This window comes from Scatophagus argus, chromosome 8, assembly GCF_020382885.2.
Source record: "Scatophagus argus isolate fScaArg1 chromosome 8, fScaArg1.pri, whole genome shotgun sequence".
Lineage (NCBI taxonomy): Eukaryota > Metazoa > Chordata > Actinopteri > Scatophagidae > Scatophagus > Scatophagus argus.
Window position 1 is genome coordinate 13,338,115 of NC_058500.1, and position 121,896 is coordinate 13,460,010.

At 41.8% G+C, this 121,896-nt stretch overlaps 9 protein-coding genes across 15 annotated transcripts; 3 read left to right on the top strand and 6 right to left on the bottom strand.

Moving 5' to 3' along the window:
- The first annotated feature begins 6,414 nt into the window (after positions 1 to 6,414).
- LOC124063646 (vasopressin V2 receptor-like) lies at positions 6,415 to 22,260 on the top strand. 2 transcript variants are annotated; one of them, XM_046397506.1, is made up of 7 exons: positions 6,415 to 6,779; positions 7,793 to 7,866; positions 13,728 to 14,113; positions 15,033 to 15,278; positions 15,535 to 15,681; positions 16,718 to 17,264; positions 18,525 to 22,260. In XM_046397506.1, exons 3-7 carry the CDS (start codon positions 13,730 to 13,732, stop codon positions 18,725 to 18,727), a joined length of 1,527 nt encoding a protein of 508 aa, XP_046253462.1. In that variant the 5' UTR covers positions 6,415 to 6,779; positions 7,793 to 7,866; positions 13,728 to 13,729; the 3' UTR covers positions 18,728 to 22,260. The 2 variants fall into 2 exon arrangements, with proteins under 2 accessions (XP_046253462.1, XP_046253463.1); XM_046397507.1 differs by having other exon boundaries at positions 6,418 to 6,779; positions 18,528 to 22,260.
- A 2,402-nt stretch (positions 22,261 to 24,662) lies between these two features.
- Positions 24,663 to 28,211, bottom strand: ssr4 (signal sequence receptor, delta). Its single transcript, XM_046396703.1, has 6 exons — positions 28,040 to 28,211; positions 27,712 to 27,830; positions 27,554 to 27,628; positions 26,968 to 27,057; positions 26,774 to 26,839; positions 24,663 to 25,273 (listed from the first exon to the last, which is right to left on the bottom strand). Exons 1-6 carry the CDS (start codon positions 28,086 to 28,088, stop codon positions 25,169 to 25,171), a joined length of 504 nt encoding a protein of 167 aa, XP_046252659.1. The 5' UTR covers positions 28,089 to 28,211; the 3' UTR covers positions 24,663 to 25,168.
- Positions 28,212 to 29,730: 1,519 nt separating this feature from the next.
- On the bottom strand, positions 29,731 to 38,306 carry LOC124063249 (SLIT-ROBO Rho GTPase-activating protein 3-like). The gene is made up of 22 exons (XM_046396701.1): positions 37,973 to 38,306; positions 36,331 to 36,420; positions 35,962 to 36,133; positions 35,667 to 35,829; positions 35,417 to 35,479; positions 35,207 to 35,335; positions 34,986 to 35,114; positions 34,546 to 34,767; positions 34,374 to 34,463; positions 33,802 to 33,975; positions 33,536 to 33,620; positions 33,280 to 33,307; positions 33,055 to 33,154; positions 32,835 to 32,895; positions 32,409 to 32,486; positions 32,185 to 32,313; positions 32,000 to 32,105; positions 31,450 to 31,677; positions 31,313 to 31,368; positions 30,986 to 31,214; positions 30,830 to 30,878; positions 29,731 to 30,246 (listed from the first exon to the last, which is right to left on the bottom strand). Exons 2-22 carry the CDS (start codon positions 36,395 to 36,397, stop codon positions 30,106 to 30,108), a joined length of 2,499 nt encoding a protein of 832 aa, XP_046252657.1. The 5' UTR covers positions 36,398 to 36,420; positions 37,973 to 38,306; the 3' UTR covers positions 29,731 to 30,105.
- Positions 38,307 to 39,563: 1,257 nt separating this feature from the next.
- On the bottom strand, positions 39,564 to 42,255 carry naa10 (N-alpha-acetyltransferase 10, NatA catalytic subuni). Its single transcript, XM_046396702.1, has 8 exons — positions 42,063 to 42,255; positions 41,802 to 41,900; positions 41,620 to 41,678; positions 41,481 to 41,526; positions 41,264 to 41,379; positions 41,122 to 41,166; positions 40,116 to 40,200; positions 39,564 to 39,974 (listed from the first exon to the last, which is right to left on the bottom strand). Exons 1-8 carry the CDS (start codon positions 42,081 to 42,083, stop codon positions 39,792 to 39,794), a joined length of 654 nt encoding a protein of 217 aa, XP_046252658.1. The 5' UTR covers positions 42,084 to 42,255; the 3' UTR covers positions 39,564 to 39,791.
- A 1,007-nt stretch (positions 42,256 to 43,262) lies between these two features.
- Positions 43,263 to 49,525, top strand: zgc:158263 (ceramide kinase family protein). Of its 4 annotated transcripts, XM_046396619.1 has the most exons (15): positions 43,356 to 43,759; positions 44,198 to 44,294; positions 44,741 to 44,920; positions 45,080 to 45,175; positions 45,444 to 45,581; positions 45,694 to 45,822; positions 45,928 to 45,991; positions 46,099 to 46,244; positions 46,330 to 46,404; positions 46,550 to 46,702; positions 46,954 to 47,059; positions 48,001 to 48,104; positions 48,493 to 48,689; positions 48,772 to 49,088; positions 49,190 to 49,525. In XM_046396619.1, exons 3-15 carry the CDS (start codon positions 44,881 to 44,883, stop codon positions 49,299 to 49,301), a joined length of 1,677 nt encoding a protein of 558 aa, XP_046252575.1. In that variant the 5' UTR covers positions 43,356 to 43,759; positions 44,198 to 44,294; positions 44,741 to 44,880; the 3' UTR covers positions 49,302 to 49,525. The 4 variants fall into 4 exon arrangements, with proteins under 4 accessions (XP_046252577.1, XP_046252574.1, XP_046252575.1 ...); XM_046396618.1 differs by lacking the exons at positions 44,198 to 44,294; positions 44,741 to 44,920 and having other exon boundaries at positions 43,322 to 43,488; positions 43,636 to 43,759; XM_046396621.1 differs by lacking the exons at positions 44,198 to 44,294; positions 44,741 to 44,920; positions 49,190 to 49,525 and having other exon boundaries at positions 43,263 to 43,488; positions 43,636 to 43,759; positions 48,551 to 48,689; positions 48,772 to 48,944.
- Positions 49,526 to 49,671: 146 nt separating this feature from the next.
- LOC124063208 (glucose-6-phosphate 1-dehydrogenase-like) lies at positions 49,672 to 54,696 on the bottom strand. 2 transcript variants are annotated; one of them, XM_046396624.1, is made up of 13 exons: positions 54,529 to 54,696; positions 53,580 to 53,617; positions 53,317 to 53,425; positions 53,004 to 53,221; positions 52,754 to 52,912; positions 52,493 to 52,618; positions 52,292 to 52,385; positions 52,005 to 52,191; positions 51,657 to 51,892; positions 51,023 to 51,099; positions 50,822 to 50,914; positions 50,650 to 50,715; positions 49,672 to 49,926 (listed from the first exon to the last, which is right to left on the bottom strand). In XM_046396624.1, exons 1-13 carry the CDS (start codon positions 54,655 to 54,657, stop codon positions 49,914 to 49,916), a joined length of 1,545 nt encoding a protein of 514 aa, XP_046252580.1. In that variant the 5' UTR covers positions 54,658 to 54,696; the 3' UTR covers positions 49,672 to 49,913. The 2 variants fall into 2 exon arrangements, with proteins under 2 accessions (XP_046252580.1, XP_046252579.1); XM_046396623.1 differs by lacking the exon at positions 49,672 to 49,926 and having other exon boundaries at positions 50,387 to 50,715; positions 54,529 to 54,695.
- A 1,440-nt stretch (positions 54,697 to 56,136) lies between these two features.
- On the bottom strand, positions 56,137 to 63,502 carry galnt6 (UDP-N-acetyl-alpha-D-galactosamine:polypeptide N-acetylgalactosaminyltransferase 6 (GalNAc-T6)). Its single transcript, XM_046396622.1, has 11 exons — positions 63,302 to 63,502; positions 61,512 to 62,013; positions 60,848 to 61,020; positions 59,109 to 59,258; positions 58,220 to 58,454; positions 58,017 to 58,134; positions 57,717 to 57,917; positions 57,437 to 57,568; positions 57,228 to 57,329; positions 56,976 to 57,134; positions 56,137 to 56,688 (listed from the first exon to the last, which is right to left on the bottom strand). Exons 2-11 carry the CDS (start codon positions 61,991 to 61,993, stop codon positions 56,575 to 56,577), a joined length of 1,866 nt encoding a protein of 621 aa, XP_046252578.1. The 5' UTR covers positions 61,994 to 62,013; positions 63,302 to 63,502; the 3' UTR covers positions 56,137 to 56,574.
- A 974-nt stretch (positions 63,503 to 64,476) lies between these two features.
- adcy6b (adenylate cyclase 6b) lies at positions 64,477 to 96,583 on the bottom strand. 2 transcript variants are annotated; one of them, XM_046396857.1, is made up of 25 exons: positions 96,331 to 96,583; positions 94,322 to 94,486; positions 93,887 to 94,085; positions 92,871 to 93,756; positions 78,515 to 78,664; positions 78,038 to 78,159; positions 75,928 to 76,039; positions 75,517 to 75,644; positions 75,184 to 75,342; positions 74,944 to 75,085; positions 74,389 to 74,517; positions 72,567 to 72,595; positions 72,199 to 72,346; positions 71,974 to 72,071; positions 71,744 to 71,831; positions 71,483 to 71,599; positions 69,936 to 70,088; positions 69,588 to 69,763; positions 69,342 to 69,374; positions 69,220 to 69,249; positions 68,972 to 69,104; positions 68,377 to 68,640; positions 67,996 to 68,200; positions 67,677 to 67,801; positions 64,477 to 66,462 (listed from the first exon to the last, which is right to left on the bottom strand). In XM_046396857.1, the coding sequence occupies exons 4-25, from the start codon at positions 93,753 to 93,755 to the stop codon at positions 66,334 to 66,336; spliced, it is 3,555 nt and encodes a 1,184-aa protein (XP_046252813.1). In that variant the 5' UTR covers position 93,756; positions 93,887 to 94,085; positions 94,322 to 94,486; positions 96,331 to 96,583; the 3' UTR covers positions 64,477 to 66,333. The 2 variants fall into 2 exon arrangements, with proteins under 2 accessions (XP_046252813.1, XP_046252812.1); XM_046396856.1 differs by lacking the exon at positions 94,322 to 94,486.
- Positions 96,584 to 99,274: 2,691 nt separating this feature from the next.
- cacnb3b (calcium channel, voltage-dependent, beta 3b) lies at positions 99,275 to 119,046 on the top strand. The gene is made up of 14 exons (XM_046397870.1): positions 99,275 to 99,662; positions 111,386 to 111,505; positions 111,768 to 111,890; positions 112,251 to 112,372; positions 112,610 to 112,662; positions 113,010 to 113,029; positions 113,439 to 113,519; positions 115,469 to 115,527; positions 115,754 to 115,854; positions 116,018 to 116,169; positions 116,921 to 117,016; positions 117,135 to 117,305; positions 117,411 to 117,458; positions 117,579 to 119,046. Exons 1-13 carry the CDS (start codon positions 99,624 to 99,626, stop codon positions 117,438 to 117,440), a joined length of 1,167 nt encoding a protein of 388 aa, XP_046253826.1. The 5' UTR covers positions 99,275 to 99,623; the 3' UTR covers positions 117,441 to 117,458; positions 117,579 to 119,046.
- Positions 119,047 to 121,896: the final 2,850 nt, after the last annotated feature.

Sequence of the window (121,896 nt, forward strand, 5' to 3'; positions counted from 1 at the left end):
CTACACATAGCAGCTTGATTATATTTTGCCAAGAGCACGAGGAACCAACAATTAGTCTTTTGCTGGAACGCCACATGACTCTAGGTTTGCTGTGTGTTTGTGGTAATGTGATCAAAGAGGAATTTCTTTGGAAATATGCCCTATGTAAGCACAATTTCTGCTAAAATGTCTTAAAATAAGATGCCCCGAGACAGATCCGGAGGATGGTTTTGTTTGAATTTGTCCTGTAATAGAGCAATGTACGCTTGTCTATACATGCATATGCAAAATACACAAGAATATATTCTGTATGTGAACACAGATCACACATCTGAGGCATATAGAACACAGATGCAATAGAGCGTTTGATGAGTATATGCAGGAAAAAAAAAGAAATTGAATAGGTTAAAGCATAAGTTTGACTCTTCAAGATACTACTTATTCACTTTATGATGAAGAGTTAGATGAGAACTGGGAAAGATTGGTACTTCTCTCATGCCACTCTCCACTAAACTTAAAAATAATGCCAGTAGACTAACAGGTGAAAAGGTACCCCCAAAAGCCCACTAATTAAAATAATATCTTGTTTGTTTAATCTGTACAAAGACTAAAGTGACTAAATGCAAATAATAACAATGAAAAAACGAGGGGGGGGGGGTTGGGGATTGCATCCTCTCCTGCACACACACACACACACACACACACACACACACACCCTCTGCTGCACACACACACAGAAATAGAGAGATAGATAGATAGATAGATAGATAGATAGATAGAGAGAGAGAGAGAGAGAGAGAGAGAGAGAGAGAGAGGTCATCAATTCAGTAGGAGGTGTTGGCTGACATTGAGAAAATGGAAAAAATTTGGAGGGCAAAAATGTCTTGACACTGCCAGTTTATCCCAGAGACTCCCGATCCACAGAGTGCTATTCACCACATCTGCATCACCATCTGCATACTAACTTCTCACACTCATCTACTCTAAACAAACTTCCATCTGTATGGAAACATGCCTCACACTGATCACTCATGTACACACTCTGTGTACACACACGACCACACTGCCTCCCACAACCATCACATTGCTCTTCCAGTTTGTTTTTCTGGATGATCACGTTTAAGGCTCCACGGGCACAATGCTCCTAAACCATGCACTTTGCTCCACTGCGACGTCACTGGTGTTCCCATGTCTTGCTTTCTCTTCACTAAACATTGGCAGATAGTCTTCCCCCCTAATTTAGCCTGCTTTCTCTCTCCTATTCGTCTAATCCTTCTAATTTCTTTTCCTCGTGGTGTCTGTTTTTCATTTTCCAGGATACACATTTCTACCATTCCACTGCTTTCTATCCGTCTTTTACGCTTGAATTATAGTCCATCCCATTCTTCCTGTTTCCATCCTCTACTGCATAGGGGATGCAGGATTAGGGGGGATAGATAGACAGATAGTGTGTGCAGAAGAAAGCATGGAGGAAAATACTTGTGGCCTGTGAGCTTTCAAAGTTTGTTTTTTTCTTCTTTTTTCTTGCAGGCTCCCATGATTGATGCCTCACACAGCACATCCTTAAACAGGGCTCTCATTAGTGGATCAAAACAAAACATTTCAAAACCATCTACATGCTGAGTTAAAACTGTGAAAGCATTGTTCCCCCATTGTTTAAGCATCTGTCTTTTGTAGATTTTCTTCAAGTTCTGTCTTTCCTCTCTTTTGTGCATCTTCTGTACCTGGTTTGTTTTCTGTGGTCCCCTCTTTTCTGTCAATATATTTGCTTTGTTGTTTATCTTTCCCTTATCTCAGCCTTTTGTGTGTTTTGTGTGCACACAGGAAAATCCATCATTGCCACCTAGTAGTAAGGGGACTCTGAGCTGAAAAAAAAAAACACTCCAAAAAAACAACACACAAAAAAAGGACCAATAAATTAACTGAGGGGCCACAAGAAGAAGAAAAAGAAGAAGAAACAAATGAGAAACATCAGGGGGAAAAAAACAGGTTTGAATTCTTGACAGTTACAAAGATTGTGCAGAAATCACACATGTACCCCAGACCCTTCTGCAGAGCACGTCTGTTTCAGGACGCCTGCATCATATGCATACAAAGAAAGCAAACTAGTAAAGCTGTTTACCAGTGGCAAAGGTTTTCTTTGATGGCTTCCTGTGTTATTATGCACAGTGATATTTTTTTACGCAGTTTATATTTATGGTGTTAATGTTGAATTCTTGTGGCAGGAAAGGTGGTCACATGCAACCTTTGACAGCTGACCCATCCAGGACAAAATAAAAATAGGTTGGATTTATTAACTCCATATTCATTAATCCATACAAAACACCTGACTGAGCAGATCCCGACCCTCCTGAGTGGTTCAAATCATGACATTTCGCATGCACACATGAGGCATACATGTCCAGTGTTCATATTCTCACCAGTTCTCTCTCTTCCTGTCCCACACAGATGCACACAAAATATGCAGTTTAAGGCCAAAGATTTGACAGGGGTGCTCACTGTAAGTTCCTCATCCCTATCTGTTTGACATCTGCACTGTTGCCTCACAGCAAAAGAGTTCCAGGTTCGAATCCCAGTCTGGGCCGCTCTGTGCAGAGTTTGCATGTTCTCCCCGTGGGTTTTCTCCAGGTGCTCCGGCTTCCTCCCACAATGCCCAAAACATGCACATTAGGTCGATGGGCTACTCTACATTGCCCAAGGTGTGAATGTGTTTGCCCTGTGATTGACTGACCACCAGTCCAGGGTGTACCCCGCCTCTCGCCCATTGTAAGCTGGGATAGGCTCCAGCCCCCCTGCGACCCTGATGGATAAGTGGAATAGAAAATGGATGGATGGATGGATGTAGCTGTGAGGTCCACCGGATCAGATCTTTCTTCATTAGTCTCCGTTAACATCCAGCAAGACAGAGTGAATCACAGCTCTGCCATTTAGCTTATTTATCTTTGCCTTCTACAGCTATTAGAATGACAGAGCACACACAGAAAATAACTGTATTTCTTTATGAAAAGTGGTTATGGCTGTCACATTCTGAACTTACGCAGAGCTTTAACGATACGATCACTGAACTCACCACTTCATGCTTTGAAATTTCATAAACAGATTATGTCATGAACAATCTGTCTTTGGAGCCGAACGTAAAGTAAACAAGGCACATATTCATAATGTCTGCACTTTCTAGCTGCAGGATCTCTGTTTACGGAGCTCTTGTGGCTCAAAGACCACAAAACTCATCCCATCAATGGTATTATGTCCTGCCAAAGTGCTTCTTTCTTCACATTGATCTCTCAGCCGTAGACACTTGGATCTGTAAGACGAAATGGATCATGTAAAACATTTGATTAGCTCATAAAAACTGATGCACTGATCGTTAAATTTAGCCACAAGTACATGTTTGCTTTAAAAGGAATTTTAAACACAAAAATGTAAGACAACATTTCTAAAATTAATAAATTAATTGAGTTAAAGGAATGAATAAATAATCAAAGGCGGGTCAAATGAATATTTCCTTTCCACCAATTGCTCAGTGGAATTAACACAGTACAGATTTTACATTGTATTCTCAGAACATTGTCAGACTTGTGATGGTCAGGATGGTCGGTTTAAAAGTGTTAAAGTTGAAGATAGTAGCAGCCCATGTAGCCTAGTCAGTCAAGGTGAGGCACGAGCTTCAGAGGTCTGATAACCTCACTTCTTTATTTTTTCATTTTTAAAAAAATCAACCCCTCCTGACACCGTTGGAGGGCTTTCTATGTTTTTTCCTATGCAGTAGTACTCACCAAACAGACTCTGACGTGTACAATTAGACTTTCCCTTTAAGGATATTTCACTGTTGTTACAATACAGCTACAACTGAGCCTGGTAAAAGGATGGGTCAACCTAAGTTACAAAAAACACATTTTGACTTAACTCTGGTGATATTTAGCTATAGAAATAATTTCACTTTTATTTGTAAAGCTGTTTAACATTCCCATCTCTCTGGATTTGGCAATGTGTCACAACATACCATGAATAGTTTTAGTGGTGCTACTTTACAGCAGCTCTGTGGATTAGTCAGATTCACAATAGAGTTGATCATATTGTTTATTTTAAACATACTTTCATCAGTGATGTGAACACAAAATCCATATCCCTGAGATTATGTGTGATTGAGGCGAACCAAACCTATAAATTAAATCCTGTTCTTTTGTAGTATAGATATAATCATGTAAATGACATTTAGTTTTTTAAACCTCTATTCAAACAAACTCCATCAAAATAGAAGTGGAAGGTGTTTTTTAATAGTCAGGTTAGAGGTTTGCAAAAGTGACTCATGCTTGTAGCATTTCATGGAAAAGAGCTCTCAGAATAATGACACAAATGGGGCCTTTGATAGAAATAAAACTGCACTTTATTGGCAACATAACATCCCACAGTATCTTCTCCTGGTTATTATGGATTCACACTGGATGATGCTCAAATTCTTCATTTCTCTGTTATTCATGCGTCGACTGACACTTAATAAATCCCTTAAACGCTCCTTGACTTTTCAGTGCCAACTTTACTAGACCGGGTGTTCTGTGCTCTGCTTACTTCTGAACCTCTGGCATGGTCTAAGACTGTCCCACAGGAAGACAAATGGCTCTGTTGGACTTTTTGTTCCTCCGAGTGAACAGTCAGTTTAACCTCATATCTTCCTGTTGAGGCTGAGGGTAACCATGTTTGCAATCTCTGGCAGAGTCAAAAGACGAAGCCAAAAACTTAAGAGTAAAGTGAACTCGAGTGAGCATTTTTGGATTCAGCTCATTGTCTTCCAAGACTGTCTCTGTCTTTTTCTTATCTGGGCAGGAGGGGGTCCCTGACTGACCACCCAGCAGATTCATGTAACTCTAATTCAAGATGTTTTAGAAGTGTCAACACCTCGGTTTGAATTAATTGGTCCCTGAGAAGAGTCACTGAATCATCTTTACAGAACAAACTCCCTCTCGGAGGAAAACAGCTGTCATTTATATTTCTGGCACAATACTAGGAGCTGGAAATAAGCCCCAACACGTGGGAGAATGTCCAGCCAGAAATCCCAGAGGAAAAGGTTGTCATAGATTGAGATGTTTAAAGGTCTCAACATTCTTCTTAAACTTTTGTGCCACTATTGTGATGTTCTACCATTTGGGATGATGGATGACAGCCATATAACGCAAGGAAAACATACAGGGGGTGTGTGTTCTCATCACCTCAGCTAATTCTGAGTAGACCTTCTCTTTGTCTGCGACTGCATTTCCAACTTTTTCTTTTTGTTGCTACGCTTTCCCGCTTCTCTTGCTCATCAGTTGTCGTGTGTACGTGTTAAACGACGAAAGTGGATCGTGGATTAATTTCGCTGCCTTGCCCCTTTGTGACAAAATGTCCTGGAAGACGAGAGGAGCCAAGATAATCATGTTAGAGTGATTCTCAGGGAGCTTACAGCCCCACCTCCTCAACAGCAGGACAGAGTGGGTTTTGACTGGGGGAGACATCTGATGTAAACCTGGCGGCTCCACTGGAGAAAAACGGCCAGGTTTTTGACATCATGGGACAATTAAGTCTCTGCTGGCCAGGGATCAATGGCTTTGGGCTAGACAAATAAAGAGTGTCCCCTGGGTATAGCATATTGGCTGTGTGTGTGCATGTGTGTGCGCACACACACTACTGGGGGCAAACGAATGGTAATGATATAATACTTGTAAAATGTCAATGAACTACAGTTGCCTTGTTATTTGCAGTTTTTATGGAAAAGTAACAGGAAGCTGCAGTTAACTTGTCAAAATAAATTTGGGTACACTGACAGCATTAGCCTGTTTGGTTGGAATTCTGTATGTGCGTGTATTCAAAGTTTGTGCATGTGAGAGAGAGAAAGAGAGTGTGTGTGCGTGTGAGAGAGAGAGAGTTGTGTGAGATACTTGACATTAAAACTGACAGATGACATTTTTTTCCTTTGTGCCAACCTTCACTGCATGTGTACACCAAGGGTGTGACCTGCTGTTGGCCAAGCTGACTCAGCCAATCGGCATTCCTGGATGAGTTGAAATGCACCAGCCCGTGTCCACCAGCAACAAAGCAAGACAGCACAAAACATGGGACAGCTTTTATAAAAACATATGCAATGTGTATCAGTGGCTTATACAGGACATAAATCATTACCTTGTCACACACGCACACATGCACACTCACACACACACACCCGCACACACATGCAGACATTAACTTCAAAACAAGTTTACACACACGTCATACTCTCTCTCTCTGTCCCTCTTTCTCTGTCTCTCTCTCTCTCACACACACACACACACGCACACACACTTCATAGGTATGTATAATACCCTCCCTCCACTCCTGGCTGCACGCTCCACCCTCAGCCCTATAGAGGACAGGCGGGTTGACCCAGTGGGAGGGGATAATCGGGGAGGGAGAAGGGGGGAGGTAAAAGCAGACGGAGTTCAGATTCATTTCATGCTGGCAGTGCTGAAGGCAGAGCACATTGCAAGAGCGCACCGTGACACACAAGGAGCCAGGACACACATGACTATCAGATGGATTACTCTGGCATTTACATGTGAGCACCAACACGGCAAGGACAATACAGGCAGCAGGCACACTAAGGATTTGCACAGACCCTGCAGAACTCTGGTGTCACACTGACAGTATTAGAAGAAAACATTTTTTGCCTCACTAATTCATTCAGGTGCCTGATATTTCACTGAGCGGAGGGACTCGGATTGAGCATTGAAGATGTGCATGTTTTGGGTAAAATTCTGAAAGCGTCTTGTCACCACTGAAGTGGATCATAAGTAAGTGCATTTTATTTACTCTGTGGTGAATGTTTGAGCTGATTACTGATAGCAACATTGAACTGATATTAGTACAGATACTTCTAATTATAATCTTCCAATAATTCTCCTCTGATCACTGAAAACCCATTACAGCCCAGTGGTTTGTAGGAACTCCAACTTGTTCAAATTGTGTGTGAATGGATTTGTTTACTGACCAATCTAGGTCATCTCTCTGTACATCTGCAGTATCTAATGTCCACACGAGGCACACATATGCAACTCAAGCTCGGCATTCAGTATTTTACCATTTATTGTTTTTTCACCTAATGTCTTCATTTTTACAGTTTATGCCCACACAGAGTCATGTTGTCATCACCAGTATCATTCATCGGTACTCCTCTGCCTAGTATAACATTACAGGTCTTGCTTTTCAAGAATGAAAATTTGAAAATCTGATATATATATATATATATATATGTGTGTGTGTGTGTGTGTGTGTGTGTGTGTGTGTGTGATTATTGAGAAAATTGCACAACAGGAAAACAAAAACAAAAAAACAAAAAAATATTTTTTTTTACAAAGAACACCACGGCACCTGGGAATGAAATGAATAAATGTAAGGATTATACATTTGATAAACAAAAAGAAGTTTATATAACATACACATTGGTATATGGTTTTTATATGCAAATTCTCTTCTGTTAATTTGAAATGACTGAATATGACATTTGGTTGATTTGACAGAAATAAACACATAATGGTATTGATGAAGTAATGCAACTGATTTATTTGTCATGCCTATTAGTCCTGATTGTGACATATGTAATATTCATTAACATATCCAGTACATCAGGTATGTTGTGTCAGGTAACATTTTATGACAGAATCTCACTGAAAATGCATGCGGTTCTCTAAATTTTTCCATGGATTAAAAAAGCTCAGGGGAACCGTCAGGTTGTTAATGTGATCTGCTCTAGCATGCAATGTTAATGGACTGTAATGCTGACGGCTCTTAATGCTTTGTCCCACAGTCACTGTGACGAGAGCGAAACGCACCAAGAGAAAAGGACACGCGTGAGAAAGCTTACCATGCACTGACAACAAGGTGAGAGGCAACAAAAGGCACATACATTCACCTTAGGGTGCTCTTCTTTTATGTACATGGTGTGTGTGTGTGTTTTTGTTGTCTGTTTCTTTGTACTTATATATATGTGTGTGTGTGTGTGTGTCCTGCCTTTATTTTAAAAGGCAAATCAAAGGTCTTTGGATATTTGGAAATTGTGGTTGTGTGTTTATGGTACACACAAATCTGCATCTTCGAAGCTGATTGAGTTCCACAATGGAACAACTAATTACTTACTATATAAATGGAAATGACAAGTTTCTCTTCACAGTGAGACTGTGATGACAGCAAAATCACAAAACTTCTCAGTGAAAGCCTTTATCGCTACCATCCCAACAGTTCGTCAGTTTCCACTTAGCAGTGGCCTATCAATGAATCAACAAACCACTATTTGGTAGCTGTTTTATCAACCAACCAAAGTGTTTTAAAAGGGTTTTCCATTAATCACACACTTTCCTGCTTTCTGTGTGTTTGGCACACTCTATAAAATGCAGAAAATAACTTCCTTGATTATAGCTCCTGTAAGGAAAAATCATCATCATCATTATTACCATTATTTCAGGGTCAATTTAGTCTGGTCTCTAACAAGGAATCATTTCATCGTGTTCAGGATCTGAGCATATCAGCTACAAACCCCCAGGCCTGTTTTAGCTGATGTGGTAACACTGAGGCCCAGTTTCCTTTCATCAGGGGGAATACTCTGAATTCTGTATCAGTTTTGTGACATGAAAAGACCCAGTTTTGTTTAGGGCACATACTTGTTGGCAGTGTGCTGGTTAATGATACACAAAAAGAAAAACAGTCAGTGGTCTTATGAACAGGCTTTATCAGTGCTGATAAGGGGACTTGGACCGTCTTCAACACCAGTGAGTTCTGTCCACTGGCCCATGTATTATGGAAATAAACTCATGTGAATACAAAGCTCAAGGAGGGCTGCAGCACACACACACACACAACAGAAATGTGGGCAAGTAATGACTGTATCGTGTGTTTAATGAGGTGTGGTCCCACATGATTAACATTTAATGGGTTGTTTGGGCAAGAGGGCAAAAGAAAGTGTTTACTTTATCACACACACGGGTTGTGGTGGAGACCAGAACCACGAAAAGCATGAAAGACAGGAATACATCGTGGACACAGAGCAGCAAATCTGATTTTAAGTACAGCAGGTGACTCCACAAATGAAAATGTAATAAATATATGCAGAGTGTCCATCTGTCATTGAACCAGCTCATTCAGAGGGAAATTTACACTGCATGTGAGAGTACCAATGGGGATCTAATTTACTGATATGCGGGGCTTAAAAAAGAGAAGACTGGTCATATCTCCTCTATCATGCAGATCAAACGCTGCACGGCCCAGAGTATAGCACCACATGACTCATCCCGTCATTGTGTAAGAATCTATTGATCAATATGCAAATAAAGTCTCTTGGTGTAGTGAGAAAAGCAGCACAGAATACCAAAACATAAGTCTATCACATAGTGTGAACTCATGTTTGATTCATATATTTATTTTCAGTCATCTTAGGTACAGATTGGACCAGACCATTTTAATCCTGTTTCCTGCTGCCAAAGTCTATTAATGAGGATAATAATTCGAATCAAACAAAAAATAATAAGCATATCAAAAACCGTTTTCTCCATAGTTCTGATTGAGAAGATGGTGGATTGGTTAGGACAGATGGAGAGGAATAGAGTGGGTGGATGCATGTGAGAAAAAAATAGAGGAAATAACAGGTGAGGGTAAAAATAAAAAGAGGAGGAGAGACAAATTAGAGTTGGAAATTAGCAACAGGTTGTTTGAGTGTACCCTGAGCTGCTAATGAAGACAGAGAGGTCCTCATTAATCAGTTTAGGTCAAACTTGGTCAAAGGGAACTAATCAGGGGACTGACATGCACAGACAAGACAGGCGGGGGAAGTGATGGATCTTTCATTATGTCTGGATTATTGCACCTAGTGCGCAAGCACCTGTTTGTCTGCCACCACTGCTTCACATTCACTTCTGAGGGGCTTTAAATATGCCAACGAGGTTTATCCACGCTGTCAGTGTCTTTGAATGCAAAAGAAAACACATGCTTTGCACATGAAAGAGTGAGAGAAATGTGTTTTCCTACCACGCAAGAGATGGCAAGACAGAACTAGAAACAGGCAATATTTGGACATCAAGACAAAGCAGAAAGAACAGGAGGTTCAGTGTTTGAAATGTTAAAGCAAAATTTCTTATTTGACATTAACTTACAGGACCATAACAGTGGATTTATAGGTGGTACTACATTTGAAATTATTCCACTAATTTCCACACAATGTAAAAGTCAGTCCAGATCAAGTTTGCATTGACTTTTTTTTTTTTTTTACATCATTAATTCACATCATTGTGAGGTGCAGACTTTTATTAATCTGTTTGCAAACTGTATGAAAAACAATGGAAGTCTGCCACTGTAAAAAAGAACACTGCCAAAAACGTGTAAATAACACACAAAAATAGCAACTAAATATGATGAATAAGATGTTCATACATAACAGTATTGTCCTTTCAAGACTGTCTAAACCAGAGTTTTTGTACAAAATTGCTTGGCTTGGCAGTCACAATCATTTCAGCTGTGTGACGAGTCCAGTTCACAGGGAATTTTCTCAATGTATGTGCTTTTATCGTATCAGATTTATGAAATGTCCTCCAACGTTGGATCACTTTGAAGATTTTTTTCTCATAACACTTTAGTTATTGTTATTTCACTTCAGTAAATGTTTCCAAACTTACTTTAGAATGACTTGAGAGGACACTAGCAGATAGTGTTTGGATCTTGACATAGCTGGAACATGACGTGTGTGAACAGCCAGAGAAGATGTTGAGAGATGTTGAAAGATGTGAAGGGTTGGTAGCTATAATGTTTTCTTGAGCACTTTAACTAGCTGTTTCTGTCCTCCCTGAGGCACAGTAGACCTGCGTGCTGAGAAATCAGTATAGGATGGAAAGGACATGAAAATGGATGGTTGTGCACAGGTTTGCGTCTTGAGAGGAAAGCAAGAGAGGAATCGACTCCAACATTAATCACAGTGAAAGCTTTAAAGTAAAGAGAGGAAGCAACATAATGCACCAACTACTAAAAGCAGCCCATCCAGCACAGAGATGGAATAATTTGTTCTTAACATTAAGTCAGTAAGACAGATGGGAATGCCGTGCTGTGCATGCGTTATCAATCAGGGAGCAAATCAGAATACATTTTCAGAGACAGGGTATGTAGAGGAATACTTTAAACTGGCACCTAGCACAGTCCTGCAGACAACATCTACCTTCTCTGTGTACTCTGTGCTGGAATTTCCTCTGAGGACGGGAAACATCGGAGCCAGAAGTTTTGAGCTATGCGTGGGTCTCTTGTAGTTGAGCCATTGAGCAATTTTAAGACAGTTCATCCAGATTTCTTGGATGCACAAGTAATGCAAATGAGGCATGCAGAAAATACTTAAAAATACTTAGAAAAGGAGCATTCCTTTGTGAATCTGTTCAGAACAAAATACCTCACACACTTGTCCATATAACAGACAAGTCTTGATGCTATTGTGCAAGATTCATCTTACCAGTATTATTCATTTTATTTCATTTTATCAAATACAGCTTTTAGATACTAATTTGTCATGACTATAATACCATGGATTAATTTCTTAGGCCACACTGGTATTATAGCACCTCCCTAAGTCATTACATCTTATCTTCACCGAGGCATACTTGAAAAAGAGTCAGAAATTAGTCACATGGGCAAATATACATAATAAGATTATATGGGGGTATAAAGGACTGCAGCAGCACAAAGGATCCTCTCATGAATTATGCCTTAATTACAGAGAGGGGCACAAGGCTCCTCAGGTCCTGACAAAGAGAGGCCAGGAGATTCCTTGATGAAAAAAGGCCTCGTTGTCTAAACCCCTAATTAAAAAAAAGACTTGAAAGGAGAAAATAATAAACAGATAATAAGAAGGAATGTTACTTTGCTCCGCAGGATCTGTGGACAGGACTAATATATGAGCAGAATTCTGAAATGTCACTAAAACAATGGAGATTAGGAGGAACGTAATAAAAGTTGGACTCAGTTGAGTCATTCATGGCACTGTTGTGGTCGCCTGGCAACAGCAGGGATTCACTCAAACCAAAGCGTCGTTGACCGACCAAAGAGAAATGGTTCACAGCTCTACCTTCATGCTGGGCGGAGAGGTGCAGCTGGCTTGGCCTGTCATGCATTCATCTGATCACATTCCTCTGGCAAAGCCAGCATGTAACACTTGACAATGTGTTCAGTTGTGTTAACTCACACACCCAGCAATGAGTATGCAATTACTAGCAAATTGGCCATTAGGTTTCAGCGGAGTGGTGAGAACAACCTTGTAAGGTCTCGTTAGTCACACTCAATTCCACGCACCTGTCGTTTCAACTTCAACTTTGTTGTACATCATCATTTTGGTGACCTGATCTTTGAAATATAAAAATAATTGTTGGTAGTCCAAAACCTCACATGCAGATGATAAAGATGACACTGTAATTTCTTGAGCTCTAGCAGATGCTCACTTGCAGAAGATGTGAGACAGAACATGCAGTTTAACACCTGTGACCTTATTGATCCTTGTATGTTGCAACCTGTTCTTATCATCCACTGACAGACCAATGCAGTTTCCCTTCTATTTTTAGAAATGAAAGATTTCCAGGTACATATTCAGTGTAACATTTGTAGATCTAACCACTCCTTTCACATTAGTCAAATTAAACATCAATATGATGTCAATGAACACAAGAGTACATTGCCCTCTTTATGGTTATTTTATCATCTTCTCTCCAAAACTCAATTCTATGCCTTTTCTGTTTTTTTCTCCTCCTGCCCTTTCATCATCCTCTTACATCCTCCTTCATTCCTTCTCCCAGACTTTCTTCTGCATGCAGTTTATTTGACCAATGGTGTCCCCCAGCATCCCAAGATTCTGTTTCTGAAATTGTCCTCTCATTCCTATCAATTTTCTGTTCTTTTGGGCCATTTATTTATAAGCAAAAGAAAATAAACATAAAATTCATTGAGATCAAGACAGAGTGTGACTGGGGGGGAGAAGAGAAAAGAATGCCCGGTGGATGAGAGAAAGTTAGAGAGGGGAGGGAACAAAAACAGGGGAAAACAGGAATGTATGGGGGTAAGCAAGGGATGAGAGCAATTATGAGAGCGGAGGTGAAGGAATAAGAACGGTGGGATAGAGGGAAAGCTGTCAAATCAACCTTGAGAAAATATGAAAAGGAAAATAAACTATGTTGGACTTGCGTCAAACAGAACTTGAAGCTTTGAGAGATGGATAAACAGACACACTGAAGACTTATTAAAAAATTGGAGAGCAACAAAAACACAATAATATTCACATGGCAGAATGATCAGTACAGTCTCTGGCCTTCATCACATTCAGTCACATTTCAAAAATTGCGCAAAAGAAGGTATTTATAGAGTGCAATGTGAAAATCTATCAGAAGCACCAAAAACAAATATCCTCGGGATTGATTTCTGCATCAACAAGTATCTGAAATGAAAAGGCCAAGTGTTTTGGTCTTGGTTCTCACTGATAAGATAAGGTACAGAAGTGCTCAGCTGACAAATTTCAGGGCAATTCGAGGAAATGTAATACAAGGGCCAGATATGATACTGATATTATCATAATACAGAACAAGTAAGCAGTTTGTTGATTAAATCTGCACTTTAAAACTTTAAAGTACAGAGTCTTGTGACCCTACGCCAGTTTGACTTCCGATGACTGTTTTGTTGCAGGGCATCATTTTAACACACAATAACAACCACAGATTTTGTTTGTCTTTCAGGAATGGAAAGCATCAGTGTGGAAACAGACTGGGATGGGTTAGCCCTCTCCTCTCTGGTTGCCACAGGAAGGAACAACTTCTCCTCCTCATCTTTGTTTGTCTCTGAACTGAGCTCCCTTAATAGTTCGCACAGCGGGGGATCCTTCTTCGGGATATTCCCTGAGAATGGTTCCACCACCACGCCTCACACCCTGCCCCAGCCCAGGGTGAGAGACCTGGGCCTGGCCCGGGCAGAGATCGCAGTGCTGGGGCTGGTGCTGGCTCTCACCACCCTGGGGAATAGCTTTGTGCTGTGGGTGCTGCTGAGGAGGAGGAAGTACAATGCACCGATGCATGTGTTCATGGTCAACCTCTGTGTGGCCGACCTGGTGGTGGCCCTTTTTCAGGTCAGTTCACGAATCACTCCAGAGAACTACAGGGAGGTGAAGAATGAGAGCTAACAGAAAAACTCAATGAAAAGTCATTGTGGGGAAAAAAAGACCTTTCTGACGCTCAAAAATGTCTGTTTAAGATAACACATGTTGGAAATTGCTCTTTACCTGAACTGGACTACCTTGTTTAGCTGACCCTGTAGCTGCCTGAATCATTTAGCAACACACACACAAAAACTCAGCTGCAAATATGATAATAATTGTGGCTGTTGAATCCATTGCTACTGTATTAAACAGAAGATGTTAAAGCCACTCACACCTGTATAGTAAGATTTTATTTTCCTATTTCTATCTGTATTTTTCTCATGGTCAACAAATCCTAAATCCAAATACAGCTCACAAAGAAGTAGTTCCATCCCTTTTAAAAGACTCTGTCAATTCCCAAAGCGACTAGACACTAAAGTTTCCAGCAAAATCAAATAGGAGTAAAAATGTAGTTTGTTGGGAACTATTTTCAGCCATGGATTAACATACATTTGATGCTGTTGAAAGTGTTTACAGCAGCGGCAGCAGGTGTATGTGGGCCTGAGTCAAAATAAACTACAGTGTGTGGCAGACAGTACAAGTACAGTGTGTGCAAGGGGGTCACTGATGGGAATAAAGAGATAAGCCATATCAGGCTTCATATAATTCATAATCCATTGTTGGTTTTGGTCTTTCAATTGGATTTGTTGACAATGAGACACAATGTAATATAATATGATATGATACAATATAATAAATTCTTAGATAAGAAGAGGAAAAATAGAATATGTTGTCTCTCAGACTTGTTATTTAGTTCTCTTATATATTTCGTAGGACCAAGTTGATGCTCCAATCAAAAGGATCCACTTTTCCATAAATCAAAATAAACTTTTTTAATCTCTGTGTTCAGGTTCTTCCCCAGCTAATATGGGACATCACAGAGAGGTTTCAGGGGCCTGACTTGCTCTGCCGGTCCGTCAAATACTTGCAGATTGTGGGCATGTTTGCCTCCTCCTACATGATAGTTGCCATGACAGTAGACCGGCACCATGCCATCTGTTGCCCATTGCAGGCTTACCGTGGGGGGGCAATGTCCCGCTGGAACACCCCTGTCATGGTGGCCTGGGGCCTGGCGTTAGTCCTCAGCATACCACAGGTAGGGAGGGGTGAACACATGCAAACAATGCCTTACACACACTTATGCATACACACACACACACCCTCTTATAGACACATGGTGAAAAAGGAAATGAGAGCTAAGCGGATGTTCACACCATGATTTCTACAGTAGAACTCAAGATGTTACTCTATTTTTAGCTTCATGAAGTTATTGCAGTTCAGCTAATGGAAGAGGAAATGGACAGTGATGTTTGTGGGTTGTGCTGACCACATCCTTTAATCCGGTCTGTCAGGTGTTCATCTTCTCTCGCTCAGAAGTGGCTCCTGGAGAGTACGAGTGCTGGGGTCACTTTGCTGAGCCATGGGGGCTGAAGGCCTACGTCACCTGGATGACCGTGGCAGTCTTCCTTCTGCCCGCCCTCATTATCACCATCTGTCAGGTAATACTTGCTGGATTCTCAATCACTGCACAGTTCACGAAGAACCACTGACTAGGATTGCATGCTGTAGGCTACATTATCCAGTAATAAAGCATGTGCATGAATGAAATTCTGTTTTGTTTTCATGGAGGGCACATTTGGCATGCATTGTCCGATAACCCGTGGGGGACTGCGGCTGGTGTTATGTAGCATCCCATGGTGGATAGGCATTCTGGCTCATCAGCCCTGCTGCTCTATTTAGGGAAAGATATTTCCAGGGTCCAGCTATTTCCCCTAATTAACACAGCACTTGGAGGACCACTGCTGAGACGGCTGCTCAGAAAATCTGCCCAGTCTGAGAAGCTCCTGCCAGCAAGTGGAATGTACCAGATCTAAGCCAAACATAGATTCCCTGACCTTTTTTCAATATCAGATTTCAAATTGAGAGGCGTCTTGAGACACTCTTTCTAAAGCATTTTGTAATTTTTCGGAGGGAATTAATTCTGAAACTAAATGAAATGATAACATCTCATAGCTTAGTGAGCCATACTGCTCATAAGGCTGTTTTTTAAAGTTATGGGTAGCAGAACAGCAACAGTTGGCAGTAACAACATCTTAAAATCAAGTAAAGGTACATTAAAAATAGCTACAAGTATGAAACAGCTATTAATACCTGATTTCAAATTACTGTTTTAGTTTGATGGAGGAGGCAAGAAGAATTATTTTTCTGCAATAAAGTTTTATAGCAGCTTGTCTGACTGTACCAGAGTGGAGGAATTGCCGTATTGCATAAATATGTTTGAAACTGGTTTATGGTTTATGGTTGATGGTGGAGGCCAACGCACACTCTGGCCTTTGCTTCAAATTTCCTGTCAGTGTAATAGCAGAAACGCAAACAAGATTGTCTTCAAAAAGCAGAGATAGGCATTTGAATCTGGCACGTGCCAGTCATAAAACCTAATCCTCAGGCCTTCAGATCTTTGAATGTCGTGATGGAATGTCTTGTTTCTCTCATACTATACTGCACTAATTCTCGAAATTTATTCCTATTTTTCAGATAAGAATCTTCCGAGAGATTCACAATAATATCTACCTGAAGTCAGAGAGGACGGTAATGGCCGAGTTGAAGAAGAATCAAATCCTTTTCCGTTTCCACAGTTTTAAGAAGGACGATGAGCGAGCCAGGGAGAGGGGGAGGCGGGCTTCAGGAGGAGGGAGCAGGGATGGGAGAGGAGGACAGCTCTTTAAGGGTGTGAATAACAACCCTCACAATAACAGCCACAGCAGCCAAGTACCGTCCACCGTTCAGTTTAACAGTTGCCACGGTGAACATGTGACAACATCACCTACACAGCAGCAAATACTGAACAGCTCAGATTGCCAGGAGTCTTACACCTCCTTTGAGCTGGCCTCAGGCTCACCCCGCTGCTCCATTGACTATGCCCCACATCATCCTCCAGCCACTCCACCTCCAAGCATCACTAAAGCCATGTCCAAGACTGTTAGAATGACCCTGGTCATCGTGCTGGTCTATACTATCTGCTGGTCACCTTTCTTCATCGTCCAGCTTTGGGCAGCCTGGGACCCCAACCCTCCAGATCAAGGTCAGTCACAAACATGTTTTATGAGTTCTGCTTACCAGCGATCCCAGCCTGATTGCAGCATCCGCCAATGTGTGCAATTCAATCTCAAAAAGGCAACAAAACAGACATGCGGGTCATTACCAAGTGAAGCACTTAAGCTGTTTTTTTTAGACTGATCCTCCTCTGCCCAGATTATCCATTAAATGTCCTAAATGTCCAGACCCTATCTGTTGTACACTGGGGACAGCCAAAAACAAAAGCAAAACAGTCAGGTCTGGTTCATAACCACAACCTCTGGTCAATGCTGTTGTTCATCATAGTGGGTCTAAACATGATCTCAATCATTATTCCAAGGACACGTAGTTCCAGCTCAGATGTGGCAACAGTGAGTGAAATACAAGGTCAAAAACAATGTTTGTTTTGACCCACAACCAGAAACCACTGGATGACATCTCTGGCCTCTGTACATCTTGGCACATCAACAGCATCTGTTAATGTCTTTAGATGGTGCAAGCAAGGCTAGTGTCACCTTAAGTTGTGGCTGTTAGTATGAATGTGTGTCCCAAGATATGAAGCTAAAGACAAACATCGGAGGCCAGTAAATAACCTGTTTATATCCTTTGCCGATTTTGCAATGGTGCCAGATGTTGTCATTTCATCTGTAATGATAATGTGCCAGCAGCTTGCACACATAGTTAAAATCACAAGAAGACAAATGTCAGGAGGCACGTAAACCTGCGCACGCACACACACAAACAAGTGCCTGTGCATATACATAGTGTACTCACATGCAAATACAGGTATGCATACACATGAATGAGTCTTTACTGGCAGGGACCTCCTGTCTCTGCAGCTCACAAACACAAACACACACAGCTGATCATCATCAGCTTTGTATTCTAAAATCAGTTTGTCCTTATCTACCATCCTCATCTGGAATGAAATTGTTTTTGTTTTTACATAAAGACTTAGAAGACTATTAGCAGTGAAAAAACTGAATGGGGAGCTATTTAGGGCTTTGTTGCTCTGGGGTATTCCCAGTCCTGTTGCTATTTCTGAAGGAAATGAAATGAAAAACAATAATCATAAATTGTTTATGGTCAGAATTATTAGTTGTATATAAAAATGCTTGTTCCATGAGAAGGAAGAGAACAATGTTGAAAGAAAAGTCTAGCTTACAAACTGTACAAGTGAAAATTCACATTTTTATTTGCAGATATGTATTTGTCTATGCATTTGCACGCATTATGTGCTTATCTTATAATGTGTGTGTGTGTTCAGCAGGAGTGGCCTTCACTATCCTGATGCTGCTGGCCAGTCTGAACTCTTGCACCAACCCGTGGATCTACACAGCTTTCTCCAGCAGCGTGTCCAGAGAGCTGCAGAGTCTGCTGCAGTGCCGGGCTGGGCTTGGCCGCCGGGGCTCCCTGCCCGACGATTCCACCACCACACACACGTCCACCACCAAGGACAACCTGTACTGACAGAGACTGATGAGACAGAAACAGACACACAGAGGCATGTTTAAAAAGACATGCATGGATGCACACACGTCCTGTTGCAAGGACATGTTGCACACAACTCTGCCACCATCACCACTTCCAGCTGCGCAGCCCGAGAACAGGGAGCGCTGACCTCTACCAGATGTTTCCAACAACAAAGGACAGCTGTACTGTCAACAGGACCTCTATCTTTAATCACATGTCCCCTCCACCCCAGCAGTGAAGAAGGGTGTCATTGAAGACGTCAACACCATTTTATGAGGGCACAGTGGAATAGACTGCACAGTGGCGCAGTCAGTGACAGCCTCTACAATGCAAAATGGCCTTGAAATTAAAGATATTTTCACCTCAGCTGCAGTTGAGTAGGACTCAATTATTCATATGAGAAAAACTTGCCCTGCTCAGACAGAGCAGAGCCGCAGGAATGCAAGGGGTGGATCACTGCATTAATGGCCTTACGACACGCCTAACGTACAAAGAAGCAGACAAAGCTATGGGTGTAGCGAAAACAAAGCAGTAGGCTGAGGGAAATGGAGAGCGAGAGACAGAGACAGCGGGTCAGAGTGAGATCGCTGCTGGATGAAGGACAGTGGGTGACATGGATGTTACAGCAGCAGGACCAGATCCTGAGAAGGCTGAGGTTGAAATCTAATAAGTGAATAAACTTTGTTAAATCAAAGAAACTGGATTACAGACGGATGCTTGAGGCAGAATTCATATTTGCTTTGGAGGAATCCAGTTCCACAGAACAAAAGTGATTTGTTAGCAGGATGGACAGAGATTCACTCATGCAGATGGTGCAGTAGAGTCAAAACACTGGCCCACGAGGAATTGGAATAACGTGGGCTGACTCAGACAGGAGGAGGGGTAGGCCTTGGAGAATACAAATGAACAATCCAGGTTTCCTCAACCCACCGGGCCACAATTATGCGATTGTATTTTGTACAAACATAGCATATGAGTAACACAAAATTACTTTCCTGTCGTGCTCTCCTGGAAGTATGGAACAAGAACATGAACACTAAGCAAGGAGACACGTCAAGGAAACAAATGAGAAAACACTCAACAGCATTCCGTGTACACTGACTGACAATGTAAAGTATATTTATTGAAAATGTAAGGCACATTAGATGTTAGTACTTTATGTGTAAGATAAATACTGAATGCAGATCATGCATTTGTAATAGTCCGATATGTGCAGTAGAAAAGTAGAAAGTCAAACCAAAGATTTTTTTAACTTCCACTGTAGAAACAATTCAGGTCTTAATAGCAGAGATATGGCAAAGCCTCAGCATATTAAGAGAAAGTACTCCTTGACAAACCAAGTGCCTGTGATGTCAGGAGACATTTGCCGAGGGGCCTCCCTCACTGGTTGATGTCAGCCATGTTATTCTTAGACAGAGCAACCACCAGAGCGGGAATCATTGGATATGTTACATCACACCATGAGCCATGTGTTCTTTCATCTTTTTATTTATTGATGTGTAAATGAAAATACGCTGAAAATTCACATACACTTAATGTTCGTGTACAGTTTTTATATCACATTTTATTCCATGTAAAGAGTAATGTATTATGCCCTTCAACTGCATGACAGACCTAATATTAAAGTTACGACATTTGTTTTGATAAAAGCACAATTATAAGCTACTGTACATACAGTAGATGTGATAACTTTTCTGTGTGTATTGGATAAGATAAGATAAGATAAGAATTTACTGTATTTGGTCCAACTATTCATTTCAGAGTAAATGTTCCTGAAAATGTGTGTTTTAAAATCCCGCTCACTCGTTTTTTGTCTGCTCAGCACATCCTTTATCGATGAGAGTTTTGTTATGCGTGTCTGCAGGACAATACTTGGATGCTTTCAAGGTATCTCAGGAGCACTTGTCTGGGTCGTAGGAGAAGCCTCACCTTTTCCTCTGTGCGGTCAGGGTGTTTGGGTTTTCAGCACGCTACTGTGAATTTGTTCTTGTGACTCAAGCCTCCACTTTGATTCGATGCCAAATGAAAGGCTACAGCAACAAAGTACCGTGTCCCACTTTGTTATATCAGGAAATAAATGAACTTCTCCCAAACCCTCAGGGTGTTCATGTATTTTCCTCTTCCTGTCAGGAAGTTGAGAGGTCAGAAGATGATTCTTCTCAGCCAAAAGGGTCAGACTTCAGATCCCTCCAGCCTTTCAAGTGGTGATGGGAGAGGCCAAAGACGCTTTTGTTGTGCATTATAGTGTCTGTGCAGCCATTAGTGAGCATTACAACAACTAAATAATAAATGCTCTTCAATAAATGGAGAATTTGCTGGCACAAGCACCCACTAAAATTAGATCCATCAGTGCAGAAAATTTTGCTTTGTGTTGTTTCCTGAGGATAGAAGCCCTGTCAGTAGCTTTTATTGCCCCAAATACCATCACCATCACACAAACCCTCCCCCCTCGTCGAAGCTTGTGATAGACGGTCTATAGGATGAGTTACAGCTCTTTGTAATTCTGCGTTGTGTCAGTATGGGTGTGTTTATGCTGAATATCCTGATGCTTATGCTTTCCAGGCTGATGCAAGGTTGATGTCTTAACTCAAGGTCACTTCTTCATTACAGTGGGGCAGAGCTTCCTGCAAGGCCTGTGGCTGTGATGTTGTATAAGGGAAATAAATGAGCCCCCCGTGTGGCTGTCACAAGGGCAGGAAAATAGGTGAAGTACCCCCTTCAAATCAATTTAGGGTCAGCCGAGGAGCGCATCCAGTGGCTCTGAAGAATGACAGAGCCCCCCAGCCTTGACCAAAATTGGCATAAATCAGACCTGGAGTCGGGGGCTTTACTACACTGAGCAATGTGTCTGCATTGCTTAACTCATGACCCCTCCACAGAGCTGATGACTGCTGAGGCTGCTCCTAAGCTCATTCCAAGACACTGGGAGGCATATCCGGCCACGACTTGCACAACCAGCTCCAGCGTCCGTGCTAGCGCAGAGCGCTGCAGCGTCTTACTTTATAAACAGTGCAAGCAAAAGAAAAAAAAAACAAAAACAACAACCCCACAATTTATTATGTCTTTTCAAAACATGTAATTAGTTTTTTTGCTTCACTTTTCTGTCTTTCTTTCCCTTTAGTTTGATGATTTTTTTTTATATACTTTCTCTCTGTCAAAGAAGTTGAGAGTTTATTTTGGGAACAGTATTACATAAAAGGAAGGCCTATCTGTGCCCATTTGTTATTTACAACAATAGTTCGACTGCAGCTGTTTTCAAGGTGTTTTTTTGCCAAATATAGCCATACTTTGCTTTTTATTGGCATCAACTGTGAATCTGCAGAAACTCTTGCCTCATAGGTGTGAGAGCCAGGGGGATCAAGGCTAGCTTTTATGACTCTCACCCACCTTGTTTTCATTACTTAAAGTGTGGTTGTGTTCACACCTCAACAAGACCCTGTAATTTTTCTCCTCATTGTAAAAACAGGCATGTGGACATTGCCTGATAAAACCCATTTTATGGCACCTAATTCAACAAGCTTTCACAGGATTTATGTGCAAAGAAAAAGTTTTCTGTGATGTGTCGACTCCTGTTTAACCTAAAGTATTTCATGTCTCCCAGCCAGTTATGAACTGTGCACGTAAATAAATACATTAGAAAAAAAGCTATGCTTGCTATGCATATGACAAGGGAAAAGACAATTAGATAAAAGAAAGAAAGAAAAAAGGTATTTTTCCAGATATGGAGGGTATCTGATTAGAGGATGCCCAAACAAGACAGGAAGAGGGGGATAACACAGAGGAAAGCACCGAAGCTTAGGATTGACAGTGAGTTTATTCACTCCAAACCCAGTCAAACTGTTGTGGTTAAAGCGGCTACACGTCAGCTATGACATACCTCACTGTACATACACATCCATGAAATAACCAGAACAATAAATGTTATTGTAGTGTAAGGAAGGGGAAGTGAAAAGATACAGTCTGTTTTTTGACTATGGCGTTAACCCATAGTTTGTTGACCTTGTTCCTCACTACAAGAAGAACAAGCTGCAAAAACAATGCTCATGGCAGAGAGAGTAAGTGTGACTTCATGTGAGAATAGTTTGTGCGACGCCAGTTTCCACATTGCTGAATCTCACTAAGCCCTTCGGTGTCTGCCCCCGGAGCTGGTGTTTTACACACCTCTGTCAGAGCAGCTTTTCTCTGCCTCACAGCATGCACACACAAGAAGATACATCACAGTAACTCCTATTTGTCAGCAAAGATGTTTTATCTTAAGTAATATAAATAGCTATCAATAAGCACTGTATACTTCTCCAACAAAGTTACAAAGTGCTTCGCAATAGTCAATCAAAATTAAAACCATGTGTTGTGTAATTACAGAAAAATAAATGTCATTCAGATGTTTTACGTGACCTTGCAAATTAGTGTTTGAAACAGAAGAAAATGTACAGATAAACAATTCACCATTGACAGAATAAACTGTCACTTCCTGCAAGTGCATTCAATCTGAAACAACAGCAACAATCTCAACATACTTCATTCTACATCCGCTATTATCTGCCCTGGTGTGCTGGCCGCAGTCCTGCACTATGGATTTCAACACACAACAAAGAAGAGTACGAGCCTTGTGTCAGCATTGACTCTGTGGCCCTCTTTGACTGTTTGTTTGTTCATTCCATTTATATCCCTCCATCCAGCCGTCTCCCACTTCCCACAGCCTAATAGGTGACTCCACGAGGGAGTGTCTGGATTCTCTCCAGTTCAAGTCTTCTCTGAATAACCAGCGTTGTGATTGTCTCCATTGTCTCCTTGCCAAGGTGACAGTAGACAAAACCTGAGATGTGCTTACACCATTTGTGTGTGTGTGTGTGTGTGTGTGTGTGTGTGTGTGTGTGTGTGTGTGTGTGCTCACAAAGCTACAGAAAAGCAGACATATGAGAAACTTATGGCCTGCGTACACTGTGCAGTGTTTATGTGTGCGGCTCATGTTACTCAAATACAAAGTTTACATTAGTCTCATGGGAGTCAGTGAGAAGTTGCAGTTGAGCTGCACTCTGCTTTCTGCGCAATGTCTGTATACACTTTGGGCCAACTACAGAAATAGACATGCTAAGTTTAAATCTCTATAACAAACTATAAAAAGCATGAGATTGAAGTACCTATAAAAATATGACAAACCAGAATGAGGTGCATGTAAAACAGAACAGGTGCTCAAAGTGCATTATGCAATGGGCTGCATTACACTGGAAACAGCTGAAAGTGAACCAGTAAAAACCATGTGTGATCGCTCATGAGCCAATAGCAGGTCTTCACAAAGCAGCACAGAGCTGCCACAGTGTGTTCAACCAGTGGCACTGCATTACTGTGGGGAAGATAGGTAACCAGAGTAGCTTCAGTACCTGTTCACTGAGTTAACACCTACACCATGTTTGATGTCAGTGAACATCAACAGAAAGCAGGATAGGATATTAGCTGCAGGAGTGCTGCCGTGTTCCAACACGCACCTCTCTTTGACTATCTGGAAATGCCAGAGGGACAGTGATGCCTCTCCTCTGCAGACAAAAATAGCCCCGATTTCCACCGAGAGTTCAGCCACAACCTTCAAGCTGAATGTGTTTACAGCAACAAGTTCTTCTTTGTAGTTTAGTTATCTACAAAACATTTTTAAATAAGCAAAAATAATTATCATGAATCTTAAAGCAGCAGTGATTTTCAACCATATAATATGTATAAATCTTTCATTATGTTTCCAGAAAGCAGAGCTCTTAATAACATGTCTATAATCATCTTTCATCCTTCTAGCAATTGTCCATGAAAGCTAAATCTTCTTGGAACTGGATATTGTTTGATCTAGATGAGATTATTGAGCCATCCAGACTTCTCCAAATTATCACACAAGCAGAAAACACTTCATCCATCACTGGAAAATAACATCAATCAACACATCACATTGGAAGAAAAACAAGCCATTTATTCATTTCACTGGGAGAGACAAACACACTGGGCCTGTTCAGGCCAGCCAGTGCCGTCACAGTATTGACATTTCATATGCATGGAGGTATTGACCTCTCTCTGTTGGTGTTCAGCACATCTGTACGAATCCCACTCTCTGTACCCAGGACAAAGGACAATCTGGTCTTGGTGTGGCAACATCCTTTAAGGCTGTTTATTTATGTGGTCCAGGTTTACTGTTTGTTTTATCAAAATTCCATCCATACTGACAAAGACAAAATAAAGACTCAATTAATGTGTAAAATGATAAGAGTGACAGCATACAGACACAGTCTGAATAACAAAAAAAATACAAAGACTGCTACTCTTGCTCCTTGTCCCAGAGCAGATCATGCGGCAAAACCCATTCTGGCTTGCCACCACACTGATGATGGATCGTAGGTCGAGCGCCACCAAAATTCAGTCTTTAACGATCCAGTGGTTACATAGTGATGGTGAATCAGTTTATGCTTGGATGGTGCTCTTAGCACTGAAAGCCATGTAGTAGACCAGGATGCCAATGAGGGCAGCCACCACCTCAGTAGACACCCATGGGCCACTCCAGGCACCCTGTAGAAGAGAGCGGGAAAAAAAAAGCTCATCACAGGTTTGCAGCAGAAGAGAAGTAAAACCAGTTTCTCCTGGTTCTGGGAGTGCTCTGAGACAATACAATACAATAAAACCCCTGTTGTATTGAATAGGGGGATCTTATAGATATTACTTGTTAAATATATTTTGTCCTTGTAAGAATATTAATTTGTGCAAAATGCTTATTCTACATGGATTGTTTCTCATAAAATTATGCCTTAAATCTATTTACATGTTTAATGTTTTCTATCAGAATTCTATCAACAGTGACATATATGGACGCAGCAGCGAACAGTCAAAGGCACTGGAGAAGAAGATCTGAAGCAGCAGATTTTATGGGATGATCACTGTCCACAGCACGTTTCAACTAGGCCAGTGGGACTGCTCCAGGAGGAGAGGAAAGAGATCCAGGATGTGAGCCACGCTAGCCGAGCTTGGACTTAAGGATGCTCCTGGCTAATGTCCGGTCGCAGGAAATTGAAACAGACAAAATGGGACTACAGGCTGGCCAAGCAATGGAAAAATCGGAGTCTGTAGTGTCCACATCTTGACAGAAATCTTTCTCCACCACAACATCCCAAATCAAGCTGCTGACCTTGACGGGCGGAACAGTGTTCCAAACTAACAGTGCAGGAGTCTGGCAGGATGAGGGGAAACAGACTGTGTTTATACCAGTGATGCTTGGTGCACCAACACAGTCATGGCTGACAGACACCGTTTCCAAGATATCGCCCTTTTAATGTAGAGATGCTGGCCATATTATGATCATAGTCTCATTGCTGTTGTTTACATTCACCCAGACGCAAATTTGAAAAAATAGACAGAATTCCCAACCTAGTGCTGTACAAGGGTAAATCCTTGAATAATACATGAATCTGAATATTTGCAATAAGGACTCTTGGAGGGAGCAGAATAAAAGCTATAAACACAGCACTGACGTATTATCTCTGCTTAAGTTGATATGGCCAACGTGTTACCAGACAGTTGACTGTTTACACATCCAGCCGATCCGGAGCAACATTAACATTCAGTGGGAGTCGTGTCTCTGGCCACCTAGTGAATACAAGTTCAATACTCACTCTCTTTTAGTTCTGTTTTTGGTCTCCACTTTATCCTGAGGGAAATACCTGCTAAATGCACTATGCCGTCTGTTTACTGTTACTGGTTAGGTAAGCATGTAGTGTGCTTCAGAGCATTTTTTTTGCGGGAGATAGGTGCCTGCTCATGAGAGCTTACTGATGCAAATTAGTACAGCTGCGGGCTGCAAAATCCTAACAACGAGCTGGAAGATGCAGTAAAGCTATTTAAAGCTGAAGGGAATTGTAGGTGATATTCACAGGGTTATCACTTCAAGTTATACCTTTTACTCATTAGTAATCGTGTCATTTAGTGTTAATATAACAATACTGATTTACTCAGTTCTACAACACTAATCACAGGACTACATTCACATGTTCAATCTGAGGTCTATAAGAAACTCACCCTGTGGTCAATGTTGACAGAGAAGAGAGGCTCAATAGCATTTACATCTTCATTGTTTCTCTGGGCCTGGAACAAATATACATATATCACACATATAATTCAAATCAAACAGTCACTACAGAAAAAGACGGCAAATTGCACAACAAGTGGAACTCTGGCAATAAACTATGATTAACTACATATCAAACGCTAACCTTGCGCAGGGCACTGTAAGACTCCTCATCGAAGAATTTGACATGGTATGTTCCAGAGCTGGCCTGTTTGTGAGGAAGACTCCAGGACACCTGAGGGAAGAAGTTGCATGTTGACAATTTTTTTGAGTTTTTTTTCCCCCCCAGACGTGTCTAAATTAAAGGCATTCAGGCTATGCGAGTGTGAACGGCTGTGGAGTGTGTTTACGCTAAGGAACGGCTTAAGGACAAGGTATCTTCAAACTGAATGGATTTGTATGGTCAGACGGGTAGAAAAGTGTTTATAGCTGTTTTAAGTCAAATTAACTAATCAACTAACTGTTCAAAAACAGTCACTGTATGTTTTAGAAGAGAATACACAACTAGGTATTGTTTTATTTGGAGACAAACTGTGGGTGCCAAATGTGTGTTTTGTAGTTAAGCATAAGAGGTTCAGAGAACTGAAATTAGACAACTCTCAAAGGTCAGCTCATTGTGGCTAGACAATCAACATCTTCAGAGGCCTAAACTAATGCTAACTTTAAAACACTACAAATACAGTGAGAGCAAATCCCTATTCAGTCATAAGAACATGAGACCACTACCATACCTGATATTTGCCAACATCCTGGCCTCTTGTCACAGGAAACTGTCTTCCGTTGACATCAGCATAGAGAGTCACGCTCTGGAGAGGACATAATCAACAGTGTCAATGGCTTGATATTATGAACACATCACATCTCTGAAGTATCGGAGGTGGTGTGTTACCTGTGCTCCGTTGGCACAGGCAAGGCTGAGCTCCACGATGAAGACAGACTCAGAAGAAATGACGGCGTCAGAGGTGGTGTAGGCCGACGGAGTGATCACCGGGTCCGTGCAGCTCTCTCCTGTGACCACAGTGCAAAACTGAGTTTAGCTAAACTTTTGGACACTAATGCATTATCTGCACACTGTTAACAATTTATACACATACCGCCAAGACTTCTATTCCACCCAACTAACAAATGATTTGTTGAACTATTTAGCTACTAGCTAAGCCTGGTTAGCATTATAAACTATTAAACCCCGCCGGCAGATCTCTCCCCCGCCGACTCACCCGAGCAAGCGACCACAAGCAGAGCGAAGAAGGCGGCTATCCGAATCATCGTGGCGTCTGGGACGTTTCTTGATGTTCCTGGGGTCCAGCTGCTGAACTGTACTGCTCCTCTCACAATGACAGAAAGAAAGAAGTCCACCTCAGCTCAGCGCTGCTACACCTCTGCGCCTGCGCTGGAATGACGTGGACTGTTGCGCCGCCAAGCATTCTGGGAAGTTACTCTGTCGACACGTCATCTGAATCAAAACCATTGACTGCATACGCTATGTGTCAGTGATGAAAACAGAAGATATTCGTAGACGGTCAGACCCATTGAAGAAAATGGAATAAGTGCCCTTTACAGTTTAATAGTTTTGATACTTTGTATTACGTTAAATGTGATGTATTTTGTAAATACAACTGTTGCTACTGTTTCTAGTCTGTTATTTATCCAGTGGTGGAATAAGTCAAGTTACTGGTAGCTTATTTCGCCTCAGTATTTACATTTTATGTTACTCTGTAGTTTGACTCCACTATAAAATAGGCCCACTCTACTTTTTTCTCCACTGTGTTTACCTGTCAGCCATGCAATCTACTTTGCAGATTTAATATTACATAATGAAAAAAGTGATCATCTTATAAAATTTGACCTACAGATCAAAACTAGGCCAGGCCCATCCACAAAAATGCCAGGGACCCTGAAAAAGTGTAGTGAATGGGCCCTGCCCCTGCTCTGCTTTAGCCTACCCGTATTAAGGCATGCACATGCTCTCTTCTACTTGATAAAACATTAAATAGTGTACTGTAAATGTATTCATCTGCAATAACAAACCTGTAATATGACAGTGACGGGGTATTCTGTCGACTAATGCCTTGTTAAAAAACATTTTTTCTGATTTCAGTACTTTTACTGTACTTTTTGATGCATTTTTACTTTGAAGAAGTGAATGACCTCAATATTTCTTTGACTGCTGAATTTATTACATCTTTATATTTTAAAGACATATTGTTTTTTCTTGATTGTCATATATTAAAAGTTATCTTGTCCCTATGGTACTAATATAATATGGGCAAATCCCACATGTATACATGTGAATTTAGGAAAGCCCTAAATCTAGCTGCAAACATACCCAAATTATTTTTACCTCAAGAAGTGCAAAAACATTAAAACATGTGCATCTATTTAATCAATTTGTTTTTATTTTGAATTTCCTTTCTTCTCAAATTTTATCATTTGTCAGATTTATTGCCTAAATTTTCTAGAAAGCTTTCCTATATGTAAATGTGTAGTTACTGCACAAGAGTCTGTCAGAACTGTCAGTGTCAACAGACTTTTTCTACATCAGAAAAAGCCCAGGTGTTAATATTGACAATAATAATGGTAATGGTAATTAATGCTTTCATTTAATGCATAATTTAATTTTCCAGTTCAAAGTAAGGCTGCCGGTTCATTTTGGATTATGGAGTGATTAAGCTTGTTTATTGACATGATTTTGGATTTGACTGGTTTTATGATCCCCATTACCCAAATAAGGCATTTCAATGTAGTTCAGTAATTAGTTGGGAATCATAATTAATAAATATTTAAATAGCATTTTTTTTTCTATTTTACCTTTTAAACCATATAATAAAACGCTTAAAGTAAAAGAAATGTAAGTTTTACATGCAAAAAGGGGGGAGGGGATGGGGGAGAAGAAAAAAAAAAAAAAGAGTCCGAATAGACAAAATATTTATTTTGCATGAAGTCTACGTAGACAAATCAAAGTGTGAACAAAGATCCAAACAATTATATACAAATTCCTTGAACTGCAGTATTCACAGTTACAACTATGTTCTCATTTTGGTATGCGCTTGTATGTAGACGTGTGTGTACTGACTTAAAATTATGGGTATTTGTCTTTGAAACCATATATTAACTATGCAGATGCAGATAGTTGCACATTCAGTGCAGTTTTCACATTGTACTGCAGGTCTGCAGTCACGCATGGTTCTTCTGCACAAAACAAGTTTTCATTTGCATCATCTGTTGTCATCTACTACTGCCAGTGGTTTCAGAGCAGTGGATCTGCTGCTTTAAAGAGCCCTGCTCATTTCCCCCTGCGTCCGTCGCGTTTCCCTTTGCTTTGGGGAGCTTGGGTAGTGGGAGAGAGGGTGGTGGAGGAGGAATCCTGCACTACTTGTCGAATAGAGAGTTCCTTGAAGACCAAATCCATATGGCGACAGACCTCCTGTGAGATGAAATCAACAATGGTGATGAGAGGAAAAAGACAAAGCTCCTTGTCCTCTGCAGTCGCTTTATTGAGACAATAAGACGCTTTGTAAAAGGGTTTCTACGTTGTGATTACCTCTATGAATGTGAATAAATTTACTAATGCTTTATAGATCATTGATAAGCCATTACTACACTACTTTTGGGTTGCCAGTTTGGAAATCTTTGAGTAGTGTTCTCTTCCTTCAGTACAAAAATTGATTTGTCTTTTTAGCCCATCTGGAAATTTTTTCCCCAGAGATGGTGCAACCACTATCCCCTCCAGAGTCCTGCAGAACAAATGCTGACCAAAATCTGTTTAACATGTTACAATTGGAAACTGGCCTGAAAAGTTGTAAAAATCCTTCAACAAGTTATTCACATACATAGTTGCATGACCTATTAGAAAATTAAGAAGGTCCACTACTTTTTATTCAAAAGAAACACTAAAAATGATGAACTAATCCTTATTTAAAACTTTAGCAACAATTTACAAACCCTTAAGAATGCCTTGTTATATTGTGGAACTACAAATTTAATAACCAATGATAAACAAGACAGACCTTGTCTACTTGAACAGGAATATCCTCATAAGATAAGTGTGCCTGAAATCTGTATGCAAAAACATAAATAAAAATAATGAGATCAGAAAACACAAAATATTCATTTCTCACACAACCATAGTCAGTTGTAACACTGCAACATTCAGTGATACTCACTCTCTGCGCACATTGCCAGGAGAGTGGACCCGCCCTGGTTTGCACTGTGGCCCAATGGGAATCTGGAGCAATATCTTTCCCCCTGAGGCGACGCTGCCCCCTGCTGGCCTACTTAACCTACTCTGATCTATTGAACCGCTGCTGTTGGCTCTGGGACGCTCTGTTTTTTGCTGTGTTGGTGCTGCAGATGACCTAGTGTTGTTGTCAGTTGAGCATCCTGTTTCCACTTCTGCAAGCATTTCACATTGTGACACTTTTTTAAAAAAATTCTGTTCACACAATGACAGCCATAAAGAAGTGAAAGTAAAATAAGCACAAAGGACTTACCATCTTTGTTCTGTGTGTACTCTGCATCTACATCTCCTTCTTCTATGATAATCTCACTGTGAAGAAGAAGACACCCTCAGAAAATCATCCACCAGACACTGCATCCATGTTTGTATATGAACAGTTTTTCCTCTTACCAGTCATCCTGCTCCAGTGTCATGCATTTCTCATACATCGGTCCTTGTAATTCGCCCTGGCTGGGGAAAATGTTTTCATGCTGCAGGATGATATTTTTTACCAGGGCGTTGATCTGAGGTTGCAGGGTGACGACATCGTCGTCGTCAGCCCCTCTTACCAGGCTGGGGCCAAAACACACAGCCAAGTTGTAAGGCTGCATCATGTTCTCGTCACTGTACTGAGACACACTGGAGGCAGAGAAACACAGAAATGCATGATGAAGGAGAGATTCTCAAAAAGCTGCGAGGCGTGAAGTGAAACAAAGCTAAACTAAAATTCCCACATGCTTTTTGGCCTTCTTACATTTATTCAATAAACATGCAGATGTTCACAAATATCAAAACTTGACATCAACTTCAGTATTTTCTAAAAACATTCTGCTTCCACTACATTGATTCAAAATTAAAATGGCTTCGTTTTTTCCTTTAGTTTGACTCCATCATCTGTGAACGATTTATTCATTTTAGAAATACACATCCAGAGCAGCGATAACCAGGTTAAAATACTCACTGATGAAGGAATGCAAAGAGGTATCTCATAACAATGATGACAGGCTTGGGATAGGAAGAGATGACCAATTTGAGCTGAGCAGCTCTCTCTGCCTCGTTCTTTATTTCTGAGAAAAGATGACAAAGGACAAATAAGTTCCTGCTGTATGCTGTCAAACACACACACACAAACACACACACACTTACGGACATGCTCCAGGAGCTGGTTGGTGCTTTCAATGGGGAAGAGGGGATTGTCCAGACCTCTGAAGTAGAGCTTCAGCACTCCAGCAACAGAGTCCAGGTCATATTTCCGCTCAGCCAGGGGGTCCTCTCCTGCAGAAGCCCACATCACACTGCCCCACATTATTAATGCCCCACAGTGAGGGGTAGCTATTCTATAAGGAGTACCCCAACACACACGCACCTACCTCTCTCAAATGCATCCCTCAGGTTGTTGATCTCCATCTGAGACCCTGGCACTCTAAATATTCCTTCATGGTGGAGACCTGATAGGCAGACAGACTTATCATTCCTGAGTGCTCGGAACTTGTTGAGAACCTTTAGGTTCTTTAAATCATATTTAAAGCCAGGTTGTGTAGAATCTTTTGCAATTAAAACCTCTTTAAGTGTTTGTTGAAGAAAGATTTGACAGCCATGATAAATACTGGCGCATCTGTGCTGCTTTCCGCTCATTTGTGTCAGTGTTACAAAGTCAGGTCAGTGGTAAGAGTGCACCGTTGCCTGCTATAGTGGTTTAATAACATGACCAAAGGGTGCTGGGAATTTTTAAATTCCTCACAAGCCTTTTGCATTTGAGCTTTTGTTTTGGTGTGTCTTCAGTCTTGAACGCTCACCATTTAGGTTGATAAAGCATATGCAACTTTCCACAACAACCGGAATCTGCTGTCCTGATGCCTGCATGAAACAAATTCAGTGAGGAATTTCAAACACAGCAAGTCTAACACATCATTAATAATTGCAAAAAAAAAAAAAAAAAAGTAGTAGATTAAACACCATGAGAGAGAAATGCTAAAAGAGGAATGGGGGAGATGGTGTAATCATGGAGACCACTACCTGTATAAAGGACAGCATGTCTCCATTGAAAAGTTTGTGGTTGTGCATTAAATTGGTACTCGAGGGATTCTTCCTGACACGCAAAGACTTTCCAATGTGTCTGCAGAGCAAAAAAACAAACAAACAAACAAACAAAAAAATCATAATGTAAATAGAAAACTTTGCTATTTTGGAATATATACAAACTATACAACATTGTTCGCAATTATATATTCATATTCATACCTCGACTGATGTCCATTTGATGCTTCAGCTAGAGGAACAAAAGCACAAGAAAAACAACCAGCTAAAATGAGAACCAACTCATCTGGACAAATGAGAAATACATCAGAATGAATAGAGATTTCTCTTCTTTGGTTTCAAGTTTAAAAGAACAGTTTAGTGAAAAATAATACCACAATGTACCAACTATTTTCAAAGTACACTATGGGTCAGCAGTTTGACTTTTGTTTTAGGCGTGCTAGAAATGCAGAAGTGATACCTTTTTCCACAGCCACTTTAAACTGGTCATGTCTGGCTTGCAGTTTGCACACCAGGGAGCTGACTGTAAGGTACTCTTTTACCCTCTGAAACGAATCAGATGTGATTTAAAGTCGTTATCACGCTGGCACCATCAGTCATTGTGGGTCTTATTGCAATTATGAACCAAACTCCAACAATCGAAAACCATATCCACTCATTCACTTGCTGTATATCATTAAAACCAGTTGACTGCTATTTTGATGTATTGTTTAAAACAACGCTCACAATGATGTAAATGTTTTCCGTTTCCTGCAGGTTGGCCCTCCGTCGGGCCACATTGGGCTTGACTGTCAGGTTCTCAGTGCTGCCTTCTTGAAACGAGCCACTGCAGGGGTCCAGATCATCATCACTGATGCTCTCCAGCAGGGAAGCCTGTGCTGCCGCCATGCTCTTATTAGCCTGTATGACAGCAGCAGATATAACAGTTACAGTATGCAAAACTGCATTTAATTATGTTTATTTTAATCACATAGTTAAAAAAATAAACAAAAACAAAAAAAAAAACTACTGCGTGCATAATATTAGATTCTGAGGTGAACTAACAATCTAATTGCAATTATGCTGTGTCTGTGGGAAAGGCCAGAAATACAATTTGAGCACATGTGTATAATTCAAACAAGGGGGTTAAATATGATTGGCAGGGTCAAGCTGGGCTTTGAATTGAGTTTCAATACCTCAGTGGTAATTCAATGGTAAAGAAAGTCTTGGACTCAGGTGCGATGAGCTGAATAACACTGATGGATACAGCAGACCCACAACAGGGTGAAAAATGTTATGGGCTGTATGACGTACTCTACCTCCTCCATTTCCTGGGTGACTGCTTTCAGTCTGGTTTGCATCTGTTTGAGTCTGGTCTCCATCTCACCCTCTGCGCAAACCTCACAAACCTGACAAAAACAAAAGAGTCTGGCATTGATGCAAAACAGCCGAACAGTCCACTGAATATATAAACGCACACACAATACAGACCTGGTCTCCATCATGAGGCTGATAGGGGAAGCGAAGGGGCATACAGAACACATTATAGTGGTCCTGCAGGAAGGTGTCTCTGTCCTGGCACTGGTTTAGTTCAGACACAGTGACTTGAAGCTGCTGCAGTCCTGTGCTCAGGTTCTGTTGGGTCCGCCAACGACTGGACAGATAGGCCTGCATCACCCGACCCAAAGAGAGGTGGTACCCTGCATCTGCACACTGAGGGAGGCAATGGAAATTCAGACAATAGTTTTAGAAGTTTGTTGATTAGCCCAATGGGTCCTGGTAGTAAAGGCCAGAAGACTGATGGTGTATTTCATTACTGATCGGTTGATGTGGTCGGAGTGGCCCTCCAGGTGGGGGATTATAAGCAATGAGTGGTGTTTACTTCTGTTTAAAGGAAATGAAAGCAGTAAACTGTAAACTGATGCACTCACATCTATGAGAGTGGAAATGTCTTGGAGGTAGTATTTATTCATGGAGGCATTGGCTATAGCCAAGTTTAGGAGGTAATCGTTTCGGGCCTTGCTGCACTTCAGGTAGTTTTCTTGGACCTTACTTTGTCTCTACGGCACATGAAACAATTATCAATAACAGGTTAAATAGACACAAAAACTAGTATGTAAATAATACTCCATTATAAAGGTTATTTATTTACTTTTTCTATCAGCCTCTCCAGTTTCTTGGCAGCACTCTGCTTCTGCTTTTCTTCTTGTTTCTCTGCCTCCTTCAGCTTCCCCTCTGCACTCACATAGTCTGAGTAGTACTGGTAGTATGTTCGCCATGTCTGCAGACAGACACAAACAGTCACGTTTTTCTTTGTTTTTAATAAACAGAAAATGTTTTGAGCCGTTGGTTTCACACTTACAGTCTGCATCTCTGTGGTAACCTTGAGTAGTCCATCTTGCAGCTGAATACAAATGTCTTTACTCTGGAAAGAGACAATATACCACAAAGGAAGATGGTATAACACGGAAGGAACACTGTGAGCCATTCAAAGAGGTCATGGCACTTAAGTCAAAAAAGGAAAGTGATAGCATTGCTAGAGTCAGGTAAACTCCACTACTGGGACATGCCCCTCAAATTTGTCTGGTGGGAACAAATGCTCATACCAGTACCTTCTTGGCAAGGTGTTGTGTGTACTCTATGCAGTGTGTGAGAGGCTGGATGAGGAAGTTGCTGCAGCTCTCACTCAGCCCATTGTGGTCCCTACTTTCTTGGCGGGTCTGGGACAGAAGAGCAAGCCAGACCTGGGTCACTGAGTGACTACTGGGCTCCTTCCTGAGCATACGCAGAGGTGGAAAAGAAAACAAAGGGACAAAAAATGTTTACGATGCTTCACAGCAGCATCCTGAAATGAACTTCTTCATTCTAGTATATTATGTGTGTCATCAAATACAGAACTGCCTTTACCTCTTGATCCTGGAGGTGAACCGTTCCGCAAGCTTTTCAAGTGAGCGAGAATATTCGCTTTCAATCTCACCCCGTCGTCGTAGGTAGTCCATCAGGTCCTGCAGCTGCTGGCTCTTCTGCTCAAGTTGCAAATCCAACACCTTCAGCTGGTCTACAAGCTGGCAACGCACTTCTGAAAGAGAAAAAAAAAAAACAAAAACAACACCTAAGAATCATGAGTCATTCTAAAAGTTCTTGCTGTAGGTGAGAAACGGATTTTACAAGGTATTTTTTTTCCCCACAAGAAGAACACATGCTGATCACAGTCAAGAGGTGTGGATGAAGAGAGAAAGGTCCTTTGAACAGTGCTAACAACAGTAACTGTTTTACCTTTGATTTGTGTGTCATAGTCCGCCAAACCAACCCTCTCCTTACGGAGTTTCAGCTGGGAGGTCATTGCTGCTCCAACTGGGTGGAATTCTGGGTAAAGAAATGAATATTTAGTGCAGTGTGTCATATGAATTATCAGCTGCTCCGTTTCTTTTACTTCTCTCACAGAGTCAAAGTCTGCTTTATATGCATGCAATCTACTCTGAGCTTTTTCAATGGACAAAGTATGCTGAAAAATCTAGGCCTATGCCCCACTGCTGCAACCGAGCGTGCCTCTCTACGCACTTTCACACTCTTAGCGCTGAAGCCCACCCCCACAGAAAACGCCAACTTCCTCTTGCTGCAGAAATAGAAAGAAAGAAAGAAATGAAAAAAAGAAGTATGTTCTTCTCACTGTAACACGTCTCTGCAAACCAGTCACCCTCTGTGGAACGACATACAACGAGAAAACCAGTTGGCATGTGCTGCCCGCTTGCACTGGTCACACTTGCAGAATTGCATGAAGTGCAAATATAGGTCTAGCAACATCTCAGCTTCCCTAAAAATAGGTGGACCACAAGGCCTCCAACTCTGTGGGGAACGTTTGATCTGAAAACTACAGGTGGCTTTCCGTTGATACTCATGCTTACTGATGCAAACATAGTCAATTCTGTATTTTTAAGAACAAAAACAGGAAAATCCTGCTGCTTTATGCTTTATTATCAGATGACTGACAATCATAATAGGAAGTATGTTACAGATTAGGCTCAAGTTTATCTGACTGAAAATTAACTTTGGTCACTGCAGAAAAACATTTATCAGAGAAGCTTCAGTTTCTTGCCATTTTAATCGAATTGTACGACAGCAACTAATAGCTCAAGATAACCTTGTGTGGTTTTTTTTCCAGCAGAATATAGACAAAAGGAGCAGGAGAAAGTTAGACTGGGTGATCAGCTGACAGGCTTTGACAAACTGAGAAACTTAGCAAACAGCCTATGAGATATTACTTATTCAGAACATTTGGTGCACATCAGAAAGAGGAAGAGTAAAAAGTGTTTTTTGCTGGATCATAACCCTATGTACACAATCACCACATACACACATTCTCCCTTTCCCCCTCGGCTTCCCCTTTTTTAAAAGCCAAACATCATCCATCAGCACTCTCTTCAACAGAGACATTTACCAACTGACCTGCATTACAGTAAACCCAAAAGTCTCTGTAGAGAGGAGAGTGTCCCAGTTTTCCAGCCTATGTCACCCTTTTCCATTAGCCCTTTCATTCTTTCTCTGTGTGATCAGCACTGAATCACCACCTCCTGTCATCACAATATGCTGCAATATTTTATTAAAGCTGGTCTTAACCTCACTGCAAATGGTTTTTCACTTGCTATTATGGCGATTCTGTGTGTTTCACAAGCACAAACACATACGTGTTGCCGGAGCTAAGAAACATTAATGACCTGAGGGCTGCATCTGCGGCCAACAATCACAAAACTGAAATTATCAAGCGGAACGATTGTTCATGTCAAGCATTACTCAGCAGTACAAACAGGTTTATTAGTTATAATTTATCAGATAAACAGTGGTTAACTGGTCTGTTTTCAGGAAACGCATGAGCAGATGAAAATCAAGTTGAATACATCTAAATAAGAGAATGTCCTACCTGATGAGGAACAGTCTTGTCTAGTCTCTTCTCCAGACTGAGGCAACTAAATAATGCTAGTTAATAGCACAGCACGCTCTGAACTGCTTCACCTCCCCCTCACATTGGACACAAATGAATGTGGGTGGAGTGGAACTCATCTCTCTGACTCTCTCTCTCTCTCTCTCTCTCTCACTCTGTTTGTGTGTGTGTCTCACACACACACTCACAGTTTTCTCTTCTCTTTCTCACCCGTCACCTCACTCACACATCTAGTTTGAGCCTTAGGCGTGGAATTGTGCAAATGAGACCAATGAAAACTTCCTCAAGTCTCTCTTTTATGTTTCGTCTTGAACTCTGCAGAAAGGTTTCAGTTCAATCAAACACCAGCTGTTTTCACTGATTAGCTTCTCTCCCTCTCTGTGCTGGTTATTCACAGACTACCAAGTGAGATCAGCTGTCCTGAGGTATTCCTGCCCAACAACCAGAGTCACTATAACCCACAATTTGCTTACATGCTGTATGACCACAGTTCATGTTAAGTAATTTAAGGGTAATAACACTTCATGTCACGTAAAAAAGTTTTACAAAAGTTTAAAAAACAAAACAAAACAAACCTATTTGGCTTCAGAGAAAGTCCCCAGTAACTTTCCTCGTGAAAAACGACAGCATCAGCTGTAGCGTTGATGCTCTCTCAAGCTGAAGTGTTAAAAAGCATGAAGGTGTAAAACTGAGTTGTTGTTTTTTTTTCCAGTTTGTGGCAAACAGCCAAACTGTATGAAAGGTCATTGTGCTTAGTTTGCAATTATCTGTTATGTACTTCTCTCTAAAAACCGCGAGCATGACAGGATTAGACACCATCACGGGTCACTGTCGACTGAAGGAGGTTACTACTGAGTCCTAATAGGTGAGTTTTCAATTTAAAGCAGGGCCAACTTTGGAAAGCTGAAACACTAATTTACATTAAAGAAAGTCCACAGCATCTTATAAATCTGCTGTAATCAAAGAGGGTTTGAGAAGCAAAGTCATTCATTGCAGAGAGCAGTGTTTCATCGACTTGACTTGAGAATTATTATACTTACGATGAGATACATTTGTGCTTTTAGAAAAATGCAATAAGCCTGGTGAAAACCAGTGCAGCCTGGTGCCGCCGTGAAATCTTTTTTTGATGCTGCCATTAGCAGTCACCAAAGTCAGAACCTGTAAAATTCACACTCTGCAAGGGGTTTTTTTTTTTCACTATCAGTGGGAACCTTTAATGCTGATATTGACTGCCTCAAATAACTGTGGTGAACATAACATTTGTGGCTGTGAAGTCAAGTGACCTATTCACTGGGTGTGAACAAGGAACAGAGTTTTGGTGATTAGTTCATCCTGTTTTAACTAAATATATTTCATTGACATTTCATTGACCTTCTTGCTACATGCCAATGCCGGGAAATTTTCCCATGACAATGTAGTTACTACACATACTACACATTGGTTCCATGACTGCTTCAAGGATTATTTGAAAGATTTATTTGCTGTAATTCTGTTAAATAATGAAGATACCAGAACACCTTTTTTGATCCTGTAAATCTAACAGAATCAATAAATCCAATAAAAACACCAACAGCAGTAATTAATTTTAATTTCACTTAGATATCAACCAGACTTGTTTCATTATCCAAGACATTTTGTTCATCATTGCAGTGAAGAACAAGACTTTCAGAAAAACCAGTGATGAGTGTGAACGGCTTTGACGCACAGGGGGGTCACAGTTTGTAAAGTCAGAGATGTGTCAAACTGAGATAAAAAGTGGAAATGAGGGATGAATTTAAAAAGGTCTAGGACTGCAGCGTCATTGTGAATCAGAAGAAGAATCTTTAACATCTGTGCTTTCTGTTGCCTCGCTGACTTCACTCAGCTCTTTGCTCTCTCCTCCGCTGTCTCTCTCGCTCTCCCTCTCCTGGTCGCCAGACCCCGACGGACTCTGGCCAGACGGTGCCTCCTGACCTGACACGCGCACTCCAGGATTTCTCAGCTGTGAGACAAAGACAGAATTATGACACAATCAGAACCTGCCCATCTGAGTTCACTTGTGTGAACTATGTTAGTCTGGGAAAATCATTTCTGTGTAGCGCCAACATTTGTTGCCATTATGGATTAATGTGAATTGAGTCACCTCATCAGCCATGTGTGCCAGGTCTCTCTTCATGGCAAAGGCATCCTCTCCATCTGCATAGTATTTAGGCTCTACCTCACTAATCCTGTAGAACAACAGCAAAACACATTAGTTACCGTATTTTCCGCACTATAAGGCGCACCTAAAAGCCTGTCAGGGCTACAAAGGTCATATCACTGGAATCTTTACGATTACAGTTTTGGGGTTTTAGTAATGTGGGAGGAGTTTAAATTTCACTCAGACTCAGATAATTTTATTCCTGGCATTGTGGGGAAAGCTCGGGTGATTTTCCTCATTTTATTTTACTAGCTTAATGTTCTGCTCAGCGTCGGATTATCACTCACTAGTAACCTAGTGGCACAAGAAGTGCAACAACTGCAGGCAGAGGTGAAAGACAAGAATATTTCACATCTTATAGACCCAAATCGTGGATAGTTGCAACACTGAAAAGACTAACCAAGACAGTTTTGGTGAGTTTGTTTATGTCAAGTTTAAATGAAGTGTGTCACACATATCAGCAAATCCCTAACAAGAAAAACCTAATAGCAAGATGAACATGCAATCAGGAAAAATAAATACTGAGCACGATAAAGCACTAAGAAAAACACTTTGCGGTTATCAGTGTTAATTATACATTATTGATCATATCTTTTTATAGGCTGAATTTGCATTCATTACCACATACTCTTGTGGTTGAGTTAGTTTTTTTGGACCTCAAAGATCTCTATCTTGGGTGCTGCAATTTTTTGTTCCTTATCAGTCAGCATATACCAAATAAGTGCTGATATCCATATATCCTAAATGAGCTAATACTGGATGATATGTCAAGTCCAGGTGTAGCACAGTTTCATAAGATAATCCTTATTAGTCCCACAGTGGGGAAATTTGTGGCCTGAGTATTCCTGGAAATTTTGGCTATGACTATAGTACGTAACTGTGTAACCATACCCAAGAAGTACATGCTTTACAATAAAAAAAAAAATGCTGGCACAGATTGAAAACTTACTGGAATTTGAGTGTGTTGGAGTACAGATGCAGAGCTGCTCGGTTGCTGCGGAGAGGAGAAAAGACATTTTGACGGGAAACCATTCAACAATTTAATGGAACAAAACAATGAGAGGCTACAGCAAGCCTACAGAGCACAGTACCTTTTGCGAACATGGAGGGACACATATTTGGCATTGAAGTTTTCTATCATGGCCCGGCTTGCCTGGTCCATCAGCTTCTGAGCCAGACCAAGACGTCTGTGGGAGCGCTTCACTGCCTGGAAGACACAAATGAGGGTTTTTTTTTTTTTGTAGCCCCTAGTGAGGCTAACCAAATACATCAATAACACAAAAAGGGGTGTTTCCACTTCAGACTCACCAGGGACGTGATGTGTCCATGGGGTACATCATCTGGGTCCTCCTCCCTATTAGAAGTTCACATCAGCTTTTGTCACACATTGTAAATTTCCTTTGTTAAAGTGATGTTGAATGAAAAATGTGATCACAGAATAACTTACATCTTTGCTAGCACATATCCCACAATTTTGCCATTTTCATCCTCTGCAATGTATGAAAGCTGAAAAAATGAAAACAGACAATAAATGTCAAACAAACATACAGATACACAGTAGACATTTGGATTGGAGCAGTGGTGTTAGCAGAAACAAAAGACAGAGCAAAAAACTGTTCACTCAAACACCTGAGGCCAGGACAATCCGTGGTAGAAATAGTACTTCATCTGGTAGTTTTCTGGAAGACACAGCAGGTTACAATGCTGCATGTTCATAAGGTCCTCCGGCTGAAAGGGAGATATTGAATGTCAGAAAGGAGCATGACACGATGCTATTCCCCTAATCGGCGATAGTTGGTCAGCTAACGAGTACGCTATAGTAACTAGCTTAGCTACAAGTTAGTAACGTTAGAAAAAGCATGGCTGTCGAGAGGTTTCCAGTACACTTACCCTTGCGTTTCGTATGTTCATTTTGTTAGCTGCTTTTGTTATCCGGACTGTAGAGACGGAAATCAAATGTACTATGCTACACTGATCAATCAATTCATAATAATTATACTATAAGATTTAAAGAGCTTGTCTCTCTAACTAGCTAGTCGACTAGCTAGCAATGAAGGGAGTGGAGGAAGGAGCGTGCCACAATAACTACGCACATTTCCGTTCACAGCGTACGTTAGTGCTTCACAATAAAAGTTGTAACTCTTGCATATGGCACTAACGCAATGCCATAAACTACTTTTATTTTGAAGAACGTCTTCACGTCGAAAAGAGCTCGGATGTTATGTTGTGGACTATTGTCACACGCTTAATAGTGGTTTACCAAACGGCCAAAGCGGGTGGCCAAACCCCAGATTCATTGTGTACAACTTTGCAAAGCGAAATTACAATATTACCCAAGGTTTACCCACAGAGCATTGCATTATAAACAGATGATTAAAGTTATCTACTTCATGTGTCAGTGGTGATAATGTTGTGGCTGCATTTGAAAGAAAAATGAAAAAAATGTTAATTAATAAACTCCATATATTTTTGAAACTGTTTTGCACACTTTTTGCACTCTATTCTGTTCTTGTGACCTGCCACGACAAGTGAATTTCCCCGCTTCGGGACCAGTAAAGTTCATCTTAAAAAAGTAAGTATAGCACATATAAAACTCCAGGCCACAGTGACTAAAGTTTCAAAGAGCTTTGTCACTGTTTTGTTTTGAAATGATCATATCTACCTGCTCTCTGCCCTCTCTCAACCTAACCTTAAAGCAAGTCTACACCCTAATATGTAATTTACGATTTACGGTGCGGGCGCTTGCACTTTGTCCCCATAAGTGTCCCCACAACTACAGGAATACGCGTCCACACACACACATTATCAGTCTCCATCTGTCATCTATCTATCTATCATCCACCCACACGCACACCCACACACAGCACACGCACGCACTAATAGTTGTATTGAGGATTAGATTGAGGAAGTGAGTTTGTAATCTTGCAAACCTCACTTTACCTGTTACTTAAATTACTTAACCCAATTTACCACACCCTTTTACCGGTGTTAATGATAGCCGGGGGAATATTTGATAATGTACTGTGACAAGGTCCAGTCCTTTTTACATATTGTTAAAAGGCTTCCATCACCGTGGCCATAAGTTTCCAGTGCGTTAAGTAAACTACTGGCACCCAATCAGCAGTGCGGCATGCAAATACAGCAGGTGTCACTAGGGAGGAACCGCAGAGGAAACGGTATTTTTAGTATAACACCCTGTGTGACAGCCGCTGTCTTCACCAATTCGCAGAACAATGGCTTAAGTGCGTCTTCAGCAAAGATCTCCGGGTTCGTTGCGAGGAAGATGAAAACTTTCTCATGTGAGACGGGGACTCAGGTGGGTTGTGTGACTGACGGCAAGATTAGATTGCCAACCTGCTGCTGTTTCTAACAACTGTAACAGTCATGGAAGTCAAACATGATCAAATAAGTTTTATGAGAAACGGGGAAGAGCGACGCGGTGGCTGAAAAGTACCGGTTTCAGATGGAGACGGACCTGAGGCTGGAGTCAAGTTTATGGGTCGGGAATAAAAGATACCGGGCGGTCCTGACAGGCTGGCATTTCAACTGGACCGAGGTGGATAAGAAGAACCGCGACAAGAACACAGGTAGGTGACCGTGCAAAACATCAGCCGATCTTTGATAATGCGTGTAGCCTGTGCTTTCTCGGAGTCGCAATTAAAGCCACAACTGTTTCCTATCTGTACCCAAATGACATGCATAGGACGGATGACAAGTCATTATTCATTCTTTAGAAGAAGCACCTGAAGCAAAACATAAGCTGTCCTATACTGTACATGTAATATGATTACCGTGCGGGAACGCGTTAATTGAGCCTACTTACAGAAAACGTGAAGAACAAGTTCAACAGCCCTAACATGAAAAACGAACTACTTAGTAGACAGTAGACAGTTTACTGAAAACACAGACTACTGAGAAGCCACAGACACCTCCTGGTACTATAATGCAGGGCTTGTTCTTTATCTGTCAAACTTTTCTTCTCTGAATAACCAAAATGCTTCTGTCAATGTCACTTTCACACTTAGAGAGAAGAGGAAGGGATGTCAGTGTGAAAATGGAAAGTGTTTTCTGGAATCTTGGAATCTGTTAGATGTTTAAATGCCATCCACAGCACACACTTGGGTCAGTTTTTTGGAAAAAACATAATAACGATTTTAACACAATTGTTGGGTCAAGTCAATTTTATTTATCACAAATCCCAAAGGAATGAATCAAAGGGATTTGTGATCTTAAACAGGACAAAACTGGAAGAAACCTCCAGAAGAGCAACAGACAAGGGATGAGATAAACTTCTAATAGATATTCTGTACACAAGATAGATCAGCACAATAAAATTATAGTATGGACACTCAAAATACAGCAAGGCAATATACCACATGTTGTCTTTGGTATGTGCTGAATCTAAAAATATTGACCCAAAGAGGACACAGTGATGTTTTACTCATCATCCAAATCTGTCTTCTGCAGGTTGTAGTAAAACCCAATCTCCAAACTTCTTCAGGCAGACATTTTGACTTATCATTATCAGGTGTGAATAACAATGTGGATAATGGCCCTGCTCTTTTCAGGTGTGCCAGCAAGCACAACAGACCTGTTTCACAGCAAACCCTTTGACCTGTCTGCATAGGCAAAGCACCACATCAATGATGAACGTCGTGACCAAGAAACCAGTGTCTGGAAACTAACACGTGCGCCTTACCAGTCTGACATGTCAAAAAGGCCTATGACTGAGTTCTGGCCTTGGAACAGTTAAACTGCAGCCTATATTCATATTATTAGTGATATCTGTGATTTAACGACTATGACAAGCATTCATTGTGTTCTATTCACAGATACTCTATTCATTGTATGCCAAAAGCATGTCCACTGACGTTTGTTCGTGTGTGCGTTTGTCTGTGTGATTAAAGTTTCAGTACCTGTGGCAGAGGTGGTTGGAGTGGAGGAGGGCCGGGTGGAGATACTCCCCCAGAAGTCAATTGAGGACACAGACAAAGACTTCACAGGTGGGTTCTCCTGGGACGTTCTCAGATACCACAATCCCAAGATTGTACAATACTTAAATAAATAGTAATAAGACAGTCTGAAGCCTTGCCTGTCTATGCCGTTGAGTGAAAAATTAGATGAGCCTTAAGTTAATAATTTACATATAAGTGCATGTCAACCTGCTTTACATTCAGTGAAATATGTGGCTGTAAGCCTACATGTGCAGCAGTTGGCATTGTGGTTTTATGGAATGGTTTTGTCTTCTTTATCTTTATCATCCACCTCCAGTTTTCTATGTGAAGCGCTGCGGCAGTAGGGGCTCTTATGGGTTACTATGGAGACTGGGCCGGACCCAGTTCAGCTGTCCCAGTCGGGTCCTCAGAGACCAATGGACAAACCACCTAAGAACTGCTCTCAAAACCCACTGTAATGAAGGATAATTAGAAAAGCTATGCCTTCTAAATATGTTCTGATTTCATGAATTATTTTCAAATCCTCCAGAATTTCTTTCTCTTCAACCTACAAACGTATCTTCCAGGTCCGTTACGCCCACACAGGCTGTTGGTGTTCATTAACCCTTTTGGAGGGAAAAAGAAAGGAAGACAGATCTACCATTCTCTGGTTGCCCCGCTGTTTGAGCTGGCTGGTATCAGCTCTCATGTAATAGGTGAGAGACAACAAAATCCATTTTTTAAAGAAAACTTTAATTCGTTTGAAATAATCAATTAAAGTGATTTGAAGTCTATATTAAATCAAAACATTTATTGTTTAGTGACTGAGCGGGCAAACCAGGCCAGAGATCACCTCCTCAAGAAAGACCTGACAGGCTTCGATGGGTAAGACCTATCAGCACCGCAGTGCAAAGTCAGCGGTATGACAGCAATGGCTAAGCTCGCCAAGATGTTGCTTTCTCAACTGAAACTCTTGTGTCTGTTTATGACAGTGTGGTGTGTGTGGGAGGGGATGGCATGTTCAGCGAAATACTTCACGGTTTGATAGGCCGGACACAACAAGAGGCAGGCCATTGTGAGAACGACCCAGCTGTCACTTTACAGCCTTGTCCGCTTCACATCGGCATCATACCCGCAGGTTATGACACTGTTATTTGTGTATAGATTGTATATAGATATCAGGCAGTGGCAACACACATCCTGTTTCATGGTATCTATTGCAGGCTCTACAGACTGTGTGTGTTATGCTACAGTGGGAGTGACTGACCCTGTTACTTCAGCTTTACACATTATCATTGGTGAGGAAACACTTTCAGTGGTTTAATTAACAATGTTTTGTTTTTTTTTTTTTTAAGATCGATGTCCAAAAATACCCGAACAATCTTGTTAAGTCTGAGCTCAATAGTTTAGCCTGCATGGCCCTTCTTATCTTATACCTTACAGGAGACTCACAGCCTTTGGATGTGTGTTCGGTCTATCAGTCCCCTGCTGGGGTGCACTACTCAGTGTCTCTGCTGGGCTATGGCTTTTATGGGGACGTGCTGGCTGAGAGCGAAAAACACCGCTGGATGGGACCTCTACGATATGACTATTCAGGTATGGAATGTTCAGTTATTTAGAGAACCGAAATGCCTGCATGCTGGATTATATTAGATGCTTGTTAAAAATTCATCCTGAAACTGTCACTATGACAGAGATGAAAGGACTTCGTGTGACGCACGTGCTCTTTTTAAAAGCATTTTACCAAACAAAACCACACTTCCTTGTCTATTTTGTTTATTTAAAATGCTGTGAGTACCTCCAGCGTTGTGCATTTTCAGCTAACCTTGCTGCTCTCCTTTGTCAAGGTGCTATGGTGTACCTATGCAACAGAAGCTATGCAGGCATAGTTCAGTATCTACCAGCGGACCCAGTGCTGTCAAGCCCAAGAGATCGAACGCGCTGCCTCTCGGGGTAAAACACCAACTACTGACAAGACAAGACCAATTAATAATATCACAAAACAGATTTTCAAAAAATGAAAGCAAAGAAGATTACAGTAATCACCAGATCATGGTACTATTAAAAAATGTTACAAAATAAATGATATGTTAATGTTAAATGTAAAAAATATGTCACTGTCTCACTGGGAGGCTGAGAGTGTCATCTATTGTGCACACTCTGTTTGTCTATTTCAATAATGTTATTTGTGCAGTGTCTTGTATTTAATATTTGCATATGATATTTTCTTTACCTGTATCACAGAGGTTCTGTAGTTTGCAGTGTATCTGATATGTGAGGTGAAACAGCTCTCACATAATCAACACCACGACAAAAATGTGTTTGTGTAGCGTCTCTTTGGAAATCCCAGGTGTTTAAGGCCAATGGGACTCTTAAAATAGGAGGAAAACATGAGTACGAGGCTCATAGTAACAGATGAAACTGCAGAAATGATGAAAGCCTGTTACATTCGTTGGTAACTAAAGTTACACCCGACTTTTCTGTGGCTCTTCATCCTTAACAAGGCTATCTAAGGATGTCAACCTTTTAACAACAATAAGGGAAAGTGCCACTGGCAGTAGCATCATAATTATTCAGGAACTAGTGAAATGGTTCAAATTCACTGTCTGAGACACCGAAACTGCTACCACCTGCAGCAAGGGCTCAGGTGTTGGGTGCACCTTAAGGAGGGTAGGAACCATGTCAAGAGGAACTTGATCCACATGAAAGGTGAGCCTCAGGACTCTTGTTAGAGTCTACGGTGGCTCAGCCTTTGTTTCAGGCAGCTGCCTCTGGCTGTCAGCAAATGGTTTATGATGAGTGAGTGTCAAGGTCAAAGAGCCTGTTATTTCACAGTCTTTCAACCAGTGTGAAAATTCTTTGTGTTGTGTGTGTGTGTGTGTGTGTGTGTTTAGGTGCAGTGTTTGCTCCAGAAGCACAGAAAGACTTTTCCCCCACTTTTCACACTCTGGCTCCCTGCACAGCTCCCACTACAGCCAGTTCAGTAATGACTCAGAAGGTAATACATATACACATACGAAAGTCCTATAATTGTGTTTTGTGTATTTTGGTCCATTTAGCACAAATCATGTATACTTTAAAGCAGCTTTAAAACAAAGCAAAGTAATTGCATCAGGCTGCACAGTGTGAATCTTTCCTTACACAACATGGCATTAGATTAGAAAAAAATGAAATTAACCTGTAACAGAAATCTATTTTTTCTGTTCCCCATTTTCTCTTAACCATCTTACGACTCCTCAGATGTATCTTGCGACCCCTTTTGGCAGCCCAGACCCACAGACTGGGAACCACCATGTGCTTTTGTAAAGCAAACAGTTTTGTTTTTTTCTGGCTGTCTCTAGGCAATCACATATTTCATTACATGTCCCTTTCTCTGGTCTCTCCAGGTGATTGGGTGACCGTAGAGGGCAGGTTCAGGTGTGTGTCTCTCACTTGTATGTCCAGTTCGTGTTCCAGGAGTCCATTGGGCCTCTCTCCCTCAGCCCACCTGGCGGACGGAACAGGAGACCTCATTCTGGTATGGGACACTCACCCGCTGGGATTCCTCAAGTTCCTCTACAGGCACACAAGCACACAGGACCAGGTATGAGCACGATCATTAAAACAAAACTGGAATAGCAAGTTTAAATACTGTCAGACCTAATCAGACCTTTCTTCTCTCTCAGTTTGACCTGCCGTTTGTGGAGGTCCACCGTGTGAAGGCCTTCCGTTTCTCTCTTCCCGCTGACCAAGAAGAGGGAGAATATGAAGAGATTGCAGGGTTGAATGGTGGGTTGGAAGAAGAAGAGAGAGGCTACGAAGAGACTGTAAGCAGGAATGGATCTCAGCAGCACCTGGCAGAGAGAGGCACAGGGCGAGAAACAACAAGCAAGCAGAAAGCAGCGAACCCTTACCTGTGTGGCCTGTGCTGCAGCAAAGCTCCTGCTGTGTCAGTGTGGAACTGTGATGGAGAGATTCTGCCTGTCACCAAGATGCTCTGCAGGTAAGAGATTAACACTATCCACGTTATGCCAGGGTATCCTCATATGATACTATACAATCTTACTGCTGTTTATTTACGTAAAAAAAACTTTTCTTCCACAGGGTTCATGGGCAGCTGGTGCGTCTATATGCCAGAGGCATTGAGGATGGAGCAGCGGTGCACAAATGTAGCAAGGAAAACGACATGACTTCTGACACAAATAGTCCCACCTAAATGCTGGACGATGAGAGAAAAGTGACAATATGAGGCAAGGCCTGAGGGAAAAACCAGCCAGCTGTTCAGTCTGTCTTGGCCACAGAGCTCCTTATATTTCAGGTTCTTTTACATTGCAATAATTTAAAAAACTTTTTTTCCTTAAACTTGTTTGTGTGTGTGTGTATTTGTCGAATACTGTACCTTGAAAACACTATTAAATGATACACTTTTGGGTCTGCAAATGTTTTATTTTCACTTGAGTTTCTAATGAAAAAAAAATCACAGGGCTTGTCAGTGGAAGTTAAAATACACACACATCTTACTGCAAGAAAACTGACCTTTGAAACTGAATATGAGCAGCTACAACTAAATTGGCTTATGATATTATGACATTTAAAAAATATATCTTAATTATATTATTTTTGCATACTATAAATGTTAGACAAATGAATCACATTACAGGTTACAGAACATAAACAGTGTGCCCCAGAGGATAAGTTTTGTTTGTTTGTTTTTTAAAACACATGTTTGCCTTTGCTGCACTTCCCACGGTCCTCCGAGTACTGGCAGGATCAGCTAAATGATCTGTGTGTGAGCGTGAGTGTGTGTTTGTGGATGGGAGGCCTCCAGCTAGACCACGCACCTGGTAGAAACAGACACAGGTGAGATAGTACTTCAGTATACTGCAGGCAGTTGAAATTGAAAGCTGAAGTTGTAATGACAAAACTCATTCATGAATTTTGAGAGATTAACAATTGCAAATATCGTTTACAGTTTCTTTTTGAATTTAGCTTGAAACACCTACCTGGAAGTCATTCTTACCTGAAACAGCCAAACTCTCCTTTGCTATAAAGAGAATCAGCTGTTCTTACAAACCAGACCAACAAGCCGTCCTTTATATTAATATTAAGTGGTGCTGTTGCTATACATGCATCAGGTTCAGTGTCATCATGGTTTAGTGAGGACTGTAAACACAGGCCTGCTGACAGTGGAGAACAGGCTTATATTCTTCAAACAATTATGTAAAAGAGATTTTTCTGCTCTACAAGTCTGTGTTAGGTGTGGCCATTGCTGTTAAAAATAAAGCAAAAAGAGCAGACGGGAAGAGTGAAGGATGATTTATTCAGGAATTTATAGGTGAACACTCATATCATCTCCACATTCATTGATTCGGGAAAAAAATCAGTGGTGTTTTTTCTTTTTTATTCCATGCAGACACAATCAGACAACAGCACAGCAGCAAAAAGAATGAAGTAAACTTTATTGTTTGTAAACTTTCCAACAATGATATGTTTGTGTGTACAAGGTGTTTGGGTGTGTGTGCATGTGTGTGACAGGGCCTCATGTCATGTGGGGTTGCACCCACTTGTATGTTCCTTCATAGCGGAATCCAACTCTCTTTACGAGATCATCTGCCTCATTTGGACCACGACTGCAGACACAACAAAAGTAAAGACAGGAGGAATGGAAATTAAAAGGGAAAAATGATAAAAATTGCATCATGTTTTTATTTCTGCATCGCTAAACCGAAATGTTACCTTCCATATTTGTAAGGGATGGGGTGCGTCTTCTCTGCCTCTATTTGGTGGAGGAGAGGGGTGAAGATCCTCCATGCTTCCCTCAACTCATCACTGGGACAGATGGAGGAGCAGGTTCAGGTTAAATTATTGGGGGGTTTTTTTTCACATTAAAAAAAAATATCCCAACAATGAACCATGCGAGGAAATATCACAACTAACCTGCGGACAAAATGCATCTGATTTCCGCAGAAGACATCCAGTATCAGCCTCTCATAAGCATCCGGGAGCTTCACATTCTAGAAGAAGATGGAAGCTGTAAGTATCGGCTTAACTAGGGATGTGATATGTGATATGTCTTAATATGAATGTGGACGGTCTTTATTTGTACAGTGTATAACGGATAGGGTATCATATTCAGTTATACAACGCCAGTATTCAATCATTAGGTGGTCAATTTTAGATATTTAACAATCTGTCTTCAGCCTGTTTGGTGCATCTCTAAATCTATACCCTATTTTTAGCTTCCATCAATATCACTGTTAGACACTGAATATCTAACTATTCAGTAGGGATGCCTAATATTTATGAACAACAACTACACACACAGTCAGTGGCAGTATGCAGAAGAAGACAGTTTCTAAGACAACATGTTGCATGTTACATGTTCGGGGGGGGACGACTATGAATTTTAACCCAACAAATTAAAGTCATGGAATATAAAATCAATCATCTTTGCTATCTCAGGAAACAAATGGCACTATCTGAAAATAAACAATAAATAAATAAATAATATAATAAATATTCTAACAATGGATCACAGGGGATATTTTTGAGTTAAACGAACAAGCAGCACCTTGTATCTGCTCCTGTAGGTGAGATCCAGCTCTGTCTCCTCAGGGCTGAAGTAAACCCCAGGCCTCTTTGTCATCATCTTTAGGTAAATGGCTTCGTCCGGCTGCACCCGCACTACTAGCTCGTTCCTCTGACAGCGTTCATTAAATATGTCTCCCGGCACGTCAGTGAACTGTAGACGCACTTCTGCTTTTCGCTCATTTAGAGCTTTACCACAGCGGAGAATGAAAGGAACTCCTGGTGGACAGGAAGTTGATGGAACAGCAGACATTAAGGAGGAGAATGAGAGGGGATGTCATAAAATGTAGACATGCAAGGAAAAAAAAGAAAAGAAAATGTTGTGCCTCACCATCCCATCTTTCATTCTGAACATACAGTACTGCTGTGGCAAAGGTCGGTGTACAGGAGCCTCGTGGTACTGTCGGGTCATCAAGGTAGCCCAGCTTGGAGTCGCCCTCTCCCTCAGGGTCCCCCACATACTGGCCAAGCACCACATCTGATACGGCTACAGGGGCTATACACTTCAGCACCTTCACCTACAGTGTAGCCATAATTACAAGCCAACAGGATTGGAGTGAAATACAGAAATACAGGCAAATGTCTTGCTATTTCCAGCTACCCAATCACAGGTGTTACCTTCTCATCCCTCACATCAGCTGGGCTGGTGGAGGCTGGTTTCTCCATGGCGACCAAACAGAGCATCTGGAGGAGATGGTTCTGCATGACATCTCTACATCCAAAAATGTGAACCTGAATTAGGATTAAGGTTCTAGTGTAACAATAACATTGTATTCAGTGTTTTCACTTTCATATGAGTGTACTTTCTCTCACTCTCACCGAATGATACCAAAGTCATCAAAGTATCCACCACGGCCCTGAGTGCCAAAAGGTTCCTTGAAGGTCAGGACCACACAGGCAACGCTGTTCCTGTTCCATATGGGTCCAAAGATACGATTTCCAAACCTGGAAGTGAGAGAATAAAACACTGCTGAAATAAAAGACAACATTGACACAGGAGAGAAGAGATGAAGGATAATGAGTGGCTTAGATTTATACCTGTGGTAAAATGCTTTACAGTGTATGTATGGAGCTTGTTACCTGAGCACCATGAGATTTTGGACCATCTCCTTGCCCAGGTAGTGGTCTATGCGGTAGATCTGGTCCTCTGTGAACAGGGAGGACAGGTGGGCTGATAGCTCCTGTGAGCTCTGGAGGTCACGGCCAAAGGGTTTCTCAACAATCACCCTGTTCCAGCCTCTGCTTCACAAACACAGCTGATTAGAGTAATGTGATCAAACATTAAGTAAACCATTGCTTTTGCGGAACTGTGAGTATAACAGACACGAACTTGTGGCTCAGGCAGTGGGCTCTGATGTTCGTGCTGACGTGGTGATAGACGGTGGGTGGTAGAGCCAGGTAGAAGAGACGGTTGGTGTCACCTCCCCCCGGCAGAGATGACAGGTGAGTGCTGAGTTGAATGAAAGAGCTGTCGTCGTCATACCTGCCTCTAAGGTAGGAGTTCTTACTGAAGAAGGCTGAGAGACACTCACTATCTTCATCAGTAACCTAATGGGAATGTTGAACAATGATTCCTGAAAACACATTCCTAAGAATTACCAATCATGTCACAGGCAGCCAATAAGGAGCCTTAGATATCCTACCTTCATATGAGGCAGACATGCTGTCTTGATGTCTTCAACAGTCAGGTTAGACCGGGCAAAACCCACAAAGAAGGTGTCTTCTGGGAGCAGGCCATCTCTGAATAACCACCTGAAGAAAGAACAGAGTCAGCCAGTAGAGTCAGTCAACAGCAGTGAGGCAGAACGCTGGTCAAAGGTCAAACTCCTCATGACACAAAGTGGACAAACAACTCTTAAAGCAACTCTGTCTGCAAGTGGTGTTTGAGCAGCAAATCTTTACTCACCATAAAGTGGGATAGATCTTCTTTTTGGCAAGATCTCCCTGTGTAAATAATACAAATAAGATAGGGATTTGATCATGAACTTCTGCTGATAGACACTGTGGCTGAAAAGAATTAATCAATAGTCCAAAGAGCAGTTAAACATTAGTAACAAGCGTTCACAGTCATGTGGAGTGAGTGGATCAGCTGAGTAATCCAAGAACTCTGAACAAACACTTTGAGACCTCATGTAAAATTTAAGTAAATTACTTGACTTGGAAAAAAAAAGAAAAAAAGCAAGGACAGAATAGATAGATAGATAGAGAACTAGGTTTTGGACCTTGCATCAGGTTTGAGGCCAAGAGCAGTCCAACAAAATGTTCCCTTTCTTTCAGTGCTTGACAAAGAAATAAGTAGATGCAGCACATTTCAGTGCTCATTCCCTGGCATTCATATTCTGATTACCACACTACAGTATTCCCCAGTGAATTGTTCTCCTGCAAGGCTTTGTGTCTGTTGCACCCCCTCTCACTTTAAAATCACTTTTTGTTGTTTAATGCAAACAGAAATTTAGATGGATGAGCCGATTTACTTTATATATACAATGTATATATTGTTTCTACACATGTACATACTTGTATTTTTAAATTTTTTTAAAAATTTTGAACACATGTAAATACCTGTACTTTTAGATTTTAGATTTATACTTATCTTGTTTTGTTTATCCTGTTTTTATACCTTTCACTTTTCTTTCTTGGTCGGGAATACTGATGTTTGTGCAAAAAAAAAAGAATTTCCCTTCGGGGATAAATAAAGGAATTCTGACTCTGATTCTAATTCTTATTTCAGCAAAGGCACCTATTGATATCTGAAACAAAACAATCATTTCTGCAGATCTAAATTGCATGTCAGATATCATTTTAGAATAGAGTTATTCATGGCATATTAAAAGAAGTTGAGAGGTTGTACTCACAGAGGCTCCCAGGATTATGAATACGTGTGTGTTGGAGTAACTGGACTGCTCCTCTCCATAGAGCTCCCTCCTGAGCTGTCCAAACACTTCAGAGCGAGTCAGAGGCTCAGTGCTCATCTTCTGGCCCATCTGGTCTATGTCTGACCCTGCTGCAGCTACTCTCCCTATGATCACATGACACACACACAGTATGGTGAAATTTCAGTTGTCATCCTTGCCTTGCAGAAAAACTCAGCAAGTTAATGCTGCCACCTATTGTAGCAAGGAAATAACACCTGCTTCATGCACTGGGATGTGTAACTCTGCTCTCAAGAGCCTGTTGTCTGGAAGTTGAAATCAAATAAGGTTTGGCGACCTGAAGAAAATCCTGAACATTCACTTCTAACTCACATTTCAGGTCTATTCAGACTGGAAACAAATGACAGGAATGCTTCTTGCTTCTAAGCCACTCCCTGGTCAAATATTGCGCAAACATTGACAGGTCTCTGACTGTGAAAGTCTTTGTTGGAGAAAGAGTTCTTATCAGGAGGTCTACATAAACTTTGGCATTGTAACTTTCACAGGATTATAAATGTTAATCATTTATACTGTCTCCAAGCAGGCTAAATTCTAAATCAAAATCTTTTAAATAGGATTTAATTCTTGTAGTGTCAATAAGGTTGGGTGGGGGGGTGGAACCCACACAGACACAAGAAGAACACGCATACTCAGAATGGGATTCAAATCCGGAACTCTCTTGCGGAGAGGTGACAGTGCTCATCACTGCACCACGGTGCCAGCCAGATAACCATTCTTTAGGGATATATCAGACCATGACTAAGCTAGAACATGAAAGAAAATGCTGGCCCTAATATATATATATATATATATATATATATATATATATATATATATATATATATATATATAGTATTAGAACAGATCAAAGCTGTTGGTCACAAATGAAATATATTTTAGGCTACTGTTTAACTCTAAAGGAGTTTAAATATCTCGGGGTCTTGCTCATGAGTGAGGGTAAGATGGAGCGGGAGATTGACAGGCAGATCGGAGCAGCGTCTGCTGTAATGCGGACCTGTGGGTAGTGACCATAAGACCAAAATCGCGGATACAAGGAGACAAAATGTGTTTCCTCCAGACGGGGGCAGGGCTCAGCCTTAGAGATAGGGTGAGGAGCTTGGAGATCCGGGAAGGGCTCAGAGTAGAGCTGGTGCTCCTTTCGCATCGACAGGAGCCAGCTGAGGTGGTTCAGGCACCTGGTTAGGATGCCTCCCGGACGTCTCCCCAGGGCAGTTGTTTTGGGCATGTCCATCCGGGAGGAAACTTCGGCGCAGGACACGATGGAGGGATTATATCTCTCATTTGGCCTGGGAACACCTTGGTATCCCCTCAGACGAGCTGGTGGAAGTGGCTGGGGGGAGGACAGTCTGGGCTTCCCTGCTGAGGCTGCTGCACCCCCCCCAACCCAGATTTGGAGAAGCAGAGGATGACGAGAATCTTTACTTCTGAACTACTTCCTGAAATGCTTTTCTGAATATATCACATATAATACAATCATTTATCTGACACAACAAAGTAAATTTTTTATTAAAAAAAAAAAACGAAAATAGAAGAGACATCTCTTATTCATTTGTTCAAATCATTGTCAGACAAAAAAACAAGGTCACTAAATAGTGATTTCTGGAGTGAAAAGTTCAATGAATTAAGATCACTGCAGTTGAAAGCCACTGCCCCACAGTCCGGCTGCAACTCCTGAATGCAAAATGTGCATTCTGTTTAATAATCCCCAACCACCTTCAAATGTCTTTCCAGATTTTCCCATCATAAATAAATTTAAAAACCATCTTCTGGCCAACCCGAACATCTTCAACATATGTTACTGTCTTTACTTTTCGTCCTCCATCGTTAACTGTCAACTCTGTATGGCCAAATGCCCCAGACTCCATGGTATGAAGCCCTTCTGGATCAATGTTGTGCTGGCTCCTTTGAGTTGAGTCTCAGGAAGGGGACACAAGGTGCAGGAGGTCACCTGATAGGCAGACGGGGAGGTCAGCTGAAGGTCCACTGCTGGTAGAGGTCAGCAGCATTACAGTGGTCCATCTGAATCTGGTTTCCTTTCAGGTATAAACATTTCCCACTACTGGGATTCTTCAGAAGATTTTCCTGAAGAACAGCATCAGAGAAACAGTGAATCAGTACAGAAGCCCAAATTGATTGAAAAGTATTGATCTAGATCACTATTTCTACCATCTAATGGTGAATAAACACAACATTTTAGTCAAAAAAACAAAACAAAAACAAACAACTTGCTAGCTGTGGCCTTACATTTAGCAGACAGATATGATATAAGAATGTTCTATGTTGATTTAGCTATCATTTATATCTATCATCTCAATAAGTAAATAAACACATTTCCCAAAATGTCCATTTTTTCCTTCAGTGCTCCTCACCCCTGTAAAGACCCACTCCTGTTGTGGTGCCAAACTGGTGCCTTTCCCCTTCCGCTGGCATATTTCTATATTCACCGGCTCTGAATGGGGTGTGGCATGAAGACACAGCTGCTTTCCAATGTTGTGGCGCAGCTCCCTCTGAGATGTATATTCAAAGTACTAGAAGAGACAGTCAACCAATCAGAGACCTAAGCGTCCCAATCCAACCAATTATCTTCAGTTTTTAATGCCACATTATGTGAGTCATTGTACCTGATTGCCTCCCATGTTGTGACACTGGTACATGATCACAGGTTTACCTCCCTGGTTGCTCTCTCCAACATCCAGACAGGTTTTAGATCCTAAGTTTTTAATCTGGTGCAAACATGGACACAAAATCACAGCGACTTAGAGCTGCAGTTCTGCAACATGTGTGGTGTGGTGTTGATATCCACACAAAGACAAAGGGATATGTGACTCACTGCTCCAAACTTTTCTGGGCTCAAGTCTGGAACGAAAGCCTCTGGGTAGATGGTGTTTAAGTACCAGGTGAAGTTCTTGCACTTAAGCCTCTCCCTCAGATTCAGACGATCAGAGATGTCTCCATACTTGTTCTATAATAGTGAAGGGAGAAACAAAACAGTCACCTACAATTATATTATGATATCAACTTATTGCAGCATGGAGCATGAAGGTGATAAAGGTATTCTTTGTGCATTTAACATTTGAACACTGTTACTCCTAACAGCAGGTCACACTGACCTCCATGGCCATATTTGCAGCTATGTTGTTTCGCCGATAGAAAATCTTCTTGTAGTCATCCATCCACACCTCAGCCAGGCGCACTTGGTTGCGAGTGATGACTTCTGTGCCTTTGGGGAAGGTGTGGGGGCTCTTGGTGCGGAAGACATGGCCCACCACAGAACAAGGGATGATCTCTAGCTGACCACCACATTGCCACACCTGTGAATCACATTTAAAATTGTGAAAATTCCTGATAATGACAAGAAGATTTATTAAGTATCATGTGGAACAGTGGGAAGTGAAGACAAAGAGACTTACCCTGAAAGACATCTCAACATTTTCACCACCCCAGATCTCCATCTTGTCATCGTATGTTCCAATGTGTTCAAAGTATGTCTTCGAGATTGAAAAGAGTCCTCCAGCAAAAGTAGGTGTTCTGAAATTTAATAGGCAGTTACAAAAGAGTTAGACACTTAAATGATTCAGGGTGTTCTAGGTGAAACCAACATGGTCCTTCTTACTTTACAGGGTAGGTTTCATCCTTGCGCAGCTTCCGTGCATCCTCAGGAATTGCCTCCCAGCCGAAAGTCAGGCTCCAGTCAAAGTTGCCGCGGTTGGAAGCACGGTTGGTGGCGACAGGCTTGTTGAACTGAAAGGTGTTGAGGTCAATGGTGGTGATCTCTGGACTAACAACAGCAGTGGGTTCTTCAACAATGCGGGCCAATAGGGGCTCTAGCCAACCATGGAAACACTCACCTTGACAGGGAAGGAAGGAGAGAGATCACTTTATATTTGCTTCTTCGTCACATAGGAGACTATTTGGTGCCACCAATCATTTGTAGGGAGTTACAATGAGGTGGCCTTCGTGAACATGTTAGTATTAAAAAACATTTAGCATGTAGCATTTAATCTAAGCAGGTAAGTGAAAAAGGTTAAAAAAAATAACACAAGGGCTAAAACTTAAACATACCATAACATAGCAATCACAATAATGATTTTTGCTTTCTCAGATAAATTTATTAGATGCAGAGTTATGATATGTGCTTGAAATCAAGCACTCGCTAATCACAGGTACATTTTCTGACCCAACATAGATTTCATTTACACAGTTAAGCACTCTAATCGTTTAATCATTTATACATCTACTGAAAGTTTTACTGAGAAGTTTATTAAATACCACATGTGAGTGACTTTTCACAAAACATAGATGTACTGTATATTGGATGGACTCTAATATTAATGATCATGATCATCCCTTTATCTGAACACTAAATATGAGATGCTTTCTTGCAGTAGTATGTGTGTTTCTAGTAAGGAGGGAAAAATCACATTAAAACCTAACCCCGGCAATGCTATCGCTACAGTGAGGCAGAATGTGGTGTGTGAGTGAGTGTGTGTGTATTTTCTCACAGTGTGCGTCGAGAAAGGTCAGGACTTCGCCCTGAGCAATACTGGCACCCAGCAGCCTGGCAGTGATGAGGCCCTTCCTCTCCGGCTGCCTCACAACACGAACAATCTTCAACTGACGCACATATTCCTCTAGTTGGCCCTTCAGGTGCTCTGAATGAGTACAAAACAACATTTTCATGACCATCTCATCTTAATATAAAACAAATAACACCCTGCAAGCAGGTGAAGCTCTTTCGTTACTGTAGTTGTGTCACAGTGTAAACAGAGCACAACACTGTCACTGTAGGATGTGGTTACAGATGAAACACAACGCAACACTGAACCACACAGATTTCAGACTTTTAACCAGAAGTTGTCAGTGACACAACTGTGTTCTGCCTGGGATTCAAACAATAACCATGATCACACAACTGTGAGACTGCCAGAAGAAATAGCAATGAAGTGGAAACACTGTTGGTAAAACTGGGTCGCACTTCCCATCCAAAAAGGCAATCATGACCACAATACATGTCACGCATTTGTCATAAGTTTCGGTCTAAGTAAATCCACCAACCACACGTCTAAAAGTTATGACACAGAGCTGCTGCTCTTGCAACAAAAAGGGAAGCTTGGGTATCAACGCAAACATGCAAATGGAGCCGAGGCTCCAACGGCAGAAATAACTGACAGAAGTACAGTTAGGTCAATATGTTGAACATGATGTTGAAGTATCGGACAATACATGTAGTGGTGTTCATGACTCGTCCTTATGACTCAAAGGTATTTTTATACTCTCCAGGGATGCTCAGGTTAGTGTTATGGAAGTGGTATTTAAGATACTAAAACAGCAAAAACAGATCTGATAATTCAACATGAAGAAATTAGAAGATAATTATTTTTATGTTCATAAAACGTTCTAATTATATCTGTGGTGATTCAGCTTTTTATTTATTTATTTTTCTTGGTGAGAGACCTAAAATAACACCAGCTGCCTGCAACAGTGGTGTTGCTTGAAATGCTGCAGCAAACCTCATCTTCATTATGAATTAAATTCAACCTTACAGTCACTGCACACTGCTCCTAACAGTACATGCAGTTTGGCTGAACAAACAAACCAACGGGGGTTTGGATAGCTGCCCTAAAAAGTTTGAAAAGAACGCTTCTTTTTGCTATCGAACAATCATGATTTTTAACACTTTCACATACATTTATACACGTGTCATTAATGTGGCTGCTGTGCAACAATATATGATGGTGTTGAAGGAGTAAAGTCATAGCACGTAACACCCCACCTATCTGTTACTGTGTGGGTGAAGGCTGCTAAAAATCCACCTCTAACCATATTCTGGGTCATCTTATCAAAGCTCATCCATGCTAGCCTGTTAACTTACTAAATTAGTTATAATTTGAGATTTAATGATTTTCTGATGGAGTTTGTTTGTACCTTATTGAAGATATAATCCACCAGAGCTACCTAGTAATATTCTACTGTGGGTTTTTAAAAAAAAAACGAAAAAAACAAAAACAAAACATACTGAGTTAACAGTGAGTACAAGTGTCCAATTTTATCTTCATACCATCAAATTAAATGTCAGCACTGGGTGGGGTTTCCTTTCAGCACTGTATCTATCTTCAATACAAAATGTTGATAAACCTGAATGTTAAGCATCTCTTACTGTCACCCAACTGCCAGACAAGCTCTCTTCTGATTGAGCCTTCAAGTACATTTTGTTACAGTGTGCATTTACATTTTTCCACACCTGCAACACTGGCGTCATCTACCAAGATGATCTCTTTAAGCAGGACAGCAGGAGATGTGTACAGGACGCTGTAGACCGTCCTGAGGAGGGTGGACCAGGCCTCATTGTGGAAGACAATGATAACGCTGGTGGTCGGCAGAGGAGGACAGCGACGAAACTTCCTCTCCACGCATCTGAGCAAGAAGAATCACGTCAAAAACAAAGAGGGAGAAAGCCAGTGACGTGCGGAAAAGTGAGACGTGTATCAGATAAAACAGTCTTGTTGTGCGATATCGCAGACCATTGTTTGCAGATATTCAAGGCCTGCCCACCAATGTTTTAAAATAGCATTATGTGCAAACAGCCACAACCAAGCGTGTGACATGTACAGATGTCATTAGCGTACAATGACTGTAAGTGTTTATAATAACACATATGAGGCCTCAGTCTCACTCATCCAGGATACTGACATGTACATGCTGCTATGTTATACTCAGTTGCTGTGAAGTGATTCTACATAGTAATGGATTGTGTCATATGAGTAACATAAATGATTTACAGGCCTGAGCATGACCCCAGCTGTGAGTCAAGGTATTATCTGGCCTGCTGTGTAGCACACTTGTTGGTAAAACAATGATTAGTCCAAGTTATCTCAGTTTATTTTATTTTGGGAACATGTTCTTACTCTAGAGGCCTCGTGTCATCCCCAAGACTACGGCTAAGCGAGATGCGGTCGCTGGCAAACTGGTTGAAACAGTGCCGTGTCATGCCCTCCTCCTTCTCCTTTTCCTCCTCTGGGGACATGTGGTCTTTCTTAAATGCAGCCCCATTAGCCCCTGGGCTTCTGGGATCCTGTGGCGGTCTTTCCAGGTGAGGTTTGAGCTCAGCCTGAGTGTAGAATCCAGTGGGGCAGTTGACGTCTTCGGTGGGCTGGTCCTGTGTCAGTGGCGGCTGTGGAGCTCTGATCTGGAAGCCGATGTTGTTGACAGCCTCTCGGACCATTACTATCACCTTGTCCTTCTTGTCCACCAGGTCCTGAAACCAGGGGTCGTCAGCAGACGAAGAGCCAACATCCCTCTGGAGAACCACAAGGGCTACCATGAAGAGAGTCCCCCCAAGGAGCACCAGCTTCAGGGGGGATACACGCCGGTGTAGGAAAAGACGCATGTTTCAGAATGTCCTGAAGGCTTTTAAAAGTAGAAAAATAAATAATTAAAAAAAACTAATTCCCCAGAAGCAAATGGCTGCAAAATGTTTATGCAAATTATGTGAGGATTTCAGCAGAACTCTGAAAAAATCCACTCCCCTTTTCCCTTTACCTGGCTTTACTCCTCACAAGTTCACCGAGTTCTACTCGTGGTAATAAGACACATAACAAGATGACTAGCAAAGGAAAATATCCCTTAAACCTGTTTGTGTGTCTATGCAAGTGTCATAGCAGCAGGTAAACTAGCCAACACAGCTCCTCCCTCCCCGTCTCTTCAGGAAACAGTCCCAAAGGGCAGGCAGAGAGAACAGGGAGGCGGAGAGTGTGAACAAACATACCACACCTCTCAGCAAACACCTGAATTCACCTGCTCTGGCCCCAGCCCTCCAGGACCCATGTGGCAGCAGGTGGGGCGCGACAGTGCTGGCTCACCCTACAGCTTCCACGTCTGTTAATAAGTGACGAACTCCGCCTTGCTTAGACGCCTGCTCCAAAGATCAATAAATACCCTCTGACATTTGCTACAGGAAGTGGAGTTTTCACAGGACCGGAGCATCACACAGTCGTGACACAATGAGAGACTGTTTCCTACTATGTGAAACAGGTTGTCAATGCAATAAGGAGATGAGCATATCCTTAGATTCAGTTACTGTTTAGAGACTCACTTTTACTTGTACATAATTAATTCACTCTATTCTCAAGCCACCCTCATTCATAATTGATTCAAGGGGACATTCTTGGGTGTTCCAGAAAAGAGACACATTTTACATCAGCCAGTTAGTCCAGTTTGTTTTCTGCAGTTATGACAAAGGAGGAGGAGGAGGAGAGAGGAAACGACTATTACGTGCCCTGTAAACTTGAACTACCAATACTCCTTAAGTGCTTGTCAGAAGTTTTTTATATATATATATATATATATTTCAAATGAAACAAATATCCACCCTTCTCTACAGCTTAAAGTAACTTAAAGCGAAAGTAGACAAACTGAATAAAAGATGCTGAGTACCGTCAGAAGTCATTCAGCTGAGCGATGCACTGTGGCAAAATGAAAGAGGAAGAGTTGACTAACACTATTATGGCTTTAGTCAGAGTTCGCAGACACACTGAAAGCTTTACATATCACATTTCTGATAGCACCCTACGGCCCTACAAACCAATATTTGACAGAGAAACAGGACCTCCGGCTGTCAGGAACACAAAGGACACCGACACGCTGCTGAAATGTGAACATTAAGGGGTTTGTGTCTCTCCAAAATGCCGCTACTCACCTAAAAGTGACGAGCAGTTGCTCAAACCTGTTCCGACTCAGCTTATATTCATCGGCGTGGATGTCTGCGAACTGAGCGCGTTAGTTAGCGATGATCTCGTCCTCCTCAAAGCTGTCAGACTGGAGATTTGAGTGAAGTAGGATACAGCAGTTCCGTGGCCTCCCGGCTTTTCCTTTGAACCGAACAGGTGCCATTAGTTTCAATGATTAACCGGAGGGAGTCCCCTGGTGGCCACGGAGGTGCTTCATATTAAAGGGAGCTTTCAATGAAAACAGATCACAAGCTGCTTAATGGAGCGCGCAACATGCACCAAATGCGGATGGATAAATCAATCAATTAATTAATTAATGGATGAATGGATGGATGAACAAAACTTGAATGGTAAATTTGGTACATTTTCAAATATTGTGCAGAAATTGTGCAGCTACTAGTTAAAATACGTAAAAAAAAAATGTAATTCCTTTCAGCACGGTACCTATCTTCAATACTCGAAGCAAAATGTATCACATTGTAAAAACAAAACAAAAAACCGTGTACAAGTGTGTATTACAGAGCCTGCATCATCGGCCTATTATAGTAACATTAGTGCTTTTTCATCAGGGATTAGAAGGAATTTATGTCGCTTAATTAATGTTCAGCATAGTGCTGTAAGTGAACATTGCCATTACCTCAACAGAAATGCATAATTCATGCCCAAGCAATTAAATACTCTCTCCTGTATCACCCTCTTGAAACTGTAGACTGATTTATTCAGAAAAGGAGAAGGAGGCGACTCTCAGGTTTCTGTCACACAGACAAATCTTGATTGCAGGCTGCTGATGGACATGAATGCTAAAATAAAGCCAAACAAATAATGCCTATCAGGTTAAAGATGCACTGTGAACTAAGCTGGAGTTCACAACACAGCCGAAGTCGTTTTTATGTACAAGAAACAATAAATTCTGTTTTACATTTTTAGTCCTTTGTTGGGGAGAGTATGATGTCTGTAATATTCTCAGACCTTTTCTAAAACTATATTAACTCTTCAGCCCTTTGTTTTTTTCAATATGTTTCCTCTCACTACAGCTTAATAACTGAATAAACTGAAGGTAGGTGCTGAACTAATCAGCTTCAATGAAATGATTTTACTGTCATCGCTATCATCTAAGACGATCAACACAAGCCATAAGCCACAATCACTGCAAAAACAGCCATTTATTAATGTCTTATCCAAGGAGAAATAATCCAATCAATCATTGCACTATTTCCTAACCTCTGCCACCTTTTAAAGGAAAATGGAACAGTGCTAAGTTGACCTTACAAATTAAGGACACAGAGGGATAAACAAAAGTGAGGATCTTTTCATGTAGCCTATGAAGGCAGCATTTTTAGACTCAGACAGAAAACTGAGCATGCCAACACTGGGTGTAAAGTTCATCTAATTACCCATTAAATACATCTTCACTTTTCAGCAAACACGAAGTTTAATCAATCTGGCCTTTAGGACAATGATTAAGGTCCTCCCTCAGTACCAAAGGCAATGTAAAGAGGTTTTCTTCAGTAGTAGTTTCATTGTGGACAAAAATCTTCATTATTACATATTACATTCATATCATTATTGTTTTGAATAATTAGTTTGGGTTTCAAGCCTCCATGTGCCAAATACAACCAGCTAGAGTCAAATACTGTTATGTAAAGTTGTGTATATTGGTAATATTGGTCCGTGAAGCATGTGGACCTTGGAACTGCATAATCTCAAGGCAATATTTGTGAGCAGACGCAGAAAGCCTGCATGTAGTTAATCCTGAAGCTGTCGGGAAACCAGTTTACCTTCACACGTTGTAACACAATCCAAAATATACATTTCATAGGCTTTTTGCTTATTCAGTTTGGAATGAAATCAGTCAAAATCACAGTCCAGTAAAAGATGCCGCCGACAGAATTCTCTTCGAAGGATCATTTTGACACAAGGAATCAGGAACGGGCACACCAACTCCGAAGAATAATAGAAAACATGCCTTGCAGCAACCAGTTTGGCAAGAAAGCATTGTCATACAGTATCATAAAAACCTCACAGTGAAAAGTTACAGTATGCCCCTTTATAGATAAAGATCAGCAATCAGCTACGTGTGCTCACACCCACACATAAACACACACACACCCAAACGGTATTCTCTCAGACACACACTCACACACTTATATAAAATGTTAACAGTTTCTCTTCAGTACTGTGATACCAATGCAACGGTTCTTCCTTCGTTTCATGCTTAGTGTTTTTGGCTTGAATCAAAAATACACTGCAGGAAGTGAGTAACCGCCATCCCTGTGTCCAGACTGCGGCTAATCACAGGCTGGTAGAAACAAAGAAGGCCCTGATAAGAAACACAGCCAGTCCAAGCCAAGGTTATAGTGTGTGTGTGTGTGTGTGTGTGTGTGTGTGTGTGTGTGTGTTCTCCTCATGAATAAGTCCACAACAAAAAAAAAGCATTCCTCACTATCACTGACAGTGACATTACCGTGGCCTTTGCTGTCAAGAGACGAATAAATTACTCAAAGTCACTGTACTTTTGTACAGAGTCATTAGTGTGTGTTTCATTTCAAACATTTGTTCTTTGGTCATTTTCATCCTTCAAGTTGTCCTTGCATATTTTGCTTTAGGTAACATATATTTTGTGTTTTTGTATATATAGCTTTTCTTTTTTGTACAAGGTCATCAAAAAAATTCCATCCGCACAAAAATAAATAACAACTCCAGATGAAATACTTGTACTCTTGCTCATAAACACAAGCATATCCACTTCCGCTCTAAGGCAACTGGGCTTCGTGAGCTCTCGAGCAGCTTGGGAAAAAAGCCTTCAAACATGGACAAAGTCCTACATTGGTGCATCTGAGTATGTGACAACACACAGACAGGCCGAGCTCGTCGACGATGGCCGTCTCCTGTCCTCAGTGTGTTTGCACCTGGCCTCGGTGCTCGTCACCGAGCTGACCACTCATTCTCAGTCTCTGTCTTGTCGGTGCAGTGGGAGTCACTGTGGTCCTCGTCTCTTTTGTTAACTGCCCGTGGGGCCGCTGGTGAGGAAGTAAGTGGTCATCTCTCCCTTCCCTTTCACCTTGACAACCCCTCGACAGTCCAGCTTGTATCCGTTGCTGACCAGCACGTGATGTAGGTCTGTAGTCACCTAAGTGAGGACATGGACATTTGATACCAGGGATGTGAGACACTCAACCCTTTCAAAGAGACACACTGTCATTCCCTGTTTCACATTGACAACAATCTAAAGAAACTGCAGATGAAGGCGTAACCTTAAGAATGAATTATTACATGTAGGCAAAAATTTTGAATTTTGAGTACATCCCATATAAAGTAGAGCAAAATGGATCTGTTTATCCATAAGTGATGAAGCAAACATTACAGAAAATTAAGCCACAGGAGTTTCGAAAATCAATTTAGTTTCATTTATCACCCTTTGAAGGTAGGGATTTTCTGCTTTCCTCTATTTTATCATCCCAAACTGGATTTATTTGGGTTTTGGACTGTTGGTGAGAAAAGATTTCTGATGGCCATTTTTCTAATTTTTTCCTGACACCTTGTAGACCACACAAAGATTTAACTAACTTAACAAAGAAATAATCGATAGATTCTCTGAGAATGGAAATACACATCTGCTGCTGCCCTACTACTGCACAGGACATTTGGATGTGCAGTGACTCATACTGTACAACAGATGGCAGCATTGTTCTGACTGTGCTCTTCCTAGTGGCCAATTTATTGATTTGATTTTAGGCCAAAAATGCTGGTCTGCTGTTCTTCACACATTTAAAAATGTGTGCTAACATCACCTATAGATCCGTGAATAAGATGATGATGAATTAGACTGTGGGAATGTCCTTATTTAACCTAACTGACGCTGTTTCTCTGAGAAAAATGCGATGGCAATTCACTGTGGATTAAAACTCTCCTCCTCAAGATGAGAATAATGCAGGGAATTCAGATTTATGTTTCTGCTCTCCTTCAAAGGAGCACTACAGCATGAGTTCTGTGAGAGAACAACATGTCCAGCACTGACAGGGATTTTTGCTCAAGGGCACATTTTCAGAGCAGTTGTCTGAGCCAAAAGGACCAAGCACTGACTGTATCTGTAAAATTGGCATTTCATTTCATACAGAGCATAAACACATGACTTTGTCTTTTGTCTTTCAATCATCTCTCAGTTTGGGAGAAGACGACTGTGGTGTGGACTTGTGCTACAACACAGAACATATAAAAATTGGCAGAACTTGTGCCGGACCTGGGTATGGATTAACATCAATGACACACACTTGGAAATATGCAGTTGGAAAGACTATGACACCGTAATCTCTAAGTTCTGAGTAAAGACTTTATGTGCAGTACCTGAATGTAGTCTGGTACTCCTGTGCTGTCCATCCTGCTGGCCACATTGACTGTGTTCCCCCAGATATCATACTGGGGCTTCCTGGCTCCAATCACTCCTGCCACCACTGGCCCCATGTTCAACCCTGAGAACAAATCACCTGACTGTGTTACATCATGGCACCACCATATTAACTAGATTATAATGCAGTTTTATAAGAGAGTAGATTACTGTAGATGTCCTTTGACTGGGAAAAGGATTTTCTTAAACAAATACCAACCCGTAGAAGATTTATTAGATCATGTTTCAAAACCAATCTCCACTACCTTACAGGCTTACCTATCTTCATCTGGAAGTTGTTGAAAGAGTGTTCGTTGATGTATTTCATCTGCTCCCTAAGCCTCATAGCGTAGTCAGCCAGAGCCAGGATGTGTGAACGGCCCTCTCTGTCGTAGGTGGAGTCGTTGAGGCCAGAGGCTGCCATGTAGGTGGAGCCGATGGTCTTGATTTTCTCCAGCTGACGGAACTTCTCCTCACTGATGATCTAGAGACGGGTAATCAGCGGTGCATAAGAACACACTTCCATACAGGAAAAGGTGATTGTAACCCACATAAAATAAAGATCTAATTATCTCGTCTTACACACCTTATCCAGTGCATGTTTTCTACACTAATTTACTTTCCACTCTTCCTCCCCTCATATCTTTCCTTTCTTCTCACCTCGTCAAAATCAGCGATGATCTCGTTGAGCAGCCTGAGACACTCCACCCCTTCGTTATTAGCCTCCAGCTCCACGTAAAACTCAGAGAAGTTGCTGATGGAGGCAAACATGACTGCGACGCATTCACATGACTGGTAGTATAACTCGTCATTCCGACGCTCACGTGCGAGAAAGTGGGCGGCCACGTCCTTGGGCAGGATGTTGTGGAGCAGGCGGCGATTATACGCCTGCAACTCCTCCATCTCCTCCTTCTCCTCTGTGGCCTGAGGAGAGACGGAGTGATGTGTTGTTGCTTAGTCTCATGTGACTGGATTCCTGATGTGTTGCTATAGGGCATTTTTCACTGGAAGACAATTTGTTGTGTCACACGAGGAATAGCACAGGTGTAAATAATAAAATTAATGATTGCTAAATTCGCTGCTTCACTTTCAGGATCCTGGTGATGGCTCACTGTCGCTGCTGGATTCCTGGGACACTTGAACAGAATGGGTTATAATTAATGTTATTACTGACCCTGTGTGCTGTGAAAAAGGCCCTTTGGTGAGTTGTAGCTTAATTGTAGCTTCAGATTTATTTGTGTTTATTTACACTTACCTGGAGCTTCCAGAGGAAGTCAAGGCGTGCAGTGGATTCCACCTGCTGGCCGTGCAAGTAGAGAGCCAGAACAAACACGGTCAGGATTACAGGGGTCATGACCTTTAGGGATACCTTGGTCATGTTCTCCAGGCTTAGGAGGGAAAGAGGAGTTGACGAGAGTTTGACGAGAGTCATGAATGAAAGTCTTACCTGGGAGTAAAATGTATGCAAACTAACATATACTAAAACACATCAAAGCTTCTTACCACTGTTCAGCAGTTTCATTATAAGCAGGCCTGGAAAACAGACACAGGAAATTCACGTCTACAAATCACATGCATAGCTAAAATAAGGCAGTACGAACCAAAAAAATAAATGAATAACTTACTGTTGTAGGGAATCATTAACAGGTGATAATTGCCTGAAGGAAAAAAAATGAGAACATATTCAAAATATAGGAATAGTATCCAACGGGCACACGAGAAAGTAGGTCTTTTACAATCTAAACCTTATCATAAAAAAATAGGACATCTCAAACCTAAACCACAGCATTGTGACAGAGGAGCTGAACTATTCAGGTTGAAAATTGGGAAAGAGTCTGTGTGTGTGTGTGTGATCATGGCAGGGGACTCACAGGGTGTTGGCAATGACCAGCAGGTCTGCGTTGTCAAACAGGGCCACCTGAGGCCACTCCACCAGCAGGAGGAAAGTGAGCTGGATGAACAGCATCAGAGCCAGCTTCCCTATGCTGCTGATGTGGAGGAACACGGAGCAGGCCAGCAGGGTCAGCAGTACACTGTAGCTGAAATACTGCAGCAGAGAGGAGACAGCGAGGGAGGAGGAGGAGGAGGAGGGAAAGGAGGACGGTTAGTGGAATATCCAAACATACTTTTCATGCACACGGAACACGAGCACCAGTGCATGCACCTGCACATCTGTATGAACACACTATACACATAGGCTAAAATGCGATGGGACTGACCTCTGGGAAATGGCAGGGCATGGCCTGGCTGGAACACAGAGTCAAACCATCCTCTGCTGTCTTGGTCAGGTTGTGCAGCAGACAGAGAGTCACAGAGGATGTGTTCAGCTCGTCGGCCACACAGTCCTGCAGTTTCTCTCTGCTGCAGGTAAACTGGCAAGAAAGGAGACAGAATGTCACAATTAGAAAATATACAACTTAAATACAATTATTTTGTCCTCTTCTAAGAGCCCAGCTAATACTGGATTTACAAAGCCAATAGCAATACGCATGCTTGAGAGGTAATTTATGTATAGATTTTGAAATAACAATGAAAAATGCAAGAAAGATCAGCTGGCTATGAAAGAATTTTGACCATGACATGTATTAGCGCTCTTCGATGAGTTAAGTCAGTGATGGTGTTTATGTCTTCAATTTCGCAATAACCTGATGTATCAATCAAGTGCCACCAAAAAGCCCCCAGTAACCAGTGCAACCACTACCGCAACCAAATATATTCATTACAACAACAGAATTCAACAAATTTAGGATATATCATACATATCATAATTATAGTCAAGCAAATAGTCCTTAAAATGTGCACAAAAACAGAAAGCAGCTGCTGAACTGAGAGAGCACAGTACAAAAGCTCATATGAAATCTAAGTGTGATGATGAGCGATCGATCACAGCTACAGAGCACAGACTACGAACAGAGAGTGACACACAAAGTCACCTGTGTCCTGCTCTGCGCATAATTAGAACTGATATCTAAGATTTCCAACAGGTAAAGCATAACATCTTTGCTTAATCAAAGTCACAGCTTACTAGCTTCTGTAGCTGAGCATTTTTAAAGGTCAAGTCTGTAGATTTAATGGCATTCAGCAATGCAGTTGCAGATTGCAACCAACTTGAACACCCCTCGTCTTGCCCTTCCCTATGGACGAAAAGTCCTCTCTAGAGCCAGTGTTTGGTTTGTCTGGGCGACTGAAGAGGACTTGCTGCATCCGTTAAAAAGCACAACTGTATGTTAGTGATGCACAGAAGAGACACTTCAGTTTTGATATACGTTCATGATTTTAATCTTTCTGTAACTTCTAACATTTTTTTGTTCATTTCTTCATTTGTAATTTGGCATGTGTAAGAAGTACTGGCATTAAACGCATTTTAATCAGCACATAAACAAACGCAATGCTAAATAGGTTTACATAATGTTTGTAAACATCATACAAAATGTGATGGTTAAAAATAGACTTGATTTCTACAACCCCATCTGTCACAGTGACAGATTATGATGAATTACATCTTAAACCCTAATTCCAGCAGCCCCCCCACCCCCACTCCCCCAGGGAAATGGTCTAAATTTAAAAATGCCAGGATGGTGCAGAATTTCTTCCAATCTCTTGAAAATCTGATAAACAACATCTGAGAAGAAGCATATGACAGATTGGAATGGAAGGACAGACAAGTGGTACTGAGGCAAATATGTAAACCTCCCTCATGTCGTTGCGGGGGACAACTAGAAACAACATGTTACATGACACAAAAATGACAAAATGTAGTCCCTACCATGTTAGCAAAGGAGGAAATGAAGAGGAGGAGGATGGTGAAGACGCCCACCAATGTGCTGTTTGCACGAGACTGGACTATTTTCTTGGTTACAGTCTGCAAGGCAGCTGGGAAGAGCTTGAACATACACAGCAAGGAGAAGATCAGATAAGAGAGAGTTAATACCATTAGTGATGCTGGCTGAAGACATATGATAATGACTCCTATCTAAAGATATCTGCAAAAGAAATCGTGTGTGTGGTGAAGGCCTTTGTGTCTCACTTTGATGCAGGAGTAGATGGCACAGATGAAGAGAATGTTGCCGAGGATGATGAGGATGCTGATGTAAAGCCCAAGCATAAGCGTTGTTCTGCGGAAGAGAGGAAAACAGGCTCATTAGGATGCACAACTCTAATTAACTCCACATAAACTAATGAAGAGCACATTTCCTGTCCACAGTTCAGTATAACTGAGAAACTGGAAAAGGCAACTTATTGGAGAGAGCTACTTACCTAGGAAAAATGATAATCTGGATGAAACAGATGCAACAGAAAACAAGGAGTGTGCAGGCCACATATCCCCCAAAACGATCATCAACCTTTTTGGAGTACTGAAAATAGATAATCAATTACAAATACATTTGCTTGTAGCTTAATTAAAGAGGATCCAATAAATTAAGCTTACTTGACAAAATATAAAAAAGGTTAATTCTAAACCAAATGTAATGAAATGCCAACCTTTTTCTCAAGTTCAGCGGTCTGAAAGGTGAGCAGGAACTTCTTGACGTGGTCCTTCCTCAGCTGGTCGATGCTGCGTGCATCGATGGCCCGTCCAAGAAACTCATCCACCTCATCCTCAGGGTTTAGGGCCTCCTGAGCGCACCGGCTGTGGGGTAGAAGGAACAATGGGTCACTACACAGCGTGTGTTTGTATTCATGCGTGATGTGTACAGGCAGAGCTAAAGTGGTATTAGTGCTGGGATGGACTGAACTGAATAAAACCAACACTGAGTTCTAAAGTTAGACGGTTACAGTGACAGTCTGCCAGTCAACTGCCAACAATGAAAATCCCCTGTAATAACAAAAACTGGGGGCAAAAAACTCACTTGTCTTTGCTGGATGCTTCATCGATGCCCTGAGAAAAATGAAAACAGAGAGTGAAAACAAGACCAAAATGCAGGAAAGCAGGAAAGAGATTATGGTGTAGCCACAGCACAACTGAAAAATAGACAGCGACTCAGACATCTGCACAGCTAATCCCTGAGAGCCAGACTGATGTTTTAATTAATGCTCGGAGGCTTCAAATTACACCCTCTTTGCCCCTAGGGCTCAAACCCTCTGAGATGAAGAGGACGAAAGGAGGAGGAGAGGGGAAGAATGTAGAAAAGACAAGGAAATGAGCATAAAGAGAGGGAGGAAGTGAGAATGAGTGAGTGAGAAAGAGAACCATCTGCAGCTGCAGCCTCATCAGATTAGCTTCAGTCGAAAACGATGCACTGGGAATCCCTGGGAGCCCCGTTGTAACTCCCGTGTGTTTGACAGGCACAGATCAATACTTCATCTCACATTTTCACTGTTTCTTTTACGCATCTGTCACCTTCAGGCACAGAAATTCAAAATCATAGAGCATCTCATTTATTCAAGGTAAAAGGTATTCTAAGAGTCTGCAGCCAAGCTCGTGGCTTTGTGAGGCTGCATTTAGTGTGTCAAAGCACTAACATGCTAATAATGACTGCATGAGTCAAGCAGTTGTAACGTTTGGCATGATGACTGTCTTAGTCCCTCACTGAGTGAACAGGCCTGGATATATTTAAGGGGCAGCCATGACAAGTGCTGTTCAAATTCTCTAAATGCTAAAGAAAAGTGCTTCCATGTTCTTTAGCAAAGGATAAATTCAAGCATCCTTCATGAAAGGAGATAATGCTGTCCCCTAGTTCCTTGAGGCAGCAACTTTGAAAGCAACACCCGGTCATCTGCCGTCGTTCAGTGACTTGTACATGCTGTAAAATTCTCTCGGCACTGCAGTTGTCTATTTCCACGTCCATATTAAATCTCCCTCACATCTTTTCTAGACCCATTGACGCTTTCTACTGAGCTCAAACAAAAGTGGTTAGGAAAAAACTTTTCAACCGCACCCTTGGTTTACTGTGTGGGCATGCTAATATTTGCTGTTGTGTAAGACAGGAAATGGGAAACACTGCGGCCCATGAGAGAATGAATAAAGAACAACAAAGCATAGAAGAAGAGTACCAGAATAATGTTTTTTACTGTGCGAAAGTTGAGAAGAACGCTACGTGAAAAGTTCAAAATTTTGCTGCACACACCAGTTTTTTCTTTGGTTCATCAGAAATAAATCATGAATAATCATGAAGATAAACTATGAATAAAGTATATACCTTAAGACTATACAAAATAATCCTTTAGTAGTTCCACCATTGTCAGTCAGTATAATTTAGTTTTGGAAGTATTAGTTGGTAAATCAAAGAGATGGACTGACAAAAATTTAGACCTAATGATGATACTAGAGGAAATGTTACAGAATCACCAAAGTTACAACATTTTATCCTGTGGGAGTCATGAATGCCTGAATTAAACCAAACAGCGTTGAAAAACTCCAGTCTTCGTCATCCTAGACACATGCCAACAGCATGACAACAAAAAATATATCAGGACCTTTTTCAAGGTGTGTTTTCACGGATCCTATGAGAAGAAAGGATGTCAGCATGAAGCTAAGGTAGGGAGTTGGTAAGAATTCTGACCTCAGAACAACCATGTAAGAGAAATATCAAATATGATCAGATCAGGATAATTAGAAAGAATATTTGTGACTGAACTTCAGAGAGCAGAGAGGATGTCACAGGAAATCAGATACAGACAAGAAGAACAGGTGCCATGTGCTCAGCTTAGTGCTCCCCGCGTGTATCTCACCATCTGCCTGAAGACTTTGGACTCCTTGGTTCTGGAGAAAGATCTGTCAGGCACCCAGCGTGGCATCAATACATCGGCAGAATTTGCACGTGTTCGCTGCATCTTGGCCATCAAGGCTTTCTCCTCTTTCTGGAAGTGAAGAAAACCACACCAGGGTGAATCCTTTGACAAACAAGGTTTTCTATGCCAGGTGACGAGCCATTTTATTGTTCGTGTGAAATATGGCACTAGTGTGAAGTTCTGAAGTCAAGCAGGTAATCAAGAATGTGTGTGTGTGTGTGTGTGTGTGGACACGTATTTCTGTAGTTGTGGGGACAAAAACCTGTTTACGTGTGGGACAAAACACAAGCTCCATCATCATAAATTATTTAAATATTAGTCTGAAGACTTGCTTTAAGGTTAGGTTGAGGTCAGGATTAGGATTAGGCAAGTAATGTTTGCTGTTATGATTGAGTGGTGATTAAGACTCCAGGAAATGAATTTAAGTCTATGTACTGTCCCCAAAAGTGAAGCAGGACTGTGTAAGTGTGTGTGTGTGTGTGACCTTTCACTAACCCTCTTCTGGCTGCAGCCCAGCACCAAGAAGGTTTCAATGTCGTGCTCCTTCAGGTAAGCATTCCTCTCTCCTCCAAATCCCGGCTCCACCTCGTAGTCCCCGTTCAGATACTGCAGAGTGGCTTTTGTAATGTGGATACGCCTACACACACACACCCACAAACATATAGCGTGCTAGAAACTAAATAGGCTACAGGAGTCTACGTCAGAACAGTAGCAGGTGGAGTAGGAGGGTCTTACCCAGCCTTCCCCCCGGCCTCCATTTGGTTGGCGAGTGTCACGTCATTGGACCAGACGTCAAACTGCCACTTGCGTAGGCCCAGCACCCCACAGTGAACGCGCCCGCTGTGGATGCCCACCCGCATGTTCACATTAACACCCGTCACCTCTCTCACCAGCCTGCAGTTGCAAACACACACAATTGTGAGAAAAGCACTGTCACCTGCAGCTTCACAGCATCTCTTCTACCCTCCACGTGCAGCATAATCACGCAAGAGCAAGAAACCTTCAACAGAACGTTCAGTGGAGTATTACTTTGTGACTGTTCAGTGCATCGGTGTGTGTTTGACTCACGAGATGGCCTCAATCATGTCTACTCCCATCTCAACACAGCAATGGGCGTGGTCAGCCCGGGGTTCAGGCAGTCCTGACACACAGTAGTAACAGTCCCCTAGGATTTTAATACGCAGGCAGTGGTTCTCCTGTACAGCAACAACACACACACACACACATTAGGCCTTCAATTACAGCTCATACCCAGCATGCTCATGTCAAATATAGAGCTTTTTATGCATAATTTAGATGACTCATCAGTCTCAGCATAGTCTAATTGATGTCTTACACAATGCTTAAGTAACCCCTCCTCCACCACCGCCAAGTATTTTGTCACACTAACAGTGGAGGCTACAGAATGTACAGTTACATAAGCAACAGTGGTTCAAAGTTCTGCTGTGAAAAAGGCGCCAGCAGGTTGTCAGTGCTCACCGAGGCCAGCTTGTCGAAGCGAGCGAACAGCTCGTTCAGCGTCATGACCAGCTCCTGGGCTGTGCACTGAGAAGCCAGGCTGGTGAAGCCCTCGATGTCTGCAAACAGTATGCTGCATGAGAGGTGAAGGTGGGGGTGGACAGACAGGGAGGAAAAGAAAGGCAAAGGAGACAGAGAATGACATCAATCAATAAAGTATACAATTAGTTAGCATGGTCTAGCACCTCCTTCCCTCTTCACTGTCCAGCTGCCATGTGAGCAGGGGAGGGAGACAGGCAGACATTTGTTGAGCTCTGGCTCTCATCATCTAGGCCAATGTAGGTCACCTCCTCCAGCCCGTCCCTCTGAGAACACCACCCCCTGTCTCCCTGTCTGCATGCCTTTCATTGCTAACTTTTGATAGTAATAAAAGGCTAAGATAAACAACACCACAGCCACTGTGAGTTCCAGTAAAAGGCGACAGATGGCGCTGGTGGAAGCATGAGGTCATTCACTGGGGGAGAACTGGTTCGGCAGTCCAGGACCTGTGTGCATCTCCCACTCTGAGCAAAGACTGTGAGCCCTGATGCAATAGCTTTTCCTTGTTTTATTTACTTAAAATAAGTGCATTTAATTTTATTTATTTAAGTTTGTAGTGAGCGTGAGCAGTTTCATTGGAACTACTTTCTACTGTGAAAATAGTCCCAAAGAATATTGTTATATCAGTCATCACCAGACTGTCAGACAACTCCCCATAGCGCCTTTTACTGTATTCTCCACTACCGCACTATCCACTTTAGGTCAGTACTGTACTACCCTACAGTGTGTATATTTTTGTTTGTAGTACGTAATACACTATAGCTTGCTGTATGTGTGTATATTTGTTTTAATGGCATATATTGTAGCATTTGATGCACTATATTTCCTATCCTATTTCTATTTTTCCTTCCTGTTTGTTTCTATGCTTATTCTGTCCTGAGATGCTGCACTACTTGAATTCCCCCTCTCAGGATCACCAAAGGATTATTTTATCTTATCTTATCTTATTGACAAAATCTGTGGACTATCAAGAGTGACCAGTAAATTGTTTCTACAGAGAGATCTTGCTCTAGAATTTTAAAATGCTATTTTTCAAATATGTGAACACCACAAACAAAATAATCAATTTGCAACTACTGTGCTGAGTGGTAGCAAAAGACAAAAGAGATGAAATCTGGGCAATTGCACTAATAACCTCCTACATAGACAAATATTACCTGGAGTAAGTGAGAAAATACATGTTTCTGTTTGTGTGAACTGATCAGTATTTTTTTTTGACTTGAATAAATTACAGTTATAGTTACACCCATAAAAAATATGTTTGGCTCACAGATAATACCCAGAACAGCAAATTAAAGGTCTATGGACTGACCATAATTCCAAGTGTAGGCCTGTTTGGCAAACATATGATCTACAGACACCTTCAGCAGGTTCAGAAACATTAATAACTTAGATTTAGTTATTGTCTGCTGTAAAGCGCTTTTACAAAATGAACTGAGCATCAGTTCGTGACAAAGATGGGCGGTTTTAATATTGTGTTACACTCAGATAATGGATTGTTCCTGTAAGTTTACACCTTGTTAGAGCAACCGTGTCGCGACAGATTATTCGGCTAAGTGCATCACCTGCACCTATTTGGGTCACCTCTGACAGGAGATCCCTGCTGCAACCTTGTTTCATTGTCCACCACCACCATCGGTACCACAACCTGAAGAGCACCGCCTGGGAGCATTTCAATCACCTGTACTGATTTATTCCCACTCGGGAGGTGAAATCCAGTGTTGAGGGTTGAGACGGGGCCAGCAAACTTGAGGTCTGCTTCGTATCATTTGCTACAGAAAGCACAACAGTGTGGCTAAGTCAATATCGCTACTGCAGCCTGTCAGTGTTGATAAACAACAACATGCATAATACATGCTGTCAGGGAAATAGCTGTTGCAGTGACTCTGTAACTGACACATCAGTCAGCGGAGCGAGGTCAAAGCCACTGGTGCAGGCTGTGACAGCAAAGCAGACAAGCTCTCCGACATCTTCCTCAGTGTGTGGCAGTGCACTTGTGCAGAAGCATGCATGTGTATTTATCTGTATTTACCTAACGTTGTCGTGTTTTTGGATATAGATCTTGTGGAACATCATATCTTCCTTCTTGGCATTGATATCAGCCTTCATCTCCATGGCAACGTGCCTTGGCAGCACTGACAGCAATAGGCGCTCCTGAGAGAGAGAGAGAGAGAAGACAGAAAGGGAGAGAATTTAAGGAAAGAAAGACAGAAAGAGAGAGCCCATTCATTTCCATCAGTTTCTAACATTAAGACTGCTCAATGAGCCACCCCGCCTCGATGGCATCTGCGTGGGAACGTGTTAGTCAAATAGAGAGGAGTGAAGATACGTGCTATACTTCAGAACATATTGTTGACCTCAAAATAAAAATAGACTGGAAAACAGAGACACCCATTTGTTGCTCTTTTGCATTTGTCTATGTGTTTTGTTGGCCTACAGGGTACAAGCACGGCTGCCTTCCTTGTTTATTTGCATGTAAGCATACGTGTGTGTGTGCATGTGTGAGTACCTGCTGCTGGTTTTCCCTCTGGAGGTGCAGTCTGGCCTGAATATATCCTCTCGTCTCCTGGAAAGCTTGTCTCTGGGAGACCTCAGCAGGGTAGTGGGTACAGATCCCAATCATGTTAGTGCACAGGAAGATCAGAACGTTGGCACTGATCTGAACATACAGACACACACACACAAACAAGAGAGAGAGTGAAAAGGATGGAAAAATATGAGTCCCACCAAACATGCACATGTCGCATCAAAAGAATACATCGAACTCTGCCTGACCTGGGAGAGGTCAACGAGGAAAATTGATAACACTCTGTGTCACAAGATTTACTGCAAGGAGAAAAATTCCTCAAACGTCTGAGGGGCCATTACATATGGTCTGGTTAGGGAAGATGACCGTGGCCTTGTGGTTGCTCTACAAAACGACATTCTCCTTACACTGAGCTCTAAACACCAGATAGGAAGCCCATGGGTTGAATGTGATACATGACTGGAGACATGTGATGGGTGTCACTCCTGTTTTTATACTACTTGAGCTCAAAGATTATATTGATTCTATAGTGTGTGTGTGTGGAATCCATTCAAACGACATGTAAAATCAGAATTTTTTTAAAGCCTAAAATAGATGATGTGAGCTTGCAAAACACTTCTTAATTGTTAAAAATGAGCAACTTTCAGTAGTGCAAAAAAGCACGACAGAGGTGTTTTCATGCATCTGGTGGTGTATTTGAATGTACAGCTTTAGATAGCAGTGAGAAACAGAAAAATACGTTTTTTTTATGTGTACCAAGTGCATTGTGGTATGTTTTGTATGAACAATGAAGCTCTATGAATGCAGAGGCACAAACTGTAAACCAGCATTATCTGTGGCTTGAGTAATTCAAGTTTAGATACAGTGTACACTTAGCTTTGCGGGGTCATCGACCTTAAAAACATTCCTCTGCGCCGCCTCAACCGCATTCTGTGTGTGCCTGTGTGCTGTTGGATGCGTGTGATAAAGCCAGTGTATAAGTCTGTTAGTGATTTCTCTTCTCGCCCGTCCACAGCCAAGACTGAACATCAGAAATGAGGCCTTGAGCTGTGGACTTCCCCTCTGCTCAGAAACACGCAGGCATGCATATACTCACGGACACATACAAACACACACACACACACACACACACACACACACATCCTCTACATGCTCAGAAACACACTCCAGCCTGGGAAAGTCACTTGACCCATGACCAGAGCACAGAATGTTTCCTCAGATGATGATATCATCAATAATGAGAAAAAGACATGTAGATGCGGTACACACATAAAAGCTGCATTTCAATCAATCTTAATAACAAGATTAGGATTAAACTGGAGGACATAAAAACATAAAAACAACAACTCATCATTAGTACCAGTATTTCTGAGGCATGGCTGGTATGTTGCCAAACCAGTGTGTCTTTGTGTGCGTGTTTGGATTTTGTGTTTATGGGAAGAAAGAGATGAGAACTGGAGATAGAGGATGCTTATCTGCACACACACAGATACTGAATATTTCCATGAATGTGTCCTTTCAGAAAGAAATTAAAAAGAGCAACTAACAAAGCACCCACACATTGGCCTAAAACACAGCCTCAAACTTGTAGAATGACGGCAGGCGTTCTACCACGATCCTGAGATGAGGTTTACACTGTATACATAAGAGCTCGCCCATTTGTTGTCACAACAAGACAGAGACAATCTCACAACTTGAAACAGAACACCATTACCACAGCACAGTGGCAGGCAAATTCCACTGTTTATTCAAAGAGAGAGTTGATGGTAACGTCCTATTCTGTCTGAAAACAAATAGCCGAACTAGACTAGCTGTACGGCAGTAAGTAAAAATAAACAGAGTGATGGTTTGCAGGTGCAGAAGCAAACATGGTTTTGATGTATTGGTTAAATATCAAGCCCTGATGTAGCCGATGCAAGCCGAGAACAACAACATTATTCAAGAACTGACAACAGTGTATATGAAATGCAGCCTCGTTTTTGGAAAAATCACGAAGCACTTCTATCCTGACTATCTTTGCATGCAGCATGGCAGAAAATGGTTGATGCTAACTGTCAGTCAGCTTTTAAAGATTCAGACCAAAGGTGTGAGGACCTACAAAGAAGGCTCACTCGTGTTCTTTACATGACTGGTTGAGCAATTGTTCCCTAAGTGCACTGTCGATCAATTAGTGATTAGCCTATTGTGTTCATCAATCACTGACAGGCCAGGGCTTCCTGATAAGCCCTGTATCGTAATGTTATAGACCACGGATGGAGACCTGACACCCCAATGTTAAAGGGCTCTGATAGAACCTGATCGCATTAATCCCAAACAGATGGCTCTGAACAGAGTGAGCCAGATAACTTAGTTAAGTGGCCTGTCTGAGATACAGGGCCACCTGCAGTTCCCAGGACTACGCTTCGCAGCAATGCACTCAGTTTACACTCAGCTAATTCAGCTTCCCATGAGAGCAGGCATGCTGAAATGCAGCTTAGTAGGCCCCACATTCAGGATTTTGTGTATTTCTGTTGAACAGGAAAACACACAATAGCGCACACGTTAGCAAGGATACACATTTATTTGCACATGTGATGCAAATGCTTGTGCAGCATCTTCTGAAACCTCGCAAAAGCCCCAAAATATCAACAGGTAGGTGTGGTTTGAGTTCAGGTTGACGTTGTGATTGATAGCTCAACCTAACAGCCTGATAACTCTGAACAAGTGGAACTAAAATGTGGGGAAATGTGGTGAACAAAGCTTGCCTTAATGCTAAGTTATGCTTAGTCACCACACGGTTGGGAGATTAGTGGCAGCAGCATTCACAGAGGCTTTTGAATAAATTTTGTGTGTGGGCTATGCATGTGAGCGTGTGTGTGTGTGACTTCTTTTGGACTGGCAGCTCTTTTATCTTGAAGCTTATGTCTGTTACTGCACTTATATCACCCAGGCATGCAAATCTAACACAGACATACAGCCGCTCTGACACCTCCCACCCCCCCACAAACAGTGATGTGATGTAAAGAGAGCAGAGGAAGCTTCTCTTCATTAGCACGGTGCTACTGGCTTTATTAAACTGGACTCAGACTATCTCCCCCTCGTGTCTCCTGACCATTCTTCCCGCAGACTTTTGGCTCTCAAAGACGATCCTCGCTCGACATTTACTTAAGCAGGAACCTCTTGGCGGTGAAGTTAAAAGGAGTCCAAACATTGGCTTATAAGGTGCGGCTCCCAGGAAGGTGCTTTATAAAGTAAGGCAGAAGGATAACACGTTAAAGAACAAATGAAGGCAGGGGATGGAAAAGATTTTTGTTTGGCAAACACACAGCAAACCCGTGCTGTCTTTAATAATGTCCCACTGGACAATTCCCTCACGCACAAGCATGCTGGAATGTACATGTACATAGATCAGGTTCTCAGGGCAAGGTCATTATCCATTCATTCAGACACAGAAAGTATGCCACAGCTGATATATTCTATTGATCCATAAGGGATATTTCCATGACATTTAGGCCCACTGCACTGTTGTAACTGTACAAATGATTCTTTTATTCTTAACTAGGTTCAGTGAAAGCAACTGTAAAAGCCTTGTCTGTGAGCACAGCGGAGGTGTCCACATGTCCATGCATTTGTAACTAATAATAACTGCTATGACAATACAGTGAGGGGAGGTAAACTCAGAATTGATAACAACAGATAGGACACACTGTTGCTTATTGGATAGAGGTATTGTCCATGTAATCAATGTTTGGATTTTCTATTTGCACAGGCCTGCAATGAAAGATAAGTTCACATGTCCCACCTAACCAGAACTCCACTAAAGCCAAAGTTTAAACTTTAAAAGGCCAGAGTGCTACATCCCATAAGTCAACACACTGGCTCTGGGGACGCTGACTGCTGTTGACATGGGGGCTACTCTCCAGCACATGACCTTTGATAGTCATCTGGAGCTTTTAAAATGTCTTACAGAGATGAACGTCAAAGTCCAGTCACACACACTGCTGATCATAGCCTGAAAAGATAACATGCGGTACAAAGAAGTAAAAATAGGCAATACTATGGGAGTTTGTTGCACTAGTCCTGATGTAATCAGGGTTACTATAATGTGTAATTACTGACACAAGAAATAAGCTATTCCTTATAAAGATAAATGTTGCAGAGGGGTGGAGGTGCCTGTCTTTGCCATCTTGGTTCCGTGCCATCTGGACCAGGAGCTCTGTTTTCATCAAGCCTTGGGCCAAACTAAAATTGGTCTCAGGCGACCAGTGAGGCCACGAAGTAATCCCTGTGAAGCGCTGAGGCAAATTCCATGAAGCTAAATAGAGGCGGACCCAGGCCACACATCTGTCAGAAAATCAGATCTTAAATTAATACTTGCACATAAAAGGCTGTCCAAACATAAGAAAAATCTCCCTGTAATCCTGGCATTACTGACCAAAACAAACTTCTACCGCCAGCTAAAACTACCTACTCCGTTTGTTTACTTTGACCAGCCAATGTCTCCTCAAATCAAAAGACTGTAATGCTCATTTATCCTTCTCTTATCTCATTGTTAACTTTAGTGTGGACTGGCTGATGTTCAACAGTGCCAATAAGGACAATATGCACGTGACAGACCCTGAAGACAGGCCCTGAGATTCTTGGTTGTTGCACCAGGCCACTCCCAAGCAGGAGGGTCACATGAGCACATATTTTAGACATCTTATTAGTTTCTTGTGGTCCATTTCACTTGACCATGTGGCATATACCATATAGGATCCTGATATTATGTCTGCTCAGAGACATTTATCATTTTGTCCCTCTCCTTCTCTTTTGCCACATTTCCCGTCTCTATGAAATGTCAGACATAGTAAACACAGCCACAAAATAAGTACTGTATATGGACTGAGGGTGCAACCTCAAGATTTCAAGATATATGCCCATGCCTTGACCTGTTGGTGTTGGTTCGACCAATGTCCATTTTATTTTTACTTGAGGGCTGCAAATAACAAGTTGCAAGAGAAGTCTTTAAATAGCTTGTTTTGTCCAACCAACAGTTCAAAATCCAAAATGATTTAATTCGTTATCATTAATTTAGAAACAGAAAAGCAGCAAATCCTTAGTTCTGAGAAGCTGAGTCAGATAGTTGTAGCTTTCTGTCAGAAAAATTATGCAGAACTGATTGTTTCAGCTCTATTCTGCTTCTCTCATTTACATTTTTGTTTACTCCCATTACATTTACATTCAGTTTTGGTTATGGAACTGGTTTCTATAGCTGGTGATGTTATTATCAGTCTTAATCATTAAAACATTATATGAAAACACTGTAAATGATACAGCAAGTTTAGAAAAAAGATTGAAATCTACGTGTACAAACAGATAAATAATTTCATGCAGTACAAGTACAATATTATTATAGTAGTGTAAGTAATGTGAGGGACAGCATCATCAGGTGTTGTAAGCTTATCACTGTAAATGCACCACTGTGATACAAAGCTGTGAGGATGAGTACACCAGTATCTGTTTATCAGTGGTCTTGGCTGCTCAGTGGTCCGGGGGTCAGTATTTGGCTGTACATAGGGAGGGAGGGAGGGAGAAGGGGGGGGGCAGGGCTCAACACAACATTCTCCTCCCAGCTGTGTCCTCACTAACCCCCACTTCCTGCCCACTCACACCCTCAACGGCACAGCTGCAATTACAGCACGGCGGCTGCAAGAGCACAAGATTTGGTTAATTAGCCTAACAAATCAACCAACCCCATTCACTGCTCTGCTGACTTCTCTCACTGAGTTGAACTGTGCGAGGGAGTCCAGACCTTGAACTGTGGGACTGTGACCTAAACATCCAGGAATTCCCATTTCAGCTGCAATTGCGACCATCTCCTTTTAAGCACAGTGTACAACATGAACCCATGGCCACCATTTCAATGAGACAGCATCCGTGCATCTTCGGTTTAACACGAATACTACGGTATAACTCGCTTAGAGAAATGTCTTTAAATTAAATAAATAAATTAGTAACAGAACTAAAAGAGGGAGAGCTAACACAACATAGTTTCAACTACTGCCTGTGCTGTTTTGACTCTTCAACCATACACAATATTGACTTTTACTACAAAGCATACAGATCAATAGCAGTACAAGAACAACAGGTTATAGTTTAAACAGCAGAAACACGAAAGCGATGTGGTAACTGCTTCAGCGTGAGTTTTAGCTTGGTCTGCCACGAGCTGCTCAGTAGAGGATGAGCTGATACTGAACTCATGCATGTAACACAGCCGTCTTTCAGGGCCAACTTCAGAAAATGTTACATGTGACATGTTTGTGAAGCCTGATACATCAACAGTGTTTCACGGGAATGAAAGGCATGGGGTTTCAGTTTCAACATGTGGTTTGAAAACTACAAGCTGAACTGGTACTGTATACGTCCTAACTGTTCTGACCTTTCATTTACAATGTCCTGATCATCACTGCCCAGCCCTTAGAGGCTCTACACACCAAAAACAAAGGCTCTGAGAAATGTGATTCAAGCACACTGAATGTTAAAGAAAATGCAGCGTCTGGCAGCTGTGACTCTTCTTTACAAAATGAAGGTGCTTATGACACTTCATCCCAAACAAAGAAAGCAGCACCGTCTTTCTGTCACCTTAAAAGGAAAGGATTTCATTTTTTTTGTGTGAGGAGGGAGTGTAATAAATTGTTGCACGAATCAATACCCTTTTTAAGCTTTTTGACATATGGTCCCTTCAGATCCTGTGAAGGCACAAAACAGAGTGTAACTTCCTCCGGATTAACTGCGAATGTGTGAAATTACATCATGGGACCAGGGTCTTGTTATTGTATCTGACATCACTCGCTGAAAATGTGAAAAAAGACACCAAGAGGATAAGGATGGGCTGCTCTTTCCATTTAAGTAAAGTGAAAGAGGTTGAGCTGGTTAAAGAGGGCAGTGAAGACAGACTGTCCACAGTGCTGTATATTCCAACAGGAGCAAAGTGTTTGTACAGTGATGGTGAACTTAATTACAGCTTGAGTAAAACATTCTCACGCTGGTTCAACATATGCTGTGCATGTTTTAACAGTGTCATTGTAACTTGGATAGTGTGATAACAAGACACTTGGCGAGCATGATGGTGACCTTTGCCTGAGAGCCATTCACCTTCCTGTCACCAGCACTGGGATAGGATGCACTGCTGTCAAAGTGATCCACAGTAAAACTGCCCTTAAAAGCTTTGAGGCTTGCATGCCACACAGATCAACATTTAACACTGCTAATGGATTCATAATATATATCTGTTGGCTGTCCGCCACATGCAGTTCAGCCTTAAATCCCTGTATTTACTTCTGCAGCGAGCCAAGTTGTTAGTAAACCATGGGCTGTTATTAGAAGCCTGCACTTCCTCATCTCCGACTCACACAGCTATTATTAGCTTGGCTATTATTTGCCTTATCACTGGCTGTATTTTAAGAGCAATATTTCCCTTATCGCTAATCCTAATTGCTCCCACCCAGTGCGGTGGAAGTTATCCGGGTTTGTATCGCTGCCTCTGGTTGTAATACAATAAGTGGATGAGTCACAAGCTGTGTCTTTCTCCGAGGGGTAGGATTGGAAGTGTGGGGGGGGGGGGCTCTATTACTTGAGCCACTGCATTGTTTGGCACCCACAATACCTGATGATGGGTTCTCACCATTTGATAGCAACCAAGTGAGCTGCTCTGATGCGTGCAGCTCATGCAGACAGGCACAGATCATACATGCCACTCCTCATGGCCTCTGCACGCTGGACACCAGATTTGCTCAGTATAAGTAGGGACGGGTATCAAACTTCAATACTGAGTGTATTGAGTGTTGACCAATGTGTGTCCACAGAATGAAGTAGCAAACAGTGTACTTAAGTATTAAATGTTGACATTGAAGGCATGATTCTTAGTCTTTTCTTCTTAATCACAAATGTCTCAATCTAAATCAGGAAATAATATTTAATCTAATGCATGTAATTTTTAGGCTTTATTTGGGCATTTTTTAATTACTAATGACACTTAAGAAATCAAAGAGCTTTGTGTTTATCCCATAAACTAAAGCAAGCAACAAGTTGTTTTGATATCAGTACTGAAACCCAGGTGCCATATGGGCACTAAAGCAATCATAGTGATAATACTTTAAAGATACAGAACCAACAAGGCACATTTTCTTGTAGTCTCATTATCTCTCAGAGAGCAGTGGGTCGAAGGTATTAACCTTGCGTATATGTGACTATCACACATGCCTCCTGTCATACTTTACAAGTAAAAAAGTTATAAATGATTTCCTAAAAGACGAGATGATCTGCGTGGTTGCTTTAAGGTTTTTTTTTTATGTAACACCAATGTTCTGGCCTAAATGCATTATGCTTGCCCTAGTCATGCTTGTGACATTTCATTGATTGGGATCTTGTTCACCAGTGTTAAGCAGAGGCATCAGTATGTTTGTAGTCCTACATTCATTGACCCCCATGGCAATGACAAAGGAACAGGTTTTTCCTCTCAGTACACAACAACAAAGAAGACTAGATGAGATGTACCTTTGTGACTTCACTCTCTTCTCTTCTCTCTATTGGTCCTCTTTAGAGGACTTGGGATTTGGTTAACCAAATATATCTTGCTGCAAACAGAAGAGCACCTTCTGTTTATTTCCTTGTTAATCCATGAATGACAGCTCACATGCTGCCTGGTTATAGATTCTTAGAACTAAACAATGGCACAGTAAATCACATAATCCCCCCTAAGACAAATAGATGTATAGATGCACAGCTGCTCATGTATATGTTATGGCAATATATAATATGAAAGCAAAACTTGCCCAATGCCAGTCATGTCCAACTTAGTTGCTGCCTCATCTATACACAAGAGACACGTGACAAAACACGAGGGACAGGTGGTCTCTCACAGGGGAGCACTCCGAGGGCCAAAGGAATCTGTTTTGGACCATGTGGTGTGTGTTTGTCTGAGCATCTTTTTATGTGCGTGTGTGTGAGCCCTGGCTCAAACATGTCTCACTTCCAGCCGCAGTCTGAGTGCTTGGCGCCATGAGGCAAAATCGTAGCTCAGGTGACTGGACAAAAGCGGACTAATGCGAGGGGATTTCTATTGAGAAATTTTGGGTGTCTGGATGAATGTAACACCTAGATTATCTACTCCACGTCTCTGTGAGTGACAAAAGGTCTACTATTGATGATCTGAGGATAGTTCATTAGGTATATTGCATGCTTACACTAAAGGCTATAAACAAGACCTCGTGATGCTACTGGAACACAAGCTGTGCGCTGCTGACTCTGTGGTGGTGCATTCATGTGCTGGAACTAACTTAAGGTTGTTCACTGTGGCTAAGGAGAAATGTCAGAAAACCCAACATTGACAGAATAATAAACAGAATACATTTGATAGCTTTATCCAATCCAAACGTTGCTACTAATCAGCCAACTGTCAAAACAAGGAAGTATAACAGCTTCCACATCGTCAGCTGGCAGAGCTGCCTGTAGCAAACTTTTTAAGCCAAATTCAGTTAAAGGGATGAAGCGTGCAAAATCCCACTAAGCAGAAGTGAAATTGAGGAAATAATAAATTGACCCTTCTGTGGCCAAGTCGCAGCACCAGAGGGACTTCAACCCAATATGATATCCATACAGAGTTTTGAACAACTTGACTCACTTTGTCAGGATGTGATTACCATAATTCAATTTGAAAAATAAAAGTAAAGCTCTATAGAGAACAACTGAACTTAATTAATGGAATATTTTAGCTTTGACCTGCAACTCTTATGCCATTTTAAAATGTGTCAGCATTTTCATTTACAGCTGCTACTGTCTACCATACCACTGAAAAAGACAATAAAATTGAACATACTACACAAAAGCTTTGGCAGTTAAGGACGATGCTGGTGACAATGGAAAAAATAGCAAGTGACTGACTAAAGCGTGTACTGTGATCGAATGTACATTCACATGACATTTTGTAGTGTGACATTTCATAAGGTAAGATCAACAGTTAAAAGTTTCTTAGCAGTGATTTTGATATTCTGAAGGAACTGAATGTTTCAAGAGGAACTGACATGTTTTTCCAGCTTGAAGAAGGGCCCGCAAGTAGTCACTTGAAAAGTTCATGTTGATTTTTTTTCTTCTTTCTATTACACTAATATTTCAATACTTGTAAGACTGTAGTAAAGACCACCTAAGCCAAGTCTAAGACAAGTCCAAGTCTGAGCAGCTCATAGTCAAGACACAAGACGGAGAACAAAATTTAAAAAAAGAAAAATTACAGAATCCTATGGAATAAACGAAATAACTATTGTTACACGCTCTGTTACATGTTACAAGCCATCAGGGTTTAATATCTTTCCACTTGGGGTGTGTATTCAGGACGGTACCACTGAGGACATGAAGGTCAGGACTCAAGTGCAGCCATAGTAACTCTTTCTGTAGGACAGTGAAGGCACTTCAAATGAACAGCAGCAGTGTAACTGGCGTATTCCCGAGAGCGGTTATACCTTCATCTTTGTCTGTAGTGGTCTGAGGAGGCCCCTCAGTGCAGTGAAACATGGAGATCTATGGAAACAATCCCCATGAGCAGTGTGAGCTCAATCTCAGCCCATTGTGAAATAAAAGGCTACTCCATGTGAGGGGGATTTTGTGAGGATGGAATTATGACTCAGACCAGAAGAAGGAGAAAAGTGGAGGGAGAGAAAAAGTGAGAAGAGACTGGCAGCTCTTTTACAGCCGGGTGCGTCATCCCAGCATTATTTCACACTCTCCATCCGTGGTCTCTTATCCCCCCCCCCCTTCATCGTGGAGGTCCCTCACAAAGACCCCTTTTGTCCTCGCCATCATCGGTCTCACATCTTCTCAGCTCTGATCCTTCATGAACGTCTCCGCAGGGAAAATACAAATAAGGGAAAAACAAGGCTGGGATGCAAAGAGGGCTGGAGGATGATGAGGTCCCAGAAGAAGAAACCAGCTTTCCCAGATCAGGGAGTCTGGCCATGTGACGCCAGGAGCCCTAGAGTTTGTGTGAGTTTGCATGTGTGATGAAGTGTGATAGAGTGTGATGGGACAAAATGAAGTCCTTCGGTATTCGTACAACTGCGAGTAGCCTGAAGCCGGATTGAGCCGGACTGATACCTGTCGAGACTGAGGTGACTAAATGACGCCACTATTCTGCTTTTTTCTAGAAGGTGAAAAAAAAAAGCAGTCACTTGTAAAAAGATGTTTGCGCAGATAAGTGTGATATGGTTAATAACAGCATTGAGCAAACCCCAACCTTTCCACCATGTCTTTTAAAATTCCATGAGTCCAAAGGAAAGAGGGAGAGAGACAGACAGACAGACAGACAGACAGACAGAGAAAGCCAAATAGTACCAGGCCCATGTCCCATCATTGATTGCTCAGAGAAGTGGAACGTTGTGCGTTGGGGGTCCAAGCCCTCAGGCTGGGCAGCAGTCCATCATCAGAGGACCAATGCATCCAACCAAGGCTTGAGTACATACAGACCAATGTGCCAGTAACCACCCTGTCTAGTCTGGGGCATGGGAGCTTAGCACACAAGCTCACCAGACCAGTAGAGTTATGTCAATATTACCTTACTCAGAGTGCCTCCACATTCATCTGGTTGCTTAATAGCAATAGTTGGTAGGGAAAATCAATAACATGTCCCTATAAAGTTTAATCATTATGTGTCATTTTCTACTAGCATTCAGTGCCTTCAAACCTGACTGCTTCATACAGAAATAAAATCATGTATTTACATTTGTGATTATTTCATTCTTGTAAAGTTGATAAAGCCTCTGAAACAAGAAGCATGAAGGACACCAGGGGAACACTTAAATTCTCCACTGGCCAACCCATGGCACCGAGAAAATGTCAGCAAAAATTGTGAGACACATACAGATAATACAAGTAAGGTAGGTGGACGTGCGATTAACTCTTATCATAGCCCTCTATCACAGTCATGGTGTCATAAGGGGAAAGTACAAGTGTAACTGAAAACATTAGCAATGGCTCCATTGTATTAAAGCGTTCCATTAAGTCATAACAGTGTGACAGTGAGTCAGCATGCACTATACCAGCACCCTAAAACTGTAGCCTCTAAATGGATTTCAGCCATCATTTTTTTTTATCATTTACACATGGGCTGTCACATGTCAAAAGTTTCTTCTGTAAAAATAACTAAATAAATAAATAGCATAGAGGAACATGACAATTAAAAACTTTTTTTTCAAAGGTTTGGTGCTAAAATTCTAAGTTGATCATGCAATATTATATGGACAGAGAAGGGCTGTTCCAATACGGATACCAGTATCAAAAATGCCTTCATTACTGACTAAAATGTTGGATCTCACAGTGGAGTACAGAAGTCTATTCACCAATCCAATACCACTGGATTTATTCATGAAAATGTAATAACAACAATTATCCACAATTTAAACAAACTGTTGAAATTGTCTAACAAGGAAAAATACCAAACATTTGTTGGCTGCAGTATCAAACATCAAGGCTTGCTCTTTTTCTTTGACTGATATCATTGCAAATTTGGCCAACTGGAGTTTTAAACTGCTGGTGGGACTTTAAAAGAAACTCGGAACTTTTAGTTGCAGCCCCAGAAGAGGTCATTCACCTTTTGTTTTGAAGGTGTAGCACACTGATGGGTGGATTTTGAATTCGGAAATACAATTAGCAGGACAGTCTGATACATCTTAGTCGCACAAACACATTATAAATCAATGAGGATCTGACAGCACATACAAAAAGAATTAACAAACGTAATAAGGAAATATTTCCATTGTGTTGGGAGCTGAGGACATCATAAAAGCCTAATTTTCCTCCAATATGAAGATGTAATCATTCTGTTTTCCATCAAATTCATTGCACAATCCGAGTATCCCACCCCACCCTTTTCATTTTACTACAATAGTCTCCTTGTTTCAGGGAATCACGGCCTGAATGGCACCATGCTACATTATCTTGATATTCCTCCACAATGCAGCTAAACGGGCTCATTCAACCCAGATGACCTTCCACAAACCCCAACAGAGTTGCCAATAGCTGCCCTAAAGCACAAAACATAGGCTCATTAAAAATCTCATTTGAAACGCTGCCGAGATCTCCAGTACCATCTACTTTTAGTACGGCACCTTTGACATGGAAAAGTGGTTGTGGAGTCTGTACAATGTTTGTCCTATATTGATGGGAAGGGAAAGTAGGGCGTCTCCACTTGTGAATACAGTAACAACATTGTGCTCAACTGAATGGTGATAATAGTGGGCCCTGACCAGCATGAGTGTGAGAAATGTGTCGCGTTTTCTCATGAATATAAATGTTCATTTTGATGTTCAGTGATGGTTGTATAGCTGAGGATCTGTGAAGACATATGAAGAATTACATTTCATAAAACCAAAGGTTTTAATTATGAGGGTCTGTTTCAAAGTGAGAATACAATGAGTGCCTTTACAACTATTAAAAGAGAGATTCGCATTTTTTTCAAGTCCATCTTTAAAACAATTCTAGCTATTAGTCGTTGTTCTTGTTTCTCCTGCCCATGCTAGCTGTGAGGCGACCACTCCTAATGTGAAAATGTGATGGGAGTTTTGCACTAAAAAGACCATAATTTTGGAAGAATCTCACTTCATTCTCTTTTTAACTTTTATTGCATTTTTGCACAATCATATCTTTGAGTCCTCCACCATTTACATTGAAATTGATTTAGTAAGCAACCAGAATGAACAGGTCAAGTTCCAAAAACTTTTCCTTTAGGGTCAAGTAGGTGTTTTATTTAGATGTGAAAAATAAAAAAAGAAAACCTATCCTTGTGTTAAGTGTTAAAAATGTGACTGAATGGTGCATTTGGTTTATTTACTTGTCATCTTTTAGAGATTTTGCCAAACCTTTTAAACTGAGGTGACCATCTCTTTTAAACTCAGGTGGTATGAGACCGTTAATGTTGCACGTAAACAGTCATCTCCGTGAATTGATTTGTAAACTCAACTTCTCAAGTGAATTTCAAGGAAAATATCACTCGCTCAAAACTCAGGATCTTTTTTTTTATATTGCTGATTAATGTGCTAATTATTTTCTCGAATAATAAATTAGCTGTTTTGTCTGTAAAGTGTAAGTAATTTGTGGAAAATGCCCATCAAAATTTCCCAGTACAAATTCTACTTATTCTAGTCTTGAGTCGATCACCAAAACAATAATTTTCTGTCAGCCCATCAGTTAAGAGTGTTTAATCGTCAGGGGCTGATATCACAGTATAAAAGCAAATGCAACGCGATAGATCAATATCCATATCACCACACACCTGGCACAGGCTAGCAGAGCTCATTTATTGTTCTGTGTTAGTCGTGCTATCACTTACCTGTCTGAAAACGAACTTGTACTCTTGGTTGAGTTGCCAGGCTGTCACGACATGTATGGTGGACAGCACAGCTCCACTAACCACAGCAGCTCTCATTCTGACTGGAAGCAGCGTGTAGATAATGTAGATGAAGAAGACCGTCCACCAGATGCCCTCTGAGGCACTCGAGGGGTACACCATCAGCACTCCAAAAACCTGCACTACAATCAGCACCCCGATCACCAGGTAGCTCACAATCCACATGTAGTCCTGGTGGAAGCCGTTGCGGTTGCACACCACCATCATGGCCAGGAAAAGAGCCATGGCCACGGAGAGTACTGAGACGTATGCCACATCAGGGGCGGTGTGGATGCAGTGAAAGGCCAGCATGACCCCACACACCACCACCAGCACCCCCATCAGCATTGTCAGAGAGCTCTGGTTGAGCCTGAAGAAGTAGCGCTGGTACAGACGCTCCAGCTTGGCGGATTGAAATTTCTTGGACTGGAAAACCCACACAACCTTCATCCAGCAGTCTGCTGCAGTCATTGTCTTGCAGCTGCCCTCTGCTAATTCCTCTTCTTTTGTGCCCTTTAGTTCACCATCTTCAAAACCCAGGTCAACAGCCTTTAGACCCAGATCGCCACCGCCTCCCATCCTTTTTCCGTAGTGGTCCTCCTGCCAGCCACAGCGCAGGCCAAAACTGCGCCCGCTGGTGCCTGCTCCGCTGTGGTAATGCTGGGGGGTCGCATTAGGGAGCTCCAGGTCCTCAGGGTCCCTCAGGCAGCTCATGTAGTGTGGGTTGCACAGTGATGAACTGTCTTTCCTCTTTTTGCCATTTCGTTCTCCCCATGCAGTCTTCCGCTCATCCGCTCTGCCTACGAAGAGGCTTCTGGCCCATGACATCCTGAACAAAACACGGAGACGTTAACAACAAGATGGAAAAACTTCATGTGAAAGAATGCACAAGCCGGGGCATTTAGTGTGAACAGGCAAAATGTCAGCAGAAGAGCTCAGAAAACAGGGGATCCTCTTACCTGTGTGGGCTTTGTTGTGTGTAGCAACACTGAGCTCTCTGGCCAGGCCACTAGTTTATCCCAGCAAGCACACACCATGAGCTCAGACTGGCCAGAGGCATCAGAGGTGTGTCTGTGTTTGAGCCGTCCTTCTTTATAGAAAACAGTCAGTGTGTCGGGTCTATACAACACCCAGTGCCCCTGCAGACCACCTGTTTTCCTGTGAAAACACACAAACAATAGACACAATGCTGTTGAGCTAACATCGCCTAAGGAAATATCACCTGCGGGTCAAGATTATTATGGATACATAGGCATCAAGAACGCACATTTGACAAGTCACATATGTTTATGGGGTTGCACTGTTTAGTATTAAGTGTTGGCATGTGTATGTCTTTGTCTATAATTCTCTGGAAGAAAGTTTGACGATCAAATGGCAAAAAAAGGAAATAATACCTTGTAAATGGCTTGTCTTTTTCACTTTCCCTCATCAACTTCCCCCTCCAGCCTGGGACAGCATTTCCATGGAAATGAATTTGTGTTTTGTTTGCAAAACACTGGATTGTGACCGCAAAATCTCCTCCAATTATTGCCTCATGCAGCAGGTGCCACTGGTCGATTCTGTCGTACAACCGCAAAGTTAAACTCAGTCGCATTTCAGCAAACTTGCACAGATTGCTGGAATTTTCAAATTTTACCATGGGGGGCAGTTTTTAGAGGAGACTAACGACTGTTCTTGGTAGACAGCACTCTGCTATCACTGCAATCTGGCCCTAACATCTTGAGTGGGCAGAGATGGGTGTGCTCTATTTGACAACAAAGGCCTAGTGAGTGGGCACCATCAGAGATCAAGAGCTCTCCAGTCCAGATTAAATTGTCCATGCTTCCCCCATTAGCTTTGATGACTCACTATAGCTGGCTTCTGGTGGCACATGTCAAGGACAATGCTAACCTCTAAACTTAATAAGCAAATCTCTGCCAGGCTGACTGAGCTGAGACATACAGTGGGAAGAGCGCGCATGAACTGCACACATGTCTATGTCTACAGTCTACAGCTGCTTGTAGTGGAACTGCACAACCGCCACATAAAAAGAGGAATAGTCAGACTCACATCGTGGTTTTTTTTTGTTTGGTTTTGGTTTTTTGTTTGTTTGTTTGTTTGTTTTTACAGATAACACCCTCAGAAATGTTTTCCTGCTTGGAAACCCCGTTCCTCGAGAGTTACAATTACTAAGCTCCTTTTGATAATAATCTAGTAACAACAAAACCCGCAGCTATTGCACGCTACCTCAACAATCAGCATGACATTTCATACTGGGGGCTTGCATGTAGCATATGACCCACTGCCAGTTCACCTTGTGCCGGTCTGGCTTCCTGCAGGACGAACCTAAACGTTAGTCCTCTACTCACCTTTGATACACTTAGGACAGGTCAGGCAGCGGCATCCGGCTCTTATGTAACACAATCTGCACATGCATCTGCCTTGAAATATAAATAAAATCTGTGCCACATATGGGTCAATTTTATTCTGCCGCCTGCGTGCATTACAAATTACGAGGACTGTGATGCTTTCACTTACATCTCAGTATAGAGTAACAGCTTTCCCTCCACATGCCGCTGACCAACAGCCCTCCTGTCACCAATGCTAACACAGGCCTTATATATATTTTTTTAAAAAAACAACAACATGTTAAGCAGTTACACGTGCGGGCCCAGGCTGTTTGGATGCGGGCAGTCGGCCGAAGCGCATTACATAACAGGACGCTCCGAGTAGCCCACAGGCGAAGACGGCAGCCCTCCGTGTTCAAATGAAGCCTCTCTTAAGCCACACTAAACACGGAGCACGACTGGATAGCCTGAAGTCAACCTGGAGTCTGTACGTTGGAGAAGAAAGTGCAACTCGACACAGCTCTCTGCGTTCACTAACTTATGAGGAGCGAAACATTCAGTCGTGCAACTTCAGCCTTGGCAGCGTATCTCCTGATATCACAGGGATGTGCGGTCCAGCTCTTTTAACGCACGGTGATAACGAGGTCTACACGGGCTACACACCGGGCCTGTCTCCATCAACATATACGTGTACGTCATTGTGTTTAGACTCCAAACATGTCATTGGACGAGAGGAAACTGGTGGAAATGCTGTGCGCCAACATGAAAAACTGGGGGAAAAAAAACTGCTCACTTGATCGTGGCCTCGCGTTTCAAAGTGCACATGAATTGACTGTGCCTGCACAAGAACCAGTGCTTAGTATGTACAGTCCTGCAGAACAGTTCAGGTTCCTCAGTGCCGCCGCAATCATCACAGAAAAACACTGGAGTACAAGTCAACTGTCGGCATTTTTTCTCCCACTACTGTATCCCCCCTTTGCAGCATTTCAGCTTAGCCGGCTTGCAACAAATTAACACCGTGCAGAGCAGCTGCCCGACGCAGCCGCGGGAAAGCTTAAGCGAGGCAGTGTACTTACCACTGGACATCCTCGTTACATGAGTAACTGTAACACTGCAGTGGAGCTCCAGCTGAGCTCCGCGTTCAGTGTTTACGCAGCCGCTGCCGCACGCTTCAGACGCCGTCTTGAAGGGGAGAGACGGGGGTTAGTTCAGACGGGAGCGAGGAGAAACTGCGAAAGTGGCCCGACAACCTTGGCTCTTCCCAGTCCGAGCTACAGTACATTCTCACCGCCTCGACCTCCCCGTCTCTCTCTCTCTCTCTCTCTCTCTCTCTCTCTCTCTCTCTCTCTCTCTCACACACACACACGTTCACACGCTCATACACGCTTCTTTCGTGAACGCAGGAGTCCCCCTAGAGGTGACACGAGTATTTCCATGCCTGAGTGTTTTTGCCCGTTTTCTGCATTGTTTCCCTTTCTCCCGCCCCGCACTCTCCCATCAGCCCACGGTGTCACACAAATTATATTCTACACATTAGAAACTTTGGCTGTTCTATTTTTAAGTGGGAGGCAACAATGTGAAACGGAACACCGAGGCAGCGCTGTCAAACGTCCTCATTCAGACAGCGTTATAGCACCACCCAGTGGACAGAAATTATAATCACTGCAGTGGTGATAAGAAAACTGACAAGTGTTTACTTCCATTCACTGGCCGTTTTATCAGTGGAACCATAAAGCAGCACAGCGTTGGTTTTAAAGGCCATACAACCATCCGGTAAACAGCACACCACAACGTTAAGTTTAATCTGTAAACCAGTAAGGCAAGACTGGTGTTGACACAGAAGAGTCTGTTTACTTTTCACCCTCTAAAACAACTACACACACCTTGCCTGGGTACATTAAACATTAGGCTACAGTAAGTTGTTAGTCCACTCTGAAGTAAAAACAGTAGGCTTACACTGTAGTCCTACTACATCATGTAGGCTTCTACCAGTATGAAGGGGGATTCAAGAGCAGATGTATAGGTAACTATTAAGGTAACATTTAAAAACTTTTTTCAAACTATCTACATCCAAAAGCGTGAAAAACTAATATGAAAAGGTACCACATTTTATACATCATCATAAATGGTAACTATAGTGTGTACTGAGAAAAGTCAAGTTTGTTGTATTTGCAGCTAGCAGTGCTTATTTTAACTTATTTTAGACCATTACAGTTAGAATACACTTACGGCTGGTATGGTGACTTATCTAAGTTTGTCCAGCAGTCGGCGCCATTGCTAATCAAGCGTCTCACATCCATTTCTCCGTGTTGGGAAGCGTGTAAGTCTAAGTTTTTTGGATGGAGGGAAAATTAGGTGTGAAGAAACAAAAGCTAGAACCCAGAAACAATCTGCCCCACGTTTGACACTTGATGTTAAGGTTGTATCAGCAAGAGTTTACACTCACCACTTGTTATGCATGAAGGAGCCATCCACAGTCCATGTGCTCGTTTGCAGCACAAATATGTATATATTTATTTTTTCAAATATACTATGTCCTGATGGGTCATCACAGCTGTCATCAGTCCCATATTCAGGCAGTTTAATCCTGTTCAAGGCCCCCTTCACTTAGATATTGTCTTTTTTGCTCAGTGTCAGGCTTCATCACTTTGATGCTTAAACTTCTGCAGTTTGACAATAAAACGATATTTTCTGATTCACCTCCTGAAGGGGGAAAATGTCTCTTTGTTTGCCAGAAATCCGAGTTCACCACATGTTATGCATGAGCATGAGTTTGTGACATCACAGCTAGTTTGGAGCCAATCATGGGACAGCATGTAAATTTACACAAAATGTGATGTGGAAACTTGATACCCCCAGTGCACTGGAATATCAGCTGAACAATATTTGTTCTGTATTCCTTTTTTTCAAATAGGTAAATGAGCAGGCTAGGTGAAATTTTATAGTTGAACTTTGTGGAGATATTTTTATGCTTCTTTTCATAGAATGGCAACAAAATACTGAGTTTCTGATTGTTTTGTTTTGTTGGGATGATGAGGTTAGATTTAGGTATGACAACTGATGATTGGTTAGGGTGAGGGCAAAAAGTATTGTGGTAAGCCAATCAGAGACAATACAGCGGGTCATTCCGACGCCATCCAAGGAACAAGTATTACCAATGTCTTGAGGTAATTTCTAGAAATACGGCACAAACGCCTACCTGGACTAAAGATGAATTTATTGGATTGTGGTTTCATTGTTACCTCACTAAACAATTATTTATTTATTTGCTGCAACTCAAGAATTAACAAGGCCAATTAAAATAAAATGTCACACAAATGTCTAATTGGATAAAATGATGAAGTGATGACACATTATAGGTCAAAGGCAACTTCACTGTGTCACTGTGACATCGTCGTGTGTGTGTGTGTGTGTGTGTGTGTGTGTGTGTGTGTGTGTGTGTGTGTGTGTGTGTGTGGTGGCTTTTTCTTGTCTTTTTGACATTGGCAGTATAGGCTACCTGACTGGACCTGAATGGAAGGCGTTAACAGGATGAGAGGGGGACAAAATGCTGGATCAGTGAAACCCGAGAAGATCCGCATCCCTGCCTGCCAGCCCGTCTGAAGGGACATCCTCAGCCAGCGAACATGAAACGTCTCCTCCCACTGAAACCCGCATCCTCAAACAAACTTTATAAGAGTCACAAAAGGAAGAAGATCTACTTAATTACAGCAGGAGACACAGAATAATGGGTCATTCAATTATATTAATATATTGTTTTTTTCAAAGCAACAAATCCTGCCGAGCAATGATCCTGAGTGGCCACCTTTGCTGAATGTTTTTCCAACAGACCACAAGTGGGTCGAAAACGTGGAAGCACACGCTAAGAGGAGGAAAGAAAACAGTTTAACTCTGTGGATATGAATAGTTTTAATAAAAACAGGTTTGTCAGTGAATGACCGCGGGAACTAATGCGAAACTCACAGATGATCATCATAAACACAAGGCGGGGGGGGGGGGCTCACAGAAATGCTCGGGGACTGGTCTGTGTGAAAAGTGCGGTTCTTGCATATTTTATTAAGAAAACTGTCATCTATCCATCCGCGTGTCCGTGTGCGTGTGTGGCTTTGTGTACACTCATCGATCACGCCGCGAGCGCATGATGTGCAGCGCAGGTGCCGCCGGAGCTTCACGTCCAAATGAACCGCGGAGTCGTATAGCCGAGCCCTTCTCCTCTTGTGTTGTGAAAATGTTTGGACGGGGCGCTGTGCTGTGCCTTTAGCTGATGCCTTTACTGTCAAAAATGAAAAGCATTTAAAAAAACAAAACAAAACTGTGGCTTTTTCAGCCAAGTTGGGCTGAAGTGCGCGAGACTCTCCGTTAACTGCGGATGTCCCTGACCAATTCAAGCGTCTTTCTGCTAAACGAGGTGGGTTATTGTCAGTTTTCCTCTTCTTTCTGGATGATCGAGGGAATTCAGTGAGCTTTTCAGCTTTTTCCTGCTGTGCTGCATGAAGATGCATGCGTCGAGTAGCCCTTTATTAGCTGATGTGCCTTCAGACATAAACAAGCAGCAAAAGAAGCAGGTCCTTGTTGGGATAGCGATAATTAAACCAGACAGGCTGACCTCACTGGGAATCTTTCACTTCGGAGTATGGGAGTCTCGGCAGGCATCGGCACTGTCAGTCTGCCAGCAGAAATTAGACACACATGGGCAAAAGCTGCCTGCAGGGGCATTTAAAATGTTCGTGATTAACATTTCGACCAAAATGTAATAATTGGTCAGCTGCAGCAACAGATGATAACAATCATCCAGCACCGTGGGGTCTCTTCACGCTTCAACCTTGTCATTTATTAGGTCATGAGAGAAATAATTACATTTTCGCTCCAGGATAAGCTACAGTAATTGCATTGGGGCTATAATAATTTTGTCCCATGTCAGTGTGTTTTTTTGTGTTTCTTTTTTAATCCATTTTGGAGGGAGCAAAACATTCATATTCCACTACTCCTTATGACTGTGTACAACAACTTTGTCCTTCCTTCCTTTACTTATGTAATGCCTCTAGGCTTCATGCGAGACTGACTTAACTTAGGAGGTTCATGTTCTGATAGTCACGTCCTTACATGTAACCTGAATTCTCATTCTCAGCACACAGCAGGAGAAATGTCAGTATTTTTCAAAAGAAGATCAAAACTGTCTCAAGTGAAGGCAATGCCAATGTGAGAGTGATGAGAATTTAAAGGCGCTGAGCTGTGGAAATACCAAACGTTAAAGAGGGAATATCATATCAATCATAGCTTTAATCAATATTGCGGTATGCGTGTACAAGTTTACAAGGGCAATAAGTCCCTCTTATGTTATGTAATCCGCTATGAGCTGGTGAATAACAGGGAATTTTATGATGATGATGATGATGAAAAGTGTGATGAAACAACAAGCAATAATTCAGCAAAAAGTTATGAAACCTCTCAGTTTTAAGTTTTTAGATTGTTTTGTCTTCTTTGTGTTTTCCCTTTTTAATCAAAGGCTACCATGATATGCCCTTTCCTAGAGGTTTGATTTATGTTTAAGTGAGACAGATATGTGGATACTCTATATTTTCCATAATGAACACACATTTCTGAAGGCTGACAAACTGTGGGCCATCATCCAGGACACCTCAGGGGCATCCATCTGCATCTCTGTGATCTTGTTTCCCCACCCGGAGTGCCTGGACTGTATTAAAGGTGCTTGAAAAGTCAAAACACATTGTTTTGACCGTGCTGCCAGCTGGGAGGAAGAATGTTCTTCTAGAGAAGCTAGATGATTGCATCATTTGTTTCAGTGTATTTCTGGTAGGCAAACTGCAGGACATCTAGCCAGTCTCTTGGCTCTACTTTCCCCCTGTGTGTTGGAGTGCTAAAAGCATCTCGTTCAAGCTTCATTCTCTTCAAATTAAATACCCCTCCTCAAAAAACCGTCTGCAAACAACAATTTGTGACATTATATTTGAAATGTGGTTTGGAATGAGACTTTTTTCCTTTCCATTTTGTCTTTGCTTGTCTTCTGCCTGACTTTCTTGAAAAGCAAAGTTAGCCACGCAGACCTTGTCTGATTTAACTGAATTTGAGGTGGTAAGACAGAACGAGAAATGAATTTCATACATGTTCAATTCACTCCATTGCAATAGTGCGCTGAGTAATTTTGTGTTGTTTATTGTTGATAAATTCCACCTTCACATTTCACACTAATGTCTTTTATCTTTTGCAAGTCTATTGTTTTGGGCAGCTTGAAAATTCTTTCAATGTGACGCTGAATTGAACCACTACATGACCTGACTACCAACCTCACTAGACATTATCCTTTATGTGTGCTTAATCATAAAGTACACTGTCAGCGTGAAGAGCTGATTGGTGACAACCTCCCTCATTTCACTGGCATCCCACTCGTCTGTTTACCTCCTCCCTCCTCTTGGCGTGCACACTTCAAACAGGGATCAGGTCTGTGTTGGAACACAAGCTGTGGCTTGTATGTCTGAACCCATCAAGTAGTGTACAAACCTCATGAAAGGATTTGGCAGCAGCCAGGTGTCATCTCTCTCCACTCAAAAATCAAAACGCAGCATCTCCGGTACCTTAAAATAGTCCCTCATCCATAATGCACCAGCAGCAACTCTGCCCACAGAGGCGCTTCATGTGGGACAGACTAAGAGACATCTGCACTCAATGCTTGGGTGCAGCTCCTAAAGCCGCTCTCTCTTTTTCCTCTTTCTGCCTGTCTCCCGCTCAGCGCAGAGCACTGTGGAGTTTAACTTGCAAACCTTCATTCATTCATGTTTTATTCACATCGAATGCTCATGCAGAATTCGAATGGATGCCTTCTCCATCTCTCTCGCCTTCTTTTTTTCCTCCCCTGCCTCACTGTTTCCTGCAAGCTATCCTATGAATTATGAATCTCAACTTTGCTGGAGATTTTCATATCACCCATAGTCATGCTTTTGTGTTGTGCGACTGGCTTCGATGCATGTTGTTGATCTCACTCTGTATCTTTTCCTGTACACAAGCGAAACATAAAGCAAATGCATCCTTCTTTGTCTTGAGATGTTTGGTTGGTTAAAACAATAACCTCCCACATCCACTGGTACATATCCATAACACATGCACTCAGCTGCTGAGCAGGTGTCAGAGTACAGCCAGCCGTGACATCTACAGAACACACTGAGTGAACAGAGAGTTACACTGGGGACGCCTCCACATGTCGAACAGAGACAACTTGCAGCGCTCCCACTGCTCCTCACAAGACTCTCCTGTCTCTTAACTTTTGGTTTTTGACATGTCGAAATCCTCAGTGGCTGAAATAACAATGTGAGAGGACTGTAGATTTTGTCTTTGTGATAGTGACTTACATAACATAGTGGTGGAGAGCCCTGTCCACTTACTTACTGAGACAATTACACTTACTTACAGTGGCAACAGCTTCAGCATGACGCTGACACTTTGCACAAAGTCATTCGCATAAAGAAATAGTCCTCTTAATAATTTGACCGGCCTGCACAGAGACGTGACCTCGACACATCAAATACTTTTGGGACAAACCGGCACCGTCAGTTGTCAACCTTGCTAAGTGATTAATGCTCAGCAAATCCCTGTAGCCAGGTTGCAAAATCTTGCAGAAAGCCTTCCCAGTTGGGTGGAGGCAGCTTATGAATGCCTGGGATTTTGGCATTAGATGTTCAGCAATCACACGTGTGTGTAATATTCAGACGTCCGTAAATATATGGACGTCAGTTTACTCTGTGACTAAAATGAGTATACAGTGCTTCATGGTTAATTATTTGCCTGTTTATTTATTTATTTATTTATTTTATGTGTAAAAGCACAGGAAAGCACAGACAGATTTTACATTGCCCAAAGCAGTGAGAAGAGATTTTATGAGGCTGATTGTTGCAGCAAGATAAAATCCCATCCAGCATCCACAGCGATGTTCTAACATGATAGAGTCCTGAATGAACTATGCATGCAGTTGTGATACAGATTCCCATTGGATGGGCGAGGTAGAGATGAAGGGAGGAGAGGAGAGTGGGAGAGAGGGTGGGGAAGGTTGTTATGCAGAGCAGAGAGAGTCTCACTGACGTAGCAAAGGGTTGTGTACTGAGAATGGTGGAGAATAAAAGAGGAGGGTGGTGTAGAGAAAGAGAGAGGGATAGTCTGCTTACAAGCACGCTACAGTGCACTTCAGTGTTACCCAAGAGAGAGAGCACACCATGACTGACTAGCAAAGAGAGCGAGCAAGAGAGACGGGGAGTGTGCTCTCCTACCTCCAACTGAGTAAGTACGCTGCCATATCTCCTGCATCTAATCTCTGCTGCAGATCGCACTATAGCCGCTATAAAGCTACCAACAGATATCCACATGTTTTTAGATAAATGCCTGATTAGATGGTGATACTTTGTAGAAGCAGGAAAACTCAACCCTGCTCTTGGAATTTTGAATGAAAGTTTGAGAAATTGAGTTGATGTATGCGCCAGTCGAAGTGAGGCACGGCTGAATTTCTGTCTACATTTGAGCGTTTTGAACAAAATGTGATGTACGCCCAGACTCCTCACCCTCAGCGCTGACATTTCTGTGAAAAGTCTGAGTTGCAGTAAAGTATAAAATGGCATTTAGTGCAGTTGTGTGACAGAGGAGCCCTGCTGGGAAGCTGTGGGCATCCTTGCAGGCGTTCATGCTTTCTCCGTTGGTGGGGGGAAGGAGTGCATTTGGGACCGCTAGGCTTCCTGTGTGGGGTCAATTAAATACTGCATGAGACAGAGCACTAAAAGCCTGTCCCGTGAGGAGCGAAGTGCTCTGTGTGTTTGAGTGTGTGTGTGTGTGTGTTGGCGCATCAGTGTGCAATTTCTTGATTAAATTTGATGAACCAGCAATGTTGAGAGGGCCCAAGATTCCAGTTCAGCTTGTGTTTGAGTTCCTGTTTAAAAACGCTGCCTTTTTATTTTTATTTAAGACAAGAACAAAGTCAGAATGTAAGAAAGTATGCGTTCTCCTTTTTTCATATGGCATCTGTATGTTTGGCTGGTTTTATCCAGGGCATCGCTCTGTTCTGCTGCTTTAAACCTCTCCAGTTCATTCATCTGGCTCTCTCGGCTGTGATCTGAATTCTCAAATGACTTTTATTTTTATAAACCAACCCTATGTATTCGCTAAAAATGTTTAAGACTCAAAATTGAAAGAAAACACACCGTTTTTAGATAAAGCTGGAATGTGTGGATATGTAGGGCACCATTATATATTGATAAGTCTGACATTCCCTCAGTTAGCTCAGCCCACTAGTCAAGACGGGCCAATTAGGCCTACCTCAAACCTAGAGCCTGAATCAGGTCAGCTTCTCACAAACACATCCCATTTAATGAAGGATGCGGCAGCACTGTGCCATTCTGTACTGCACTGTAGGTACGCCGCTTTATGTGGGTTAGCTCCAGCCTCTCTGCACTTTGAAGCAGTTTGGTGAAGTCAGGTTGAGGGATCCCTGGAGGGATGAAAGCCTAAGTATGCACAGCATAGCCAGCAAGGCCAAGTCGACAGTGTGGATGAAAGATAAAGATTCCTGGCTGGGATTGCTGTGTCCTGCTCCTCATCCTCCGCTGCATGCCAGCTTTTCTGTCAACCCATCCGTGATGATTCCTGTCATTGTGTGGTCCTGTTTGCATGTGCGGCGTTTCTCTTATCAGTTGACCAATACAAGATGTCTCCTCTCCTTAAACCCCTGCATACACCGTTGTTACTGCGAGGTCTTTGGTCAGAAAGCAGTTGTCTAGCATGTGCTGAACAACTCGGAAGTGCTTATTTATAGGCTGTCAAGGGCTCATTACAGGCAGGGAGAAAGTATCCTGAGGTAACATTAGAGCAAGAGCAGGGTGGAGCAGCTCAGGACAGGATGGAGTATCAATCTGGGTAGCTCTCCTATTGATCCACTCTGCCCTACTCTGGTTGCACTGTCAGGAGACCTTCTCTCTGGCTCTGGATGATCCACCTCTGGCTGTAATGCTGCCTCAGCTCCCAGAGCACACAGATTGTAAGGTGCCTCTTCCAAGTCAAAAGGTTGGAGACAAGGCGGGTGACTGCAGAGTTTCCGTGGATGAGACTCCAGATTTGATCATGAAATCTGGGAATTAGACTCCTCTGAAGTGCCCTTTCGCAAGTCACCAAGTTGCCAATTTGTGCAAGAGCTCCTCAGTCGCCTACAGTACAAGAGCGGAGGGTGGCTCAACAAAAAAAGGAATAGATAAAAAATATAAATAATAAAAGACTGAGTATCAAACTAAACTGTCAGGTATGTAAGTTTGATATGAAATGTCAAATTCAGAGTGTCATTAATTCATCTTTAATCAGATATTTACTGATTTAGAACATATATGAAAGCTCTGACTGTTATCAGTGCTCAGGTATGGTGTCACCGCTAGTTTTAGATGCAGCCTCACCGACGTGAAAATTAGTACGTCACAGATCCAACATGGGTGGAAAAATTACATCAAGTTTTAAATGAGTTTATCCACTTTGTCTGTCGTCCACATCCACATCAAATGCTCGACTTGAACTTTAGAGAGCGCTAAAAAAAGAAACATTATGAAGTACACCTGCAGCGTATTATCAGGACGACTGAACAACACTAGATGTAACATCATCCTGTCGGAAAGAAGAAGAGGATAAAAATTGGTGCTGCAGACTGAACGCGTGATGTAGACTGAACAGAGACAAGCCTCAGCTGTCTGTTCTTATTGTCAGTATCGGCGCTTAGTTCACATTCAGATGGGCTATCTGACATCAGTGAATATAGCTGAGCCAGTCTCAAATCTGCTTTGCTCTTTCTTGAGGGAATTCATCAAAACTCTGTGAACTTTGACAATCCTCTCCTGTTCTCCTCTCCCCACTGCCAACACCAGTCTGCGATGGGAGGAGTGGAAGGAGAGGAGAGCTATATTTAGACCGACTGAAAAGCAAAAAATAACGAAATAGAGGAAAGATTCTGCTGTTAATCTCGGATCCTGTTGTTCTATTCAACTGACTTTCTTTCTGTTTTCCTCATACTCTTCCACCTTTTCCCTCTTGTCTTTATCATGTTGTCTTTTCAGTTCGAGTTAAACATCTTCAACAGTTAACGCTGGTTAAAGCAGACAAATGACACGATAAACATCTATTGAAATCACTGTGCAGGATTTTTCATTGTGTTTAAGTTCTCTCTGTTTTGATCCATCAGTCTAATTTGCTATTTAGGAGTTGATTGATTTCTTCTTTACTGCCCTCTTCCTGTTTCTAGCTCTCTTTTAATCTCTTGTGTTTTTTTTTACTCCCTCTCCATCTTTGCATTCTGCTCCCATCTTTTGAAAGGCTGTTGCTCCATGGTTGCTTCATGCACAAGACTAATGATGAAAATAGTCACTCTGTCTTCTCTCTCTATATATATATGTGTGTGTGTGTGTGTGTGTGTGTGTGTGTGTGAAAGCCACACAAAAACAGAGCCCCAAGACATTTTTTGCTAAAAGCCCTGATGGAGTGCACTTAATTCTTAAGCAGCAAAGTTGAATGAGGGTGAGGGAACTGCCAACATAATGGCTGCAAAGTAGGGTCCTCAGTGCCCGGGGCAACCTGGAGAGCAGGCATGCAGCCCAGGAACAACAAGGCTGTCTCCTACAATAGAGACCTCTCTGCTGGCTTATTAAGACATCTGATGGACTCTAGATGGCTGCTTGCTGACTCACCGCTGCATTTCTGTTCTGTAGGCTCATGCATCACCTTCCTGTCAGGAGGATGGAGCAGGGCAGGCAAACAGGCAGTCGGGCACAGCAGTTTCTTTCCTCTATTTCTGTCCTCTTCTTCTTGTCATCTATCCATTCATGTCCTTCTCTGGTTCTGTCTCCTTGTCCTCTGCTAATTTCACACCTTTTACAGTCACCTTTTAGGAGAGAGCTACAAATTGGCAGAGGGATAACAGTTACAGACTAATTATTGTTATCACATTATAAAACTATAGAGGTTCTTTATGTGCCCAGTGAGAAATGATACTCTGCACTGTGAGAGTTAACACCGGACCAACTAAGTTCTTTGGATACCTTAAAGCAGGAACTGACATAAGAGGAATGTATGGAAAACGAATTTGAATGGTCTGTGATGTTAGAGAGGAATTCATGATTCATCTGTGGTGTGGTGGGGAGTGAGAGCAGAGGAGAGGAGATAAAGACAGTGCATAAAACAAGAGGAAAGCTCCTTTTCTTACATGAGAGCTGGCTCGAAGCTGAAGACACCCACTGTACTGTACCAATAAGCGGGTGTGTACACACCAATGCTGCAGTTAGGGCATCAATTTTGTATAGGAAATGGCTGTTGAGGCAGTGCAGCAACGTCAGCTGTGAAGCACTTAGGCTGAGCGCCACCCCGCACCCCCCACCCCACCCCTTGTAATCACGGGCTGAGGGGAGGAGGGTTCTGCTTTTTCCTGTGCAATGGGGGAAAAGCGAGCACTGGCAGCACAATCATGTCTGCCTCCGACTCGAGCGCTACAGGACTCATCTGTAACAAGGTACGCTGTTGATGCTCCCGTTTTGTTTGATCACTCTGCATGCAAACTCAGTCTCTCCATGAGTCCACCCTCCTGTCTGCTCTGAGACATCTTCTTCTCTCTGTTTTTCTCTCCTCTCCTCCCCTCTCACTCTTGTCTCAGCAGAAGTCTATTCTGGTTCACTCAATTGCCAGTGTCTCCCCCACTTCTCCTCTCATCCCTCCCTCCTTCTCATCATCTTTGGACACATTGTACTGAACACATGCAGTCTGTCTATCTGTCTCAGCTCTGTATAGGCTACTTTGCAGCTCTGTATTGAACTTGTTGAATGTTGTGGATTCTGACTCTGTTATTTTGTTAGAGTTTGTGTCTTTTCATGAAGTCATGAAGTTTAAATAGTGTGGTTGAGTTTATACTTGCTGTTCTGTTTGCTTAGTCAGCCTCGTGATTTTACTTTGGGTGCACAACATCCTCTTAGTCTACTGTGAAATTTCAAATGGATAATGGATTTGAGGTGGAAGTAAGTGAGCATGTGAGAATATTACAAAGTTATAGTTTCTTTAGTGTGAAATTCTCTAACACAAAGAGGTAGGTTAGACTAAAATAACTAAATTTGGATGGTACCCATCTGATTCCATTAACTCAGACTACTGAAGCCTCATATTAACTTCAGACATACATATTTTTACACTGAACTCAGCAGAATGTGAAAAACAACAGTGCTGATGTTATAAGACAGAGGTGTCTTCGGAAGGTAGCATCCTGTCTTGTAATACCACTTTGTACCTGTGGAGGTGATAGCCCCCGTGTAGTTTCAGCTGGGAGATGTGTACAAGCAGCAAGTTTGCTGAGTTTCACAAGCTCTCTTGTTGCTTAGTCTAAGTAAATAAAACAAATTCAAAAAATATCAAGCAAGGAAATATTCCTCTATTTCTTGTGAAACAGAATCATCATAAAACACTCTAAATTTAAACAAGAGAGAAAACAAAATGAAACTCACTAAAACTGCCGTGGTTTGTCTTGTGACAATAATCTCTGGTTTGGTTAAAATAAATCTTCAATTCACAGAGTAAGATGTGAAAATACTCGCTGTCCTGTTTTCTGTCACTTTCCTTCGCTCTCTGCTCTCCCTGCCTGCCGTATCTTCTCATCCCCAGAGTTGTAGTCCTCACTGGAGCTGCTGTAAATCACCTCTGTAATGTATCCTCTGTCGTCCAAGTGGCCTCTGCTGGCCTCAGAGATTGTGTCTAGTCCCAGTCTGGTCCCAGCTGTGTTCACTGGGAGGCTTCAGAACTTGTTGCCTGTGATGACTCCCTTCGTGATCCGAGGTCGCAAACCAGACGGAGTCCAGGCAGCTATCGAGCCACTATCTCAAAGCTAACCGAGCTAACTATAACTATAGCTACAGCCAGAGACAACTACTGGTAATTTTTTACAAGCTTACAAGGAAAGATCATAGCAAGTAAAAAGTTGTGAAGCCATCTTTTATTAGCAGTTTTATATTGAAAAATTAATCCCCTTAATATTTTTGACATTGCTGATTGTGAGTGATCTTTCTTCTACATTAGTTTCAGTTTCTGTCCTGTTGGCTTGTCAGTTGCTGAGGATTTTTTTAAAATGTTCTAGGTTAAGTAAACAACAAAAGTGAGTTTAAACATCTGGCTTATTCATTGATGTATTAAATTCAAAACAGTTTGTTTCAGCGCAGCACTAAGGCATGTGTCAGAGTTACCAGTGTCCAGTTTACAAAGCTACATAGAAACTGATTTGTAATATATGAACACACCTGAAATACACATAGTTAGAGATGGTAGCAGAAAGTTTTGTACTTCACAACTCCTCCTCATTAAACATTTGCAAAAACATGATCTGAAACTTTTTTTGAAAGCTGACAGTTAATGTAAAAAAAAATACTTTTTAACGTGGACTGTAATGTCAGTAGAGCAGCTACAGGGAGGAATACCTTGGCGACAAAATATTCAAGTCACTGATACTTTATAACATTATAATCATCCCACAATACAGCACAGTACTTGTCTGTCAATGCTACTGTCTTCAGCACTGGAGACTATTTTTGAGTCTACTGTAGTTCAAAAATGTAAGAAATGCACTTTATCCCTATTATCCGATTCTCTGCATCTGCCAAGAAACAGACAGAAAAGAAAATATTTTGCATCACTGAAGCTCATTTGGAATCCATGCGGAATTAAGCAAAACTGTGTGATGCTTTAGCAGACACAGCAACAAAGGGAAAGAGGCTTGCAGTCCTGTGTGTGCTGACACTTTAAGGGAACATTTCTTCAGTTTTCTCCTATATGTCTTTTATATCTGCAAAGGAAATTTAGCAATAGCCCTCTGTCTAACCAAAACAATATGAAATTACAACAATATAACAGTGTGATCGGTACAGGTGGAGACAATGTGTAGGTATTTTGTGCTAAAGAGGCTCATTCTGTTCTTCAGAATATCATTCCTCTTCATCTATCTGCAGAACTCTGTGTGCTTTAATTAGGTTTTGTTTCTCCTGCTGGTAGACTCTTCAGACTCTGGCAGGCTTTGATATTCAAATGATATACACAAACTCTGTGCTGGATTCAGCTAAAGCATTTTGGGTTTTGGGGGAAGGGGGCAAAGGAGGGATGGAGGGAAGTGGTGGGGATGAGGGAAGAGAAGAGGGAGGAGGAGACAGGTGGAGGCTGGAATAAAATCAGTAAAAGAAGGATGACGTTGTTATTGAGCTATATTTGGCTGGTATATGTGGGTGCCCCTGTCTGCTATGTGAGGAGTCTTCCAGCCCTGCAGCCCACTGCAGCCACGGGGGAAGAGCGGGATGCTCATGAAGTGAAACGCACAGAATCTGGTGAAGCTTTGCAACAGTGTTGTCAGTCTGGAAGTTTGCATGTATATCAAGTATAAAAAAGAAGACAGTTTGAGCAAGAGTTGTGCTATGAGCCAAATACATTTGAATTAAATGTTACATATTTTTAGCTTTATTTGCGTGTCTAACTGAGTGTTGTTATATGTATTTTGGAAAATTCAGTCTGTGTTTGCTTATTTCAAAATTTGTTCTTTCAAATTTTAAAGTCAGTGTCCAGCATGCTGATTTTTGTACATGAACCTCAAGCTTAAAGCTTTTTTTTTCTGGTGACATCACTCCATATCTTTTCTCAATATACAGACCACTCTGATACACTTCGATATTATTCATACTCAGATCAGTGGTGTTTTTCCTCATTGAGGTGTCTGGAATTTCAGTGTGCCCATCTGGTGTGCCTGGCTAAGAGGATAGACAGACAGCGAGTACTGTGCTGGCAGTTGGTGTTGTTGCAGTACTCACGCACATGTTCCCCTGAGACGGCTGCTTTGGAAAGCTGCAGGAACCTACTGGTCCTTGCAGGCTGGGTCACATGGCTTCAGGAAAGGACAGGCAGGTTCAAAGACAGGTTGAACAAGGAGAAAGACATGGGAGATGTAGGTGATCTGTTGAGCTGCATCTGAGCGATTTTCTATAAGTCAGCAGTTACTACAGCTGCTACCAGGTGTTAGGTACACTGTTGTGGTATATTTATCACCTCTGTGCCAATTATTTCTCTTCTCTCGTCTCGTCTCCTTTCTTTCAGGGTTCAGCCGATTCCTACACTAGTCGACCCTCGGATTCCGACCTGTCCCTGGAGGAGGACCAGGAGGCGTCTCGGCGTGAAGCCGAGCGCCAGGCTCAGCTGCAGCTAGAAAGAGCCAAGGTGAGAGCCCAGGGGTCGAAGGTGAATGCATGTCTTTAAATTCAATTTCAATTCCTGAGCAGCAGCATGTGAACAGCTGAGTCATGTTTAAACGTGAAGATTGATTTTCAAGATTGATTTTCATTTTTCAGGCAGATGTAATCTCGTTAGAGTCTAAAGTCTTGCTGTTCAGTCTAATGCAGCGGTGGCAGTGATGATGTACTGTAGTTGCCACACTTGTATGTGCCATTTATATATTTTTATTTTATTTATCTCTCAACAGTCTAAACCAGTAGCATTTGCGGTGAAAACCAATGTAAGTTACTGTGGGGCCCTTGATGAAGATTGTCCAGTCCAAGGTGCTGCTATTAACTTTGAAACCAAAGACTTCCTGCACATAAAAGAGGTGAGAGGCCTCAGATTGTTAGCACACAGATGTCCATAGCCAACAATGTTGTTTACACCCAGGACGTTTCCTAAAGGTAACCGTGTAGTTTTGATGCCTAAACCTAAGTCATCTAAGTCTAAAAATGTCCTGTGTTTGACCCATTTATCCACCACAACCATCTTCTAGTGTCACTCTTTGAACTACGCCACATGGTGATGGTGTAAGCAATCAAATAGCTGCCGTGTGATTATTCTTACCTGGAAGCAAAGGCATTCTGTTGAGATTATCGCATTACACGCTACCAAAAACTTGTGCCAAAGCAACACATTTTACAGCATAACTTCTGAGTCACAAAAGGCGTTTTTCTCTCTCATCCAGAAATACAACAATGATTGGTGGATTGGTCGACTTGTGAAGGAAGGCGCAGACATCACTTTCATCCCAAGTCCAGTCAAACTGGAGGCCATGAGGATAAAACAAGAGCAGAAAGCAGCAGCTAGGTCAGCGAACATACAGCTCTGAGAGATCTCCGTGTCTCTGTTAGCACTCCTCTACTTGCCTCTGTATCTCTTGATTGTCCTAATTTTACCAGGTTCCTGTCTAGCACATTCTTTGAAAACTTATTTTCTACAGCGAGTTTTCGCTCATATGTTGCTCTGTTTTGTGAGTTCTTCTTTCTAAATTGCCTCCTGAGGGGATTCACGCATGGTGACGCTTTGCATTATGGTGCTCCACAGGAAAGGAGGAAACGCTTCATCTGGAGGCTGGAGGTCCACCCCGCCATCTGCAGGTAAGTGGAACTGCACAAGTCCTCCTACTGTGTCTGTCTGCTCTGTCTCTACTGGGACTGCATGCTCTCACAGGTTTAGATTTGCACACAGGACTAGTCCTGGGCTGAAATGTTCCCTTCATAAGTAATGTTTGTTTGGAAGCATCCTTTCACCTCAAGCTAAGCTTAATGGTTGTGTGAGATGAGCTCCGAATGGCCACAGTTTAAATGTACTTTTTCTCAGTCCAGCATGACACGCATGTTTTCTTTCTTAATACACTCTTAAAATGCAAACATTCTCATCTTAAGGTATGACTTAATTAGCTTTGATTCTTCTTGCTAAATGTTTTTTATGTTTATTCTGAAAGCCAAACAGAAGCAGAAACAGGTATGATTGCCATTGTGTCATTATACATCATTATACAATGCCCCTGACTGACTTTTTATACAAAATATCTCCTTTTTCAAGTACTTTTTACTGAATATTTATTGTGTATATATTATATTTTTTTACTTTTTTTTCTTCTAAAGAATATTGTCGGTAATTCCTGCTGTGCTTGAGCCATTGTACCGAAATTTCGTTTGCGATGAAAATCCAAATGACAAATAAAGAAAGTCTAAGTCTAAGTCTAAGAGAAAACCTTTCTGGCTCTTACATTGTTAGTGAAATGCAGAGTGTCTACTTCTCATTCTTCTGGCTGTTTTAGCTAAATGTGCATGTCATTGCAATAAATTGCAATAAAACATGTTGAATATTTTCAACCTCCAAACTATGTCTGTGCTTGTGGCCTGTGTAGACTGAACATGTTCCTCCATATGATGTGGTCCCTTCTATGCGGCCTGTGGTGCTGGTGGGCCCTTCACTGAAGGGCTATGAGGTGAGACATCCTTCAGTGCTGCTTTTCAGTTTGTATAGTTTGCTTCTGCTTATTAATATCTTAACTTACGTTTGGAGCCATCACCTGGATGTGGTTAGATATGGAGCACATACTGAAATTAATTAATCAGTGAGTCCAGTTTGCCTCAATTGTGCACTTTGTGTAAAGTGATAGTTATCTGCATAACAACACATGAACATTCAGGTATGTAGGATTTAGCGGTATGGTTGCAGACTGCAACCAATATTGAAGCAAGGAATGACATTATGAATATTGCTCGTATCACCTGCCATAGAAACATGGTGGTGCCACATGGTGGACTCCATGGAAGAGGACCCTGTCTATTAAGAGACACACAAAAAATACAACAATTCTTCATTTCAGGTGAACATAGACCGATGAAAACATAATTATTAATATTACATTGAATTTATATCCCAAATCCTTCACACCGGACCTTTAAACTAAGATATCATTTAAACATCAGCATGTTGCATTGTCACTGTGAACATATTAGCCTGCTTACATTAGCATTTAGCTTAAAGCACCTCTGTGCCTAAGTACAGCCTCACAGACCTGCAAGTGTGTACTCTTATTTTATTGTTAGTAAAGCAAATAAATATCACTTCATGCTGAGGTAATAAGGGTATTTATCATTATAATGAATCAGTAAATGAATCAGAAATGAAAATAACTGTCATTACCCTCCATAAATGTGTCATATTTGAGCACTTGAGCTCAGTCTCTGGTCTTTTCCTCTCTGGACTGCCATTGTTTGTTCCAGTTTAATCTGGCCTGTGTTTTCTGGTTCCAGTATGTGCTTGGTTTGATCTAAAGGGAATCACTCTTGCCTCCATTATCCCATTAACACTGATACTAAACACCACAGTCACATCCTGATGAAATTACAGCACACACAACAAGAATCTTAGATCCATTTTGAGCCTTACAGAACTGCACGTGTGCCCCTTTATATTAGCTGCAGATATTCTCATATATTAAACTCTCTGTAACACATATGGGATGAGACGTATGAAAACACACTGCAGTTCAACTCGACTGATCGTAGGATATGTCAGTTTCAAATGAATCTGCGGATGAATATGTTGAAATGTGAGGCGTGTAATTGAACAGAATGTCTCTGTGCTTCGACATTTTCTCTCTGCCTCGCTCTCTCCTCTGTGACTGTGCAGGCTGTGTGCCAAGTCGTTTGTTTTGTGTGTGTGCGTGAGTGTGAAATATTTATGCATTGCTCTGGTGATGTGCTTTGGGGATGCTCCAGTGGTGAACGCCAGCCTGCCTCCTTCTCGCTTCCCATCGCGTTCTCTTTCTCCCTGCTTTGTCTGTTTTCTACATATTATGGTCGGTTTCTCGCCATTGTTCTATGACATTGGCTTCCTCTTTGCCCCTCATGCACCCTCACTGTTTCCACCGTCTCTCTCCACCGAAGAGAAACACCACTGTGTGCTTCATCCCCTATTCAGAAGGCCATCCATTTTTCAAGACTGTTTGAAAATCGGCTGCTTCACACACACAAAAAAAGAGTGTGAGATAACATACACCATTTCTGCCCATTTTAAAGATCCCTCACCTCACACTCTCATCTAACAGTGCGTTGACCGTTTAATGCTGCCACTTTGGCCAGGTTATGCTTAAGAAGAGTTAATGTAACACTCAATAATCAAGCGTCAACATTTAACTTCAAGCCACCTATTTAGTTTTTATAATCAGTGCATCAATGTTTGACAAATGGTTTATAACACTATAACATTTATTAATGTATATGTCAAGCAGTGTAATTCCTTGAGTGGCCACATAATTAATAGTAATATAGTAAAACACGTAAAAGTGTCTTTTAGCTGCTTATAACCGCATTAGTGTGTGTTATGAACCATTTATAAATCCTTAATAGGTGCACTCTTCCTTTCTTCCTCCTGTGTTTCACCCAGGTAACAGATATGATGCAGAAAGCCTTGTTTGACTTCCTAAAGCACAGATTTGATGGCAGGTGAGTATGTCTGGCTGTTTGTGTGGCTCTCTACAGCTGCAGCCCGGTGTACAGTAACACTGTGACAGAGCTCCAGAGCCGGTTTAGGGATTCGGCCTATCAAGTTTCATGGTCAATAGGACACATGATGATGATTTTATTTTTAGTTGCAAGAGAGAACAAGTTCGTCTCATCCTTTTAAATGGAACAGTTGTGGATGTGATGTGATAAGATGCTTCTTCCGTAGGATCTCTATTACAAGGGTGACTGCTGATCTGTCGCTGGCGAAGCGCTCAGTGCTGAACAAGAAGGCCATAATGGAGAGATCCAACACACGCTCCAGTCTGGGTGAGTGACAAGAAAGTTGTCTTTGATCTTTGTTTGCTAAATAAAGATTAATCCATGCTAAGAATAGGTGCCTCTTCTTTCTTTAATGTCGGGTCTGTGCTACGCTTAAGTGATGCTGCTCTGCTAAATGTGTCAGCTCCGCCGTTCTCTGGTTTGTTGACAGCTGAAGTTCAGAGTGAGATAGAGAGGATCTTTGAGCTCGCCAAATCTCTTCAGCTGGTCGTCCTAGATGCAGACACCATCAACCACCCAGCACAGCTCCTCAAAACTTCTCTAGCTCCCATCATTGTCTACGTCAAAGTGTCCTCGCCAAAGGTAGAGCACAACCCACACAAATTTCAAAATTTCATTCAAGACTGTTAGATTTGTCTAAATGCTTGCTGATTATTATCAAATTTAGAGCTGAAACAGTGGGATAATTGATTATTTGAAGACATAACATGAATGAATGTCTGTTTATTCAAGTGAAATAAGTTAAACATTTGCTGATTCCACTTTTCCCAGTGTGATGATAAGACAAAGCAAGACATGAAGATGTCACTATTTTTCACTATATACTGTATATATATATATATATATACCGTAATTTCCAGACTATTGAGCACACCTGAACAAGCCACACCCAATAAATTTAAAAAGAAAAAAAACTTCATATATAGGCCGCAATTGTCTATAAACCACAGGTGTCAACGTTGTCGCTCTCAATGTCACTTTCATCTTGAGGCAAAATCCATAAATTAGCCACATCATTGTTTAAGCCACAGGGTTCAAAGCATGTGAAAAAGGTAGTGGTTTATAGTCCGGAACTTACGGTATATATACTAACATTTTATAGGTTTAATGACTAATCAATAATGAAATGAATTAGTTGAGTTAGTTGAACTCCTAATTACAATGATTTATACATTCATATATTTCTTGCGTATGTGCCAGGATGCTCTCACTTTATAGGGCAAAATGAAAGAAGAAGACAATGAGGAAAATGATGAAGGAAATTAAATTAGAACCATGTATTTTATAACCCCCGTAATGTGTGTTTTCCTTTTGGCTCTGGCTCACTCAACAGGTTTTACAGAGGCTGATCAAATCTCGAGGGAAGTCACAAAGCAAACACCTCAATGTCCAGATGATGGCAGGGGACAAGCTAGCTCAGTGTCCACCTGTATGTCACTCCACCTAAAGCTCATAATTATAAAGTTCAGAGAAGGATTTTGAAAAAGAAATAAATATATGGCGATCTTTAGTGTAACTCCTCTCATCTCATCTCTTTGACACATTAGGAGATGTTTGATGTCATCCTGGATGAGAATCAGCTGGAAGATGCATGTGAACACCTTGCAGAGTACTTGGAAATATACTGGCGCGCTACACATCTGCCCTGTTCTGCCCCTGTTAACCCATTACTGGACCAAAGTGTGATCACCCCACCCTCAGCTAACTCCAGCCAACAGGTATGGATGAACACCCGACTGACACTTCACTTATTAACTGTAAGAATTACTAATGTGGCTGCATTATTAATTATAACTTTTGTCTCCCCTGTGTCTATTCACCAGTTTTCTGAGACTCAAGAGTTGATAGAATGATAACTACCACAGACATAGGTGAGACGAAATGTGTTTTTCTTCCTTACTTTGATAACTTTCAGTCTTTTTCTTTTATTACATGGTGTCTGGTTCTGGTGCTGTCCTCTCTCTTCAAATGTGCCTCGTGCTCCCCTGCAGGAGTAGCCTGTGCTGTCGGCTGGGGTCAGACTAGGAGGTCTTGGAGCACAGGGACCAGGGTGCCACCAGGGGGCAGCAGCAGCCCTAATTTCTCCTAAACCAGCCACCACCTTCTCTGGCCACACCTGGGACAAAGAAGAGAACAACAGTCCCTCGAGAGAGAAGGAGCAGGAGGCTGGTGAACTGGGAGAAGAGGAGAAACAAAACCCAGGAGAGGAGCAGACAAGAGGATGAAAATTCAACCAGAGGAGGCTCCACCTCACTGCTGCCCCCTTGGCAAGTGCTCCCTGCTCCCACCACCATGTGACAACTCAGGGCCGCTTTCTACAGCTGCAGGCCTACTGGTAACTAAAACCAGTACAGCAGTGCAGTCACTAGACACCCCCCTCCCTCACCCTCCCCTCCACCCAGACCTTGTTCCCAACTCCGCGCTTTCACACTGGAGGTCACATGGCACAGCTGAGCCAGCCCATGTGTGATCAGACACTCAGACGTGGCTGTACCAGACAGGCTAATTCAGCTCTCATTGCAGACAAATTACACACCTGTGACGCCAGAGTATGTTAGCATTCAATACTGTAGCATAGCAACATTATCGGTATAGCAAAATACAAACATGAATAGCTTCCCATTGTAGGGTTCCCAGGGTTTCCTCTCTGATAAACCGGGTTTCCTGTACCGGCCAAAGAGTGCAGAGAGTGACAGAAAACCAATTCTGTATGTCTTCCATCTCTACAGCTCTGTGTGAGCTGTCACCTCACCAAATGTTTCCTTAAAGGCACAATTATTCCTTTATCAGTTGCTTTCTTTCCTTGTTTATCCTGTAGCCTTTTTTTTTTAAATGTTGGTTTTCCATTTATTTTTTACAGTAACTATACTATCTATACTACTATTTGTAATTAATGTCTTGGCCCTCAGTATAGCTGACAATGTATGCAGCAACAATGCAAAACTCATACATGACAAGTACAGGCTTGAACAGAACAGTCTATATGCATCTTTTGTCACAACTGTGAATGTATAAATGCTGGCCCAGTGGCTTAGGTGGGATTATTTACATTAACTGTGGTTTGTTTTCAGATGGTCGTTGGCAAGTCTCATAACCTAACTAACTAAAATGAACATGCAATTTGGTGTTAACGAGGAAATGTGTTTTATCACACAAAAGCAAAAGAAAATAGAAGGCTCACTGATGTTTAACATAAAAAAGGACAGATGCTCCAGTCTCAGGCTCTCAGTTATGAAGCATTGGATATTTAATTTCCCGACACCAGGCTTTTCCTGATGATGGTTTTAAAGCTTGAAACTGGGATAATGACTCTGTCAATTCACTCTTAGAACCAGATGTTGCATATCATGTGTAAAAAACAATCATTTCTGTTGGTTGTTAGTTAGATTTAGACAAAATGACAAAGAGGATTAAACCACACTTATCTTCAGGTTTCCAATTGGACTGGAAAATGTAAAAAAAAAAGCACCTTGTTGAGTAGATTTCCTGCATAATTTCCAAAGAGAATAGATTAATAACACAATTAAATGTTCCCTCAGCATGTATGCTGAATGTAATTGGTCATAGAAACATAAACAAAATAAACACATACAAACACATAACCACAAACTACAGACAGGAACATGTCTGTAGTTCTTTTTACCGTATCAGTGATATCATTTAAATTTCACTCTTCACTGCTGCTTCACTGAAGCTGAAGAGGGTGGTGGACTATAGACTCCTGGTTTCTCTTTTGTTAGTAGGGTGAGTTTAGTCATCAATTGGGCATCAGATTTGAGCTGCACAGTGAACACAACGTACCAATGCTGCACACACTTGCACCCAGCCTGCACACCGACTCTGAGAAGACCGAATCACTCACGTGCACATTCACAGATTGTGAAGGGTTACTTCCTAATAAATCCAGTGAATTATTTCATTATCTTTTGGCATAGCCCAGCTAAAATCAGCATGTTTACTGCATTCCTATGAATATATGGAGGGCGACCTCTGGTGGCGAATTTGTGTTATTCTTATATCCACGGCCACTTCTTTCTCTGCCCATTGCAAACAAGCTGCAAGACATATATTAAACATACATATATAGAAGAATATGTACAGCTTCCACTCATAAGACTAGTTAAATGTTTTAGCTGCAAATACCCAAAGCTTCATCCAAAATTTGCATAGTCATCAGTTGTCTCTTTTGTGTTTATTCAGTCATTAATTTGCCTCAGTTTGCTATGGTTTCCTGACAAAAAAATAATGCATCTCAATAAGCACTGACATTCTCACATTAATCCTTCAGCTCTTGTCATATAAAACTAAAGAATTCAGCTAACATACCACATTATGTAAATAATCTACTGTATGCGCATGACATATCATATTCCTGTTTCATCAGAAGGGCTTTTTGGGACCATCCTCACATGAGCCAAATCAACATGACCTACATAATCTGTCACATGTAAACATTATCAAGGCTTCGTTGTACATACTGTATATTCTATATGCAATTATTATTATTATTATTGTTATCAATTCCACAAAACAAGCAAATGCGAACATATTGCGTAAGGGTTTTAGTCTCAGTACACAATTCTATATTAAACGCCTCAGACAGCATGTGTTTATATGTCCTTTTTCTAGAACAAATGCGCTGGAGTTATTTCAGACCACCGTAAAGTTCATTTCTGAAAGACCAGGCTGGAGATACATAACTTCTATTTCGAAACACAGACAGCACAGCAGTACTTTCGTTGCGCTTAATTTTTAGTGCAGGAAATTTCTACAAAAAGTGATGTTCAAAGCACAATTTTTTACAATTATCATTTCCTGTTGCGTTTCACTTGCCTAAATTCTGTATGCAATACAAAGTCTACCACTGAGACACTAGCTAAGACTATCAGGATATCTCCTCAGTTATGATGGGGTATAATTGCACTACTATCATTTATATGTCTGCTTTATGATGCACTAAATGCACTAAAGGTTTTGCTGTACCCACCTCCAACACTTTACAACTTGTATGGCCTAATGATGATGTCAACATTTCACATGGTTTCTGACAAGTCAGGAAGATCAATGATATCCAGCAGTGTCTGATAATGGTAATGATAATGATGATGATGATGATGATGATGTGTACAGGGTGGATCTTTTGTCATTAGCACAACTGAAAGAGGGGGTGAATAAAACACAAAAAACATGCAAGATTTCTGTGTGTTTTTATTTCTCCCCAGTAATTCATAACTCCACCAACAGGGGGCAGAAGGGTCATTTCGGTAGCTTCAGAATAATCAGCCCAGTGTAAACCAGGAATATCACACAATATTTTTATCTCTCTTTAAAACTGCTATTAAACTGCTAAAGCCCTAATTACACAAAAAGTAAATATATATTCTCTGATTATGTGATGCAGCTACTTTTAGTTTTTTCTCTAGTCTTTATAAATCCTTCATAAGGATGTGGTCTTGTGGATCTTTCTAGAGTAACAAGGACATTTTTTTCTGGAAAGGCACCTTGTTGATGAATATTTCAAATACACATTTCAAAGACACTGCACAAAAGAAAAAGACAAAAGCAACCAAAACCTTAGGCATGACAGGTGTGTTCTGATAACTGGTTGTACGCTGTCTGGCCAGGTGTATACTTTTGGTTTGGTGCTGTATTTCTCAGTTTGCTTTAGTTCCAGTGAAGTTCAAACTCAGTACTTCTTCATAGAATGATGACAGATTTGACAGTAATGTGCTTGCATGTTTGTGGCAACAGTTGAGAGAGTCCAGTCCTGTTTCAACCCGATCCATAAAATATCGTCCCAGTTTGGTTTGGAAGAGTTTGACTGGTCTGTCCAGAGCCCTGGCCTCAACACCACCCAGCACTTTTGGGATGAACTGGAACAGCAGCTGGGAGCCAGGCCCAACAGCTGCACCAGACCTCACTCATTCTCTTGTTCCTTAATGCGATCGAATCATATTGACAGCAACATGGGTGTAATGTTTGGACTGTCCACATATTTGTGGCCACATCAAAGCTAAGCTGCTGTGTTGTGTTTGCTCTGTGCCGCAGTGTGCTCAGCTTTTATAAGAACAGGAGGAATCAGAACATCACGAAAACTGAGGAGCTGTGATGTATCCGAAATCTTTTTAATCAGTCCACACATGCTTTTCTGATGAGCTACAGCACATCAGTCTGTTCGAATGATTCATAACAGCACCCATATGCCACTCTTTCAGATTCAGCTTGTGCTCTATTTCCTACAGCAAGCCATGTTATGACCTCCTCTATCTGGATATGATCATCATTTACCATCTGTCCTGTAATGAAACG

What these genes read in the sequence shown, in the direction of transcription:
- ssr4 (XM_046396703.1), bottom strand. Translation starts at nt 28,088, where the DNA reads ATGATTCGGATAGCCGCCTTCTTCGCTCTGCTTGTGGTCGCTTGCTCG. An exon ending in AGGATGTTGGCAAATATCAG is followed by an intron (nt 27,058 to 27,553) that starts GTATGGTAGTGG and finishes TTCTTCCCTCAG; the next exon opens with GTGTCCTGGAGTCTTCCTCA. An exon ending in CTTACAGTGCCCTGCGCAAG is followed by an intron (nt 26,840 to 26,967) that starts GTTAGCGTTTGA and finishes TATTTGTTCCAG; the next exon opens with GCCCAGAGAAACAATGAAGA.
- cacnb3b (XM_046397870.1), top strand. Translation starts at nt 99,624, where the DNA reads ATGTCCCTGACCAATTCAAGCGTCTTTCTGCTAAACGAG. An exon ending in TCAAAGTGTCCTCGCCAAAG is followed by an intron (nt 116,170 to 116,920) that starts GTAGAGCACAAC and finishes CTCACTCAACAG; the next exon opens with GTTTTACAGAGGCTGATCAA. An exon ending in CAGCTAACTCCAGCCAACAG is followed by an intron (nt 117,306 to 117,410) that starts GTATGGATGAAC and finishes TCTATTCACCAG; the next exon opens with TTTTCTGAGACTCAAGAGTT.
- galnt6 (XM_046396622.1), bottom strand. Translation starts at nt 61,993, where the DNA reads ATGCGTCTTTTCCTACACCGGCGTGTATCCCCCCTGAAGCTGGTGCTC. An exon ending in AGATGACGCCAGTGTTGCAG is followed by an intron (nt 59,259 to 60,847) that starts GTGTGGAAAAAT and finishes GTACTCATTCAG; the next exon opens with AGCACCTGAAGGGCCAACTA. An exon ending in GCCCAGAAAAGTTTGGAGCA is followed by an intron (nt 57,330 to 57,436) that starts GTGAGTCACATA and finishes TGTTTGCACCAG; the next exon opens with ATTAAAAACTTAGGATCTAA.
- LOC124063249 (XM_046396701.1), bottom strand. Translation starts at nt 36,397, where the DNA reads ATGACCTCCCAGCTGAAACTCCGTAAGGAGAGGGTTGGTTTGGCGGAC. An exon ending in CGGAAAACATTTACATCATT is followed by an intron (nt 33,621 to 33,801) that starts GTGAGCGTTGTT and finishes GATTCGTTTCAG; the next exon opens with AGGGTAAAAGAGTACCTTAC. An exon ending in TAAAGTGGCTGTGGAAAAAG is followed by an intron (nt 33,308 to 33,535) that starts GTATCACTTCTG and finishes TTGTTCCTCTAG; the next exon opens with CTGAAGCATCAAATGGACAT.
- adcy6b (XM_046396856.1), bottom strand. Translation starts at nt 93,755, where the DNA reads ATGTCATGGGCCAGAAGCCTCTTCGTAGGCAGAGCGGATGAGCGGAAG. An exon ending in ACAAGTTCGTTTTCAGACAG is followed by an intron (nt 78,665 to 92,870) that starts GTAAGTGATAGC and finishes CTGTATGTTCAG; the next exon opens with ATCAGTGCCAACGTTCTGAT. An exon ending in GACATGATTGAGGCCATCTC is followed by an intron (nt 75,343 to 75,516) that starts GTGAGTCAAACA and finishes TTGCAACTGCAG; the next exon opens with GCTGGTGAGAGAGGTGACGG.
- LOC124063646 (XM_046397506.1), top strand. Translation starts at nt 13,730, where the DNA reads ATGGAAAGCATCAGTGTGGAAACAGACTGGGATGGGTTAGCCCTCTCC. An exon ending in TCATTATCACCATCTGTCAG is followed by an intron (nt 15,682 to 16,717) that starts GTAATACTTGCT and finishes CCTATTTTTCAG; the next exon opens with ATAAGAATCTTCCGAGAGAT. An exon ending in CCCCAACCCTCCAGATCAAG is followed by an intron (nt 17,265 to 18,524) that starts GTCAGTCACAAA and finishes GTGTGTGTTCAG; the next exon opens with CAGGAGTGGCCTTCACTATC.
- naa10 (XM_046396702.1), bottom strand. Translation starts at nt 42,083, where the DNA reads ATGAACATACGAAACGCAAGG. An exon ending in ACGGATTGTCCTGGCCTCAG is followed by an intron (nt 41,679 to 41,801) that starts GTGTTTGAGTGA and finishes TCATTTTTTCAG; the next exon opens with CTTTCATACATTGCAGAGGA. An exon ending in TCCAACACACTCAAATTCCA is followed by an intron (nt 40,201 to 41,121) that starts GTAAGTTTTCAA and finishes GTTGTTCTACAG; the next exon opens with GATTAGTGAGGTAGAGCCTA.
- LOC124063208 (XM_046396623.1), bottom strand. Translation starts at nt 54,657, where the DNA reads ATGGGCCAGAAGATGAGCACTGAGCCTCTGACTCGCTCTGAAGTGTTT. An exon ending in AAGATCTATCCCACTTTATG is followed by an intron (nt 53,426 to 53,579) that starts GTGAGTAAAGAT and finishes TTCTTTCTTCAG; the next exon opens with GTGGTTATTCAGAGATGGCC. An exon ending in CAAAATCTCATGGTGCTCAG is followed by an intron (nt 52,619 to 52,753) that starts GTAACAAGCTCC and finishes TCTCACTTCCAG; the next exon opens with GTTTGGAAATCGTATCTTTG.
- zgc:158263 (XM_046396618.1), top strand. Translation starts at nt 43,456, where the DNA reads ATGAAAACTTTCTCATGTGAGACGGGGACTCAG. An exon ending in GACCTGACAGGCTTCGATGG is followed by an intron (nt 45,992 to 46,098) that starts GTAAGACCTATC and finishes TGTTTATGACAG; the next exon opens with TGTGGTGTGTGTGGGAGGGG. An exon ending in AGCTTTACACATTATCATTG is followed by an intron (nt 46,405 to 46,549) that starts GTGAGGAAACAC and finishes TATACCTTACAG; the next exon opens with GAGACTCACAGCCTTTGGAT.